General features: G+C 36.5%; 8 protein-coding genes and 1 pseudogene across 12 annotated transcripts; 5 read left to right on the top strand and 4 right to left on the bottom strand.

Moving 5' to 3' along the window:
- Window positions 1-1,155: 1,155 nt before the first annotated feature.
- LOC133859546 (truncated transcription factor CAULIFLOWER A-like) lies at window positions 1,156-17,801 on the top strand. Its single transcript, XM_062294973.1, has 8 exons — window positions 1,156-1,591; window positions 14,815-14,896; window positions 16,175-16,239; window positions 16,561-16,660; window positions 16,772-16,813; window positions 16,933-16,974; window positions 17,086-17,225; window positions 17,519-17,801. The coding sequence occupies exons 1-8, from the start codon at window positions 1,407-1,409 to the stop codon at window positions 17,622-17,624; spliced, it is 762 nt and encodes a 253-aa protein (XP_062150957.1). The 5' UTR covers window positions 1,156-1,406; the 3' UTR covers window positions 17,625-17,801.
- Window positions 17,802-18,423: 622 nt separating this feature from the next.
- LOC133859545 (RCC1 domain-containing protein RUG3, mitochondrial) lies at window positions 18,424-27,004 on the bottom strand. 3 transcript variants are annotated; one of them, XM_062294969.1, is made up of 9 exons: window positions 26,775-27,004; window positions 26,275-26,692; window positions 25,743-25,936; window positions 25,572-25,619; window positions 23,762-23,834; window positions 23,368-23,539; window positions 22,066-22,497; window positions 21,789-21,980; window positions 18,424-18,769 (listed from the first exon to the last, which is right to left on the bottom strand). In XM_062294969.1, the coding sequence occupies exons 2-9, from the start codon at window positions 26,525-26,527 to the stop codon at window positions 18,703-18,705; spliced, it is 1,431 nt and encodes a 476-aa protein (XP_062150953.1). In that variant the 5' UTR covers window positions 26,528-26,692; window positions 26,775-27,004; the 3' UTR covers window positions 18,424-18,702. The 3 variants fall into 3 exon arrangements, with proteins under 3 accessions (XP_062150953.1, XP_062150956.1, XP_062150955.1); XM_062294972.1 differs by having other exon boundaries at window positions 26,275-26,546; XM_062294971.1 differs by having other exon boundaries at window positions 26,275-26,543.
- Window positions 27,005-28,449: 1,445 nt separating this feature from the next.
- On the top strand, window positions 28,450-34,222 carry LOC133859544 (uncharacterized). Its single transcript, XM_062294968.1, has 8 exons — window positions 28,450-28,597; window positions 30,219-30,389; window positions 30,477-30,596; window positions 30,719-30,762; window positions 30,876-31,001; window positions 33,498-33,582; window positions 33,802-33,858; window positions 33,950-34,222. Exons 1-8 carry the CDS (start codon window positions 28,550-28,552, stop codon window positions 34,025-34,027), a joined length of 729 nt encoding a protein of 242 aa, XP_062150952.1. The 5' UTR covers window positions 28,450-28,549; the 3' UTR covers window positions 34,028-34,222.
- A 1,235-nt stretch (window positions 34,223-35,457) lies between these two features.
- Window positions 35,458-41,672, bottom strand: LOC133859541 (E3 ubiquitin-protein ligase At3g02290-like). Its single transcript, XM_062294967.1, has 5 exons — window positions 41,408-41,672; window positions 40,198-40,584; window positions 38,865-39,291; window positions 37,815-37,924; window positions 35,458-36,270 (listed from the first exon to the last, which is right to left on the bottom strand). Exons 2-5 carry the CDS (start codon window positions 40,315-40,317, stop codon window positions 36,244-36,246), a joined length of 684 nt encoding a protein of 227 aa, XP_062150951.1. The 5' UTR covers window positions 40,318-40,584; window positions 41,408-41,672; the 3' UTR covers window positions 35,458-36,243.
- A 5,540-nt stretch (window positions 41,673-47,212) lies between these two features.
- Window positions 47,213-64,124, top strand: LOC133859540 (AUGMIN subunit 5). Its single transcript, XM_062294966.1, has 10 exons — window positions 47,213-48,004; window positions 48,815-49,354; window positions 52,833-52,974; window positions 53,409-53,567; window positions 54,790-54,999; window positions 57,115-57,300; window positions 58,954-59,113; window positions 61,236-61,431; window positions 61,836-61,968; window positions 63,539-64,124. The coding sequence occupies exons 1-10, from the start codon at window positions 47,484-47,486 to the stop codon at window positions 63,665-63,667; spliced, it is 2,376 nt and encodes a 791-aa protein (XP_062150950.1). The 5' UTR covers window positions 47,213-47,483; the 3' UTR covers window positions 63,668-64,124.
- Window positions 64,125-70,390: 6,266 nt separating this feature from the next.
- Window positions 70,391-72,675, top strand: LOC133859536 (uncharacterized). The gene is made up of 2 exons (XM_062294960.1): window positions 70,391-70,774; window positions 70,865-72,675. Exons 1-2 carry the CDS (start codon window positions 70,612-70,614, stop codon window positions 72,442-72,444), a joined length of 1,743 nt encoding a protein of 580 aa, XP_062150944.1. The 5' UTR covers window positions 70,391-70,611; the 3' UTR covers window positions 72,445-72,675.
- Window positions 72,676-85,502: 12,827 nt separating this feature from the next.
- On the bottom strand, window positions 85,503-88,457 carry LOC133859535 (receptor-like protein kinase FERONIA). Its single transcript, XM_062294959.1, has one exon. It carries the CDS (start codon window positions 88,423-88,425, stop codon window positions 85,738-85,740), a length of 2,688 nt encoding a protein of 895 aa, XP_062150943.1. The 5' UTR covers window positions 88,426-88,457; the 3' UTR covers window positions 85,503-85,737.
- Window positions 88,458-91,775: 3,318 nt separating this feature from the next.
- On the bottom strand, window positions 91,776-93,436 carry LOC133861046 (receptor-like protein kinase FERONIA; annotated as a pseudogene).
- Window positions 93,437-101,016: 7,580 nt separating this feature from the next.
- On the top strand, window positions 101,017-104,541 carry LOC133860170 (uncharacterized). Of its 3 annotated transcripts, none has more exons than XM_062295830.1 (3): window positions 101,017-101,654; window positions 102,632-102,687; window positions 103,189-104,541. In XM_062295830.1, exon 3 carries the CDS (start codon window positions 103,555-103,557, stop codon window positions 104,539-104,541), a length of 987 nt encoding a protein of 328 aa, XP_062151814.1. In that variant the 5' UTR covers window positions 101,017-101,654; window positions 102,632-102,687; window positions 103,189-103,554. The 3 variants fall into 3 exon arrangements, with proteins under 3 accessions (XP_062151814.1, XP_062151812.1, XP_062151811.1); XM_062295827.1 differs by having other exon boundaries at window positions 101,020-101,654; window positions 102,632-102,663; XM_062295828.1 differs by lacking the exon at window positions 102,632-102,687 and having other exon boundaries at window positions 101,019-101,654.
- The last annotated feature ends 8,930 nt before the right edge of the window (window positions 104,542-113,471 follow it).

Below are 113,471 nucleotides of genomic sequence, written 5' to 3'. Positions count from 1 at the left end.
TGAGGTTTGACATTCACAAGAACAGGAAGCTAGCTAGCGTGTATATATGGTAAGACTTTAATTTTCAGAACTAGCTAGTACTGAATGGGTTGTTTTTTTTTCGGCAATAATTAATATTTAAGTTAGACAGCAGACAATTATGTATATTTATCATGCATTATCCTACAATTATAAAAAGCAAAGCGTACGTATATATATATAATAGGTAATTAATGACCAACTGCCTGTTTTCTTCTAAATAAATTCAAACACCCCCATTAGAGTCCTTGCTTGGCGTCATGGGTTTGACGTCATGCCGTGAGTAACATCGATCCCACGTCTTTCTCCGATCCCCTGGCCTTCTTCTTGTTTTCCATTCTCCAAGCATGAATGTCTTTTTGCTTAAAGATTAGGCATGAATAAGAGCTAGCAAAATATTTCACACCAACAAATTAATTAAGGATCAACTTGGTGCGAAAAACGAGTAATACTATACTCCATACCCATCACACCGATTGACATTTGGCGTATTCTAAGTTCATGTTTGTCATAGTCATGAAATTTGTTGATCACCCACTAAATGTTATAAAAAAATGCTATTTTTGTTGAAGTATTGATAATTTTTTTAACGTGTCACTAAAAATGGGAGAAGATAAAAAATATATGTATTGGGAAAGAAGCAGTTGTACAATTAGTGAAAGTGAAGGCCCGAAGTCATCGGGTTTGCACAAGTGGATAATATTAAAAATATAATTTTAATATAATTATTGTACAACTCTAAGACACATCGAGGCGAGATCCATTATATAAGTTTCATTTTAATGTGCTTTAAAATTGTACAATAATATTACCCTGATCGTACATGAATCAGGGCCCTAGCCTGCACAAGTACTGCAAGTCGATCTGCAAGAGCAAACTCAGCAAAGACAGAATGCCCCCTCCTGGTCCCGCAGAGCTCAGGCTGACACGATTTCCGTACGGACTGCCTTCAAACCTGTGGCTCAAAATGAGACAGTAACGACTATGCCCCACTCTAATCCAATCACAGGTCGACAACGCATTCTGCAAACCAGCCTGGTTTCCTTCCTACAACTCTGGTTTCCACAATACCATTCCCACTCACTCTAACTAGCGTTATAATAAAAATCATATTCTCTCTATCTCTCTCTGCCTGCTTTATTCTTTCTTTCTTTCCCATATATACATAGAGAAAGCCTTTTGCTTCACATTGTAACTAAAAACCCTTCACAGACACAAAAATAGAAAGATACCCATAATACACTAGAACGCCTTCTTCGTGATGTTTTTTTCTTCGTCTCCTTTGAAATGAACCCTCGTTAGGGTTTTTCCTGGAATTTTTTTCCTGGTTTTCTTTCTTTTAGCCGTTTTCCCCCGGATTTTCTGAGTGAAAAAAAGGTTACACCAAAATGGGGAGAGGTAGGGTTCAGCTTAAGCGAATCGAGAACAAGATCAGCCGGCAAGTGACGTTCTCGAAGCGGCGGACCGGGTTGCTCAAGAAAGCTCATGAGATCTCGGTGCTGTGCGATGCTGAGGTTGCTTTGATTGTGTTCTCTACCAAAGGGAAGCTCTTTGAGTTTTCCTCCGATTCCAGGTTCATACTTCTACTTTAAAGTTTAATCTTCATCTGTTTTTTTGTAACATTTTAGAGTTTTGTTTTTTCTTTTTATTTTATGAATCTCTTTTGTCAACTGGGTAGGACTATTTCCTTGTTATTATTCACTGTCACTAAGTTATGGGGCCTGAATATATATTACGGTAAAATCATCAAATCCAGTTCATCCCTGGACTGATGTATTTGTATGTCATGGCCTGCTGCATATTACACCAATATCATCAAATTTAGTTCACTCACCATTCTCTCTTCCTTTCCTTCATTTTCTCACTTTCTCGAGCACAGGCTGCTGAATAGTACCAGCAGGGAAAAAGAAAACGATTTCTTTCTTACCTAAAAAAAAAATGACAGTATGTTTTAGTATGTGTGTCTTTGATAGATTAGTCCAAAAGAAAGATTATCTTTTCGTAAAGATGTTGGTCACAGTTTCACAGACACTACAATCCATCTATTGGGTCAGAGCAATAGTAGAAATCTATTAATCTAGTTTGAAGTATTATACAAGTATGCAGTACAAGCAGAATTTATATTTTTTAGATGAATAGCAGCAGAATTTATAATGTACAGACACTGAGTGTCCTTGAGCTGTGTGTCACGGTGCGTGTTGTTAGTTTTACTCGGTTTTGTAACCTAGTATTTGCTATATGTCCGATGTTGGTGGTGCACCGACGAGGGTACCTCCTCAATGATTTTGGTCGTGGAAAGGGCTGCGTATAAAAAGTTAGTTATTTTTAAGATCTCCACAAAGATATTCGATCCATATAACCATTTTTTAGACCAGACCATGAAAGCTAGGGATACTTTTAATATACACGCTGATATTATTTATATATATTTGGTTCTAGGTAAGATTTTATTTTATTTTATTTTATTTTATTTTTTTCTGTCAATATTATAGAAGTGCTACTTGTACCATCCGATTTTCATCACATCTTTCTCAGGTTCTTTTGTTTTGCTAGGCATTCATATCTTGACTTTGTACGGTAAATTAATTGCTTATTTGTACCTGGTTGATTAGAGATCCTTTCACAAAAAGAGACTTCAACGAAGAGGCTGACTGTCATACAATGCAGAAACATAACACTTAGAAAACTCGGCCAAAGCAAGGGGGGTTTATATATTTCGAGACTCACTAAAGCTTCTTCACATTATACGTCTCTAGTTAGGGCGAGCGTAAAGCATTAATTGTGTTAGAAGTTTGGCCCATGCCATTTAGACAGAAGTATTTAATATACTTTGGAAACAACATGACTTTTTAGATAATGAGAATAAACTGCATTCGAACAGTTAATAGTAAGAATATACTGTGCTAACATATTAGTTAGGTAAATCGTAAGAATTTTTTTTTTTTTTTGAATGAGTAAATCATATATAAGATTATAGCGTGCTAACAATAAAGAGATCGATTCGAACCTTAATCAACAATATGAAAATTATTTAGCTAGAGTGAGACTGGTTGGTGAAAGAGAAGTTTTATGAGTATCCTCCGAAAGAGATTGTTTCGTTGTTAGATCATATTACAATGTCTTGGTTCACAATTAATGATGGCTTTCATTTCCCTTGAAAGAGTGTTTGGCAGACCAGGATTCTTTTGAGGGCGACTTTTTTTTTTTTTTTCCTTTGTTGGGTCCAACGAAAAATCCTTACCATAGATAATCTGAGGAAACGACATGTCATCGTAGTTGATAGATTTTGTATGTGTGTAAAACAAGTGAGTAATCCATGGACCATTTTCTTCTTCATTGTGAGGTTACCGATGCCTTACGAGATGTTTTCTTTAGTCAATTTAGGTTGTTTTGAGTTATGCTAGATGAGTAGTCGACTTATCTATGCCTGGTGCTGGACTGCCGGTAGCGTTCGAAATGTTTTTGTGTGGAAGATAGTTCAACAATGCCTGTTGTGGGCTGTAAGAGGACTTTGGAAGAAATTGAGTCCTTATTTTTGTATACTCTGTATCTTTGGACAATAGTTTTTGTTTAACCTTTGGTGATTAGTTATCACAATTTCCTTATTCTTTTTTTTTTTCCTTTTAGTTAGGTGTTTTCTCATATGTACTTCCTGTATACCTGTGACACCTTACGCTTTTAATAATATTTAGAATACTTATAACAAAACAATATGAAAAGTATACTCACTTGCCAGCTGAACGACCCAAGGAAACATGAAAACAATACTCCCTCTCACATAATAGTGAGTTATATAATAAAAATTAATGATGTCATGTAAGAGGAGAGATTTTTTTTTATTATTATTTTTTTTAACGAAAGATCTGAGTATTTTATTGATCAAAAATCATGAGCATAAAACTCTTACATCACAAAGCATAAAGTTCTGTAAAATCATGGCCACATGCTATGGGGTTACAAAGTCATAGATACAAACAAAATTATAACAATAAAGTACTATTTATGACTTTCATATTCCGCTAACTCATGTATAAAAATAGTTAAAAAAACAGATCTGCTCCGAACAAACTAGATCTAAGACAAGGGTAACCAAATATCCTATAAAATTTTATTTAAACCGACCGTGAGAGATAACCCCTCATACCGAACTATTCAGGCCGTGAGAGATAACCCCTCACACCGAACTAACCTTTATCCCATAAATCGTTCATGAGGGTAGATCTATGGAGAAAAAAACTCTTATTCAAAACAAAAACACAATCAACAAACAGCAGTAGCTGCCATAGAGGAGATAAACAGCACAACACAGAGGTAGATGGACGGATGCATAGCAGAGATGCCCAAATTGCTGATCTGGTCAGAGAACACTTGCAAACAAAAGAACAAACAAGAATGAGAGAGGGAGAGTTGGAGCAAGGAGTAGAAAGTGAAAGAAAGAGGAGGAGGGAGCAGATTTAAGAGGAGAGAATACTAGTTGCATGAGCATTGAATAATTTTCCATGTATACCACCACAGTTGATTTAGTTAACATACTTTGAAGTACTTTAAATTCAATAAATGTTTCATTAAAAAAATTTTGTATTAGATCATATAAGTGCATTTACTGAGTTTTCAGTATATAAGAAAGCCTTTCAAATCAGAAGTATTGCAAAGGCTCTTTGACATTCATTCTTTTTTAGATTTTGTTTTGGGTTAGATCCAAAGTTAACTCTTTTAAGAGTGTTCGTCCGGTGCAACGCAGCGTAGTGGGTCGCAAAAAATAACAAACGCAAGAATCACAACTCTTCCCAAAATCAAGAGTCAATCAAGGATTCGAGGTAGGATAGAAAAGAAAACCACTCTAAAAGTCTTTCTCATTGATAACTAACAAAAAAAAAATACACAAAAGTTAAGGCTAGCTCTAGATAGTTGTAACATATATTTATACTACCTAGACTCCTAAACCTAATAAAACACTGAAAGAAAGTCGGATTTCAAAAATTTGTCGCAACTCGTTCAAACTGGGTCATTTCTCATTCGAACGAGTAAAAATTTCATCACTCGTTCGAACCTATAAGTGGCTCATTCAAACTTGACTGGAGTTTCACAACTTTCTGATGAAGTCTTTCATACTTTTCTAAAGCGGCGTGTTCGAACTGAACTTAGGACAAGCTTTGGAACAAGCTATTCCAACTCGTTCTAAATCTCGTTTGAACTTAAACTTAGCAATCACTTGAGAAAACAATCTTACAAAACTATAAAAGCTAAAGCTAAGGTTAACAGGAATAAATGACTATTTAAAATAAATTTTTATAAAGAAATTCAATTACTGGTACCTAGAGCAAACCCCGTTTCTAGTGAGTTAGTGCAAGGCTTTTTTTTTCTTTCAAAAACCTAAAGGAGTAAGAAAATTAAAATACAATAGAAACAACAAAACCAAGTTAAAAAAACACGTAGGATCAATTCCATAATGACAAAGAAGATCCACATAATTCTTCAACTTTGAGCCCCTATCAACTCAATCAAACACTTACTTCAAGATCTACTATTATCCAAAAATGAAAATAAACAAAAAAAAAAATTCTAGTTCTAGAAAATTTAAATAAAGACTAATAACTAACTACATCGCTCATTATAGAATAAGAATGATAATTTGTCATAATCCCAAGTCAATAACATGCTGAGATTGATTTGCATGCTTGTAAACCTTATCGGAATTTTCAACATTCAACTATTAAATCATAATCAAAAGAAGAAAACCAATCAACATATATTTACAAACAAAATAGAAATTAAGCTTTTTCAAAAAGTCCATAAAGATAAAACCATACTAAAAATATTGAATTATATGAGGAAGTCATTGGATAGGTCAGGCAGCATGGCTAGTAATTTAGGGATTTTGAAAGATAAATTTCACATTGGATAAAGGGATTATGTACTGGTGAGATAGCTACAAGTGACTTTAGTTAAGGACTCCAATTGTGACTTCGACTAATTCTTTGGAGTATAACATAGATATAACTAGTGTTTTTTGTTTATAAAGGTCTAGACAAGGGCATCACAAACAACCTAATAACAACACGTAGTGCTTGGGCAGTACTATAGGATATGTGTTAAGTTCTATGTCCAACAAGGATATTGAAGATTTGAACAAGGGGGATTATGATACCTCATATTATTATAGATATGTATTAAGTCTGATTCTAAAGAGTTCCATCTATAGTTTTGACTAGTTAGTTTAGAGTATATAGTGTCTAGAACTTCTCCAGGTCATGATAGTTGTGACTAACACCTAGATCCTTAGCTCCTACAATTGAAAGAACTCTAGCCATGATGAATTCTTTGGCTCTATAGATTCTAAATCAATCTTTATGAAGAAGATTAATATGATCAAGTTGATAACCTATTAGCAGTACAAGGCATCTTGGTGGGCTACTTATTGTTGATACAGTTTTCGGTATGATGACGTGTCACTTTGTGATTCGCCTTGTTCTTCTTAATCTACCAAATAACAATCAACTTGTCGAGGGTGTCGACTGATCCAGCTCCGATGCCTAAGTCAGTAAACGATGTCAAAGAGTATTCAGTATAAATTAGATAATGCAGCTACTTTAATACCTGGGGTGTGTGTCTATTAGATAATGCAGCTTGTTTAATCCTAAAATGCAAGCCTATATAGGTAGGGTTGACACTACGTTAAATATGGACAATTATGCACACAAAAAAAAAAAAGAATGATTGTTACCATCTTGCTCAAGTGAGGGTCAAGCAAAAAGTTTTTGTTTTGACTTTTACATTGGTCCGCTTGAGCGATTATCACATGAGGGATCGAGCGAAGTTTCTGTCTAAGCTTAGTCATTGTTTGCTCCAGTGTCAATCTTGCGAGGGATTAAGTGAACTTTTGTTTGAACTTAAAATTTGTTCATTCGATATGGAGTTGAGCGAGGATTACGCGAGTCTTCATAAAGTTGAATTCTTGAATCATCTTTTGAGTTGGGCTCAACCACAATAAATACAACCCAAAGTAACCCATTTTTTTACACTAGGATTTGCCAACAAACATATATATATATATAAACCTAACTATCTCCACCATTTGGCAATTCGGTGACAAAGCATCAAAATATGTCTCAATCAAATGAAAAGTAACCCTATCAAACCACTAAAACATGGCTATTTCTTATTACATGAGACACCTTACAAATACACTATTGTGAAAAACTGAAACGAACCTACCTTCCTAAAAGATACACAAATTAAACTTACGTAATGCATAAAGAACATGTGTAGATAATAAACAATATAACAATAGTAATACTTCCTTTTTTGTCACTAAATGACAAAGGTGGACAAAGAAATATCAATAAAAGGGAAGAATATACAAATAAAGGATAACAACACACCAATAAACTTAAAGGAAACAGAGTGCAAGGTGTATGGTTACAAGGTGTAAGGACCTATGCAAACGGAAGCAAAACTGTGACGTCACACAGCGCCTGGTTATGGGAATGATGATGTGCTTATATGCATATTCACACCCTTCTTGACATAACGCGTTTTAAAGCCGTGATGGCCGTAATGGCCATGAAGCTATCAGAACTCCACAGTTGTGCATGCTTTTGCTAGAGTAGTACCGCGATGGGTGACCTCCTGAAAAGTCTGGTTCAGAGGAGCCAAAAGCAAACAATATTGTGTCGTTGGAAGTAGGTTATTACAAATGGTATCAGAGCCATTGTCCAACCTGAGATAAGGTGAGTGTGCACAAGCCCATGATGATTGCCAGCGAGCACTTGCTAGGACGCCAAGAATGAGGTGATCCCATGAAGGTCACCAGCGATGATGTTGGGTCCCAAGAGAGGGTGATTATGGCGTCGCATATCACCCGGATATAGGAATGATGATGTACTTCTATGCATATTCACACCCTTCTTGACACTGCGCGTTTTAAAGCCGTGATGGCCATGAATCTATCAAAACTTCGCAGTTAAGCGTACTTCTACAAGAGTAGTACCAGAATTTGTGACCTCTAGGGAAGTTTGATCCGGGGGGGAGCTAAAAGTGGACAATATTGCCTCGTTGGAGGTGAGTTGTTACAAAAACCAAGCAATGACTTAGGCATAAAGAACAAGCATCAAATAGAGATAATAAACATCAATCTAAATACTAAGATTAATATAACATCATCTTGCAAAATGTTCACAAAGTCCATAAATATATGAAATATCACATCTAACACCAAAACTAGCACCTAAAACCTAAGGGAAACTCACATTGGACCTAAATGCAATGACTTAGGAGTGCCTAGAATGCATAGAAAAAGGAAAAAAAAAATGGACAAACAATTCTTTGAGGCATTTCAAAAACACTTGGCGTGCATCCTTGAAACACAAATTTGCAAAACATTATTGAAGCTTGGAAATCGGCCTAAAAGCAAATTAGACCATTCTAACACCAACAACCACAACCAATAAATACAAAGAACCAATGGTTGCACTAGCCAAAGCTTGATATTGGGAACTAAACCTGGCAAAGGACAAACACAAGAAAGAACAAAAGGGCAAAAAATACTCTTCAGCCATTTCGGGATGTCTTGGGTTATGCCTAGACGGGTTATTGACTTGCTTGCATGTTGGTGGTCATCTGGTAGATCAAGGAGTGCTGCTGTTTGGAAAATGGCACCTATTTGTATCTTTTGGTGCTTATGGTGGGAAAGAAACAATATGAGTTTTGAAGACTTGGAAAGAACCTCGGATGAGATCGTTTCCTTGTTCTGTCACTCTTTGTTTTGTTGGACTTCGGCTTATGTCCATCCTTTGTATATTTCTTTTTCTGACTTTCTCACTCGCTTTTCTATTTCTAGATAGGTGTTTTCCCTGTATACTGCCAATGTACTAAAGGCGCCTTACACTTTTTCTATAAAATTGATCTCTTACCTATCAAAAAAAAAAATAGCTAAAGTAGCTATTGAAAAAGTATAATTCTCTATTTTAACTACTACTTTTTCTATATTCTCTCGAATATATTCTCTATTCTACTCTCTACTTGCATTTAGATATTATATGGTGTGGAAAAAAGTGTGAAAGAAATAGAGAGAGAGAGAGAGAGAGAGAGAGAGAGAGAGAAAGAAAGAAAGAAGGAAAGGGAGCGAGAAAATATTAAAAAACTATTTGTAGTGTGAATAGTGAATAGGCAGAATAACCTATTTTTACTACTCACACTAAAAGGAAAAAAATCTATTTTGCCTATTTTGCCAGAAACAAAAAATTGCTCATAATAGTCAAATTTTACTATTATGAACCATTAACCTATTCTGTTAGATCGAGATGCTCTTAGGACAATCCTAGACGAGTAACTAGGGAGGAGAAGATGCTTTGGTGAAGCAATGCAGATCAAATGGTGAAAAATTAAATGACTTCTAATATAAACAAGTGTGTGCGATAGTGTGCAACAAAATATCAAAATGCTGAAATAAATAAGACAGATATTTTGTTGACGAAACGGAAACTCAGTTAAGAGAAAAACCACCCCGGGGCAGCCAAACTCAGAATATCCACTATTCAGAAGACAAGAGTAGTTACAAAGTAGTAGCACTCACATACCCCTGATGCAGTAGTCGTACTTGAACTCTAACGTGTAACCCAACACGAACGCCTCCCAACCAATGTCAAATTGAACTGAATAACAACTGGAATAATAATGGAAACAAGCGAGAAAAGAGACAGAAGATTTACGTGGTTCGGTCTATGACCTACGTCCACAGAGTAAAGCCCAAAGGGCTACATTGTGCTCTTATTAACTTATCTGTCTATAATACAAAGATCCCTATTTATAGAGTTTAGAGTAAATATTAATATGGTAATCAAATCCCCATGATTTGATTACAATTCACCGTAAATAGAAAATATTACAATATCAACCAAATAAGGAATATACGGAAAATATAATATATTTTTCATATATTCTAATATCCCCTCTCAAACTCAAGATGGAAGAATTTGAAATCTTGAGTTTGATTCTTCTTCTTTCTTTGAATGGGAACTACTCCCCCTGAACAACCAAGAGCAACGAAAACCTTGAACGGGAATTACTCTCCCTGAAAACCTTGAACGAGAATTACTCCCCCTGAAAACCTGGAATCACTGATCAGAATCGGATCATACCCAAAATCGGGCGCTCATATGGCCCCCTGAAAACCTGGAATCACTAATCAGAATCGGATCATACCCAAAATCGGGCACTCATATGGCCCCCTGAAAATTTGGAATCACCGATCAAAACCGGATCATACCCAGAATCGCCGATTGGAATCGGCTACTACCCAGAACCTGAAAACCTGGAATCACCAATCAGAATCGGATCATACCCAGAACCTGAAAACTTGGAATCACAGATCAGAATCGGATCATGCCCAGAATCACCGATAGGAATCGGCTACTAAAACGGCCACTTCGGCCACCATCGGGAAAACGGCCACCTCAACCTCCACAACCTCGACGGTCAAAACTGCCACCTCGGCCACCAAAATAGCACATTCACGCCAAACATAAATTTCCACATGAATTCACGACAAACTCCATCAAAGAAACACAAAACCTGCCCCCACTGAATCCATGCGCACCACCCTCGTGATACCCAACCAAAATCGTACCCCACGACTGAACCAGCAAAATACCACATAGAACCAATAATAATCAATACCAGAGACTGCAAAAGCTTGAGAATAGCCGCCGGACTCACCAAAAATTCACACGACCAGAAATTCATACCAGAAATCCACACCCAGGACACCCAGCTCGAGAAGGAATGAATAACACATTGATTTCACCCTTCCTCGTTCACCACACCACACCGCCGAACAGCAACAGAACACCGACACACACGAGACCAAAACTGATTCACCTGAACCTCCAAAAATAATGCACTCGGCTAGACTCAGCACAGAACCTCCAAAAAATCTCTGTGAAAACTTCAAAAATAAAACTTGAGTAAAAAATTAAAAATCTGAGATACTAGCTCGAACCTTCAAGAAAAATTGCACAACCAGATCAACCGGTTCGGCTAGACGCGCCCAATAAAATGGCTAAGAAGTCCTACGTGAAGGCTTTCGTCAAGTTCGTCAACTACCAGCACAGACTCGTCCGAAAGTACAGAACCCCACAACTTTCGAACCAGAGATCCCACCAAACTCAGCCGACAGCACCAGACCGCACACCCTCCGAACCAGACAAAATCGCCGAACACCAGACCAACTAGATTGCCGATCGCACCATATCAGATCACCGGAAACACACCGACAGCCCCAAATCAACGAGCAGCACAGGACAGCAACCGAATCGCCGAAGGATTCCACAGAACCACCAGCCACCGGAGAACCACCGAACAGCCCCGAATCACCAGAAAAAGGGCACAGCCAAACCACTAGGGACGTAATCAAACAAAACACCAAAGGAACACGTCCATACCCACTAACCCAGGAAATTGAAAAACTAAGAAAACCTAATTTAGATGATTTTGCTCTGATACCATGTCAAATTGAACTGAATAACAACTGGAATAATAACGAAAGCAAGCGAGAAAAGAGACAGAAGATTTACGTGGTTCGGTCTATGACCTACGTCCACAGAGTAAAGCCCAAAGGGCTACATTGTGCTCTTATTAACTTATCTGTCTATAATACAAAGATCCATATTTATAGAATTTAGAGTAAATACTAATATGGTAATCAAATCCCCATGATTTGATTACAATTCACCGTAAATAGAGATATTACAATATCAACCAAATAAGGAATATACGGAAAATATAATATATTTTTCAAATATTCTAACAACCAAGTCACCTACTTGAAGGGGTCTTCAATGGAATCCTTTACCTTAGGGCCAACCCCTAAGATAGACTTCAGTTTCAGCACAGCAACAGTACTTGGCAACGGCTTGAGAGTGAGCAAATCAGCACAATAACTCTAAAATATAACTCTCTAAGCACTACGGAATTCACAACCAAATTCTTGCAGTTCTCAAGCCTAAGGACCTCTATTTATAGGTTGCAGGTTCAAATGAGCGTCTGGCTTGATAAACCTAGGCGCCGTCTGGACGGACAACTGTGCGATCGGCTTTCCAAAATTTCGCTGAAATTCTTTCCAAATTTGAGCCGTGTCTGGACGGTGTTGCCCTGTCGTCCAGATGGTCGCACCTTCGCTGCACGCAATTTCCATATTAAGGCTTCCCGCGTCTGGACCATAGGAATGATTGTCTGGACGGTTGATCTAATGCACGCAATTTCCATATATGTAGCTCGCGCGTTAGGACCATGAAGACTGTCGTCCGGACATCTGAATTTTGAATGCGCGACTTGCCTTATGGATGAGCGCGTCCGGATGAGAATCCACATCGTCCGGACGGTTGCAGCTGTCTTCCTATATCTGTGTTTTGGAAAGAAATTCCATAGCTGGTCGAACACTGAGTGTAGTCCGGACCTGCTGCTGAAACGTCCGGACGAATGCAAGCTGGAGCAGTTCGAAGCTTCTCGACACAGAGAAAGGTCCGGACGGAAAGTTCTCGTCTTCCGGACAGATGATGCTTTGGATGGTTAGGCGTCCGGATGGTATATCACGTCGTCCGGACGGCTGCAAGAGATCCGATTTCTCTGACTTGTAGACGATGCAGAATCTTCTAGAAGACTTCTGAAAAGCTGAATTCCTGTTTAAATGCATCATTACAAAAAAAAAGTGATTTTGTCCAACAGAATGTAGTCAATCACAAACTAACAAATGGTAACGAAGACTAAACCCTAGGTCTATTTGCACAAGTCTGCTCAAGTGATTAGGAGAAGTTTATAAACAAATGGCTTTAAAATGAAATGGATTGCGAGAGTTGTCACTATTCAATCTCACTCGAGCGATACTAATGTGAGTGTCGAGCGACACTAACCCCTTTAGTTATTAGTAGAATTGGAATTTTCATTCAAATGTTTTAGGGGTCTCAGTTGAAAATACTTCAGTTAAATATGACCAACAGTACCACAGTGGTGGTAGGTAGGAAAAAACCTACATGTAGGTTGTTTCCTAGGAGAAGGTCTAGACTTGGACTTTGAGACAATATCAAATGCCACAACCTTTTTGCCCATATCTTTATAGGCTTGACAAGCCTCGACATCCTCCTTTTTACCTCTAGTGGAGGGAGGAACAAAAACAGTTTTTCCTTTAATGACAAAAGGAGAACGTGAAATATAAGGGATCAAAGATCCCATTTCAATGAACCCTAACCCACCCTTGTCACTCTAAAGCATCAGGTTGTGCCATTAATGCCTCTTTCTCATGCATGTTTAATTTCATCAAGTGTTTTGAGGGAATTTTTATTGATTTTTTTTTTTCAATTTAGTACATTCCTAAAAAAACTAATTATAGGTCATCTGAAGATCACTCTCATCATTGTTTGGTAGAACTTTTGGCACCCAGCCCAAAATGTGTGGTTGTGATACAAATTCTTATAACAATGTAAAGAAGATTGGAGTAGAACCTAGAATTCTTCCCGTCAAAGTTTCCTAAAGAATCCAATTAATGCAAAACATTATTTGTTATGTTTTAATAAATTTCTACATTTTCTCTTGGTGTCACCCTATAGCCGAACATAATATGATAGCAAAATTTAGTTCAATTTTCTTTCAAAATTTCATTACAGAAGCCTTATTATACAAAGGACGTCTTATGATTTTGGCACAGAGATCATAATGATATCTTTTGGTAAATGGATCCAACTCATGAAGTTGTATGTTGAAGTACTGTGGTCTGCTAAATTCTTCAAAGCACAGAACAAAGTATAAGAAAAACAAAAAATGAACAATCATCTTCCTTAGAATTCATTTGGGATTATTGGTGGAGCCATAGAGCAATTATCTTAAAACTTATTAGGATGAATTGCTTGATGGAAACACCTATCTGATAAAATAATAATAATAATAATAATAAATAAATAAAAGGTTCAGCAAACTTCTATGTCAAAGAAGAACAACCTTTTTTCTTCACAAGTAAAAACAAAAAGAAACTAGAGTAGAAAAAACTGGCAATCTTCTTAAAAAAGTGTTTATTGATGGGTTTCAGAGGATCTCAATCATTGATATTTGATTAAGAGAGATGGAATTTATGTGATTTCTGTTGAATGTATGAACTTGAGGGAGAACCAGTAAATCATCTTGTTCTGCACTATATATCTATTAGTATATGAGTTGTAGTACTGTACGTTTCATGTTTTCTCTTTTCAACTGTTACGGGTTCCACCACATTAAACTCATGCAGTGGAAGATGATTCATTGACTCCGAAAAGAAAAGTATCTTAGGGTTTTTAATATGATATAATATTACAGTTGTTAATTTATTGGTTATGCGGGTACGTAGCTAGAAGAGGAAGGAAATTAAAGAGTATTAGAAGTTCAAATACAAGAGATGGATAACAATGGAGCACGTACGACGACGCTCAAGCAAATGCTTTTAATCAAGAGATCAATAGAATGACTTGGTTAATTTGACTCACATCTTCAACATTAATATATAGGAATTACACCAACAATCCCTGTTATTACTACTAGAACTTCCAATTCTCGTTTAGACACTTTCCAATACAAATATTTCAACTTCAAAAATAGTCAAAACACAAGGTATAATACTAAACACAAATTACATACTTGATACATACTACCACATTTCCCAGATCGATGTACAACAAGCATGGACTAAGACCTATGCATAATATATATATATTTTATCAATATATAAATGAAAAACACAAACTTATTGTGCCCCATGCATATCCTTTTTGGCAGCATGGACAGGACTTTGGAACGATATGAAAGGTACTCATATGCCGAACGACACCTTATGGCAACTGATTCTGAGACGCCACAGGTATTTCGTGCACAGCCTACATATATCCCGAACATGAGTTATATTGTGTTTCATGCGTTCTCCCTGTGAATGTTTAATTACCTAGGTATATATATACTCCTATTATTTCTCACATTGCATGTCTTTTTAATAATCTCCCCTCTCCTCAACATTAGAACCAAAACCAGGTCTTCTCAAGTTTGCTTTGCTTTGGGTTTAGGGACTTGATCAGTCCAAGCATAATTATTAGTGGATCCTTATATATGAAAAGCTTTCACATTTTATATGTTATAGAGTAATGTTACAAATCACACTTTTATCTTCTAACAATCCAACTATGACCTCCATAATTCAGGTATTACGGCTCTGACCTCCGTAATTCTAGGCATTACAGCTCTGATCCTTGTAATTCTAGGTACGTATTACGGTCAACTGACTCCGTAATTCAGTCTAAATAGCTGCAGAGGTCATTAGAAAGAGGGTAGAGCAACCAGCTCACAAGAATCTGATCTTGGCATTGTCAATCATCATATGCACGATTTGGAAAGGTAGTGGAGCCATCAGATGGAGTGATGAGTGGAGATGGAAACTAAGTTGTGCCGTCAAGATAGTCCAACACTAGATTTCCGTAGAGATGGAGAAAGAAATGGGACAGCCACATATGATAGTTGTCCTCACCGAGCTTGTTGGTAATGGATATGCATATATGCAATAGAATAAGGATCACATAGCCCTAGCATTGGAGAATGAGTGTGGGAGATGATAGAAGTCTCAAGTCCGTTTGGTTTAGCGGTTCAAAATGTGTGGTTTGAAAAAATAGCGATTCCAAAATGCGAAAACGCAAACTTTCACTCAATCTAATTCACTGTGTACAGTTTGCAGTATATGCAGAAGTCACGTTGAGGTAGTTTATGTCTCAATATTTATCTCTATCATACTGTTACATTGAATTCCTATATTTATCTCAGGCTAACCTCATGCTTAAGATTGTTTTTGGCTCAATTCACCCATGTGCATGGGACTCTCTACCATGATGAAGAATCCTGGAGCTCTTTATGCTTGGGGTGGTCTTTCTCTGTTTTTGAATCTGGGTTTGACGTTTGCGTTAGACAGCTTTGGCCATTATTTTAACAGTGTCTGAAATGTAGTTTAGTACCACTTCCATTGAATCCCATGGCTTGGCTTATGTAATTTACCAAACACCAAAATGATTTATTGTACAGTGCTTATAGAAAGCAGTAGTTTGTGCAAATGAATACTGTGATTTCTTTAACCCTTGTTTGGATGCTGTATATATAGGGAGGCTGGTCTCTGGAATTCCCCAAGCTTTCGGCTAGAATTGAAGTTTTAGAAAGGAACACAAGGTAATGACTTGAGTTTTTCTGCCATATTAGGACAAAAAAAGGCACCAATTGTTAAACTTGAATGCCTTTGTATGAGTATTTAAAGAATCAGAATCAAAGCCAAAAAAAAATATATATATTAGATTTTGTTCAAAGAGTCAATTAAGGGTAGAAATGCTTTCAAGATTTCTCAACATAATAGTATGCGAATGAAAGAATATGCTTAAGCTCAATGGATCATGGCGTTGGACACAGAAATTGCTAAATTTGTGGATTAAATGCTTCTTGATTGGAGGAAGGCTTTGGCAAAGAATCACACATATTTCACATTGACCAATGTAGGAACCTCTTGGGAGAAGATCTGGACCCCTTGAGTTTGAGAGAGCTTCAAAATCTGGAGCAACAGCTTGATATAGGCCTGAAACGACTCCGAACAAGAAAGGTGATTTTAGCTCCTTATTGCATTGTTTTCAATTTACACACAAAACGATTTTTAATTTACACTCATTACATGAATCAATTTAACATATGATATTGACGTATATATGTGCAGAACCAACTTATGCATGAATCCATTATGGTGCTGCAGAAGAAGGTAATTAAACATGGTTAAGCATGCGTTTGTGAATTTAAAATCTAAAATACAGTACTGTGTGGGTGATGATCTTCAAAACTAACTTTTAGTGAAAATTTGACTTGTTTTTAAATTGAAAGGAAAAAGCCCTGCAGGAGCAAAACAACTTGCTATCGAAAAAGGTAAAATCTGGTCCATGATTATAATATTTCCTAGTTGGAGTCACTTCTGTAAAAACTACCTCATGTTTATATACAATTTTTTTTACTTTTTATTTTTTTTTTTACAAATAGATCAAGGAAAATGAGAAAGCAGTGGCCGAACATGCACACCTAGGGCAACCAAGCATAGGCCAAAACTTATCCACCTTCATGCTCTCCCCACCACAACATCCACAGCCACCGACAATACCGCTTCCTTCTCTAACTTTTGGGTACTCTCTCTCTCTCTCTCTAAATCACATTTTTGTGAACATGTGTGTTGATACATGCATGGCCTATGGATAATTGAGTCCAATCTCTGATTATACATGGCAACTGCTGGAAGGAACAAAAAAGAAAAAAAAAAAAAAAAAAAAAAAAAGGAGGACATCAAAGTACCATCCATCAATCAGGCCGCACTATTAGGTTGAAGCAACATCCTCTCAGGCTAGATTAGGCTTGTTTGATTATTCGAGAACTCCTAATCGAGCTAAATATAGATTGTTTAATTAAAAAAACTATGCAGAGGTACTTTCCAGGCAGGAGGAGGAGATCTGGATGCTGGAGCTGAGACTCAGCCTAGTACCACTGGGCTAATGCCACCTTGGATGCTTCGCCATATAAATGGATGAAGACTTTTCGAGCCACCAAAGTCGGTTTAGAAAGCGGAAGCGGAAGCTACGACATTTTGTTAACCCTCCATGTTACATGTATATCTTACTATGATGACAATTGCACCACCGCCACTGTAATTTCAAAGTATTTCAAGACTGCACCTTCTCGTGCCAACAAACATATTTCAGGTCTAAGAGTTTACATTGCATATATCCAATAAGGCCATAAGGCTTGTTATTGGATATAGTTCAATCCAAGTCCCAAAAAAGCCATCCCCTAGACAGTATCTGCTTCTACTTGGCGCATCTCCACCTTAACCATTTGCTTAGCTCAGTCTAATGAACATAGTAATAATTGACCCATTTATGAAAGTTATCCCAAACAAACAAGGACAAGCTCAAAAAAGAGCAGATCACCAATCAAACATGCACAAACTTCACTGTTCAATAAAGCATCCTTACCAGAGGGACAAGACAATGCCCCTTTCTTCACCTCTTGCAAACTATTGTTTTCCTTCTCTTGAACAAAACACTGAATTTTTACCTACTCTAACAATCAAGAAAGGGTTTCTATTCACCTAAAATTAAAATGATTTTACCAGACAAGGAAGTTTTACCATTTCCTGAACCATCTAAAACATGGTTCTGTCCAAATCCTGCGCCCAGCATTTGCAACTAGGTTTCTAGCATATAATTAGTCCAGCAAAGAAAGTATATACCCAAACCTCAAATTGAGCAGCAGCTCAAACAGTATTACAGTTCCCAAACGCTTATTGGTAACAAAGCTATAGATAAAGAAATGGCTAAAGCTAAATGCTTTTACAAACCGTTCGAGTTCATTAACATTAAAATTTCATGAATACAAGTCCACCGTCTCAATATCAGTCTTCACTTAAGTTGCCAATCAGATTGGTATCAGAAATACATAATGACTGAATTATAGGTAATGTTAATTAAGGACAAGATTCCCCCTTACCCATTTGAATGAAGCAATACTTGATTATATAGTTCTAACCAAATTGGTAATAAAAGACACCAACAGGAAATAATTACCCAGAAAATGAAAATCTATTTTAAAGCCAATTCAATAGTTTCTTCAGTTCTGCACGCCATTGAACTCATCATCTTCATGTTCACAATCACCACCTTCAAGCATATGTTCCCTGTGAAAATAAAGTCAGCAATTACATCTAGTAATCTACATCATCCTCTCTTTTAAATTTATGTACACATCTAATGGCATCTACACCATACTTAATCACGCTAGTACGAAAAATAAAACAAACACAATTCAATGAGGAAAATGCTGCATAATCCCAGTCTCAGAGGCCACATTACTGGTAGCAATGGAATATTAATACAGCCATGGAATATTGGTGAAAATGCTGCATAATCCCAGTCTCAGAGGCCACATTACTGGTAGCAATGGAATATTAATGCAGCCATGGAATATTGGTTTGCTGTTAACTTGCAACGTTATAGATTCCAAGATTTATGTTTAGCTCACATACAACATCATATTGGGTTGTAGTTTTGAAAATCAAGTTATTAAGAGTCTAGGATTAAAACAGTTGAATTGGAGATATTATTTCATAAGTCATGGTTAGTTTTGTAATGAGGGGCATAGTTGAAGTTTTTGCAACTCTTGCGAATTGAGGGCATTTTGTTAATCAAATTGAGTCTAAAATTTTTGAGTTTTATGAAACACCTCGCTTAGGAAATACGAAAAATAGTTATAATAAAAGCAGGATAATAAAGTGAATAAATATTGAAATGGGAAACAAACAAAAAAAATAAAAAATTGAAATTTCACGAGGACGGCTCGAGCGAAGGCCAACCCGAGCCAAGCACTTGAGCAGTGCTAGACAGACCGCTTGAGTGCAAAACAATCATGGCCCCACGCGAACTAGAAAAAAGGGGAGCTTGGCTTGTTCTGTTAAATGTTTATTAAAAGGTTAACGTAGTTAGTTAAGTTGAGGGGATTGATTTAGTTGGAGGGAATTGGCTTTTTAGTGGGGTTATGTAGGATTTGACTGATGGGAGGAAGAGTTTAATGCATGGGAGCATCTTTTGCTCTGATGCGTATAAGCCATCTCCCCTTCCCCCATTTCATTCACACACACAACAAACAGAAGGAGAGAAAGAGTGCAGAGATAGGGAGAAAAAGGAGAGGAAGAAGGCCGTGTCCAGCTAGAGAGAGAGAGAGAGCAAGTGGCAAGTGAGAGAAAGAGAAGGAAGCCTTCAAAAGGGGTAAGTTTGCTCTCTAAGCTTATGGGTTTTAGTTTTTATGGTATTTGAAGGTTTTGTGCTATTATGGTAGAAAGCTTTGTGTTGTTGTGTTGTTAAAAGTGATGTTGTGTTGAGATTGCTGTTGATCTTGGTTGTGTGGTTGAAGAATGGGAAAAAGTGAGAAAGAAGGGATGTAGGGGTCTGTTGAAAAAGGAAGTATTTCAATTTGTAAAATGATGTTGTGAATTTTGTTTTGTTGATTTGATGGTTTAGAAATGTTAGGATTGGTTGGGAATGGAGTTTTTGTGAAGAAAACTAAGAGAATTGAGAAAATGATGGATTGGAGGGAATTTTCGGAGGTTAGGGATGACGAATAGTGTTGGGCCGAGCACTCTGCTCAAGCCCGCTCAAGTGGAGTGAGGGGCCGAGCATACCACTCAACCCTCCGCTCGATCCATGGATAGAGCATTCTAGCCCAAGAAGGGCGCTCGACCCTCTGCTCAATTTTTGGTCACATCGCGGATGTGGGGGAGGGTGAGTCAAAGTAGACAGTAGTCATGACCCTTAAGAGTATTTGGTGTACAAATTTTGGTCCAACTTGGAATAGTGCAGTGATTTGACTAAAGGTTTAGTTGGACGGCATAGATGTCTTTTGATTATGTAATTACGGTGACAGATTCTGACATGTAAGTAATGTATATTTTGAACACTTGATGTATATAGTTGTAGATAAATGTATTGATGTTTATGCCTTAGAGTTCTGGCGCATTTATTTCAATGGTTATTAGTTTCCAAAAAAAAAATTAGCACAATTTTTCCTCTACATGTTTATTGTCGAGGCATAGTAGTAGCGCTCCAAGGTATTTATAAATTGTATAAATAATTGGGGGTGTTACATTTTAACTGTCTTAGATTTATATTCATGATAATCCAAGTTAGTCTTTTATTGAGTTTTATGAGAAATTTGTTTACTAGCCAAAGTAAGAGTCCTAGTTCTAGTTCTAATAGGTTAAATAAGAGTCCATGAGTCTATATAGGTAATGCTTCACTATATTTGAAGAATTCAGACTTTGATTAATGGAATTATGACTGTTTCTTTTAGTAGAGGCAGTGTTCTCTCCATCTCTTTTCTCTCTTTTTCTTAGTTGCAGACAGTTACTGTTTGCAGCCCTTGGTTGACCAGAAAATTCCCTCTTTCCTTCTCTCAGCAACCTCAAATCAAACCCTTTTCAATTCTCTATCAAAACCCTAAAATCATACATTATTTTTCTAACACTTAGCCACCAAATAAGCCCTTGAAACAACCCTACAATCCCAATCTTGTTGCTGTCCAAAATTTCCAGCAAGCAGATTCCCTAGTCTATCCTACATCAAACATGCAGTCAAGAAGTAATAAAATCGATTCGCATGAAGTTCTTTTTTTTTCTTCCCTCGAGATACATACACTATCATAAGTAAAAATGGTTGCATTTGGTTTGTTGAGATTGAGAGAGAGAGAGAGAGTAAGATCCTTTAACATCCAAAATCATGAAGAAGAAAAAAAATCAGCAACAAAAAGGAAAAGCATATTCCAATCTTTTTTTCATAACAACCGTCTGGAAAGCCAAAGATTTGAGCAAAATTGATTCCTCTTGGTTGACCTTCAAGAAAATGGAGCTCATGGCATGAGCTCTTTCAATTTCAATTTTGATTTAAAGTCAATCAGATAGCAGATATTAACAATATGTATGAGAACATTGAATTTTCTTCAAGGGCCTTTCAGTTTCCAAATATTTAACCCTAAAGAGTAGCTCGATCGGGTGGGAACCACGTCTCATGAAGCGAAGGTCACTGATTTGAATTTCCTCTTCCCCCTCCCCTTGGACCAATTAATTATCAAAAAACAAAGTTTCCAAATATTCAAATGCGAACAGCAATAACAGATGTCCATAAGCCATAAACAAGGGTCAATACCTCAATCTCTCACAAAGGCGTGCTAAAGCATCTGATCCTGTTCTGGAAGCAACATCCTCGACATCAGAAGCATTCAGTAGAGTCACACTATCTGCAAGCCTAAACTCACACAACTCTTTTAAGGAACATGCATCAGTCAACACAGCTGAATGACCACCACCAGCTGCTAATTTCCGCACTTCCCCAACACAACTGCAACATAGAATGTTCATCAGCATAGGAAGGAAGCTATAAAACTGTGAAAAACCTACAGAGCACAAGAATAGCCATGCCATACCAATCAACTGGTGATGGATACCAAGCATATGTAGATTTCTCGTTAGCTGCCTGACCATAGTTATTGTAGCCCCATCCATGAATTCTTCCGTCCCTCATGGAAATAAGTGTGTGGGAATGTCCACATGCAACAAGTTGCACACCATTTGGAACAACCAAAACAGGGAAATTGCGGAAAAATGTCTCTTGTTCATTAGGAATGCATGAAAAGAATCCCGCTTGGGGGCCAAGGCCTAATTGCCCTACTTGACTACCACCCCAAGCATAAAGAGCTCCCTTCAGAGTCGTAGCGCATGTATGTACACCACCACATGCAACATCCTTTATGAATATTCCATCAAGGGCAACCACTCTCCTTGGCAATAGCTCTTTATCACCGTACTGGAGGGAACGATGCCCAAGTTGACCCATATTTCCTAGCCCCCAAGTATAGCTGTGATGTGCAAAGCAAATAATCATCAGCTACAATTCTGTAGAAGTTGAACTTTAACAGTTGTAACGAAAAAGTAAAAGTAAACAAAAACAAGATAGCTTTGAAGAACTAATCTTATCAACTGAAGATTGTCATTATCAAATAAAAGCTCCGACAGCTTAATTCCATAACTTAGACAATTCATGACAATTAAACTGGTGGTTACAGAAACACAAAAATGGATGCGTGAGGGTGCACACACACAGACATGGCTTTTATGTGTCCCCCAAACTAAAGCAATCATTAATTCTTTCCGTGATTAAATAGAGCATTTTTATATCATATATTTAAATATGGTTCCATTTCAGAGAAGGGATAGGGGTGGAGCTTATACATGCGCGCGCACACACATCAGATATTTACAACATTTTACTTGGCATTATGTGAACTACTATTGACCAAATGACTTCATGACAGATAGTGACATTTTACAACTAGCGTGCTTTAGCCAACTTGTGTTATCTAGAACAATAGCCGAGGATAAACTAAAAGAACAAGTGCATTATCAAAATTAATAATATGAACCATTCTGCACACCAATAGATTCAAGTACACAAATACTTTAACATATATATAAGTTAAAGGCACAAACACATATCTAAAATGAACTTAAGCTTTCCATGGTGTAACCAAGTTAAGGGGACGAAGACTTGCATATCAAAATGCATCCCATTTCCATTGCATCCTTTCTCCTGACTAGACGTGAGATTCCCATAAGAAGATTTTGTCAAAGTCAAACCTTCAAAGTTACATGTGCCATGCGGATAACCACAATTCTCATGCCTAAATGTAGAATTTATCTCCATCTAAAAAGTCCTTCAGATCACTTACACCTCGCCTTTTTCAGATACTGCTGCTGTGTGGTACTCCCCGCATGACACTTGGGTAATCGTCACGAGCTCAGGAGCCTCATCAAGGAACTTCGCATAAGCATTTATTACACGAGCCCCCTGTAGTCCTTCACAGGTAAGACCTCTGCCAAGCTGACCATATTCATTGTAGCCTGGTTTTTCATAACAATGATAAAACTCTAATTAATATGTACCAGGAAACTAGAGTATTAACACAGGTTTCCTTTCCTATCGTATGATCTGTGTTACCAAAAAATATAAACATCATAAGAAGAAAGAGATAAACATAGAACTCCTTGCGTCTAAAGAATTACATAATTTAGACATCCTTTTATTAAGACAATGGCAAGTCATGATTCTAGAAGAAACTTTACCCCACGCTTGTAGAAGGCCATCCGCAGATAAGGCCACCACATGCACTGCTCCACAGGACACTTGACTGATCATCTGTAACAAATGTAAAATACAATCAGGCCTAAGGAAAAAATAAACAAGAAAAAGGTACACAGAGGCTGATGCTTGACAAGAGATTGAAGGTATATGTAGATTAAAAGGATGATCAATAAATTTGTTAGATTTGATTAGACAAAATCTCTGTTAATGAATGATTTATGCAATATGACAGAAATGTGGAGATCCTCAGGGACCTACTATATTTGAGCAACTACATGTTATAACACAATTGAAACAATTGCATGTACATTTGAAGCCTTGTGATAACCAGTCTAATTCCTTAATAAATCCGGATCATGACAATTACTAACCCAGGTTTAACAAAACCAAATACTACTTGTATGCTCACAAATTAAACAATTTGTTAGAAGCCAAAGCAGTTTGAATTTTCAAAATTTGGAAAAGCAGACACTTGAACTATGACATATATTTTTCTGCTTGTGGTGGGCTTTAGAATGGAACAAATTATGTTTTAAGATTTATTATGGCGAGGGAAAAGCTTTAAGGTTTCTAGAGAAAAAATTAAGTTGGGGTGGATAAGATTTAAAGTGCGAAAAGGGACTTAAACAGAGAATGAGAGATTGCAGGAATTTACTGGAAGCACTGTGTGTTTGGGATTTTAACGCTTGATGATAGGTTATTTGGTGGTTAAAGGCTTGGGGAGTCATGTATTCAATATGCTTTGGGGTTGTAAAGAAGGAAGTAAACAGAGAATTTAGTTGCTCTTCAGGCTGTGTGAACAGGGACAAACAGTAACGGTCCTCCAAGAAGAATAATTTTAACTAAAAATTATACAATAAATCTAACGTGCCTCAGTACTCAAACGCTCAATACTCCATTAATCAAAGTCTCCGTTCTTCAAATAAATTGAACATATCTATATAGACTTATTTGCTCTTACATCACCTATTAGGTTTGAAACTCCTAATTGGACTAGCAAACAAAGATCCAACAAAACCCAATAACAGTACCTTAATTCAGTTAGAAATTCTAGAATACTCCAGACAAAGCATAATTGAGAAAATAACCATAATATTTTTAGAAAAAAAAAAATATGTGTAAAATTTTTATGAAATTCCAGATCTTCCGTAATGGCCATAACTCAGAAATCCACATAAAGAATATAAGCTACGAAACCATGTAGGTCTCACTTTAATAGAACATTGCATGATGACCCCACACCATGAAAAGCTCTTAAGCTGTCAAAAGTGAAAATCACTCAAAAATTAGCAACTTGACTCTAATTCCATGCATCAAATACGTTATTGCACTTAATTCAGAATAGGTTATGTCTTCTATCTCAAGCCATTTTCAGTGAGCTCTAGCATTTGCATCACATGTAAGTACATAATCTATGTTCTTTTTATAGAAACTTTGAGGACAGGGAGAGGACTATGGAGGAAATTATTTCTATGTTCTTTGAAACTTTGTATCTTTGGATGGCGGCACATGTATCTCCTCTATCGCTTAGTTTTAATGACTTTCTTTTTCGTTTTACCCTTTCTAGTTAGGCAGTTCTTTTTGTATACTTTATGTTTACTTAGGGGAGCCTTACTCTTTCAATGAGATTGGTTTTATTACTAATCAAAAAATAATAATCTTTGTTCTTTTTTTGAAGTAGATAGTTTTTGTAGAATCAACAACCCAAAACTCAGCAATCCCAACCCTCCCCACCAAAAGAGAAGCTTGAATAAATAAATAAATTACATAACAAGAAAATATATGACATACCGTATTAGGAGTAAAGGCCCCCCAGTATAAGCGGGGAAAATTCGATCCCTGTAATGAGAAGTAAAACCAAAAAAAAAGGTATAGCATATTATCTACCAACGATCACACACACAAGAAAAAAAAAAAAAAAAAAAAAAAAAAAAGGGAATGCTAAAGAATTACAAATAGTACCTGATTTTGGCCCCAAACCCAAAGCCTACTTGTCGAGCGGCTTCCATCATTTTCACGAGGCTCTGCGATACAAGCAGTACAATGTGCTCCACACGAAACAGATTTCACAAACTCCGTCTGCATTTGATCCACTTTCTTAGGGTGCTCCCTTCTCTCCTCAGTTCCATCTCCCAATTGACCAAAGCCATTAGCACCTGGTCCATCGCATAAATATTTATGATTCTTGATCATTTATCTTGTACAAGCATTAAGCAACATGATGTTGTATAATAGCTCTAAATATACACATCAAGAAAAATGAATTCCCACGCACAGTTTTCAGCTACAATCTCAAGTAAAACCCGTCATAATCAGGAAGAAAACATAGCCACCAATGAAATTTCCTTCAGCAAAACCATTGCTATATAAGACTCTTAACTCTTAAGCACGTTTTCCCGCAATATTCATAGATATCAAATGGGCAAAACTTGATAATCATAATAATCAATGAACAAATATAAAAGGTCGCGTATGGGGGGTAAGGGGACCATACCCCAAGTAAAAAGTGACCCATCGGAGGCCACGGCCGCGGTATGCTCACGACCACAAGCAATATCCAACCAGCGGGAATTGAACCCGGCCGGGCACCCAAAAAGCTCTGGAGGGAGCTGCTTAGGGATCCTCAATTGGCACTCTTTGCCCCTCCTACCCGTCTGTCCTGACTGATTATAGCCCCATACAAAAATTGCACTCTTTGTTGTAAGGTTTCCGGGTCGGTTAGTGCCAAAAATTTCATCAATATCCATTTATGTACCTAAAAACCTACTAATCAATTCAATCAGATCACTTTATCATACACAACTAATAAAAAAAGGAACGCTCAGAGCCAAATTGCAGCTGAAACTCGTAATGCTGTCAATGTTTAAGCAATCGAGACGAAAATCTTCAATGTCATATTCTCTGTTTGATTCCTAAGGAAAAAAAAAAAATTGATGAAAAGAAAAGTTTTCCAGAAAAGCGTTTGTAAAACGAATGCGAGGAAAAAGGACGTACCTGAATGTGAGGAATAGGATGGGAACCGAATTCCTTGAAAAAAAGAAAATGTGAGAATGTGAGATAACAACGTGGTTGGTCCGTTGGGGCGGGTTCGGTTTCGTATCTCCGGCAGGGGACCAGACGGCCCAAGAGCTTGTTCCACTTCCACCTACTCCTCCAGGAGAATCTTCTAGACCAGAAATACCGGTCAGAGGTTTTTTGGTCAACTAGTTGCCGTGACTTGAGCAACTAGGCTTGGAATAAAGGGAAATCAATGTTCCGTTTGGGTGTTTAATTATTTTAATCAGAATATTATATTGTGTGAATTAAGAAATTTGACTTTATAAGTTAAAATTTAAATAAAATATAAGTTATTTAAAAAAATATATATAATATTATTTTGCATTTTATTCAAACCAAACACAATTGCTTATTTTCAAGCTAATGATTGCAATCGCTTTTTTTTTTTTTTTTTCTATGCTAATGATTGTAATCCTTAATTGCTTAGAATTAAACTTAACTATTTTATTTTTTAACATTTCCCCACTTCAATTATTAAAAAAAATATTAACTTTTTTGTCTAGTATCCATATTTTATTTATTTCCAGTCTTTCAGCTGATATTTTATGCAATGAATAACCCTCATGATTGTTGGTTATGGACAATAAATGTATAGGAAATGGCACACAATACTTTTAGGAAAAAAAATATAATTTAACTCTCTAAATTATTATTCTGTTTTTGATGCCCTTCAAATTATCAAAATTTGCACTTTGACTTTTCAAATTATCAAAATCTTTGAAAAATACCTATTTAAGCAAAATATTCTCATAATACTCATTTCACGTGTTATTTTTCAATTAAAAAATCAAAAAAATTAAAAATAAACTAAATTTATATTTTTTTTTTAAAAAAAAAGATAGGTGTTTGGGGTGGCGTTATTTCTCAACCGCGACTTGATCTTCCCGACATCCTTTCGGTCACCGTCCATTTCTCCATTAAAAACCAATCGAGGTCTTTCACAACGATGATAAACTTGCTCATCGTTTGTAACAAAACAAAATTCAGATTGGAATCATTCATAACTTTCGAAAAATCAATATCATAGACATCGAAGAATAGGAAGTTAGCCATATTCGCGTTCAGAAAACTGCAGGCTTGCATCATGCCCAACGACGATGCTGGAAAGAAGCAGTATGTCTTCCAGTCGATCGCAATATTTGTTTAAAAATAAAACAATAAAAAATAAAATTTTGGTTTTTAATTTTTGTAAAAAAATTAAAATTAAAAATTTTTTGATTTTTTTTTTGAATTATTTTAATTTTTCCTAATTTTTCTAATTTTTTTATTTTTTATTTTTTAATTGAAAAATGACATATGGCAGGAATATTATGAAGATATTTCACCAAAATTAATATTTTTTAAAGGTTTTGATAATTTTGAGGATTAAAATACAAGCTTTAATAGTTCGTAGGTCATCCCAAAAAAGAGTGTTAATTTGAAAAACTAAATTGTATTTTTTCCTTCCTTTTATGTTCACATTTTAGACTTAGAATGCCCGAACTATTTCAAATTTTAGAGGATAAAAATTGTATTTTTCCTCCGAAATCGAGGTAATTTGAGTATTTCAAGTCTAATATATATATATATATATATATATATATATATATATATATATATATATATATATATATATATATATTATTTTTTTTGGTGGGGTGTGGTAGGTAGGTGATGTGTCGAATTGAAACGGTCTTCAGTTATGAAGTTAACGCGTTTAACATCCACTGGAAATGCGTTTGGTGTCTCTTAACAAAGCCCCAGCTTCCCATCTCTTCCAGGTGATTTCTCTTCCTTGCCAACCTGACCCCATACCCATAACCAATCTCTGATTCTTGTTATTTTATTCCTTTTTTTATTTTTTTATTTATAATTCTTTATACCCTTTTAATTTCCAACTTTATCCAGTTTTCTTCTGCCTTGATAGTAAACTGTATGTTGCTTTGGCTGAAACTCTGCCATTTTTGTTTCGTTTCTTAATAACTTCGGTGTTTTACTCTTAACCTTTAAAAATAATTGTTTTTCGTTATATGGGTGAAATTCTTGGAATTGCCGTGGATGTTGTTTCATGGATCGAAGAAAAACCATTTCCAATTGCCATGTTTTCCTCTTTACTTCTTTTTGTATATTTGTGGGGATGCTAGAAAGAAAGAATGCGAATGAAACTAAATCTCCCAATGGATATTGCGGGGTTGGCTTTTAATTTCTTTGTTTGTGCTAATTTCGAGAAATAAAAAACTTTGATGATCTTTTGTTCCTTTTATTATATTGGAAAATCTTATTAGAATAGCTGAGATTAGATAAGGGTTGTTCGAAGGTTTTAGTCAGTTTTCACAGGAAGGTCTTTTCACATAGAATGATGGTTTGAGCAATGCAACCTCATGCTTCAATCTTAGATTTATTCCAAAAGAAAGTGTCAAAATATTAATTAAATAATTAAATTCAAAGCACAGGTCTTAAATGCCTTAGCTCTAAAATTTACTCTCTATTTTCAATTAAAATATTTCACATCTTGTTTGGTCCCACACGTCGGAGAGTATTAGCATATTAATTAAATAATTAAATTTATTATTTTTTATTAGCTTAAGTTTTAAGAATAATTGGTAGTTTATCAGGGTATTAGAGCAATGGTCTTGAGTTTGAACTTTCACTTTGTAATATACTCATTATTTTAGTTAAAATATTCTATGTGTTGGTCTTCACTTATTGATATTGAGGGAGTATTAAAATATTAATTCATCTGTTCCTATCAGCTTAAGCGTTTAAAGTGTTTTGAAGTTATTACACTTGTTTTGTAACAAAACAGGAAAAAAAAAAAAAAGAAAAAAAAAAAGAAAAAAGGCATTTAAAGTGAAACATCAATTTTAAGCTTTTCTTGAAATGCAGTGTTGGGATTTTGGGGAGCACAAAAGTAATTATTTTTTTACCAAACGGACATTGTTTGCTTTGAAATAGCTTTTTAGGTGCTAAAAGTGTTTTTTAAACTTCTAAACACAACCAAATGAGCCCTAATTCCTGTTCTTCAGGCAGCTCATCAAGACCCCTTCGAAGTTGGTGAAGTTAGAAAAGAAGTATAGTACCAGCACTAGTAATTTACATAGGGACAAACATATAGCACAGCCAAAAAATGGCCCTTGCTTCAGCTGGATGGGCAGGATCTATTGACCAACCTCAACTGGTTAAAATTTGGATGTGTGAGATAAAAGGCTAGTGCATTGAATAATACTCCTGGCATTATTTTGATCCAGGAATGCCAATTCAAGAAGACATATACCGATAGTGCAATGTTATTCATTTGATAACTCTCTGGTAGAAGGCGTTGAGTATCTTGAGTTATTTTGTGAAAAAGAAAAACTATTGTACTTCACTGGATTCGAATCTGACTCGACGGTTATGTTTCAGAAACCTTGCAGATACAAAGGGATCATGTCTCAGTCTGTTGGAAACAATACTGAGAAAAAGCTGATTAAAATTGATATCAGTTCGGACACTGTGTGCCCATGGTGCTTTGTGGGCAAAAAAAATCTTGACAAAGCTATAGCTGCTGCATCTAAGGATCAATATAGCTTTGAGGTTCTCTCTCTCTTTCTCTCTCCATGTGTGTGTGCGCGCGTGCGCGTTTAGCATTTCCCTCCAATCTTTTATTAACTAAATTTTCAGGTTAGATGGCATCCATTTCAACTTAATCCTTCTGCCCCTAAAGAAGGCATCAATAAGAAAGAGTATTACAGGACAAAATTTGGATCTCAATCTGAGAGGATGGAAGCTCGGATGTCAGAGGTTTTCCAACAATTCTCTGAATCACCTTTCTACATAGTTAATCATGTTATTGGTTTGTATTTACTTTAATTTGGCTGGCCGTTTTACACAATAAGTAATTATGACTGCTTTGAAAATTTCAGGTTTTTAGGAGCCATGGACTGGAATATAACCTGTCGGGACTCACGTAAGCTTAAAGAATGGCTTTCATCTATGGACAAATTTATATCAGTGAGGAAAGCTCTGAAGAGGACCTTAAGCTAATGGAGATTCCACTAACATTGTCTTAAATATGCACAGGGGAAATACTCTAGACAGCCACAGGCTTATGTATTTTGCTGGGCAACAGGGTCTTGATAAGCAACATAATCTTATGGAGGAGCTGTCCCTTGGCTACTTCACTCAAGGAAAATACATTGGTGACCAGTAAGTTTGGTTTTGGTAACTTTTTGATGACTTCTAAAATTTCTAAATGTTTAGGTCCTTTGATTAAATTTCCATTTCTTGTTAACTATACTTGATACTAATTTTCTTAGATTGTTGTTATTCATGAATAACATGTGAATGAACCCCTCCTCCCGGCCCCTGCCCTCCACCTTCCAAAAAGAATCTTATTTTTCAAAGATCGTGTGTTATTAAAGACTAAACAACTGGACAGATCCTCATCCAGGCTTTAGCTACTCACACTCAACTCACTGATCAAAAGAGAAATGTACAAAGTGATCAACCACTGTCTATAACAGATCTCTGAATTTACATGTGCTGTTTCTTTCAAAAAAAAAAAATTGTTGTTGCTCTATGTCAAACTGAAGGCAACAACTTATCAAAATTTCCATAAGGATTAAGCAATCTTCTTTTCGTTTGACATGGCAGTCACTTAAATTGCTGGTTCCCAGTTAGATCTTTCTTGGAATAAAACCCATTGTGTTAACAACAATAATTGAACCTATGGGACTTTCTTGGAAAGTCAAAACACAACTAGAAAACACTTTAACTATTACAGAAGTAGAAGTTGCATTGAAGAAGTTTGCTGGGAGTAGGAAACATACACCGCATGGTTATCTTCCGGAGTTATCTCGATGACATTATCTTTTACTAGATGGGCTTATCAAAATAAGGAGTAGAAGAGTGCTACACATACTCTCAAGTGCTCACTCCCCAACCTAGCAGTGAAATTCACCATCGGATGAAATAACAAATGAATGTATATGTGGTATCACTTAGAGGGGGAAGTCCAAATGTGGTATCAAATCTTCAAGAAGAGTGAGTAACTGATTTTGTGGGAGACACTAAAGGCTGGTCTTTATGTGCACTACGGACCAACTCCATTTGAGGATCACTTTGGTGACCTCACTAAGCTTCAAAAAGTGGGCTTAGTGCAGGAATATCAGGTGCAGTTCGAACAACTCCCTAGCCATGTGGGGAAATTGTCAACCCAACACCGATTGGGGTGTTTCATGAGTTGGTTGAAGGAAAATATAAGAACTGAGGTCCAAGCCGGCAAACCAACTTCCATCACAGAAGCAATCGGGCTCGCCCGTTTGTTTGAAGCAAGGAACTGAAGCCTGAAGAAGACTTCTGACACAGGGACTCGACATTCAACCCAAGGAGAACCAGAACCACCGTTGCCCTCTGCCAATTTATCTATCCTGAGAATATCCACCGTCAAAAAGCTAAGCCCAGCAGGATTACAAGATAGAAGGAACCGTGGGTTGTGCTTCAACTGCGATGAAAAGTTTGTCCCTGGTCATCATTGCAAAAAGCTTTTCATGATTGTAGGGGTTTATTCAAAGGAAGATTAGGGAGATAGGGATCAGGAAGAACATGAAGGAGTTGTTGAGAGGAATGTGTGATTTATTAAGTAGAGCTTACCCACCATGCAACTCAGATCTTCAGATGTTGCCCTTGAGGACAAGGGCAATTTCAATGGGGGATGAATGAACTTATCTTTTACTAGATGGATCGTTTAGTAGATGGGCTCATCGAAATAAGGAGTATATCTCCAGGAGTTATGGTTTAGTTGTTTAGTTGTCTTTTAGTGGCTGCGTGTTAGCTCTTAGTTGCACTAGTGGAAATAAGGAGTGTTACCTCTGTGGGTTTCTTTTAAGTTGTTATCCTTTAGTATATTTACCACAAACCACCCACAATCTAAAACTTGATTTCCACACTTTAATGGCAAAATCAACCCCTTTTTCTACGGCTGTGAAAGGGTAAGGATGACCAGGAAATACCGTCCATTACTTGTTATCTTCCTCTTTGTATTTCAGTCCTTATCTCTTCAGTTGGGTTGATGTTATATAAACAATGATTGATTAATAAAAAATATGCCAAGTTCAATTCTTCAAACTATGTTTGAGATGGGCCTAGGATCCTCTAGGCCTCTACGCTTGTATACTTTTAGGTGTTTTCTCTTGTATACTTTATGTATATTGGGAGGCGCCTTATACTTTTAATAATATGCCAAGTTCAATTCTTCAAACTATGTTTGAGATAGGTCTAGGATCCTCTAGGCCTCTACACTTATATACTTTCATGTGTTTTCTCTTGTATACTTCATGTATACTGGGAGGCGCCTTACACTTTTAATAATATATCAATTACTTATCCAACAAAAAAGAAAAAAAAAAACCTACCGTTTAAATCTCTTTTCAGTAAAATAGGCAGTAAGAAGAGGTTAGATCTTGCTTCTTTCCCTATTGAGAGGAGAGTGACCCAATCCGTTTGAATTCTCTTACACTTACTCTTGCTATCACTTAACCTGATTTCTTTGGCATGATATGTTCCTCACCAGGGTAACCCTATAAGGGGGTTACCATCCTCGTGTTAAACAGGCATATGTTGTTTACTTGTTTTATACAGATCAAGTTCGAGTTGATTGCAGCACATGTTACATCATATAATTACAGACGTCAATATTTGCAGGGAATTTCTCGTGGAATCTGCAATAAAGGTTGGGATAGAAGGGGCAGCAGAGTTTCTTCAAGACCCCAACAATGGGTTAAAAGAGGTCTTTTTTTCTGTGCTAATTCTTATGCTCCAATTTGTTGCTAAGCAGGCTGAAAAAGTGCTAAATTTAGAATTCTGCACCTTCCATACCTGATCCAATAGTGAAGAAAGTCAGAACTTTATTTATTTTCCAATCATAAAGTTGGTAATAGACCACGCCACAAGTTCTCTTTTGATGTTTTTTATAGCACTGACTTTTGCTCCTTGTGTCTGCTATAAGGTTAATGAGGAACTCGATAAGTACTCTGCAAACATTACAGGAGTCCCATATTTTGTGGTGGGTGAAAAAAAAAATCCCAATTTTATGATTTAATTTGTCTATATAATTACCCAAGCAAGTACCTTCATCCCATTGGTTTGTTTAACAGGTTAATGGAATCCAGAAGCTGAGTGGTGCCCAGGCCCCTGAGGTCTTCCAGAGAGCTTTTCTAGTAGTTACCAATTGAGAAAACTTCACACATTAAACTATTAAAGTTTCTATATCAGTTGTTAAAAAGAAGGCAACATCTTTGCCTGTTTTAATATTATGATGTGTCTTGTTGACTCACTGTTTCCTCTTTAAGCCTTATGTGTATAGATACTATGACATGTATAGTTATACTGGTGTGAATGAGTGTTTTAATAATAGCTGTATTTATAAATGATGTGCATGCATGGTTAAATGATTGGAAATATGAAGAGAAAAAGAGGAAACCCCTCGCTCGCCTCCTTTTCTTGCCTAAGTTGACATTCTTTACTGAAAAAGGTTGGAGTTGTGCCTTTTTCCACCAAGCAGGGCATTGTTCCCAGGGATTTGGATCCTCTCTAGTTCAAATGAATTGGAGAGGCGCGGGTTCATGTAACATAAGGGTAAAATTGTTCCTAAAAAATGTGAAATGACAATTTACCCTTCTGCTTACGTGAACCGGCTCCTTTCCAGTTCAAAAATCCTCGTCTTGTTTCCATAGCCTTGCAATATTTTAAATCTATTGTAGACAAAGTTGACACCTTATGCAGAATGCTTCACATACTGGTACATCATGTACATGTCAGTTTAGACAAAGTCATGTTTTGGTACGCAGTTAACCGGTTTATTAGAAAGTTTCGAAAGTTGTCTTAGAACATTCAAAACTAGTTTTTTTAAATTTCAATCCAAATTTAAATAAACAAGTTACTTTTTGATTTCCTATTCAAATGCACTTTACGTTAGCTTCTCTATAATCTTTTTCTATATCATTTAATTTCTTTCTTTTTTTTAACTCTTTATTCTTTACCCAACACCTCCAAAATCAATTGACTAGAGAGAGAGAGAGAGCCATCTTCTTCTTAGAGATTCACAAATTTGCCCTCGATGACGTCATCACCACCGCAACAAAAATTCTAATGATGATACTGACACTGACATTACGCGTTCGCCACCGTCGAAGCCGAAGCCACCAGAATCATGTCTTTGTGGGCCTAGGTTGTTTGAGGTGAAACCGAGTCATTTTTTACTATTCAGCAGTCTTCATCGGTGAAGACAGAAGGAGAACCAAGCCGTTCATCAATCTTCGTTGGTTGTTCACGAAAGGAAGAGGGAGAGAGAAATAGGTTTTTTTGTGAACAAAGAAGTGATAAGGAGAGCTATAATGCCAATCAACATTTAGGGTGCTACTGTAACGTAGTTTAGGGAATGTCCACTTAAGCTGCTGGAGAAAAGTTTTAGGCGGTTACATCATAGACGTGCTACCTTTTTCTGAGTGACCCTGTTGGTCCATTAACACATATGCAACCATTTACCACAGAAGGTGGGCTCATGAGCCCCATGGGCGGCAGGGAAAGTTTATGTTGTGCTAGCAGCATCGCATTTGTCCTATGATGAAAATGCCTTTTTCTTTTAGAATATTGGCAAGGTAACTTGAAAAATATAAGTTAATGTTGGGCTTCATAATTGGATATTAAGTATTACATGTTCCACAGCTGTTCTTTTAGAGCACAGGAATGAGTACACAGGAGAATAAGGTACAAATAGAAGCCCTACACGCCAATGGAAAGCACATGCACATCTCTCCAGTAAATTAGAACAGCACATTAGCTTCTGCAGCCACCCAGGAGCGCTGTCCTAGCAACAAAAATTAACCCTAGCTTATAATAAATATTTATACAAACAGTTTGGTCTCCTCTTTTTCTTAATAATCATTCTCTCTCTCTCTCTCTCTCTCTCTCTCTCTCTCTCACACTCACACAGCCATGCACAAACAAATTTGTGTCCCTTCCCTGTGCATGTTTGTTTAGTAATCAAAGCCAAATCTATCGTCAAGCTTGACTCATTAGATACTACAAGTGGACCAACAAAGCATTAATGCCAAAAGTTTACTGAGAAAACATAAGCTATACACCGGAGCTGCGGTCCAAATGCTTCTCCTGAGGACATTCACGAGACTGTACAATACTATTTTGAGGAAACTATAGACATATTTCAACTAAAATTGCAAGCCTTTTTCAATTAGAAACGGGGGGAAATAAAGAACATTTCGAACAGAATGTACTCACAGCAATGGATATGAGAACAGTTTTTTCAATTTACTATGGACAAGTGACAACAAACCCCTTAAGCTGCGGTATTCACAATGACTAACTTTTCGTTTTCTCTCCTCTCCTTGTTTTGTTTGCTTCCTCCACAACACAATCCTCTCAATCAAGATTATGTTGTTTCATCGAATACCATCACCTAGAGAAGCCAACCAAATAAATGCTAAGTCAGAATAAGTAGAGATTCAGGCAACAACATCCATAACAAACAAAACTTTAGAGATAGTAACTTCTTTTTTTTGGGGGGGTGTATTTTAGAGATGGTAACTTCTATATAACATTCAGAAAGTACTTGATTCATTGATTTTTTGGTAAATAATAAGCCGTCCACAACTTCCAAAGCATCAAGAACAAGTGATGCAGCTAAAAAATGGTACCATTTCTGCAGAACTACCCAAACTTACATGGCTTCACATAAGTTAGTATATGAACCTCCATGTAGTACAGCTACATTAAAGACACACATCAGCTCAGCAAAGCGACTACATTTTGTTCTGGTTGTTTCTTATTCATTTTTTCCTCTCTTTTCCGGTAAAATTACAAAATGCTCCTCACAATAACTATTTTATCCAAACAACCTACAAAATATGTGTCCATCCTATAAACCAATAAGAAATATTCAATGTTCAAGATGAATTGGTTCAAATAGTGGTGGGATTCATTAACAATTGGATCTTGGATCTTGGATCTTGGATAATACTTGGCATTTTGAGACCACTATTTAATGTTTTAAAGAATGAAATCATAAAATCAACCATGTGAAAAATCATTAAAAAAAAAAAGATCGCTCTAACAATTGTTTCGCATACCGCTTCCTTTTAAATGAATACCAAAAAGAGATTTTGCATCACCACACACATCCACAATAAACAGCATGCAATTCCAGCAACTCAAATGACATTTCCACCCTTTATAAGAGTGGGATGGAGGATGAGGTTATGGCAGAACCCACTAAGTGCATGTGTAGACCAATTAAAAAGAAAAGTATTTCTCATATTGGTTGTAAAACAAATCTTCTAACTGCAGCTTTCATATGGCAAATCTTCCACCACAAGGCGTGGAACAAGATAACATTTTTGTCCTTGTCGTGATGGAATGAGATCAGCAGCCAAAGTGTTATACATGCAGTTGAAGTACTTGTCCATCCACAAAAGCCATGTATATTAATAAAATAGGACTAAACAGAATTGGCAAAGCAACATGGTTCTTGTCAATGAAATCTACGTTCTATGTTAACAAAGAAAGGGAACTGATGTGACAAGATATTCCTAAATCTATATTTCTTGAGCTAACATTCCATCTGATGTACATTAGGAGTAATTATCTAGTTCCATTTGTTGAAAAATCATGTTCAGAAATGAAGAAAAGAATACGCATATACTACAAAGATACAACATTTATCCAAAACTAAGGACATTTGTGGCCAGCGGGGAAAAAAACCTTCACTAAAAGTTCTTTTAGCGTCATACTGATTATGAATAACTTGCTCTATATAAATAAACACACACATGCATAGATACATAAATTGCTTATGTGAGTATATACATGTGTGTGTGTGTGTACAAAGATAGGAGTATATCTATGTGTGTGTGCACACTTCTTTCGCGCAGGGGAGGGGGGGATGGTAAGGAATTCATGCGTATGTATGTATAATGAACAAATATGCATACGAGAAAAAGTTACCTTGCCACAAACTGGACAGCTTTCACTTCTCTCCATCCATTCATAAATGCAACCCAGGTGAAAATGATGAGAGCATTTGGTCATTATCTTGGGGTTCTCTGGAGTATATTCTGCACACCAAATGTGGGTTTAAAACCATGAGAACTTATACATCAAAAGCCATACTCCATAAGAGTACATCTTCGAAGATAATTAACCTATTGATTGTAACAAGCATCACAAATGCACAAAATGCTGCTCCGGATTTCCAGATTGGCTTATATGCCCTATGTCCTTACTAAGGTAGCACTCTTGATCAATACTGCTTTGCAATCAACAGAGCTTTGCCTCCCATCTTCAAGCCCAATTTAGTAAAAGGCAAAGAAGTATGGAGAAAGAAGTAAACCGCGTGAAATAATCGACCGTTATATTAAGCATATCTTAGCTTCCACCTTCAACAGAAAGTTATCCTTATTGGTTAGGCTGTTGAGGAAATTCTGCTTCTGTCATCTAATAGATGGCTTGGGACAACATGGAAAATAGAACTTTTTTAAGGGTTAAATTTTTTTTTTGCAATTGAAGAAAACTTTTTAAAATCTTAGTACTAGAATTTTCAAAAGTACAATTGCTTCCAATACAGTTATTTATATTGGTTTATTGCTTTAATTAATTGAACATAGCTCTCTTTCCATTCTAGGCCACAAAGATCCAGTTTTTCAGCAATTTTTAAGATACATGAGTGGAATATTCTTAAACTAGGAAAAGTGAGAATATTTGTTTTTCTTGATAAGTGAACAATGAAAGGCTCAAGTTCCCAGCAAATTTATAAAAATAACTTAAAACAAAACTTGTTTAACCCGTGTGAATTCCACAAAAAAATGGTTCTGCAAGGCATCAAATAAAATAAACAAAAAAATATATTTTGTGCCCAATCTAGCCCTAGCACGTGTGAAGATATGTCTGTGTCAATTACCAATCAACATATCAAAAATTTACAGAAAAGGTGCTGCAATAATAGGTTTTCCACAATCCAAAAGTGAATATCAAAATAACTTAAGAAAAAAACTTTACCTTCAAGACAGGTAGGACAAACATCCTCATCTTCTGATGACGTATAAATATTCACAACTCCAGTTGCAGTTTTTGCTGATGAGAGCTTAACTGAGGACTTAGAACGGTATTCTTTTGATCCATCTTCACATGCAGATTCATTCCATTTGTCTCCTGAATTTATAGTTTCTGGATCTGCATCACCATCACTTCTAAGTGGTTCTGTCTCCTCGTGTGAATGACTTGAAGCCTTCTCACGTCTTGAAACCAGTCCATCCCGCTGCAAGCGGAAATATCTGGGGTCAGCATCATAAGGCAAGGGCCTTGGAGGAGAGCGATACATGTCAGACAGAGAGTTGTCTAGTGATGCTGCGGAAGTCATAGATGCCACCCCCTGAATGGATGAAGGGATGGAATGCACTTCCCCTCTTCTAAATAGTGATGAATACTACAAAAAATGAGAAGAGCCAAAACGTTAAAAAGAAAAATATGACATACTTAAGCTAATCATCATAAACATCAATATGTTAGTAATTGATTTAGGACTCATATGTGTTTTACAATGAACTAGTACTGAAATAAGCTTGACCTACAAACTCAGATTAAAAAATGCTGGTGAACATTCCTAAACTGAGAAATGAGAAGTACACTTTAACAGGTCTTGATTTCTTTCAACAACCTTTGCTCGGGGTTCTTCAAACAAACAAGCAACCACTGCATCAGTTTTGGATGCAAAAGCAGGACAGGGTTTGGGGAATAAAATAATAAATATTTCCCTAGCACAAGTGATTAGCAGACCAAGGAGCCTACATAAAGTGACAAGCTCATCTAATTGCAGCAGACTCACATTTCAGTACAACAATAGTTATTAAAAAGTTAAGTTGTAAAATAAGAACTTAATAAGGGTCCACATCGAAGCAATAACATTGCTTTTTAATAATTCGAAATCCTCTTTGCTATTGGCAACACTCCTCACCATTTGTATCTCAGTCATTGCATGGTGGACTTGTCAGAGACTTTAAAGCATACAAGCACCAAAACTAGTGCAGTAAAAGCAACACATTCCTCATGTGGTGTCACCATTGGAAATAATCTTTAGTATGTCATAATTTTGTAAAAAAATTGAAAATATGCATGCAGACTCATGCTTGTGCATAGAGCTCTTAGGTCTGCTAATATGATAACAAACTTAAAGATTCTGACAGCACAATATAGCCATAGACAAATGCTGAATTAAGTAAAAGAATCACAGCTACAAGTGTCGATGTAAAATTTGTGATTCAAATAGATATCACTTGTATAAAAAGACAGCTTTCACCAAGGAAAGAAAGTAACAGGAACCATATATGCATACCACATTTAAAAGATTCTGAACAAAGCAACTCAGACATATACAGTTCCTATACACAGAACTATTTGGATTCACATAATCTTCGAAATTCTCAGCATTCAAACAGCAACAGACAGCACCCATTATGCCAGCTGCAATCTCTTTCTTTCACTTAAAACCTTCCACAGCAACTTCCAAACTCATCGACAGAAATCAATTGTACTACATGTATGCATCCAAGAAAAGGCTCTTGTAACAATAATTCTACTTTGATAAACAAAGAACGAGAGAGGACGCTCAGCTCGCAGAAGTACTACAGCCTCCGCAAACCAGTACCCTCCCTCTTATATTTAAAAATCACAAATATGCCTTAGTAGTTTTGCTGGGTAACTTATGGCTATAATTCTTCACCTGTAGAAAAAGAAAATAATTACATTAAGCAATTATGTGAATGATAAAAATCAGAAAGAGCTGTAAAGGCTATCCTCGAACCAAATTGATGAACCAATATAAGTAACCTATTTCCAAAACCCAGAACCTATCACCAATCATGAAATCAGAGCTCACAATTCTTAGAATAATCCAATTGTCCCCATCATATTCTGCTGTATTTTTTTTGTAAGTGAAACTTCAGGTGTTCAATTGCAGCTGTAATGCCACAAACCAATCATCGATACATTTATAAATTAAAAGGGGAAAAAATCTGACAAATTTGAGAAGTAATTAACAGAAAATTTAACAAATTTTTTTTTAAAAAAAAACAACAAATCTGCCAAAATTTTACAATTGTGCTCGTGCTTCCCATAAAATTTAAGGGTTCTTTCCTTTAGTGGCAAGGAATGGTAACAAATCAACCAACAGGAAAATCTACTAAATAACAAAGATGATTATCACGATTATTGAACAATCAGACGGCACACAATAAGCCAAACACACGCATTAATAAAAGATACAAGCTTGTGATAAAAAAAAAATAATAATAAAATTAAAGAGAGAGAGAGAGAGAGAGAGAGAGAGAGAGACCAAATTGCATTGAAAACCCGGGAAATTTTCTATCAAAAAAGAATGATCAACCCGAGATACACACAGTATTGACAAAATAAGAGAAACCCATTTGAGATTATCATATTTTACAGTAATCGGAAGGTTCAATTACAATCAAAACGTAAAGAATCGAACAAAATCACAGAGAGAGAATTCGATGAGAGAGATTCAGAGAAAGACGGAGAAGTACCTTCAGGACTAGAGGTAGAAGAAGATATTGTTCTTTTTCCGTTTTATATGTGTTTTTTGGGAAGACAGAGACAGATAAACCTGCAACTCCGAATTTTGATGGCTTGGACTGGATTAGATGCTTCGGCAATCGTATACTAAATATGGGTTTTATGCGTCTTTGTGCGTGCGCTTTGGATTTTTTCGCGAGAAAAACTGGGAAAGCGCGGAATTAAAAGCCACCCCCTGTCTCTCTCTCTTCCTTTCTCTGCCGGTGGGTGAAGGAATCTAATCCAACTTTATTTAAACTAATGCATAATTTACATATTTTATATTCCTAATAACAATTACATTTTTTTTTTTTAAAGGACAAGAACATCATTTGGAGCGTTGTTGGTGAACTGTATATTTTCTTCTTCTTTTTTTCTTTCTTTTTTTTTTTTTACATGTCTAAAAAGAAGGGGATGGGGATTCGAACTAGTGACCTCCGCTTCATGAGGCATGGTCTTCAGCCGATTGAGTTACCTCTTTGAGACAAGTGTATATTTTCTTGTAGCTAAAACTGATTAAAATTCTCATTTTTTATAGTTTAGCCGACCACTCTTCAAAAGTATATACATCAAATTCTCTAAGAAAATTTTCTACTCCACTTAAATATTATTCTTTATTCTTTTCACGTTCTTACTCGAGTTTCTTTTTCAATTCAATCTTTATTTTTTGTATATGGCTCATACATTTATTTTACAAAATGCTTCTTATCAGGTTTGATAGTGTTGTGAGTTTTAAATGTGCTCGCAAGCGCACGAATCATTTGCAACATAGTGCGTGTACAAGTGCGATGTCGAATCCATATAGAATTGCATTGCGAAAATTAATTTATGGCTTTTTAACAAAAGAAAACATAAACTAAATAAATCAAAAGATAGGGTTCTAAGGTTCGAGAATCCACACCCACCAAATCATATCAACATATTCTCATGTTCATCAACACACATTTGAAGTTCTTACTATACAAATCTTATGTTTGTTCTACTTCCCTTCAAAAATCGTTTAAATCATTCAATAAATCCGTTATTTTAACAAATCACACAAAAGATACTTGATTTTTCACCAAATCATCAAATGTACTCGTTGAACGAAACACAGTGAATACCCAACATTTTGATAAATAAAAACCAACCAAACAATTAAATGAAACAACCTCAAATCATCACATGTATCCAAAAATCACAAGATATGCCCAATAATCATCTCAATAATGGAATGGAAGTAGAACAATTATAAATCAAAAGCCCATAAAATCAAATTGCATAAACTAGCATGAAAATATTGTTACTCTTCAATAGTGAAGCTTTATCATCAACCTTAGTTGAGATTTTAGCATCTCATGGCAAAATAAAGCATAAAAAAGCTACAATAATGCATTAAAATCAAATAAACTTACAAAATATTGGAGTTCTAGGTCTAAATCAACCAAAAAACCCTAAAATACAGTGAGAACGGCGCCTATGACACTCTCCTAGCATCCTCTCCCGAGAGAAATGAGAAAATAATGATATTTACAGACAAAATTAGGTTTTATACGTGTAGGTGACACGTATGCGCTCAAACGACACATAAGGTGCACTCGAGCACACTCGGGCTTTCGTGCCCTATGTGCGGGGAATGCGCTCGAGCGCATCATGCTGCACTCGAGCGGTTTGTCGATCGATCGAAATAAAAGTCGCTCAAGCGACTTGTACTGTCTGAATTTTTTCCTTTCTCCGCTTCTCTGCAATTACACATGAAAAACGCCATATTTTTCTCAATGACCTACAAAACACTAAAACACCAAAACTAGCAAAAAAATAACAACGAATAGACTCTCGTGAAGAGTTGAAGATAATTACAAAACTTGCTATGTAAGAAAAATGATGAACTTCATTTGGTCGTTCTAAAAAACATTGCACGTTCATTAAGCGTGATCACTTGCAATGCCACAAAAAAAAATAAAATATAAAATATGCAACTATTTTGTTGAACCACCAATATATCCTTACAACTATTTTTCGAAGTAAATTTTTGATGAGTTGTTATCTTTTTCTTTGTATTCAATTTACCGGGGAATTTCGTAAACCTTGTTTTGTCTAAGGAAGAGATGGCTCCAAAAAGTTCAGTTTTATTTCCTTCATAATACTATCGCCACACTTAGGGTGTTGCATTGGCGAAAACCGTGAATTTTCATGCATGTTAGGGATCATTGATTGCATGCACTGAATTTTGAAGAACTGTCAAACTTTGTGGCAAGGTATGTATTATACAATTTCATGTCCACGATAAATAAGATAAAACACTTTGCTGCAACTTAGTAGTCAGCAAGAAAATACGTGAAGTGTGCATTTGGAGTGCTTCAAGGACAATTTGCAATATTGTGTGGACTTACACATTTTTCCCACCTTGAAATGCCCAAATACATCATGATGGCATGAGTAATTCTACACAACATGTTCATTGAAGATGAGCATGCTAACAATGAAGTAGAAGACTTCAAATATAAACAATCGATGAAAGCTTACATTAACTAGTGTCACTCGGGCCTACAACTTAATTTAGTGAGTTCATCGACGCCATCGTTGTATTAGAGATAGAAAAACTCATTTTCATCTATAATTATACACCGTCGAGCACTTATGGCAAATACATAGCGAGACATATGAACTTGTGATTGAGAAATGTAATAATCATAGTTGTTGGAAGGTTTTATGCCAACTTGTAACGGTCATTGTGCTTTAATTTCATATTGATTTATTTTGTTTTCTCCATTTCTTTTTTTAAGGACATAAGATAAGTTGGAATTTAAACATATAATAGTACACTTAATGATCACGAACAAATCAATGGCTTACCATCAATGTTTTTATGTCAACTTGTAATAGACATTTAGTATAATGTCTTCAGAAGTTGATGCTTCATTTGTTTCGGCGTAAAATGTTTTTGGCATTTTATAGTGTTTGGTGGGGGCGGAAATAATGGTTAACGAAAATCATTTTCAGTTTGACCATAAAAGATTATTTAATTTTTGAAAAACGATTTACGGTTTTGAAAACTGTAAATCATTTTCCGAATTTAAACTCATTATTCTTGCCCACACGTTTGTACGAATCCGCCACCGCCAAACATTGGAATTTGTTGGTAGCCCGAGTCTACTGTCGAAGGTCTGAATTTTGGTATCCGGGTGTCACCAAATTTCGATAATAACGTCGGCCGTCGGAATCATGCCAGTGCCAGAATCCGGTGACGTTCGACTGTTGTAGCTGGATTATGTTTTTCGCCGTTGGTGGTTTTTTCGTATGAGCCAAACGCTAGAAAAATAATATTGTGAAAAATATTTTTTATGAAAAATAATTTCGTCGAAAATATTTTATAACAAAAATCATTTTACGTCGAAACAAATACAGCATTAAAGGCAATAAATCCTCATAAATATATAATCAAAGTTTTTCAGGGGCTTAAAATCAAAAGTACCTAAAATAGCAATGTCACAATCATACAGTTCAACGAGTGAAAGTGGGCTTGAAATTAAAGATAATGTACAACGAGTCTAAGACATAATAAAATCAAAGATAATAAAGCTCAAAATACACTAGTTACTCATAATTTGAATTTGAAGGATTGCCATTTGTATCCATCATAACTAGTATTTTTTACCATATCACTTGTTCCAACTGAAGCGTTTATTCCATAACACACATAATAATATAATATTCCCTAATGCGCACTTCCTCTTGCTTAAGACAAAACATCATTTTGTTTTGATCACCTACTTCCTCAAAAAGTTTTTTTTTTTTTTTTTTATTATTTCCTGATTTCCTTTTATCTCTTTAGTATCACAATAACATTCAAATTTGTTGCTTCTTCTCTCTTTCATTTGTCCTTCCCAGCTTTCCGACCTATTGGTTGCTTCAAGTCTACAAAAGCTTCGTGTGAGACCTCATCTCCCCTTAGATTTTGCACTTTCCATGTGTCTCCCATTTTGCATGAAACTTCAACACATTTCAACAATGTTCAAAGTGAAATGTTGTTTTTTTTGAATCATTTACACGATTTTTGCCTTGCCAATATGAAAAATTAACAAATACAACATAATTAAAATATTTTTGAATAAATAGAACACAGTTCAAACAAATTGATGAGAAGCCACAATTAGGACATACATTATCTTGTTCAATCAAACCACTTCATTGTCTCGATTAAATTTGTGTTAATATTCACAAAACTTATTTACCACAAATTGAATCGTTGACCACCGATTGATTAGAGAGCGTTGATTACAATTAGATTCAATGTATTGTGCTCGTGAAAGTATTCCCGAACCATTTTTCAATATGTCATGTGTTATTGCTCATTTCTTTGCACCGCATCCAAGGTAACTTCAATCCACGCGACACAAGCATATCGTTTTCATCAAAGTTAAAGTTGTCATCCCGTTGTAATTTTTTAATGATAGATTCAAACTCAACTTGGGGTGGAGGCTCTTGGTGTTCAAGCATTTCATTTGCAGGTTATATGGAATTGGAAAGGTCATTTTCATTTAAAATATTGGTGAAGTAAGCGTCTTGGTGAGTTCTTGAGTCCATCCCTAAAACCAAAAGAGCCTTATGGATCATCACAAGAGCCTTTGATCATGATGGGTTATTATAAAGAAAAAAATGGTAAAGATTCCAAAATTCTAAACATATAGATAGCTTCACAAAATTCGCCATTTACACAATTGCTCTGAGGTTCTTGAAACCAAAATGACCAAATAGAAACTTGACTGAAATGACCAAATAGAGAGTGGTTCTAAATAGCTTAGCAAAAAACCAATGTGAGAAAGAGATTAACCAAAATAGAAAATAGCTCAGGCAATTGCAGAAGGAAGGTGGAGGCTGAATGAAAGGACCAAAGACTCAGTGTAATAGCAGAATTTCCAATTGTCACGATAAGGCATATCAATGGGCAGAAAAAGATACCTGAAGGCTGAAACAACAAGAATTTGTAAAAACATTGATTTTATTTATTTATTTTTTCCTGAGATACAACAGGGGAGGGGAAGAGGAAGGGGTCATCAATCAGACAATATATCTCGATTCACCAGTCAATGCTATGTATTCTGCTTTCTACATCAAGAATACCTGTTCCATACGTCTTATTTGTTATTCTACATAAAATTACAATTACGTGATAAAAATAATAAGAATTAAAAAAAAGAAGAAGCCATCTCTACTCGATATGTGTGGGAGTGGAGACGGACATAATAAATATGACATTTATTTTTTTTATTTTGTTTGGGGGCAATGAATTGTTCGTATTTCATGCAATACAAGTAGATTATTGCAATTGATCTTTTATCAATTTATTTTATGAGTAATGTTACTTTTTATGTTCATTTTATATTGATTAGCGTGATGTGTTTTAAGTGACTTTCATTTTATTTTTTTAAGCAATTAATATGAGAAGCCATTTAAATTAAATAAGTCACATTCCTTGGTATAAAATGACTGTGATAAATAAGTGTAAAGAATATTATTACTTTTATTTTATTAGGCAATTGTGAAGACTTATGGAGCGAGTTCTTTATTTTTGAAAATATATGAACTGATTTTTAAACACGTTGGGTATCAAATTTTTTATGTTATATATATATATATATATATATTTTTTTTTTTTTTCACAAGACAACATGGTTTATGATAGCATTTTTTTTTTTCGATTTATTTATTTGTTGAGTAATTTCAATTGGTTTAATATATTTTATTTTAATCTGATATATATATTTTTGTATTAAATGACCCGTACATGCAATACAGTAAATGAACCAATGTACGCGGTACATTCGAGAGCGGAACCTCCAATTTGAACTTTGAACAGCAAATACACCACCTAATTCAAATACGCTTTGGATTTTGCACATCGTCACAGTATCTGATCTCACAGATTCAATAGTATAGTAGCAGGTAGCTCCGGAGACCAAGTTCGGATCGGTAAATTAGGGTTTATACACAATGCAGAGCTCATAGGCCTCGGTTCCTCACTATCCCAATTCGGTGCAAGCCTAAATTGTTTTTTCGCTGCCAGAAATGCAGAGCTCGTCGAGCTCGGCGGCCCAGCCGGAGGCCATACTGGAGTGGCTGCGGAAGGAGATGGGGTACAGGCCCTTGGGCCCGTACAGCGCGGCGAGCGGCAAGTCTCAGTTGCCCTCGACCGACTCCCTCCGCAAGATTTGCCGCGGGAACATGATCCCGGTCTGGAATTTCCTGATCGCCCGCGTGAAGTCGGAGAAGACGGTGGAGAACATTCGGAGGAACATCACGGTCCACGGAGGAGGCGGCGGTGGGGATAGCGGTGGTGGTGGTGGTGGCAAAGAGGAGGGTAGGAGTAGAGGGAGGAGGAAGGAGAAGGCGGCGGCTGTGGAGGAGGGATTGGGCGTGGTGGAGAGGAGGGAGGCAGCGTTGCTGGAGAGGGAAGCGGCGGCGAAGGAGGTGGAGAGGTTGAGGAATGTGGTGAGGAGGCAGAGGAAGGATTTGAGGGCCAAGATGCTGGAGGTTTCCAGGGAGGAGGCCGAGCGCAAGAGGATGCTCGACGAGCGTGCCAATTACAGGTTCCGGGGATTCGGAAAATCGGTGGCATTGTTTTGCTTCTATCTGTTTGTTGAGTTTTGTGTGATTTATAGGGTGTTTTGGCTCAATGAAATAGTATGCGTTGTTTTAACGAGGAAAGAATTTGGTATATTGAGTCATTTGAACCGTGTTTGTTCTTTTTAGTTAAGGGGTTATACACATTGCGAATGCGAAGTATATGTTACTACTGATATGATTTATGTTTTGAAGACGAAAACTTGGTTGTGAGAAAGTGCAATTACCATACACTGAATTGCGTAGGCCTTTTGTAAATAAGTCCAATAACGATATAAAGCATGTTTCTCTTTTTTTTGTCGGTGTGTTTTCATAGTTTGTTAGTTAAACTCAATCCAACAAAGCCTTATACTGCTACTACATGGGATTGGCTTCATGGCCTTTTTACACCTACTCTACCCTCAATTGATCTTCGATGTTGTTCTTGGCAAAATTTTATTTGAGAACACTCTCATAATCAGTATACATAATTTAGTGGGGTTTTTCTTTTTTTCTCACACAGCATCACCTTGTAACTTGTTTTCGTATGCACATCTTTAAACTTAATTCCAGATACTTAGAAATTAATAAGTACTTGCCTACATGCTCCAGAATAAAATCTAGTATTGAATTCTTATGATTATATATATTTGACATATGGGGACCACATTGATCTATGCAACTCACGACCTTTTTTGTGAATGGATTTTTATAAGGGTTGACATTATGACAAGACTGGTATGTCTTTCAATTTTTTCAGCATAGACAGAGCTGACATGTGCTTACACATAGTGCAGGCACAAGCAGGTGATGTTGAACGCTTATGACCAACAGTGTGATGAAGCAGCAAAAATATTTGCAGAGTATCACAAACGACTTTGTTACTATGTTAATCAAGCAAGGGATGCTCAAAGGTTAAGTCTTGACTCTTCAGATGAAGTGATTAAAAGATTTGGTGACAGTGAGAAGGAAGCTGTGTATTCAACTGTTAAGGACAGTAAATCTGCAGATGACATGATTCTTATCGAAACAAACCGGGAAAGAAGTATTCGAAAGGCATGCGAATCTCTTGCAGCACGTATGATTGAAAAAATATGCAATTGTTTTCCTGCTTATGAAGGAAGTGGTATTCATTTGAATCCTCAATTGGAAGCAGCCAAGTTAGGCGTTGATTTTGATGGTGAAATACCTGACGAGGTTAGAGCTGTTATTGCAAATTGCTTGAAGAGTCCTCCTCAGTTGCTTCACGCAATTACTGCATATACTTTAAGGCTGAAAACTCTAATTTCTAGAGAAATTGAGAAAATTGATGTTAGAGCTGATGCAGAAACTTTAAGGTATAAAATTACATTCTTATTGTTTTCAATTTGTGCTCATATGACTCTTCGCACTCTTTGTTCTACTTTGTTGATGTTTGACTATGGTTGTTTAGTTGGGGGTTTATAAACAGTCTTCTACTTAGTGCTACTTGTGTGAATCTCGGACCATTGATTGTTGACAAGATCGTTCTTCTACTTAGTGCTACTTGTGTCAATTTCAGACCACTGTTTGTTGACGAGATTGTTGCTTGCCCTATTTTTCAACCATTAATTTTAAAAGTTTACTTTATAAAATAATTTGGTTAAGGTCTTCTTGAGTGATCATTTATAATGTTTGAGTTTGAGAATTAATTATATTTATTGTCTCATTTCCTAGGAAACCTTGTTTGAGAAAAGTAACAATAAGTAGTTAAATTTTAAATGGATGGCCAAGCTTGGTTTGGTCTTGTATGGGGATTTTTATGTTTTACTGTAAGCAACCACATTAAAGTTTCACTATAAGCACCCGCGTTTACAGCAAATGCTTGGAGCAGGTTTTGTTTGCTAGGATGCACTCTACATATCATATTGAACTATAACTAGAATTTAAAGTATTTTGATAGTATACTTAACAATTGCTCTCACCATTTCTCTACTATTTCTTCTCACATACCAATATGGGTCAGCATAGTTTATGCTATTAGCCTAGAGGGTTCTGCTGCTGGAGGAGATGTGAATGATTTTGACATGGGTTGGATTAGAGGAAGGAAGAAGGTAGAGCAACAACCCACAACTAAGAGAGGGAGAAGGAAAAGGGAACTATGCTCTTTCAAAATTGTATTATTATTATTATTTTTTAAAGTGAAAGGCGCCCTAAGTACACATGTAGTATACGTGGGAGCAACCAAACTAGCCCCAAAAATGAAAGAGACCCAACAGGAAGTAGCCCCCCGCCCCCCCAAAAAAAAAATTTGTAAGTAATTCAAATATAAAGAGACTTGAACATGACAGCTTTCTAATAAATATAGGTAGTTGTACTTATCAAAAAAAAAAAAATATAGGTAGTTGTATAACAAGTCTTCTACTCCAAACCAATAACTCTTAGACTTCTAACTTAGCCACCTTAACGTCTGTGTAATTGTGACATGGCTGCCAATTTGGCATTGCATCAAAGTTGTCAATTGATTTGAGCTGAGCTTTAAGAATGGGGATGTTGTATGTGGGCAAGGATTTGCACTCCGATAACATTAGGTGGGTTGGGAGTTAGAAATATGATTCAGTTCAATTGAACCCTTTTGGGAAGGTGGTTGTGGTGGTATGCCATGGATAGAGAGGCATTATGGAGATTGGTGATAGAGACTAAATATGATAGTATCAGGAGAGGTTGGTGCTCTAAGGAGGTAAGAGGAACATTTGGAGTGGGAGTTTGGAAACATATTAGAAGGGGGTGGGATTAGTTTTCCAAGTTTGTTAGATTTGAGGTGGGGGTTGGGACAAAGGTTAGTTTTTGGCATGGTGTTTCGTGTGGGGATAGTTCGTTGAAGTTGTCTTATCTGGATTTGTTTAGTATTGCTTAGAAAAAGGATATGTGGGTGGTGGATAACATGTAGTTTCGAGAAGGGATTATTTAGTGGAATGTAATTTTTACTAGACCATCTCAAGATTGGGAGGTGGAGGTGGTAGTATCTTTCTTTGAAAGGTTGTATTCTTCCCAACTAAGACAGGGAGAGGAGGATATAATAGGATGGAGTCCTTCCAAAAGGAACAAGTTTGAAGTGAAATCGTTTTATCAAGTGTTAACTAGCTAGAATGGATCATCTTTTCTATGGAAGAGTGTATGGAGAGTCAAGGCTCTTTCGGAGGTGGCATTCTTTGTGTGGACAACATCATTAGATAAAATGCTGACGCTCAATAATTTGAGAAAGAAGAATATTGTGGTGGTTGAGTGGTTTTGCATGTGTAAGAAGAGTATGGAGTCCAGTGATCATTTATTGATTCATTGTGAAGTAGCAAGAGAATTATGGAGTTCCATTCTTAATTTGTTTGGTGTAGAGTGGGTTATGCCTAGACATGTGATTGCTTTGTTGGTCAGTTGGGAAAGAAAGGTTAGGCGTGGTACAGTTATGAGAGTATGGAGGGTGGTTCCATTGTGCTTAATGTGGTGTCTTTGGCGAGAGATGAATGCTCGGAGTTTTGAAGATGTTGAGACTTCGGTGACAGAGTTGCGGAAGATTGTGATCAACACTTTATATACTTGAATGTCTGCCCATCATAGTTTACTTGTTTCTAGTTTTGCAGATCTTTTGAATTTTTGTTCTTTTTATTCAAATTAGGGGTTCTCTTGTACTCTCTGTGTACTTAGGTTGCACCATTTGCTCTTATTTAATGATATATATATATATAGGGTTTGATGTTTAAAAGGTTATTACTTTTGCAACTATGTCAACTCAAGGCTCTTTGAAGTATGTTCATTTGTTAAAGGCCCTTTATTGGACATGTAATTTTTTTTTTCGGTAAATAGTTAGGTAAAGTTGGACACAGGCTGTTAGCCAAGAGAGGTGTACTTGCTTTATGGGTCTTGGTTCCTATTTTTAACCTCCCTAAAAGGTAGTATTTTCCATTCTTTTCTCTTTTGGCAGACATGGACTCTTTTTCTTGTCAACTATGTTAGTTTTCAGGTTTTTCCAATAGTTTTATTACTTTTCATTCTTGGCCAGAGGATTTCTCTTCATTTTTTCTTATAGTTGTCATTTCTTTCCAATAAGTTCATATTGCTACTGAAAAACAGTTTTCATTCTTGGCTCTTAAATTGTCGAGTTTTCATTAGTTAGCCGAGTTGTATCACAAATTTGATGGATTTGGTTACGCAAATTTTGTTCCTTTATGAGGTTCTGTTGGCCACTGGATTACATTTAATGGAGAAGGATTGGAGCCAGTTCAAAGATCTTTCCCAGAGGGTGCCTCTAGATGGGTTGGCTATTTCAGTTTTCTAATGACATAATATGTACATTGTGGTATATCTAGTAACACGAAGTTTCATATCTTCGATATTGATGAATAGGATACATACTATCTTGTTATATGATATCTTTGTTGTTTCCAAGAAATGGATCATTATTACTTGTCAGTAATTTGTGTATCTTTGTATGCTCACAAGAACAAACTTTGAATTAAGATTCAATGGCAGAATGAATTTTAGCTGCAATGAGTTTCTATATCTTCTTTTATATAGGCAGTTTGAAGTGGCATATTTTTTCAAATCCTATGTTTAATTGTTTTGGCATGATTTATTCCTTGCTTTGACTTGTTTAATCTTTGTTCCCTTTTGATTGCTTAAAATCATTATAATGATTTCATATACCATGTTAAAAATTTGTTCCCTTTTGTTTCATCTTTTATATCAAAGAGGCCTTTTCCTGGTATAATGCTTTTTAAACATCTACTGGTGAAGTTTCAGTCTCTTTAATCAATGAGGAAACACCTTTTAATGGACCAATACATTTTGATTGCTTAATAGGTACAAGTATGAGAACAACACAGTTATGGATGTTTCTTCTCCTGATGTGAACTCACCATTACACTATCAGCTTTATGGTAACGGAAAGATTGGAGGAGATATACCTTCTAGAGGAACTCAAAATCAACTTCTTGAAAGACAGGTACCTTTTTGTTTTTCATTTTATTTATTTGTTAGTTTCTGCATAGATAATTTATTAAAGCTTTATTGCTCGTTTGATCTGCAATCTATTTTGTTTTCCTATTTTTGGACCTTGACTCGATACTTTTATCTTCTACATGTCATCTGATATTGCAAGTAGTTATTTTTCTCTATCTGATCTTATCAAGTGCATTGCTCTTTTCCTCTCTTCCTTGTTTTTCTTCATCCCAAATGAATGCCCTCAATCTCATACATGTCACAGAAAGTGGGTTAAGCTGGTTTCAGAACCAGACTCGTGCCTTTTCTTAATGTACTTTGATTGAACTTGCACTCTACTTTTTTGCTTGTTCTTTTTTTTTTTTTTTTCCGGATTTATGCTCAGTTGATGTCTTTGGGAAGTTGTTAATTGATTCTGGTATGTTATCTTGTTCACAGAAAGCTCATGTTCAACAATTTTTGGCTACTGAAGATGCACTGAATAAAGCTGCTGAAGCTAGGGACTTGAGTCAAAAACTTGTAAAACGTTTGCATGGAAGTAGTGATGCAGTTGTTGGAGGTGCTTCACAGACTGTTGGCAGTCTTAGGCAATTTGAGGCAAGTATTTGTGGATCTTATTGATTTCAGTTTCCATTTAACAATAATCTGGGTGGAACATTGCCATGGTTAGAGTTTTTCACTTGTGTCTTTGTTCTTACTCATTTGTTTAAAATATTTTAACTTTGTTGACTCAACTCTACAAAACCTTGGTCCCAATTAAATAAGTGTAATCAGGGTCAGTCAAATGCATTCTTTTTCTATGATTCTATCCTATATAAAATACAATCTCTGTTGCTTTGTATTTGTAACGTCAAGACTTTCTTATCTTAGACTTTATACTAGTATCGAGGCACTTCGTAGATTGCTTTAAGCAAACTGTTGGTAGGTTCCATATATATCAATACTTGCAAGAAATTTTAGATTTTAGATGCACAGAGCTGTGCAAATTAATTTCTACCAATATAACGTTCAATGGCATGAAATATTGAAGTCAAGATTCTTTTGTTAATTGGTTCATTATAAAATATTCAGTGGGCATGAGATTTTAAATCAAAATTTCCTTGTTGATTGCTTCATACTAGGGTAGTCAATCTTCTTCATCTCTTTACACCATGGTTAGTTAATGTAAAAAATTTTGTTGGTGAAGTTGGGAAACTACTTCCAGGCTAGTTGCTCCATCTTGTTGCTATTCATTTTGAATATATATATCTTTTGAAACAGAGGAAGAAAATTCATCATCATTTTCATTCCAGTTAACACATTGTTATGCATGGATCCTTCACAGGTGATAAGTGATGACCTTATGTTTAGCCCATGTTTTTTATGAGGGAACTTTTAAGTATACTCATATCTGTTGTCCTCTCTTCGTTAGAAGCATTTCTCATGCACCGTTTGGATAGAGTATCAATTCAACCCTTGGATCTTATCTTGATTTTGTCTCTACACAGCTTTCAACAACTTGGTTAATGCAGTGACTTGAAGTTTCTATTATCTAATCAAATAACACACGATTTCACATGTAAAAACATCTAGACTCACGTAAAACTGATCTTTTGTACTATAACTACAGATAGAATGCAAAATATGGGAAAAGAATATGACAAATATAGCACTCTCTGTTTCTCTCTCCTTAGAGGATGTGCAAGTGCTGGACATTCATTTTGATTCTTTTCATACCAAGTATGGAGAGAAGTCAAAGGAGAGAGCATTAGTGTTTTTTGATTGAGGGGCTTCGCTTGCGCTGTTTTACATTCTTTGTTTTTTTGGTGTGTTGGTGCAGTTGGATGTTTGGGCAAAGGAACGAGAAGTTTCTGGGTTGAAGGCAAGCTTGAATACTCTAATGGCTGAAATACAGCGCTTGAATAAATTATGTGCGGAGAGGAAAGAAGCTGAAGATTCTTTGAAAAAAAAATGGAAGAAGATTGAAGAGTTTGATGCTCGTAGATCTGAACTGGAGACCATATATACTGCTCTCTTAAAGGCTAACATGGTAAGATATCTCAACTTTAAATTTCTTGTAAAACCCGTTAATTAGTTCCATGTGGAGGCATTCATAGGGCATGTTTTGTTGTCTTATGAAAATTAGAGGGGCTAGAGCATCTCTAGCAGTAATAGTCAAAGTAACTATTGAAAAAGTACAACTCTCTACTTTAGCTACTGTTTTTTTTTCTACTCTCTCTCCAACAGATTCCCTATTCTACTATTTATTTTCTTTAAATATTATTTTTTGTGGAAGAGAGTGAATGAAAGAGGGAGAGAGAGAGTGTGATAGAAGGAAAGGAAGAGAGATAAAACAATAAAAAACTGTTTGTAGTGTGAATGGTGAATAGGCTCTTCTGCCAATTTACTATTCACACTAGAAAGAAAAATTATATTTTGCTTATTTTGCTGGAGACGAAAAATTGCTCATAATAGTCAAATTTGACTATTATGAGCCATTTGCCTATTTTGTTGGAGATGCTCTTATTTTAATTTTAAATAGCATTTAAAAATTCAAATTTGTGATTTTTTTTTTTAATGGGGCCATGAAATACGATTTATGCTGTCATTAGAATTGCTAATTTGAGCTCAATTTTGTTATTAAATGGAAGCACACTTTCACTTTTCACTATAACTTGTGTAAATGGCCAATGCCCCCCCCCCCCCCCCCCCCCCCCAAGGTGCCCCATGTACACATGAATTATACAAGAGAAGCCACTTAAGTAGTAGGGGCAAAAAGAATAATAAAATTATGACGAAGTGCTGAAAAATAAAGATTTCAGCTTCTCCAAAGTCCTCTCGTGATCCTCAAAACACTTATCATTCATTTCCCTTCATAGACACCACAAAAGGCATAAAGTCACCATCTTCCAAACAACATCACTTTGAGTGCTGCCAGTAGTCTACCAACAAGCAAACAAATCGACTACTCATCTAGGTATAACCCAAGACAACCTGAATTGTTTGAAGAAGGCATTCCAAATGGCACAAGCTATCTCACATTGAAGGAGAAGGTGGTTCATGGACTCCCCATCATTCCTTTTGCACATATCACACCTCTAACGACCCAGGAAAAAACACACATCTGCGCTATCATTCTAAATGGACTAGTCAATTTGGAGTTTCTATAGAATCACTTATAAAGCCTAGTTTCACATAGTAAGTAAGCAATGTGCGACTTAGCACCCGTGAGTATCTCTTATAAACCATTCATTCTCTATGTGGGCTACTTACCTTCCCAAAATGGAATCGTGGTGTTACAAACTCTTCCCTTTAAATCACTGACGTCCTCGTCAGGGTACGTTATGTGGTGCTGACAGTACCACATGGCATTACTTTTTTTTTTTTTTTTTTTTTATAAGTACCACATGACATTATTACTATTAGGTGGCTCTGATACAATTTCTAACGATCTAGGAAAAAGCGCTAGCCACATATCCCCTATCACCCTAAATGGACCAAGTCAATTTGGAGTTTTCCTCGAATTACTTATAAAGCCCAGTTTCACTTAGTAAGTAAACAATGTGGGACTTAGCACCCATGAACAACTAATTCATAAAAAAAAGCACCCATGAGCATCCCTTATAAACCACCCACTCTCTATGTGGGCTACTCATATTCCTAATATGGGACCAGAGTATTACAACACAAATCAATCACAATGACGTGCCGCTTTCGGAGATTGTCCATGGTAAGGATCTTCCTTAGGGCTGCCGACCACACAAAAAGGGCCACCCTCAACGGAACCTTAGTCCTCCAAACACTCTTTCAAGAAACAGACACCATCATGACAACCCAAGACACTTTAGAAGGATTTAACACCAAATTACCCATTTTTGGAAGGGGCACACCGCAACCTATCTTTCCCTTCTCATTTCATTCTTGCTAAATACAACAACCTATAGAACGAAAAGGGATAGTGCATGCTTTTCAAGAAACGATAAAATGTGTAGTATCTTAGGCATCCAGTCATTTATGTATGCCTTTGTGATATAGTTATGTAGTAAAAGTATAATACGGGTTGAACTTGGCATTTATGGCTGTTGTTTTTCTTTAAGTTGAGCAACATAAGTAAACAATTTGTTTTGTCATAGATAATTCTTAAGGTGATTCATTAATCTTGTAGGATGCCGCTGCGTTTTGGAACCGGCAGCCATTGGCCGCAAGGGAGTATGCATCAAGCACTATAATTCCAGCATGTGCAGTCGTTGTGGACATTTCAAATAGTGCAAAAGATCTTGTTGATAAAGAAGTTTCTGCTTTCTATCGAAGTCCTGATAATAGCCTCTACATGCTTCCTTCAACCCCACAGGTTTGTGAAGCTATGATAGAACAAGTTATTGTTTGGGTTAGTTAACTATTTATCCCAAGTTTGTTTGCAGTCTTTAGAGTTTTGTAATTGTTGGTTTGATTGTTTTGTTTCTTTTTCTTTTTATTGGTATATTACTTACGCATCTGGTGGGTCTTGAATCAACGATTCCACTCTCCATCTGTTTCTTATGAGAGGAGGAAGTACTATGAGCTAGCACTCATTGACTTGAGGTACTTTGAATGCAATTCTCATTGTGAGCATGGATACCCAGCATCTACTTTTTGTTGATTAGGGGTGCCATTTCAGAATCCGATGATGATTTCATTACAGATGACTACCATAGACATTTATAATCAAAATTTGAAGTAGCTCCTATGATCCTTCTTTTCTTTTCTTTTCTTTTTGGGAAGGGGGGAGGGAGTGTGGGTTGAGAATCAATTATTGGTCACATGAGATTAAGGATTACTATGATTTGTTCATTCTTATACCTTTAGTTGAGAGCATGCTTGTAAATGTATAATAATACAATTATAACTAACGTTTTGTAAAGGAAGGAATAGACATCAAGAGGTGCTGTATGATGAGCCAGGATGCATGTCTGGTGCTATCTATGTTCTCAGTGCTGCCATAGTGCTTGTGATTGCCAGTGCTGCTTCACTCTTAAGTTCATATCAAAAGTTGCAACCCTAAAGCTTAAGCTAGTTGGTCGAGAGGTCCAACCAGTACATAATTTCATAACCAAGCACTCACAAAACCTATGTGGGACTCATACTTCAACACCGCTCACGTGCTGGCCCAATGAAAACAGAAGAAATCCGGTAGTACCATAGCCAGAGGGCTCAACCAGCCTAATGGAACTAGTGACAGATGCATTTGAACCAAGCACATGGAGTCCAATAATAAACAAACTGCACCCATAACATGTTGGAAATATCCACCTTAAATGTTTAAGCTAGTAGGTTGAGTGGCCTAACTAGTACTAAAACCATAACCAAGCTTGTATCTTAATGATGTGGGGCTCATTCTACAACAAAAATTTATTGCTTGGAACTCCTGGACCTGTTTAAATACTAAATTAAAGTGTACTAATTTTGAGCCCCTTTCTGAATTGAGTGACACCCGATAAAATTGGAATAATGTGAAAAAGATTAATGTTGCCCCTGTACAAGGATGACATGACATGACATGACAGGTCGAGAATTGCAATTTTCATGGATGCTCCTCTTGAGATATGTGTGTGGAACTAATGTTTTGAACTTTGTCTGCAATGCAGCAAGTTGCATACTTCTTGTGGAGGTCTGGAAACCTATCATTCAATGGGTCTCACCTACGTAGTTTTACTTGGTTTAAATACCATATATTCAATTCTGTTAATTATGTGAGTTGTTGACATTGAAGTTGGATGTTGGTAATGGTGTCACGGCCTATGTGAATGGATTTACTGATGACTAATCAGATAGATCTTGGCACTATGATATTCTGTATGACATCTCTGTATGGGAAAGCCCTACTTCCTAGTGGTGCTTGCCATGTGTTCAACTGCATATTTTTTGGGTTCTAATCTTTTATGCTTTTGAGATCATGAAATTTTTTCTCTGTAACAGCTTGCATCCATAAACTGTTGGACTTATTTTTTCAATAATTTTGCATCAGGCACTCTTGGAGTCCATGGGTGCTAATGGATCCACTGGACCTGATGCTGTTGCTTCTGCAGAAAAGAATGCTGCTTTATTGACTGCAAAAGCTGGTGCCAGGGATCTATCTGCAATTCCATCAATATGCCGTGTTTCTTCTGCACTTCAATATTCTGCTGGTGAGCTTTTGGTCATCAACATAGAATGCTGGAGTCATGTCTTCCGCGAAAGGACCAGTTGCCTCTTGCCTCCATTCGTAGACATCTTTCCTTAAAACTAAAATATCAAGGAGTTCTAGCTTGGAAAAAAAAATACATGCTTATAATTTTTTTATGTTTGCTAACTATGTACTAATTTTGCTTTTCTCACGAATAAGTAGTATACACAATAGGTAAACCAACTTGGCCCGCCAACTTTAGTTGCTCCTAATATATCAAGGATGTATAGTAAATATTGTATGGTAAACCAGCAATCTCAATAACTAATTGTTAGAGTTTTAATTAAATTATTAAACCAACAATTTCCTATCAGCATAAGCTTTTGGGATAAATGGTGACACGTGAGGGAGAGTGTTAGAATATTAATTAAATTATTAAATCAACTCTTCCCTATCAACTCAAGCTTTTGGGATAAGTGGTGATTTAACATTAATGCACAATAAAGACAAACATGCATGCAAACATGTACATTTATATGTGAGTAGACACTCATACCACACATGCTGCTTTTATATTTTTAATTGTCTAGCATTCTCTTGTATACTTCCTGTGTAATTATGGGTGCCTTAAGCTTTTAATGATATGCGTCGATTACTTATAAAAAAAATATTCTTAATTGTCTAGTATATGTAAGGTACAACATGACTTGGATCAGTGCATGATAAGAGCCAATGACTTGATCCTGGTTTTACCAAGCATAAACTAATTTCGTCTGGCACAATGTAGCCCTTAATACACATCTGTGCCCACAGATTTACATGCACTCAGCACAAACATGGGTGCCGAATTTGTCAAAGGTTTAGTTGTTTCATGTACTTCTTTTACTAGGACATGCATAGGAAAAATTAAACTACATTAAACTCCCCGGTTTTGGAAATTCTTGGATTCTCCTTAAGAGTTCTTATGAAATAGTATAAAAGAAGCACATATGGATTTTTTTTTTTGATAAGTGAAGCACATATGGTTCATGTGGTCTGATCTGCAGTTCAAAGTCTTCAGTGATTTTTTTTTTAATTTTTTGTTATTACTTGATTTGGTATTATTATTATTTTTTTTTTTAATTTTTATTTTTATGTAGTATTGATATTAAAAGTAAGTTGATTAGAAGGGATCTCCTCATTTCTCTGCTGTACTTTTGATTCTTGTTTATTATTTCTTTATCTACCAAAAAAATAGAAAAAAAAAAAAAAAAAAACTTCCTTGATGTCACTAGAGTGTGGCTTGGTAAGTGAGTTGCGTCATGTAAAGTTTTACCAACCAATTGAACTTAATGATTTTGAAAGGAAGATAAAATCAATTTCATTGGTTTCAACTAACATTGACAAGTGTTTTCTTTTTGACTTTACTTTCTCAATATCAACAATCAATGCTTATCGATTAATAAAAATATTTGATGCCTACTGTTTTGAGCAATGATGACAATAGATCAATGCTTCTTTATTGTTATTGGACATAGATGATTGACCATCTGTCTCTTGCTCAATTTCTGATTCTACTTTAGCTGACTTAGGATAATGTTTTTCTCCTGTAATTTTATGTATAACCCTACTAGCAGTGAGAAAGCACTCTTAATAAAATGAAAACCGCACTTGGATTGGGTTATTCCTAATCGAGTAGTAGACCTTTTTGCTTGTTGGAAAGGTCAATGTGGTAGGTTTTTCGGGATGCTGCTGTGGAAGTTGGTTCTGTTGTACCTTATGTGGTGCATTTGGAAGGAAAGAATGGATCGATGTTTTGAAGACCGTTAATGGACAATGGGGGATCTAAAGGATTTTTTTCTCAAGACTCTTTACCTCTGGACAATTGCCTTTGACTCAAATATTTCTAGTTTCATGTTTTTCTAGAGTTTTTTTCTTCTTCTAGCTAGGTGCATCTCTTGTATACTTGATTTTTTGTCTTATGCGCTTTTTAATAAATTACATTTATAAAAAAAAAGGGGTGTGAAACAGCTATGTTTAGGGTTTTTCAACGTCTTTGCTTTAGATTATTTTTAGGGCTTTAAATGCCCACTTGATGGCTTTATGTCCATTTCTGATCCAAACCATGTTTTATAATTAACTAATAACTTCTACTTGATAATCAGGTTTGGAGGGTTCAGATGCTAGTTTAGCATCAGTGTTGGAATCCCTTGAATTCTGTTTGAAACCGCGTGGTTCTGAGGCTAGTGTGTTGGAGGAGTTGGCAAAGGCAATAAATTTGGTTCATATACGGCAAGAACTTGTTGAAAGTGGTCATGCATTGTTGAACCATGCTTACCGTGCTCAACAAGAATATGACAGGTGAAGCTGAAAATGTCTTCTTGCTGAGAAAAGTTTATTTTTGTTTTAGTTGTCAGTTCCTCCCTCATTGAAATTAGTCTTCTCAATGAACTTGAATATTGTTTGAACCACCAATGACCTGGCAAGGTCTTTTACCAATCTGGGCTTTTGTTTTTTTGGCTTTGTGATCTGTATCTTTTGGGAGATGCAGTTAAGGTCTATTTATTTAAAATTCCTTGCCAACTTTATCTTCTACCTGGACCTGTGTGCATAGCTCTTGTGCCATCTTGGAAATTGTTCTATATGATCGAGCTATTCAACTCAGGAATGGTCCAATATGCATTGCATTATCTGTGGCTTTCTTTGCCTCTCTCTCTCTCTCTCTCTCTCTCTCTTTGTTAATAGCCATTGACTACATCTTGCAGGACAACAAGTTATTGTTTGAATTTGGCTGCTGAGCAAGAAAAGACTGTCGTGGAGAAATGGTTGCCTGAACTTAAGACTGCAGTTTTGAATGCTCAAAAGTCCTCGGATGATTGTAAATACGTTGGGGGTTTGGTGAGTAAACTACCATCACTAGAAGTTAAATCATCTGTAGTAAACACTGTCTATACAATCATAATATCCCCACCTCCGCCCCTCTCTCTCTCTCACGTGTTTATTAGTTGAGAAATGGCGTGCCATACATGGTTTTATGCATGTGCACGACTATATTAGCTTTGATATAAAAAGTTTGGGTTTGGGGGCGCAATAGATATATTGGTACAACTATTCCCAACAAACTCTCAGGTAACATATTCTTGGTTGTTGACAAAAAGGATATAGGCCTGAGTACTAAAAAAGTTTTAGACAAAATATGGGCTTTCATCTTAAGTTAGTGTGAATTTATTTTCTTCTCCTTGTCCTTGCTCCTTAAACAAAGATTTTAGCTTTTATCTTGTGGAGTTCACTGTTTTTTTTTTTTTTTTTTTTTTTTTTTTTTTTTTTTTTTTTTTTTTTTTTTTTTTAACATTTCCAACAATATATAGTTATGCGAGTATTCTGATTTTTTTTACTAGAATTTGAGCTCTAATTTAAATGATCCCTTTTTCAAATTACCTTTAAAAATATTAACTCAAAAAACTTGTGCCATCCACCCGTGGGTAAGACTAACAAGAGTTTACATCTGGGGACAGCATGAAACTTAATAATCGTTTGGTTTTGTTGTCAAGCGCTCTGAATTTGGAATAAATGGTGTATGGTTTTCAGTTTTCAAATTGCTTTGTTTGTCCTCCTTTGCATGGTACAAGTAGTTGCTGTTTTTTGATACAGTAATGGAACCAGTAGGCGTCACTTATGGAGATTCAAAACTCTAGACATACTGGCTAAAGACTCTGACTGCTTTTCCTTGGGTTTTGTTTGCTTGCCTTATTGGAATCTTATTATTTCTTTACATTTCATACACGCCAATCCTGATTTCTGTAGAATTTTAGGATGACAGGTACTATGTCAGAAGTAACCAAAATTGCTGTTCTTCAAATGCTCATGGGAGGCAAAAAGGAATGATTAATTCAAAGTTGGATATTTCTTTTATTCAATTTTGACATTCATGTTCATACTCATAAACAGTGAGAAGACTTTTCTCTTCTTTACCTACCTCTAAGAAGTTTTAGAACCTTCTTTTCTTGAGACCCGCATAAGCGGTTATCTCTTCCTCACTTCAAATTGTATGACTTTTGAAGCTATATGTTAACTCTAATACATGCCAGTCCAACATTCTTGAGTCGAGGTTTCAGGTAATCATGCTTGTTGGAGCTTGATACCTTTCTCTTTGGCCAAAAATAGCTTTATTTGTAACTTGCAAGTGATGCGCAAGACTAGAATTCCAGGTCAATGGTCTTTAGGCCAAGTGGCATCTCCTCCCTCCATATACAAGGGTTGGAGGGTAATGAGTAACTATTGAAAAGAAAAGATTATTTGTATTCCAGTTGTAGATGGTGGCGCATAATAGAGCTTTCATCTTGGTACCAACTTTGGTTGTACGAGTTCTTGATTCTTTTCTTTTTTAATTGGTCCCTTTCCCCCCCCCCTTTTTTTTTTTTTTCCTTTTTCTAATCTTTGTATTCTGGCATGTGGCATAACACTGCAGCTTGATGAGTGGTGGGAGCAGCCAGCGTCAACCGTTGTTGACTGGGTTACAGTTGATGGGCAAAATGTTGCTGCTTGGCATAATCATGTGAAGCAGCTTCTTGCGTTTTATGACAAGGAGCTGTTGTGAATGAAATCTCTCTTTTGCCTATATTTTTTCCCCCCAATTTCATGCCAGCGTGGAAAACTACATTGAACTGCAGCAGGTTGGAAGCAGTGTGCAGTGCTGGTTACAGATAAACTGCAGCCTTTCAGAAGCACCGTGCAGCGCCGGGTATACAATCTTTAACGTGTGGTTTAATTTGGGAGAGATGGCAGTTGGGGCTTTTATTTGTTTGTTGTTTGATATACGGGCAGACCAATATTTTATCCTTTTCCCTATTATCTTTGTACAGAATACTTCTTCCTCGGGAAGATGTTTTGTATCATTAGGGTGTTTATAGTTCTTGGGTTTTGGGTGGGGTATTTTCTTTTTTGCCCTTTTGGGGCTTGATTAGTGCCATCTGATTCAATTGTAGTCATTTGTGTTTGTAATTTGAAGTTTTACATGTTTATAATTGAAGTGGAAGGTATAATGTTCAGCATCATTTAGGACACAACTTGTTTTCGTTTGTCATAAAATTAGAAAGATCTTAAGGCTGCAGGCATTAGCACACGAGTGAAGACTCCAGTCTAATTAATCACTGGAACTGAAACGGGAGATGATTGAACTAAGGATAATGTTAGAAATTGCATTTTTATCCTACAAATATCTCACAATTTTGATGTGTTAGTTTTAACTAACTCTTGAGTTAGTTATTGTAAAAAAAAAAAAATAAAAAAATTCAAGGATTCTGTTGAAATTGACACATCAACATTATTGTGGGATAGTTGGGATAAAAAAAAATGTGGTTTCTTGAACTAATACTTAAGGTATCTTTTGTATTTTGGTAGGAATGCTTCATGTATCTAGTGTTAAATCATTTGGGCATCAGCAAATACACAACCCTGAATGAAGGAGCATTCCTTTATCCAGATATTATCTGGCATTTGTGACAAAGCAGCCTTGGGCCAAACTATGAGCTACATTATTCCAGATATTATCTAGCATTTGTGACAAAGCAGCCTTGGGCCAAACTATGAGCTACATTATTCGCTTCCCTGGAGACATGTTGGACCCTCATAGAAGAAAAGGAATTTAGCTTGACTCTTGTATCCTCAATTAGTTGGCCATAGGAATTCCAACAAAGATCATTTCTATTCGGGGCAGAGGCTATGATCAGAGAACCTCTCAAAAGTTACTCGTTGAATCTCCAGATCACAGTAGAGAGCCACAGCCTGCCAAGCACCAATTGATTACGCCACTGTTGGGTGAAAAAGACATGGAAAATGCTATGCCAAGGCAGCCACCACTCGTCCATTTTCATCCCGTACCACCACCCCCACACCCGTTCTCTTCTGCATGTTGTTGAGAGCTGCATCCCAATTACATTTCAGCTCCCCTAGGAATGGCTTGGTCCACCTCTGCGAACCCCCTGCATTAACCCGTGCCTATGGAAATTGATCAAGAGCCTCTCATTTCACTTGAAATGGAGATGGTTTATTTTGCGGTCCATATTAGATTTAAATATCTAATGATGAATATATTACTACCATGGTATATATGTTATCAACATTATATATACCATTAAATACGAAAAAAATCAAAATTTAAACAGTAAAATAGATGGTCTCCATTCCAAACTATTCCACGAAAATTGTTAGCTTGTCCGACTATTAGCTCATTAAATTACCTTTTTTCTTTTTCTTTCTAATTTTTTTTTAATTTTTTTTTAATTTTTTTTTTTATTCTAGCTCATTAATTTACTTGAGAGACATAGGCGAGATAGGTGTTGGACTTAGCTTCAGCATAAGGACACGTCAACACTATGGCAGATTGGATACAACAGATTATCTCTCAAGGGATTTTTCTGAAGATACCTTCAATTGATCATCATAAATTTCAGATTTTTGCCGCGGTAACCTGTGATCTTCTATGGTTTTATAGAAATAAATCTTATCATGAAGGAATCACTATTGACATCCGCCTTATCTCGAAGCATATCAATACTGTTACTATGGAGCACTATACTGCCTGGCACCCCTCTCATCCTGTTGTAATTGAGACATGGATTCCTCCTACATCACCCTGGGTGACTATTAATTTCGATACAGCTATTAGAGATTTTTTCTCAGCTCAAGCTGCAGTATGCAGAAATTCAGAAGGTCGCATTCTCCATATGGCTTCTCAAATCTCTTCACCATGCAATCCAAATTATGGAGAAGCCCTTGCAGCGAAGTTAGCAGTCTCTTTGGCAACTTCTTTACACCTTGATCACTTTATTCTGGAAGGTGATTCACAAGTTGTCATCTCTACTCTCCGACATCCAAATGTTTCTCAAGATTGGAGGATTTCATCTCTCATTTTGAAAATGATTGGATCCATCTCAGCCTCTTCCTCTTGGAAAGTTACAAAAATTTCAAAAAGTGCAAACTTCTGAGCCCATTATGTGGCACATTGGGCCGCAACCATATCCTTTTTCGGTAGCATTCTCACTTTTCCTTCTCCTTTACCTTCAATTCCTATTGTAAGTGGCAAAGACCCCCCCTCTTTCTTGAGAGGTGGTAGGCTTCTTTCCACCTAGTTCTAGTTTTTTCCTTGTTGCTTGTTTCTTTCAAAGTATCTATAAAAAAAAAAAAAAAAAAATAAAAAAAAAAAATAAAAAATAAAAAATGGTTCGATATATATATATATATATAAAGTTAACATGTGCTGTGCCAGCTGGGGTTGGAGCATGCAACATGCATTATGCTAAATTATTAGGCGGATACACATATCACTAAACTGAGACATTGATGACAGATTGGCATGTTTTTGTTTTCATCTTAAAAGAAAATTACAAAATAATTGAAGAAAAAAAACAAAACTGATGCATCTAGTGGGTGATCGATCACACCCATACGTGATAAGCAATATTCAAATTATATATTTCAATTCACAGCTACGACAAGCCACTACATTTTCTCTTAATATATGCGTGCAAATCTGTATTACTTCCCAATTATTAACAAAAATGAAATATCTACATGTTTGGCAATGGTTTTGAAAATATTTTTTTGCTTTTAGTTCAAGAAAGTGTTTGATATAATATATAGTTTAGGTGAGATTTATATTTTTAAGTGCTTGTCAATGTTTTTGAAAAAAGTGGGTTTAATTAGTTTTGGAAATTGAAAAGTATTTTTAAAATGGTTATTATTTTAGTTTTTCCGAGTGTGATTAAGGGCATATTAACATACTTCTGTGCGGGACCATAAATGAATGAGAAACCTAGGTAATGCTAATATCGTTGTCAGTTACATATGTTACATCAATTTCGAATTTCGTACCTATCAACCGACTTAGCTTAGGAAGAAGATTGATTCATTTGATTGGGACACTCAATAAAGAGACATGAAAGCCCTCATTGCTGATCAATACGTCTAAAATTGTCCGTGAAGACGAGACGTGGCCTACTCACATGTCTTTCGAAACCCGTGATGAAGAAGACATGTTTTATTTCATTTCGGAATTACACAAAACCTTACCTTTCAAGGTTTTTTTTTTTTTTCGTCGCACCGAACCCGACACGGCAACTTGAATTACCAATCCTATGTAACATGTGATCGACTAAGCGTACGAACCAATTCTAACACTCTTCCTTTCTTTCCAAGATAGAATGTGGAGGTACCCAAATATCAAAGGGCCTTATGGGCTTAGTTGAGGCCAGTTGGCCGAAAGGTAGCCTCAACCTAGATCTAAGGCTCGGACTCATCAAGCGGCATACATACGTGTAGAGGTGAAAACTTGGATACAGTTATCGGTTATTGGCTAAAACCAGTAACTATAACCGGGGTAGTCGGTTGGCCAAAATCACCAACCGCTTCCGATAATTGGGTAGCCCGTTAACCGGTTATTTGATAACTGGTGGTTACAGGTTGGTACCCGGTTATCCAGACCGGTAACCAAAATTTTAAAAAATTGGGTCTTTTGAGCTTAATTTGGGTATTAGACATACTTTTTGGGCTTAATTTAGACTTTTTTAGCAATTTGAAAAAACATTTCAACATTTTTTTGTTTAATATGTTGGTCTAAGTTGGAATGGAAGTAAAAGTGTAAAACCCTAAATTTTATTATTTATAATTTTTCTAAAATAAATACATTTAAATATTACACACACACACACCCGGTTATCGGTTATAACTTGTTTTAATATTTTCTAAAACCAATAACTGGTCCAGTAGAATCGGTTATCGGTTATTTCCAACCGGGTACCAAACCGGTTGACCAGTTGCCAATCGGTACTTGGTTTTCGGCTACCAGCCGGATTTACACCCTTACATACTTAGTACATTGAAACCCTTCTTCTTGTATACGCCCCAAACGATAATAGTCATACAAGGAATGTTATCCGTCAATTTACCGACTTGCTTATTTCAAACTTACTCGATAAAGAAAAAAGCTATTGTAGGCATTCCTTCCTCAATGGAAAGTAATTTATGAGACTTTACTGCATTTCTTGTTTCAAACCCACTCAATAAGGAAAAGATCCATTGGAAGTGTCCTCCGAAGGGAATTAAATAATGAAGATGTTAACGCTTATGACAGTTGGTCATTAAGATTATTCATAATAATTTCAATGACCGTTTGGTATTAATTTTTTGAAGATTATTTATTTATTTATTCATTCTCGCAGCTTCTTCAATGGTGTACTATAAAAGATAACTTCTACATAGCTTTTGTATTGTCCTATTCTATTTTCGTCATATTCTTCTTTGCCCTATTCTACAAAACCAGCAGCCATATAAAAATTCTATACAGATTGCGTGAATTTCATTCTAGCAGGATCTATAGAACTTATTAGAAGTTCACCTAGGATTTTTTTTTTCTTAGTATTTTCTTTGTGCGGCTATTAATCTTACAGATTAAAGGGTTATTTATTTTACCTTCGTATTTGGAAGTGCATTTTTATCAAAGTTAGACACTATGTACAGACTAATTTTGAGAAGTTGCGTGTCAAGATATCTAATCGCACCTTATTAAATGCTTCGGAGGCACGAAATCAACCTTTAAGAATAACGATCTTGCGTGATTCTTTAATATTGTGAGATATCTCATTGCTCTATTTTTTAATTGCATTCTATTTATCTTTTTTATTTTTTAGATTAATATTATCTAATATCAACAAGAATTTTTGCACCATTCAAATAATTTGCAACGACATTGGTTTTCGATGCTTGCTTTGTTGAGCCACTTGCCAACTAAAGATGAAAAACCTATGTAAAGGTAAAGCGGTCCACATCACATGCATGCAAGCTTTCTCACCTTTCTTGCTTACATTTTATCCATATATCCTCTTGATTTTAGTTCTACTAACTTCAGCATCGAAGGTTGTCTCATTGTAACTCCCTAGATGCCACTCTAATCGTTGGTATTTTTACAAGTGTTTTATACCGGCTGCTCAATGTGCGTGATCGCTGTATCAACAGGTCGCTTGTGTTTCTTGTACTGTGTGGAATATCTTTTAGACCAAGCAAGCATCATGGAGTTTAATCACTTATCAGTTAACTGATATGGATGGACTGCTTGGCATTGATGTCAATCACATGCATGATTTAGTTGAACCTTGTGATGTGTATCAAGATAAATTGATGAAAAAGTTGATGAAACCCCAATCAATTTCGTTGCCTGGGATTCAAATTCCTTGTCGTGGACCAAAAATTTAAACAACCTAAACTGTTTTAGCCCCCTACACATGCAAACTGCAAAGTGCCTTGTAGCTTTGCGGTTAGGTGGATGATGATACCAAGGTTTGGAGTTAGGCACAACCTGAGCCATCTAGCTCTCTGCTAATTAATTCATCACAAAAGCCTGGGCGAAGATGCTAAAGTAGTTGAAAGGGTTTGAATGGTTCACAAGCTTAATTGCTGAGTGCCGGATCCGAACCACCTATTATTCTTTGTCCAAATAAGAGGAGCAAAGAAATAACAACAGAAGAGTTTATGAGTGATCTCCCTGCTCGAGCAGAGCTCACTTGCTCAAATTGGAAAGCTTTTTTCATATATTTTAATTAGAATATTCAGCAATTTACTGTTTAAATTTATGAAAATCCCAGTGGAAGAAATTCATAAAACTATGAAAAAATATAAAGAGAAAATATAGACAAAGAATTTTTCTGGTGGTTCAGTGTTAAACACCTACATCGACTATTAAGAAAGAACGAGAAGTGCTATTCTTATTTATAAAAGAATTGAAAAAGGTTAAACAAAAAATAAGTACTCAATCCTCTCAAAAGTAATTATTCTATAAAAAAAAAATCATATAATATATTCCGACACCAATCCCCACCCCCCCCCCCCCCCCCCCCAAAAAAAAAAAAAAAAAAAAAGTGGAAACAAAAATAAAAGATGGGAGAACCCTGTCCACTGAGTCCCCACCTAAAAAAAACCAAGAGCCTTTTACTGGTAGAAGGTTGAAGCTTATTGAGATCACATGAGTCTCATCTTAATCAAAGTGATAGGCATTCTCAAAAGTCAGTGCCTGCCTCGCAGTTTCAATGTGAATGGAATAATCCCAACAAACACGCATTTCCCCAAACTACTTGTCATCAGTGACTGTGTTCCTGGACTCGTGAAATTTGGGGCTACTCTACATGTCTCGTGAACTAACAGTGACCCAACTAGACCCCATTGGCAATTTTTACACCAACAAAAGAACAAACTCAATAAATTTAACTAAACAAGAAGAATCAGCAACTAGCTAGAAGCCTCACTTTATCTAACTCTCCCATCTCCTGCTTTTACCTTCTCTTTGAGCTGTTTGGTGGTAGGAATTGAACCTAGGCCCTATCTACATTACTGCTTCTAGTTTGCGGTTGACTGGTTTTTGCATGAATGACATAAAGAGGCTTCGTGGCTGAGGTTATAAAAATAGACAAGCTCCTAAATTTATTATGCTGCTTCTCTCTCAAGGTCCATAGAGCTCCTTAGGGGAGGGGTAAGAAGCTTTAGGTATAAAGAATGTCTGTGTTTTTAGTAATATTCTTTCTCAGTACTCTCGCATTTAATAGTCCTTCAGAGGCTACGCATGAGAAGAAGCTTCCATCCGCAGTTGTTGTTGGCACTGTCTACTGTGACACATGTTTCCAGGAGGATTTCTCAAAGACCAGCCACTTCATTTCAGGTTCATTTCAATAACTTCAATGCAAATTTTGGGATATCTTTGATCACTTTGGTTGGAAAATAAATGTTCCCAAAAATTGATTGAATGCAGGTGCAACTGTTGCTGTAGAATGTAAAGATGGGAGTGCTTCAAGACCGAGTTTTAGGAAAGAAGTGAAAACAGATGAACATGGAGAATTCAAAGTCCATTTGCCTTTCTCATTAAGCAAACATGTCAAAAAAATTGAGGGATGTTCTGTGACATTAATCAGCAGCAGCGAGCCTTACTGTGCTGTGGCCTCAACAGCAACTTCATCTTCGCTCCATCTGAAGTCAAGAAAGCAGGGGACTCACATATTCTCAGCTGGGTTTTTCACCTTCAAGCCTCTAAAGCAGCCAGACCTATGTAACCAAAAACCAAGCATTCAAAATTCCAAGGAAGCTGTCTCACTTCCTCCAATCGCTGGTTTAGCAATTCCACCTCCAATTCAAGACCCAGCAGTCCCAGATCTTCCCCCACCCACAAATCATTTCTTTCTTCCCCCTCTACCTAGACTGCCTGAGCTTCCACCATTGCCACAACTCCCACCCCTTCCAGGACTAGTTCCCCTTCCGCCTATTCCTGGAAAGACTACAAATTCAAAACCTGCTGAACCCTTAAAAGATAAAAAGGAAGCCCACCCGGACCTTTTCTTTCCACCACTTCTGCCACCAAATCCTTTACTGCCACCTCCTCCTATACCAAATCCTCTTCAGCCACCTCCACTTATCCCTCTGCCTAAAGTACCTGAGCTTCCACCATTGCCACAACTCCCACCCCTTCCAGGACTAGTTCCCCTTCCGCCTATTCCTGGGAAGACTACAAATTCAAAACCTGCTGAACCCTTAAAAGAAAAAAAGGAAGCCCACCCGGACCTTTTCTTTCCACCACTTCTGCCACCAATTCCTTTACTGCCACCTCCTCTTATACCAAATCCTCTTCAGCCACCTCCACTTATCCCTCTGCCTAAAGTGCCTGAGCTTCCACCATTGCCGCAACTCCCACCCCTTCCACCCCTTCCAGGACTAATTCCCCTTCCGCCTATTCCTGGAAAGACTACAAATTCAAAACCTGCTGAACCCTTAAAAGAAAAAAAGGAAGCCCACCCGGACCTTTTCTTTCCACCACTTCTGCCACCAATTCCTTTACTGCCACCTCCTCTTATACCAAATCCTCTTCAGCCACCTCCACTTATCCCTCTGCCTAAAGTGCCTGAGCTTCCACCATTGCCGCAACTCCCACCCCTTCCACCCCTTCCAGGACTAATTCCCCTTCCGCCTATTCCTGGAAAGACTACAAATTCAAAACCTGCTGAACCCTTAAAAGATAAAAAGGATGCCCACCCGGACCTTTTCTTTCCACCACTTCTGCCACCAAATCCTTTACTGCCACCTCCACTTATCCCGAACCCATTCCAGCCACCTCCACTTATCCCGAACCCATTCCAGCCACCTCCACTTATCCCTAACCCATTTCAGCCTCCGCCAGCACCCTTGATTCCTTTCCCAAAAATACCAGGTTTAACTCCATCACCATCACCACCACCACCATTACTGCCATTCCCTTTCCCTCCAATATTTCCATCCCCGCCACCTTTCCCTCGCATTCCCGGCATTCCTCCTGCTTCTTCTTCAAAGCAGACTTCTCCTTAACTAATCAGAACAGTAATAGTGTAATACCTTTCACACGTCGGTTACTCTATCTTCTTTTTTTTTTTTTTTTTTTTAATGTAAATTGTAAGATGTTTGTGGAGCTTGTACTTATAGTGTCCTTTTAATTATTTTTTGTTCCGAGCGCACGTAGTATGTCTATTGTGACTTGTGAGCGAATAGCGAGGGAGACTAAAATAATGTAATATTGGAATAAAGATAAGGTTTCAGACATCTGACAGGCTTTACTTTATAAATTCTTATTATTAATGTAATTTGGACCGTTCTCGAACAGAGATTGTGATTGACTCGAATGCATTTTATCACCTCAAAATTTACATTATTCTCAAAATATCCTTTCATATCATCTGTATAATTTGCACATTTTACTACCGTCTAGACTGTAAATTTAGTCTTATTACTCGCAATATAAAGAGAGAAATAGAACCTACCGACAACCTCAAATACTTATGTATGATAGAGCTCATCGAATATCAATTCACCCACCTAATTAAACGTCAAAGTCTTTGATCAAAATAATCATTTTCAGGTTCGACATCTAATCTAACTACTAAAAATATAATGATTTTCTCATGAAAAAACTGAAAAGAAAAAAAAAAAAAAACCTAATGAGTAATACTTTTACTTAACTCAAATAATGTTTACAAGTATTGGTCACTTGAAAGCCGTATAGGAAGAAAAAATGGTCAACAAATAATATATGTATAGGATTAGCGGGCATTCTTGTTATTTAGAAGAAAGTAAACATCCGCAAGGCAAAGAGAAGGTGATTCTCACCTAGCCTCTTTAGAAGGAAATTCACATTCTCAACAAAAAGGGATTGGAAGGGAATCTACATTCTCCGAAATCCTAAAAGATTGCCCCTATTCAAAGGCCTCACAAGTTTTAATACATTAGACGGAGCGGCTTGCTCCAAACCTCCAATTTTAAAACCTTTAGTTTGCGCCCATTTTAAAATAGACGAGGGCTACAATAATATTTTTAACACTAAATTTAATATTAGAACATTTGCAGCAGTAATAGTTATTTTAGCTATTTAAAATATACTATTTTTTTCTAGCTACTAGTTTTTTAAAACAAACTTTAACAGATTATTTATCTCACTCTCTACTTTTTTTAAATATTTCTTTTTCAATTTTTTTTTTATTTTTTTTTTTAGTGAAAGTTAACGAAGAGGGAGAGAGAGGGAGAGAAAAGAATAATTAGCCACTGCTTTGCTTCTCGGCTTTGTGCTCGCCAATGAATGGCTCTAGAACCCAAACGCGTCGTGATCGACTGTCGTCTGTCAAGGTAACCTTTGGTTAGATTAGGTTGGAGGGCATATGATCATTTCATTAGTATCGAGTACGTAATTAACGTGGCAAGCTGGTGGTCTTCATATTTGCTTCGTTAGAGCATCATACCCTTCATATAATTCATAATAGTTATATTTAGTTATTATGAGCTATTTTATTCTCTCAACACATATTTCAAAATAGAGTATTTTCATCAATTTCGCTATTGTAGCACCTTTTAGTTATTATTATTATTATTATTATTATTATTATTATTATTATATTAGGATGGTTTTTTTTTTTTTTTCCTTTTTTTCTAACAAACCTATTTTTGGGGAAAAAACCGTTTCAGCTTATGATTATGCTATTTTTCTTTTTAGCAAACAAATTTGTCTTTGGAGCCTTATTCTACTTAAAAAAATAGTTTCAAATTATAATTAGACTGTTTATTTATTTATTTTCAAACAAACCTGTTTTTGGGGACCTTAAGCAACTCCCTAGCTAACTTGCCTAGTGGTTGAGCCAAAAGTGGCCATAGCCATTCCCCTCTGGCGAGGGGTTTATGGGTCCATGACACTTCACATGAGCGCCGGCCGCCTAGTACTGTTCCCTACAGGGGCAGGGGGGGGGGGGGGGGGTGGCGGGGGTCATCGTTGTTGGTATGCATGTATAGCATATAATTGTCTAAATTTGTTTTGACTAGCTACTTGAATGTGCTATTTTTCTAACTTTAACATTTTATTTTTCTACGAACCAAAATGGGAACAAGAAAAGACATACGTGATCTAAATAGGTTGCATGATATTTGGAACATCCCACCAGATGGATTTGGGGGCATCCTTGCAAGGGATATTTTAAGAAACTTTCCAAACCAAGACAGTTTTCAGTTTATGAACTTTTCAAAACAAGAAAGTTTTAGCACTACAAAAATTCAAGCGATTAGCCACGTGGCTACAATAACCGTTACTGTAGCCATGTGGCCACATTGCCATGTGTGCAAGAAGACCACGTCACTGAATGATTTAGCTAGGTGGCCATGGCTTTTTGACACATGGCCATGTGGCCACGTGGGATGTGGGCACGTGGCCACATGGCCACGTGTCTTCTATCCACATGGCTAAATGTTTATTTTTTTTTTTAAATTACAATTTTTTAGTGACATTGGAGAAAATGCCACGTGGCAAACCAACGACATACCATAATCCAACACGTGACATTTTTAGCGATTAGCCTATTGCACGATTGTTGAAGTCGTATCGGTTCATCATAGGCGACTTGGATCCGTAAGTATACATCGGTCTTGTATGGTTCAACTTGTCCAATTGGGGTGCATACCACTGCCATTGCTAATGTATTCATTATGTAAGATAGGTCAGCTGCTGGACCTGGATGGCCGTAAGTAGATGGCATTGATCCCATTCGCCTATAACAAGGATCATGACCTACTAGATAATTACTTCTTGGCAGATCAGGATCATGTTGCCCATAAAGTCGAACATGTGACCTTATTTCTATGTTCCTGGTGAGCTCCTCTTCTCCCTCGATGATATGTAACTGAGACTATCAGAGTTGTCTTTCATGCGGCTTGTAAGTTGTTCCTCCAGGTCCCTAGCCTTATAGCCAGAACCCGAACTAACACAAGTTAACTATCTATTGGTCCCACTTGAGTAAGGCTCCTCGCTACGCCCGTTGTACTTTTTGCCCATCTCATCGTACAAGTTGGCTGGCTCCCACCATAAGCTGCTGCAAAATGCTGATGGCCATCATCACCAATCTCAACTTGTGAGTGCATCTCACGAATGGAGGTTATGTGTTGGCCTTGTGGTCCCGATTGAAAAAAATATTGGACTTCTAATTTAACAAGTGTGTGTGAGCAGTGTGCAACAAAATATTAAATGCGAAAATTAAAGGAGACAAATATTTTGTTGACAAAGTGGAAACTCAATTAAGAGAAAAACCACTCCGAGGCAGCTAAACCCAGGATATCCACTATTCAGAAGACAAAGCTAGTTACGAAGTAGTAGAACTCACATACCCTGATGCAGTGGTCGTACCTTGAACTCTGACGTGTAACCCAACACGAACGCCTCCCAATCAGGTCTCTTACCTGAAGGGATCTTCAATGGAATTATTTACCTTAGGGCCAACCCCTAAGATAGACTTCACAGCTGATCAAATCATACACTGGCAAAGGTTAGAGAGCTAACAGATCTTTATATCTCCATAAACACCCTCTCTAAGCTGTAAAGAATTCACCACCGAATTCTGTATCGAATGCATGCCTAGAACCCCTTATTCATAGGCTTTAGAAGCCTTAATTCGAGTTAAAAATGAAGTCTCTGGCACACGCGTCCAAACGGTAGCCTTGGCCGTCTAGATGGGCAACTTTTTCCTTGTCCGAAAAGCAATTCTCAAATTTTTGCAGGGCCGTCCGGACGCTTAATGTTTCCATCCGGATGGGGGCTGTCTGGACGCTTTTATTGGCCGTCCGGACTTTTATTTATAGAATTTTTTGTTAGCTTTCCAATGACGCCGATTTTGTCATAATTCGATATTTGACCAAAAAGTTATGATCAAAATACTCGAGGGTGTCAACTGCAACCGCATTTCCAAAATAGCACTGATAGCTTCCATAACAAGGCCGCGTCCGGATAGTGTTGCCCTAGCGTCTGGATGGTTGCACTTTAGCTGCACGTAATTACCATAATAAGGTTTTGAACGTCCGGACCCTGAAGGCTGATGTCCGGACGGTTGAACTGATGCACGCAATTTCCATATATGATGCTTGATCGTCTGGACCATGAAGACTGTCGTCCAGACGGTTGAACTTTGTATGCACATCTTGCCTTATAGAGGACATCGTATGGTTTACATTTGTGTACTACACATATAAAATATATACTTTAAAAAATATATGCCAACTTTCAATTAATACTATATACATAATGTATATATACTATTTATATACCCTAACCCTAGATTTGTGCTATATATAGTATACGTACGTAGGGTCAGGGTTCATCTTTTGTGTAGTATATATTTAATTTTTATACTTTAACAAATTAATACTACTTTATTTCAACATATATACCTTTTTGGTTATATTTTATTTATTGAACTCTAACCCTAGTTTAGTGTTATATATAGTATATATACTTAGGGTTAGGGTTTACATCCGTACTATATATATATATATATATATATATATACTTTAATAAATATATATCAATTAACTTTCAATTAATATATATGTACATAATAATGTACATATACTATTTATATACCATAACCCTAAATTTGTGCTATATATAGCATACGTAGGGTTAGGGTTTACATTTGTGTACTATATATACATTTTAAAATTTTATACTTTAACAAATTAATACTACTTTATTTCAACATATATACTTTTTTAGGTATATTTTATTAATTGAACTCTAACCCTAGTTTAGTGCTATATATAGTTTATATACTTTGGGTTAGGGTTTACATCCGTACTATATATATACTTTAATAAATATATGTCAATTAGCTTTCAATTAATATATTTGTACATAATAATGTACATATATTATTTATATAAACTAACCCTAGAATTATGCTATATATAGTATATGTAGAGTTATGGTTTACGTTTGAGTAATAGACATATAATATATGTACTTGAAAATATAAATACAAATTTTAATTAGGATTATTTTCTTTTTTGAGTATAACAAATATATTGAACCCTAACACTACTTTAGTGCTATATATAGTATGCTTAGGGTTAGGGTTTACATTTGTGTATTACAAATATAAAATATATATAGTACATATTTATACAATATTTTAACTAATTTTAAAAAATTATATAGTGACGTGGCTAAATGACACATGGCACAGTAGCCACGTGTCTACCCCCACGTCGCACAATAGTGGCATGCATGCCTTATGCACGTTGCTAATTCGATACGTGGAATGTGCCACGTGGCAAAATTTTGGGATAGGTGGGCTTGCGCGGGACAATTCCGTGCACGCCACTTGCCCAAAATACAACAAAAAATAATAATAATATATATATTTTTTAAAATAGGATAGCTTCCTTCGAAAGCTCGCTCTCTCTCTCTCTCTCTCTCTCTCTCTCTCTCTCTCTCTCTCTCTCTCTCTCTCTCTCTCTCTCTCTCTCTCTCTCTCTCTCTCTCTCTCAGAGCACCACCGACCCTCGGCCACCACTACCGCGCGTCCGGCCTCCCCTCCGATGACATCCTCCTGCCGTCCACTCCCTCTCACTCTCACTCATTTTCTCTCTCTCTAATCGAACTTCCCCACTGTTTGACAACCACCTCCGGTGACTCCTCCGGTACGGCGACGCTACGGTGGTAAGTCTCTCACTCTCTCTCACTCTCTCTCTCTCTCTCTCTCTCTCGGTCGTTTTCCTTGCATTTGTCTAAGATTTTTTTTTTCCCTCATTTTAGGTATATACACCAGCCGATTGAAGCTTAAGAACATTACAGATTGTTCTCCACCGTCACTGTGAGTCTCCATCGGCCAACCTTATCCCTTTACATTTTTTTTTTTTGTACTTTTTTTCTTCTGAATTGGTTTTGTGCGTCACTTTTTATTGTTGATGTATATATAAATCTGTAATTTTTTTTTGTTCTTGATTTTGGTATGTGTTCTTGATTTTTAAGATTTTTTTATAATTTATATTTATATTTTTTTATATTTTTATATTTTTTGTAGTTTTTATGTTTTTCTTGGTTCAATATTGATGTACATTGTTGATATGTAAATCTGCAATCTTTGTGTGTTGATGTATAAATCTGTGATTTTGGTCTTTTTTTTTTGGGTTCTAGACGTGTATATACATGTGTGTGTGTGTGTTCGTTCTTGATTTTTTTATTTTTTTTATTTTTTGTTCAATGTACAAAACAGATTTTGTGTATTGATGTATAAATCTGTAATTTTTATGAAATTTTTTCCCTATTTCTTTTTAGGTTATGTGTGTATTTATGTTTTTGATTTTATTATTATTTTTATTCAATGATCTTGATTATTTTGTAGATGAATTTTTTTGGATTGTAGTTAATTTGAGTCACATTTTGGGCCATGTAGTTTTTGTTGGGTGTTTATGTTTCTAAAAAATTTATGAAACATAAACAGCCATAAAGTTTCAACATTTTAAATTTATAATAATATTCGTAATCAACAATTTAAAACAATCATTAAATTTAAACAAAGGCGACAACCACTTTTTTTTTTGTTATATGCGAAAAAAATTTAATTCGCAGATATTATATATTTTTATAGGGTGGTGTAAATATAGATGAATTTTGTTATCTTCAAAAAAAAAAAAAAAAAACAAAATTTCCCACATTTTATAATTAAAATAATATTCGGAATCAACAATTTAAAACAAATATTAAATTTAAACAAGTGAGACAGCCAGTTTTTTTTTTTTTTTTTTTGTCGTTTTTAACTTTAACTATTGATGTGAGGAGATTATAGATTTTTAAAGGTACTATGGGTATATATGACTTTTGGTGTTTTGAAAAAAAAAAAAATACAAAATTTGTCAACATAGTAAATTTACAATAATATTCCTAATCAATAATTTAAAACAAACATTAAAGTTAAACACATAGGTCGACGACCACGTTCTAACTTTCATTTTTTTTATTTATTTATTTATTTTATTTTTTATAGTTTAATTGTGGATTTGAGAAGGTTATAAATTTTTTTTTTAAGGTACTATGAATATAGATGAATTTTGGTATCTTCCAAAAACAAAATTTTTCACATATGCATATTTAAATAATATACGGAATTAACAGTTTAAAACAAACATTAAATTTAAACAAGAGCGACGACCACGTTTTTATCTTCTTCTTTTTTAAAGTTTAATTATTGATGTGTGAAAAATGAAATTGACTTCTAAATTAAGACAAGTGTGTGCTTATCGTGTTAACAAAAATTAAACAATGCTGAAAATAAATAACACAAGTATTTTTGTTAATGAAGTGGAAACTCAATATGAGAAAAACCACTCCGAGGAAGCCAAACCTAGGATATCCACTATTCAGAAGACAAAGCTAGATACAAAACAGTAACACTCACATACCCCTGATGCAGTGGTCGTACCTTGCTCTCTAACGTGTAACCCAACACGAACGCTTCTCAACCAGGTCTCCTACCTGAAGGGGTCTTCAATGGAATCCTTTATCTTAGAGCCGACCCTTAAGATAGACTTTAGTTGTAGCACAGCAATAGCACAATAGCAATGGCTTGAGTGACAAATCAGCTCCAATAATCTCATTAATAACTCTTTAAGTTCTGATGGAATTCAATACCGAATTCTTGCAGTTTTCAATGCCCAGGGGCCTCTATTTATAGGTTGAGGTGCAAAATGGGCGATTGGACTGATATATGCGGGCGCCGTCCAGACGGTGGATATGGGCCGTCCGGACGGACAACTATGAGACCAGAATTTCTGAGATTTTCGCTGAAAATCTTTCCTGTTTGAGAGCCGTGTTCGGACAGGATGACACATCGTTCGGACAGTCGCATGTCAGCTGCAAGTAATTTCCATATAAGGCTTCGCGTGTCCGGACCAAGGGGGATGGCCGTTCGGACGGTTAATCTTCAACACGCAATTTTCATATCAGTTGAGTGTGCGTTCGGACCAGGGTAGGCAGGTGTCCGGACAGTTGAAGTTGAATCCGCAATTTCCATATCTGTTGAATGCGCGTCCGGACCAAGGCTGACAGACGTCCGGAAGGTGGTATTTGAATTGCGATTCTTGCCTTATGTATGAGCGCGTCCGGACAGGAATCCACGTCTTCCGGACGGTTGCAGCAATCTTCCCATATTTGATTTTGGAAAGAATCTGAAACTTGGTCAAGTACTGATAAGCGTCCGGACGGGCTGCTGAGTCGTCCGGTCGGATGCAAGCTGGAACAAAAGCTTCTCGACACAGAGGAGGGTCCGGACGGAATTCCATTTCATCCGGACGAATGATGCTTGGTATGTCAGGCGTCCGAACGGATGGAATAGTGGACAGATGAGCGTCCGGACGGGATGACATGTCGTCCAGACGGCTGACAGGAAATCGAAATCTTCGACTTGCAATCAATGCAGAATCTTCTGACATCACTTTAAATAGTAGAATCCATGTTAAAAACATCTTTACATATAAGTGATTTTGTCCAAATAGAATGTAGCCAATTACAACCTAACAATGTGAGAATGTTATAAATTTTTTAAGGTGCTATGAATATAAATGAATTTTGGTATCTTCTAAAAAAAAAAAAACAAAATTTTTCACATATGCATATTTAAAATCATATACGGAATCAACAGTTTAAAATAAACATTAAATTTAAACAAGAGCGACGACCATGTTTTTATTTTTATTTTTTACTTTAACTGTTGATTACTAATGAGATTATAGATTTTTAAGGGTGTTATGGATATATATGAGTTTTGTTGTTCTTGAAAAAAAAAAAGAAAAAGACAAAGTATAAAATTTTCATGGGATTTAAATAAATTTAAGCACTTTAATTGCTCAAATTAAAAATCTTAATTTGTTTCGGTCTCTTAATTTACGTACAGACAAATATGGACAAATCTTGGATGTTAGCACGTAGGGATACGACATAGTATAATGACATGTGTAGAGCGTTTGTAGCATTTGCCGTTAATAACTATACAACCACTAATGGATATATTTACTGCCCATATAAATCTTGTCGAAATAACTAGTGCCACCCCTTAGAATATGTTCTTGCCCACCTGACATGTGGCTCTTGGAGTTTGCCAATGAATCGGATAAAAGAAGAATCAAGGAGGACAGGCCTTGGCTATTTGGCATAAGTGTTTTGGTTCTAAAGGAGGTGGATGATAGTACCCCTCCTCTCCAGATGGACTTCACCAAAGCTTTGTTTTGGGTGCAGGTGCATGATATGCCATTAACATACATGAACAAGGAAGTGGGGATCCGTATTGGAGATTCTCTAGGGAAGGTTGCGGAAGTGGATGTCACGGGTGATGGCATAGGATGGGGGAGATGTCTTCGAATTCAAATTTTTCTAGATCTTACTAAACCTCTTGAACGAGGCAGGGCCGTGCTTATTAATGGGAAATCGGTGTGGATTTCTTTTAAGTACGAAAAGCTCCCTCAGTTTTGCTATTCATGTGGTCGAATTTTCCATGGGGAGAACAAATGTAGGGGAAGTGGAGGCTTTCGATTAAATGAAGAGGCAGTGGTCAAACAGTGGGGTGCATGTATGCGGGCCGATGATCTTCGATTTCAGAAGGGGAGATTTTTTAAGGGGGCTTCGAGCGAAGCACCAACGGTGCCAGAGGATTCCGGCAACTCGAGGGCGGATGGTGAAGGCAATTCAGTTGATAAGAGTAGTTCACAAACTAGCCGTATAATCAAGGATCACCAAACTACTCCAACAATCCCGCCAATTGAGGCTACGATTGCGGCAACTGTTCACAATCCTCAACGTGTGCATCGTGCTGAAGTGGTTGTGAAGGAGTCTCTCTCTCAACTTCCTATTGAGGGAGGGATTCTAAGGAAAAAAGAAAATTAAGCTATGGGATATCATTTTTTGTGTAGAAAAAATTTTATTTTGAGCAAATTCACCTACTCCCGCACATAAAAAGATTAACGTTGATGGACTTAGCAAAGAAAAGGAGGCAATACAGGTACGAGATCAAAAAGAGTCTCAATTTAAAACAAGATGATACCGTACAGTCTGTGATCAGTAGCGCTTCGACAGCAGACGTCTTCGATGCAGAAAACTTCGAAATGCAAGTTGATACGTGGTTGTTTTCGGCTGATCAGGTATTTTCATTTATCTATTTATTTTGTTGTTGAAATCCACATATTAACATTATCAAATTTGTAAGAGAGAGCGTTGACGTCCAAGACCAATCGTGCCAAAAATGCACTTCTTCACACTCTGGGATCAAAGAGCATCGCACAGGTTGCACGAGAAATGGTACGTATAATAGATAAACGTTTACGGCTTGTATGTACTGTAGTAAGATAATAAGCTTATAACTAATAATGGTAATGATATTCCATGAGGAAAACATAGGAGAAACACCGAATCGAGGTGATATGTTCATCGTCTCGTATACCAAGAAAGATGTGAACCCTGTGAATGCAGCGGCTGGAGAAACTATCGTAAGTGGTAAATACGTAATATTAGTTCTATGTTTAAGTTCTCACCCTTGGATGTTTTGTGCAGGTGAAGATGAGAGAAATTATTGAGAATCAGTCGCCTACAGAACGAGTGTGTTCATAGGGGTCAGTCTATTGGTCGCATAACGATGCGTGTGCACAAGTGCTAGGACAAGAACATTCCGGTCGTGTACGCGGGGTGGGGCTAGGGCCGACTCCCGGTAAATCCACCTCTTATACCTCCAAACAAGGATCGATCTCTAGTTCGCCTACTCCTAGTAAATCCACCTCTTATACCTCCGGACAAGGATCGATCTCTAGTTTGCCTACTCCCAAAGAATTAGAGATGGCTGTTGAGATGGAATGTTTGAAGACTATGTATGAAGCGCAAAACATCAAAATGCAAGAGCAAGACCATCAACTGCAAAAGCAAAACAACAAGTATGCAGCGCAACAAGAAGAGCTGGCAGCCATCGAACATATGGTAGCCATGATTATGGCAGAGAAACAACCATCAATGGGAAACAACGAAGAAGGTGATGTTTTGGTTTATACTTAATTTTTTATTAATCAGTGAGTAATTGTCCCTTCTTACTGTTCATTGGGCTTTGTTTTATTTTTATTTCAAATTTCACGAGAATAATTTATGGTTGAAGAGGAATGTTAACTATTATATGCTTAGGTTGAATTTTGGAATCCTCGTGAACTTGTTTTTTTTTTTTGTAATCTTTGGTATTGCAATCTTAGAAATGGTCTTCGTGCATAAAATACCATCATTGTTTTCTCCATTATATCATTAGCTCAAGTGATATTGGTAGTTAAATGTGAGCTATTTAATTTCTAATGCTACTACTAGTTCAAGGATCTATTTTATCCTTTAAAGAAAAAATGAAGTTGCTTGTATGAGTATATAGGCGATTATATTATAATCATTAGTTGTGTTTAGTTTTCATCAAGATGATTCTTCTCTAACAATTTGGGATTTGTATGTATACCTATTGCAGCAAACGCTAGATCAGAAGCATAAAAGAACAAGATGGTTGAAGCAAGCAATGCACACAAGGTCGTAAATCAGATTCTCCTTTGGGCTTGCGTTCATTGATGATTATAATGGTGGATGAAATGTAGGTTTTAATTTTTTTGGATTTTAATTATGTATTTATATTTGAATTCTGTAATAGGTATGCACGAATTTTTTAAATATGTAAGCTAAATAGACCGTTGTTGTGAAGAGTTTGAATTTGGAAATATATTTGGATAATAGATTTGGATTTGGATTTGGATTTGGATTTGGATTTGGATTTGAGATTAATGGAAATGGATTTTAAATTTTGTATTAGGGATTTTTTTTTGGATTATAATTATGCATTTAAAAAAATATAGATACAATTCTGGACGGTTTGGGCACAAACCGTCCAGAATAATCCACATTTTTTTCACTTTGGCCCTTGGGGGTGGCGGAACCACCCCCATGGGCCACGGGGTTGGTTAGGCCACCCCCAGACCGACCAGTTTGGAGGTGGCCGAGCCACCCCTTTGGCCAAAATGGGGGTGGCCGGTCACCCCCATGTGTCTTCAGCCATCCCTAGAATTTTTTATTTTTTTTATTTTTAACAAAAAACCTTAAAATTAAAAACCACAATTTTTTTTTTCCAATATATACCCCTGTGATTTTATACATTTCATGATGTGCCACATGAACAACTGGGATGTGAGGAGAGATAAGTAGTGCGTAATTTACGGTATTGAGAAGGGTAAAACAGTTAAAAAAATAAACGAAAAATAAACACAATTAAAGGAATCTAACGATATGGAGAATTGTAGTAATAAATGTATAAGGAAAAAAAATATAGCGCAAAGGTTGGAGAGTATATTGGAACCTAATTATAGGGAAGTGTAGTAAAATGCCAAAAAAGATGAGAAGTGAAGTCAAATTCCAAAAAAGACGAAATTTGACTTGAGAAAATACACGTCGTTCAATCAAAGAAGGATGACATCTGCCTCTCCGTCAATAATTTTTGGGTTCTTTATTTTTAATCAGACATCATGTGATAATAAATTGTGTCTTATGTAAGAAAACGATGAGTCAAAATTTTACTGAACGTCTTTTATTTCAAAGAGTAGTAAAATTGGTGCCCTTTCTTAAAAACAGTAGTTATCAAACTCACCTCGTATTGGAGTACGTAGTTTAAGGTGACCCTACAAAAGAGGAGTAGCTTCCTGGTACACTCACTTTTCCGTTGCCTATAGTTTTTTATTCTCTGCTTTCTTTTGATCAAGCTCTTTTCCTCATTTACTTAAGCATCGAAGATGGTTTTCACAGACACCTTTGGCAAACCACCCTTTGTCTTCATTGCAAGCTTCTTCATCTAGGTGCTTGGCGTGTAGTACGACGTTTATATATATATATATATATATATTAATTTAATGATAACTAATTTGTCTACGGATGGAATTAATTATATGTTTTGGCCCTATATCATAATTAGACTATTTCTAATCATATCAGATAATCAGGTTTCTTTGATATATATATGCAAATACAGCTTCAGCGCATTTATCGTTTTCATACAATAGTTGCTTTCAAAAAAAAAAAAAAATCCACACTCGCTTAATCTTTCGACTTCATATCTTGCTAAGACCTGACTTATGACAATATATAGCCAAGTCAAGAAGAACCCCAATAATTTACGCCTTTACAAGTGATTCAATCGGATACATGCATTACCGGCCGGCCAGTATCATCTTGCTCCACTACAAACCCAGTCCTCCTCTGCAATATGACTCCCAATAAGACAGTAATAAAAATTCGTCAACCATCTTCTTTCATCGACTGCTAGTGCTAGGATTCATAATCTCAGATAACGTTGTTCTAGAGAACATGAGTTTACCCGAATCCTGACTGTTACTAGCAAAACTTTGCACTTCGTTGTTCATTATGGTCACCCTGCTCCTGCTGTTGCTATAACTTCTACTTGACACCTGACCACTGCTGCTATTAGACATGTCATCACTATCATCAAGTGTGCACTTGGGAAAGAGAGCTTTCTCATCACCCAATATTACCTCAATTTGAGCCACATCAAGCCCTGCATCTTCGTCTGCACTTTCTTGCAATTGCAATGCAAACTCAAGGCCCCACACCACATCATTCATTGATGGGCGTTCGATTCCGTTGTCAAGCAAACAATTCATCGCGATCTCAACAAATTTCTTCAAGCATCGAGTCCCTATTTCACCCTTAATTGATGGATCAACCATCTGCTCAACCTTTCCATTGTCATAGCTTTCCCGCGCCCATCTTGCTAGGCCCACTGCTATCTCTGCAGTACGCATTATGGGCGGCCTTGCACACACTACTTCACATAAAACTACACCAAACGAGTACACGTCAGACTTCTCAGTCAACTGTTGACGTCTGCAATATTCTGGGTCCAAATACCCGAAACTACCTTTCACCATAGTGCTGACATGGGGTTTGGACATGCCAGTAGGACCTACTTTGGACAATCCAAAATCAGACACCTTGGCTACCCATTTCTCATCCAATAAGATATTTGTTGTCTTCACATCACGATGAATGATTGTTTGCTTTGAGCCCGTATGAAGATAGTTCAGTGTACGCGCAGCACCGATACAGATCTTGAGCCGTTGCTTCCACGGTAGATGGGGATTATCGGTGTTATACAGATGATTACGGAGGTTCCCACGGGCCACATAATCATAGACGAGGATCATCTCATTCCCACCGTTACAATATCCGATCAGAGAAACGAGATGGAGGTAGCGAAGCTGGGAGAGCATCTCGATCTCGGTCCGGAACTCGTGGGCCCCTTGATGAGAGCCGGGTGTCAACCGCTTGATCGCCACTGGGTTGACCCCACCCTCAATGAACCCTTTGTACACGTTACCGAACCCCCCAACACCAACAATGAGAACATCGTCAAAGTCGTTAGTGGCTGCTCTGATCTCAGCCAATGAGAAGTAACGACACAGATTGGATGGTAGAGATGAGTTGCGGGTCTCTGTTGAGTCCTTGGCATTCTTGCGCCGCCGGAAAATCAAGAATCCGATAATCGACAGCACGACCAAGCCGGAAACTCCACCACCAACGACGGAAACTATTGTTATTTTGTTACTCTTCGACTTCGTCGGTTGCACAACAGTTGTAGGGCCCAACGGAAGTGGGTCTGGATTGGATCCGGCGAGATTGCCAGTACTTAAGTCGCTTACTTTAAAGACTTCGACACCGTTCAAGATTGCATCATTGTAATCTGTCTTCGAGTCTTGCGGGTTTGCTTGCAGTGCGATAGGGACCTTCATTTTCTTCTCGCCTTCTTTGCCAATCATCGAAAAGGCGTACTCTCTATAAACTGGAACACCATTTGCACCACTCCAATAAATCACATCGGCTGCTTTCTCAACGGTTTGATTTGCAATGAAAATAAGGAACTCTCTTTGGTGTTGCTGAGTAATTTCTGGTTGAAACTCGCAGAAATGTAGCCTAACAAGGTACCTAAATTCAGAGTCTACGGGGAGTTCCCAGGTTAGATTGTACCTCTTGTTGATTGTCGAGTCGTTCCCCATAGTACGGGCAGTCTTATAGACGTCATCTGGTGCAGTGTACGGACGAGCATTTTTGGTAAAGTTTAGTTTAATAGCTATATTAGAGGATTCAAGAGATTGTCTAAGCGCTCTGAAGTACTTGTCGTCCTGACTCCAGCGCCGGAACATGCCAGTGTCTCCAGAGGGTGAGATGGAGCCGCCTCCAACATTTAGTCTGTATACCATCTCGAGAGCAGTGTCGTTACCGATGAACAAGTACTGGTTCGGCTGGTCGACAAAAGAAATCCCATTGTCAGACGGAGTACTGTAATAGAGATTCGAAGGCATCGACAATATTTCAATTCCGTTGACAAAAGCATATGCATTAGAACCGCTCGGCATGAAGGTTAGGTTCAACCTCTGATCCTTCTCGATGTTGACACAGTATTCTCTGAATATGGTATCCTCCGAATCACCGTCGGCATCTGCTGTAAGTGAAGCGTTGAAGCTGCTAAGAAGAGTAAAACGACCGGCTTTGACAGAGAATAGGGCTTTAGAGCGATCAAAGTTGGGGTACGAAGCCGGATAGAAGTATAGTCGAATGAATTTTTGGCCGGAAGTGACCGGAAAATTGTAGGTGAACACGGAGAGAGAAAGCCGGGCATTTCCATAGGGTACTTTATCGGCGGAGAAGGATTGTTGTACTGCGCTGGCGGGTATAGATGCCTGGTTTTGTGATTGTTCAACGGGGGAGAATTTGTTTGAATCCACGTCTCCAATCCAGGTCCGCCCGTCTAATGAAGTTGAATTGCCAGAAGAGCCACAGTTGAGGAGAATATTATCGACCGGTGTGTAAGGCATGGCACCGGCGACAGTGCAGGTCAGGTGATACAGCGAAAACGCTAGGTAGAGAAGTGCAAGACATGGTAAGAGGGTGGTCCAAAGACGGATTCTGCTTCGGTTCCACATTGGAGAGAGAGAGAGAGAGAGAGAGAGAGAGAGAGAGAGAGAGAGAGAGAGAGAGAGAGGAGGAGGTGATAGATTAAAAAGCTCAATCTGCTTTTTAAAGTTAAAGATGTAAAAAATAAAAAAGGTACGTATGAGGGGTTTGTACAAATTTGAGTGTGAAGTATTTTGTATTTAATGAAGTTGGTGATTATCATTTAATTATCGGTAAAAAAACAAATGTTTGTTAATGATTTATGTTGTAAGAGTTTAGCCTCTATGCTCGATCTATGTGCTAAAATTTTTGTTTGAAAATATATTAATATATAATTCAAACACAAAATACTCATAACAATATAAAAATAACTTTTATATTACATTAAAAATAAATCTTAAAACACATTAACAAGTATACAAACATAATTAGTGTTTAAATTTATGGCCGGGTACCAACAACAAGCAAACATTGAGTTGGTCCCAATTTACTAGTTGTATCACTTAAAAAGAAAAAGAAAAAGAAAAGAAAAGAGCAAGGTAAATCTATAATAAATATCTAAGTCAACGTGCACGCAATTTGAAATCAATTTCTTGTTATTTAAAAATCATAGACTTGAAAAGATTTCTTAAGTCTTCGGAAGAAATCCAAAACAAAATATCATACTTTAAAGATAATAAAAGAATAACATAATAATAAATAAATAAAAAGATTCCCCTTCGGGCAGAAAAGTCTATCAGCCAACGCGCTGATGTGACCGCGTGCAGTGCATTCGAGCAAATTGCAGTGCATGAGTGGTCCTGGAAACGAAGCAAATGGTTGGAAGTTTGGAACTTGGGGTTTTGCTGTGTACGATCTTTTTGCTACTCTTTTGTCGTTATCCTCGTGCAAGTGGACGACATTATTCATTTGTCTATGTAGGATTCTATCATTCTAGATACAATTTCGACTTTTTTATTTATTTATATTTTTAACAATTTAGCCTTCAATTATTCATCACTCAAAAGTTTGAAGTGATAATTTTGACATGATTAGGTCAGTTAAATGTAAGATAATAAAATTGTCAATTGAAAAATGTTAGGTGTACTAAATTTTTTATTAAAAAATTATTATCAAAATAATGTAGAACTTTTTTATTAAAAAAGATCAAAATAATTAATAAAAAAAATATTACGAATTTCAATAAATAAACTTTATATTATTTTAATAACAATTTATTGATAAAATATTTAGGACTTATAGCATTTCTTGATTTTGTTATGTGATTTAATTATTTTTATTAGTTTATAAAAATAAAAGTTTAACCGTTAATCTGTCAGCATCGATCTCTCTTTTTAGAAAATCTCCCTCACAACAAGTTGGAAATTTATGTTGATGCATGCAGTACTAAAGCCAGTGGCGTAGTCAGGATTCTGGCTCAGGGGTCAAGATTTTATATTTTATTTTTATATATTTTTATGAAAGAAAAAAAAAAGTTAAACAAAAATTAATTAAAAATATTAAAAAAATATAACTGAAAAACTTTAATTATTGTTTAAAACATATAAATGTAATATATAATTTATTCTGTCATGTCCAGCCTAGCTTGTTACTATATCAATTATCTACAGCGAGTCTTCATAATTGGTTAATAGGATTTTTTTTTAATTTTTTTTTTTTTTGTAAATATGTCATTTGAATTTAGTCTTTATCGATAGTAATAAAAAAAAAAAAAAATCTTTTAAGTAAAGGTATGCTTTTATATTTGTTAAATCTACCTCAGAAGCTGATTTGGAATTTGAATGGAAAATGATGAAGTCATTGTTCTTCTTGATAATTTCAAATAACTACGATTATATATTTCATATAATTAGAATATGTAGGAAAATCTAAATATATTCATAACAATTAATTTAATTAAGCAATCTAAATTTCAAAGATTAATCAAAATAAAAATTTGATTGCATACTTTAAATTTTTTAAGAAATAGGAATTTTTTTTTTAAAAAAAAAACAATTAATTTAAATTATTAAAGGCTTAAATAAAAAATAATTGACAACTTGAAAGAAAAACTTTAGAATTTCAAAAAAGTATAAATCACAATTCTCAAATTTGCAAATTTATTTTTCCCTATCAATGACCTTATCTCTTGCTCAGTTTTTTTTTTTTTTTTTTTTTTAAACACATCATTGTTTTGTGTAAGTCTCCATGTGGCCCACAGATGTTATTTTTCCCCTAAGCCCACTAACGCAACTTCCAAAAAATAAATAAATAAACAAAATAAAGAAAGAAGTTAAGGCTGGGCCCACAAGGCTACAAACAATCCGACAGTTTATTAAAACGGTGTGTTTAAGACCATCGTGATTCTCATCTTCTTCTTCTCCTTTCATCTGCTTCTAACTTAAACCTAACATTCAGAAAAATTTCAAGGCATCCCTTCTCTACAACTGAAGTTTACCCTTAAAGTTTGGTGTCTAAGTTTCGATTGCTCCGAATTTTGCAGTTGAGGGTGGCAAAAAGGGCATCTAGAAAATTTGCTACTATAGGTAAGAAATATTTTTGGAGGTTGAGGGGGGCATATGCCCCCTCTCAACCCCTTAGCTCCGCCCCTGACTAAAGCAGTCCAAGTGTTGTATACATGTTATTTATTTATTAATAAATTTATATATTTTTTTTTAATTAGATAAACACGTGTCGCTATTTTATTGTTTTGATGTGGTGTTGACGTAATATTTAACAGAATCTATTAAATTTTTTAACAAAATTTAACTTTAAAAATCGATGTGTCAATAATTTTTGGGTTCTTTATTTTTAATCAGACATTATGTGATAATAAATTGTGTCTTATGCAAGAAAACGATGAGTCAAAATTTTACTGAACGTCTTTTATTTCAAAAAGTAGTAAAATTGATGCCCTTTCTTAAAAACAGTAGTTATCAAGCTCACATCGTATTGGAGTACGTAGTTTAAGGTGACCCTACAAAAGAGGAGTAGCTTCCTGGTACACTCACTTTTCCGTTGCCTATAGTTTTTTATTCTCTGCTTTCTTTTGATCAAGCTCTTTCCCTCATTTACTTAAGCATCGAAGATGGTTTTCACAGACACCTTTGGCAAACCTCTTTGACCCTTTGTCTTCATTGCAAGCTTCTTCATCTAGGTGCTTGGCGTGTAGTACGACGTTTATATATATATATATATATATATATATATATATATATATTTAATTTAATGATAACTAATTTGTCTACGGATGGAATTAATTACATGTTTTCGCCCTATATCATAATTAGACTATTTCTAATCATATCAGATAATCAGGTTTCTTTGATATATATGCAAATACAGCTTCAGCGCATTTATCGTTTTCATACAATAGTTGCTTTCAAAAAAAAAAAAAAATCCACACTCGCTTAATCTTTCGACTTCATATCTTGCTAAGATCGACCTGACTTATGACAATATATAGCCAAGTCAAGAAGAACCCCAATAATTTACGCCTTTACAAGTGATTCAATCGGATACATGCATTACCGGCCGGCCAGTATCATCTTGCTCCACTACAAACCCAGTCCTCCTCTGCAATATGACTCCCAATAAGACATAATAAAAATTCGTCAACCATCTTCTTTCATCGACTGCTAGTGCTAGGATTCATAGTCTCAGAGAACGTTGTTCTAGAGGACATGAGTTTACCCGAATCCTGACTGTTACTAGCAAAACTTTGCACTTCGTTGCTCATTATGGTCACCCTGCTCCTGTTGTTGCTATAACTTCTACTTGACACCTGTCCACTACTGCTACTAGACATGTCATCACTATCATCAAGTGTGCACTTGGGAAAGAGAGCTTTCTCATCACCCAATATTACCTCAATTTGAGCCACATCAAGCCCTGCATCTTGGTCTGCACTCTCTTGCAATTGCAATGCAAACTCAAGGCCCCACACCACATCATTCATTGATGGCCGTTTGATTCCGTTGTCAAGCAAACAATTCATCGCGATCTCAACAAATTTCTTCAAGCACCGAGTCCCTATTTCACCCTTAATTGATGGATCAACCATTTGCTCAACCTTTCCATTGTCATAGCTTTCCCGCGCCCATCTCGCTAGGCCCACTGCTATCTCTGCAGTACGCATTATGGGCGGCCTTGCACACACTACTTCGCACAAAACCACACCAAACGAGTACACGTCAGACTTCTTAGTCAACTGTCGACGTCTGCAATATTCTGGGTCCAAATACCCGAAACTACCTTTCACCATAGTACTGACATGGGGTTTGGACATGCCAGTAGGACCTACTTTGGATAATCCAAAATCGGACACCTTGGCTACCCATTTTTCATCCAATAAGATATTTGTTGTCTTCACGTCACGATGAATGATTGTTTGCTTTGCGCCCGTATGAAGATAGTTCAGTGCACGCGCAACACCGATACAGATCTTGAGCCGTTGCTTCCACGGTAGAGGAGGATTATCGGTGTTATACAGATGATTACGGAGGGTCCCACGGGCCACATAATCGTAGACAAGGATCATCTCATTGCCATCGTTACAATATCCGATCAGAGAAACGAGATGGAGGTAGCGAAGCTGGGAGAGCATCTCGATCTCGGTCCGAAACTGTGGGCCCCTTGATGAGAGCCAGGTGTCAACCGCTTGATCGCCACTGGGTTGACCCCACCGTCAATGAACCCTTTGTACACGTTACCGAACCCCCCAACACCAATAATGAGAACATCGTCAAAGTCGTTAGTGGCTGCTCTGATCTCAGCCAATGAGAAGTAACAACACAGATCGGATGGTAGAGATGAGTTGTGGGTCTCTGTTGAGTCCTTGACATTCTTGCGCCGCCGGAAAATCAAGAAGCCGAGAATTGACAGCACGACAAAGCCGAAAACTCCACCACCAACGACAGCAAGTGTATTTGTTATGTTATTCTTCGACTTCGTCGGTGGTGTTGGGGGCACAACTGTTTGATGGGCCAACGGAAGTGGATCTGGATTGGGTCCGGCGAGACTACCATTAAAGGCGTTTACTTTAAAGATTTCGACACCGTTTAAGATAGTTAAACAAAAATTAATTAAAAATATTAAAAAAATATAACTGAAAAACTTTAATTATTGTTTAAAACATATAAATGTAATATATAATTTATTCTTTCATGTCCATCCTAGCTTGTTACTATATCAATTATCTACAGCGAGTCTTCATAATTGGTTAATAGGATTTTTTTTTTTTTAATTTTTTTTTTTTGTAAATATGTCATTTGAATTTAGTCTTTATCGATAGTAATAAAAATAAAAATCTTTTAAGTAAAGGTATGCTTTTATATTTGTTAAATCTACCTCAGAAGCTGATTTGGAATTTGAATGGAAAATGATGAAGTCATTGTTCTTTTGATAATTTCAAATAACTACGATTTTATATTTCATATAATTAAAATATGTAGGAAAATCTAAATATATTCATAACAATTAATTTAATTAAGCAATCTAAATTTTTTAATCAAAATAAAAATTTGATTGCACACTTTAAATTTTTTAAGAAACAGGATTTTTTTTTTTTTTTTTTTTTAAAAAAAAAGCAATTAATTTAAATTGTTAAAGGCTTAAATAAAAAATAATTGACAAATTGAAAGAAAAACTTTAGAATTTCAAAAAAGTCTAAATCACAATTCTCAAATTTGCAAATTTATTTTTCCCTATCAATTCCCGTATCTCTTGCTCATTTTTTTTTTTTTTTTTTTTTTTTTTTTTTTTTTTTTTTTAAAAAAAAAAAACACATCATTGTTTTGTGTAAGTCTCCATGTGGCCCACAGATGTTATTTTTCCCCTAAGCCCACTTACGCAACTTCCAAAAAATAAATAAATAAACAAAAGAAAGAAAGAAGCTAAGGCTGGGCCCACAAGGCTACAAACAATCTGACAGTTTATTAAAACGGTGTGTTTAAGGCCATCGTGATTCTCATCTTCTTCTTCCCCTTTCATCTGCTTCTAACTTAAACCTAACATTCAAAAAAATTTCAAGACATCCCTTTTCTACAACTGAAGTTTACCTTTAAAGTTTGGTGACTAAGTTTCGATTGCTCTGAATTTTGCAGTTGAGGGTGGGCAAAAATGGCATTTAGAAAATTTGCTACTATAGGTAAGAAATATTTTTGGAGGTTGAGGGGGGCATATGCCCCCTCTCAACCCCCTAGCTCCGCCCCTGACTAAAGCAGTCCAAGTGTTGTATACATGTTATTTATTTATTTATTTATTAACAAATATATAATTTTTTTTATTTAGATAAACACGTGTCGCCATTTTATTGTTTTGATGTGGTGTTGATGTAACATTTAACAGAATCTATCAAATTTTTTTAACAAAATTTAACTTTAAAAATCGATTTATAATTATTACTTATTTCTTCAAAGATTTCTCATAAACTTTGTGAACCATAAAAAAAATAAAAAATAGTTATAACAAATTACATAAACTAACTGTGCAATTATTTCTTTAAAGTAATCCGCCCACTAAAAGTTGTACGAAAAATATAATAGAAAATAATGTAACCATCTGCTCTGTATGTGCTTTTTTTTTTTTTTTTTTTTTTTTTCTTTTTTTTGGGAAAAAGCTCTGTATGTGCTTAGTTGCACGGAGATGCTCCGAGCCTCCGATGGACCTCCTTTTTATTCAACATGGCTTTATTGCAGAACTGTGACATCACGGAGATGGACTGCGTTCTTTTGTGAAAGATGACTCAAATTATTGGCACCCATGTCACGAGGGTCCCGTGACTCCGTCCCAGTTTAACCCCTTCCATACGGTAAAGCAACACATAACCAACAGCATAATTATTGCGGGCTTAGCTAACCATATATTTATTGTTTTTATTAATCGAATTTGGACTTTGTTTCCGATATTAAAAGTTAGAAAAAATATATTTTAGTTCTTCTGACTATCACCATATTTTTATTTATGTTTTTAAACTTTAAAAAGTGATATTATTGTACTTTAAATTATCATCCCCTGTCAAATTATACAATTTTACATTTTTCTTCTTAAAATGCCTTTAAAGTTATGAAACAAAATTAATATTTGAAAAAAAAATAAAAAATTATTAAAAATTTAAACAAAAATTACGAAAAATAAAATTACCTTATTTCTGTGCAAAGGTTTGTATTCCGTAAGCGAACTTTCGTAGCTTTTTCATTAGAGCATTTGTAATGAGCTCCTCAAATAAGCTTTTTCCTCAAATTCTGCTGAGTTTCCTCAAAATCACCTCCGCAGCAAACTCCTCAGTGCTACAGTAACTTTGGTGATTGTAAGAGCTCGTCTGGTCTAGGGAGGCAAGCTTCGCTCGTCTCTTCGTATTTTCTATTTCTTTATTCGTTCTTCCCGCGTTCTTGATCTACTGAACGCATCTCTTCCTTCTCCTTTTCCTCTTTATTTCCAGTTCTTCCTCTTCCTTTTCTTATTCTTCTTTCCTCTTCTTTTGTTCTTCTCGCCGAGTCGAGATACACAGAGAGAGTAGAGAGACCGAGAGTGAAAGATGAGATCAAGAGAGAGATCAGAGATGAGAAGAGAGATTAAAGAGAGAGAGATCGAGAGACTGAGGAGATCGGGAGAGAGGGAGAGTCAGAGATCGGGAGAGGGAGTCGGCGAGAAGAACAAAGAGTTGATGTTGAATAGTTTACGAAATGAACAAAGCCATTGTCAGAAGACTCTTTACGAAATGAGCAAATGACCAAAACGTCCTCAACCTTCACCAGTAATCCTCCTCGCTCATCCAGCTCCAGCTTCCCCGAACGCCCTCAATCTGCACATCTTAGTTTTCCCTCGGTTTCTAGTTGCTGAAACTGTAAGATTGCTGTTTACTTTTGAGCATTTTGTGGTTGTTCCAGATTCTGTGTCTCATGGGTCCTCCAGTGCTGAAGATTTTCTCTTGATTTGATATTTTTCTGGTTAGTTGGCAGTAAAGTGTTTTGGTTCACTTTTGTCGTTTCATCTGTGTAGGCAGTTTGAGTTAATGGGGATGTATTTTGATGTGGGTTTGCTTCATTTTCGTGGTTGATTTTGCGGGGTGTTCAAAAGATGGTGATGATCAGTGAGTTCGATTGGGCCACATTTGGCCATTTCCGGCCTTTCTGCACAAGGGTTCTCTGTTTTCGTGAGAGAATGGCAATGGACTTGTGGGAATGATTTCATTGATATCCTTCCTTTCAGCCATGGCATTTGGATATATGTATTTATTTCCCACTTTTAGCCCAGTGATTCGTAGTTATGAAATTCCTGAGTCCAATGTATCTAATGGTACATGCGATGTTTTTTATGGAAGGTGGATCCATGATGAAAGTTATCCTTTATATGATTCCTCAAGATGCCCATTTGCAGAACGTGGATTCAATTGCTTGGCTAACGGGCGGAAAGATAGCGATTATACAAAATGGAGGTGGAAACCGCAGAATTGTGATATTCCAAGGTTCAGTGCTGGGGCGATTCTGGAGAAGCTTCGTGGGAAAAGAGTCGTTTTTGTAGGTGATTCATTGGGTAGAACACAGTGGGAGTCTTTGATATGTTTGCTTATGACAGGGGTGGAGGATAAGAAGAGTGTATATGAAGTCAATGGGCATGAGATCGCCATTAGAAGGCACTTCTCTTCAAAGATCTGGATGGTTGAAGGAAAGGCCTGCAAGCATCAATCAAACGTGTATTAGATGATGAATCATTGATAGAACACGCGGAAAGGATGGATCTTTCCATTGCACCCTTATTTGGTTCAACAGTACCCTTTTAGTCCTCTTTGTTTAAAAAACTATTCAACTCTTGATTGGATTATTGTGGGTTGATGTTGATGGGTTTTTGGGTTGTTTGGATGTTGTTGGCTGAATGAGTGTTTGGATTATTGTTGATTTTTAGTTGATAAATTGTTTTCTTGTTCGGCCATATTTTGTTGATGATTCTTGGCTGAATTGTTGTTAGAAGCCCTCCATTTTTATGTTGAAACGATTTCCTATGTTTTGGGTTGTCCCCTGTTTTGGTGTTGGTTGTGTACCCGGTTGTGTTTCCTATTTTAGTAGTATCCCTGTTTCGGTTGTTTTGGAATTGGATGGATTCAATTGATGGTGTGTATTGTTATGGGTAATTACCATGGATGCGGTTCAAGGATTGAAACTGCAAATTGGTGGCTTCCATTATCATTCATTCACAAGCTAGATGGGCGTTGGAGTTGTATGAGCATGAGATTTCTAATAAATTTTGGTTTCATGTGATAGTTAAAAGTAGTTGAAAGTTGTTGTTTTAAAACTAATAAAAAATAGTATTTATTTGAAGTAGAGAATATTTAGGGAGTTTGATATTTGATGCCTTTAAAAAGTGAATCTCCAAAATAACAAAAGAGTATTTTTTTTTCCCCAAAATTTGAGGAAACTTTGAGGAGCTCATTACAAATGCTCTTATACCAATAAATTACCATGACTAGTTTGTTTGACTTGTTGGAGATAAAAAGTTATGGCTGGTGAGGACCAACCCTCCGGGTTATCGAAGACTTGAAAAGTCTTCTCAAGTTTTCGGAAGAAATCCAAAACAAAATATCATACTTCAAAGATAATAAAAGAATAACATTTTTTTTTTTCGTTTCCTCTCTCTAGTTTTTCTCTCCTGATGAACTTAGAGTTTCACTACAAAAAAAAAAAAAAAAAAAAAACTTTTTGAGCATTTTTTTTTTAGCCGTTTTAAGGTCTAAAAACGATTCAAAATAGTTTGAGTCATTTTTTTTAGCCATTTTGAAAACAGCTCAAACCATAGAATTGGTAAATCTCATCTTGAGCTGTTTTGGAGTAGGGGTATAAATCCGGTCCCGATTCTCGGTTATTGGATTTCAGTAACCGGAACTGGGTACCACGATTAACCGGTTTTTACCCGGTTACCCCGTTTTTCAGACCGGGTTATTTTTTTTTCAAAAAAAAAAAGAAAAAGAAAAAGAAAAAAACCATGAAAAACAACCAATCACTTGACGGTGGAGAAAATGGTGGAAGTGGTGAAGATCAACTAGTTCAGGAAATGGTTTGGGAGACACGGCTAACATATCCATGAGAACCAAAACACCACAATTCCAACAACACCCAACATGAACTCCATTCGGCCACTCCAAGCAAAAACAGGGGATTTTAACAAAATAAATCAACAATAATAAACCAAATCAACTATTTTAGAAGGATTACTATTTTGAGGATTTACCCAAAAAATTCACCAAAAAATGTGTTGAACGGGTTACAGAATGAATCACTGGAAGTCACAACTCGTACCCCTGCTCCACCAAAGTTGACCCATCGCTGATTGGCTTGACCCACTGAAGAATCGGGTCTACTTTGGTTCCTCTCGTGTTCGACGGGTCATGGGTCTTATCCGGCATCACGGCGTCATCTGCTTCGGTAATTGGCGACCTGTGGATGATCGAGTCTCACTTTTGCCTTTTGGGTTCACGATCACCCTCCCCGATCTCCTCTCTGTCACTCCCGATCCCTTTCTCAGTCGGACAAAGGAAAACAAGAAAGATAAATGAAAGAAAGAAGGAAGAGAAAGATAAGAAGGTTCTGGTAGCAAAGAAGAAAAAGGAATGGTGTATTTGTTTTTTTAAGAAAAATATATGTTTTGAAGAATGGAGTTGGCGCTGGAGGCTGGAGCAGTGGAGCGGCGTAGGGACTATGCAAAAGAAACAAAAGAAAAAGGTAGGGTTTTTTAGTTTTTAATATTTTATGGTGCAGGGACGAAGCAAAACTGTAAAAAGATTTTTATTTTTTATTTTTTTATTTAATTAAGTATAAGACCCAGTCCCGAGTTCCCGGGTATAACCGGGTCTTGTGAAATCAAGAACCCGAGACCGGGACTGGGTACCTACCCGGTTACCGATTTTTTGGGCCCGGTTAGTGCCCGGACCCGATTCCGGTTCCGATTATAACCGACCCAAATTTACACCCCTATTTTGAAGCCAAACAGCTCAAATTGATTGGAGCCGTTTTGTCCAAAACGACTCCAACTAATTGGAGTCGTTTTAAGGACCCTAAAACAACTCAAAATAAAGAAATAAATTTTTTAAAAAAATCATAATTTTATTTTTTGAGCCGTTTTAGGGTCCTAATTTTTATTTATTTAAAAAAAAAAAAAACAGAAAATAAGCTGATGCTCTATTGACATATATTACCAACTCAAGCTTGATGTGGATCAAAAATAGATCCAATAGTCATTTATCATCCTAAATTGTTTCTCACCCAGAAGTTCTGATGAAATAATGTTTTAGAAATTAAACAAACAAACAAATGAAAGAAGTATAAAAAGAAAATCTAGTAATGTGTTTTCAAAGTATTTGGCGGCTTGAAACAATGATAACCAAACAACCCTTCCATCAAATAATGGTAACAAAAAAGAGAATGAAATTAACTTACATGCATCAATGAAACTCGGTTTCCTACAACTGTAGTTTCACCAATAAGCACACATGTCCCATGATATGCCGCCATTGAAACTCTTCATTGGTATTACTATCAATGAAGATGACATTGCCGAATTGCGTTCAAAAAGTGGGCTTTGTCTTATCGGTAGATTGCTTTCAGAATGGCGGGTTCAAAAGGATGCTATTCAAATTATGATGTCTCGTTTGTGGCAAACATTGGCGTTGGTAAGCTTAAAGGAAATACATGACAACATGTGGCTCTTGGAGTTTGCCAATGAATCGGATAAAAGAAGAATCAAGGAGGGCAGGCCTTGGCTATTTGACGTAAGTGTTTTGGTTCTAAAGGAGGTGGATGATAGTACCCCTCCTTTCCAGATGGACTTCACCAAAGGTTTGTTTTGGGTGTAGGTTGTAACGCCCCAGATTTTAAGACACATTTTTATTTAAAAATATGAATGATTAATTATGTAATCGTTCGTTTTATAAAACTTATTTATAAATGTTTCAATTAATTTAAAGAACCGATGTTTTAATAAAACTGATTATTTCTGAGTTAATAAAATAGACAGATAATTAATCATTAGATTAATTATCCTTATTTCATAATTATGCAAATATGATTTAAGGCAGTTTATTATTTAATGTAATAATATTAAATGTATTATGGTTCATAATAAAATATTTTTATTTATGAAATAATCTAAACTCGAAATAAATTTAAATTACACTCAAGTGAATTATTATTTTACTAACAGACGATTTTAATCTACTGTGATTTGATTTAATCAGCACCTTCAGTTTTTTTTAAAATCTGCTTATTTTCCACTGAGTTTAAATAAACCGCACTCTGCAAATAACAGATTTTATATCTGTTATTTTTCCCCATCCAGCTTAATTATAATCCCCAACCAACGCATCACTTCACAGTTTTAATCTACTCGGTGTTCTTCAATCTGCCGCACTGAAACTCCTACTCTGCCTAATTATTCCCACCATTTTCTCCACTCCACATTATTATAAGTCTATCGATGCAATGAGTAATTAGTGGGCAGCTTGTCATTGCACTCATGAATAGAATAAACTCTATAATATAATCATTAGTTTCCATTATTAGTTTATTAACCACATTATATAGTCGAGCACCTTCCCTCTGCAGACACACTTCTCCTTCTTTTTCATTATTCCTGCTCCTTTTCTTGTTATCCCTTCTTTCCAGCACATTATGTTTAATGATATTATATTTATAAGTGGCCGACTATCATAATTGGAACACTATTTCCAGCACCTTCCTTCTCTTCCTTCATTATTTTATAACCCCACTTTAGTTCCTTAAGTTTCTTCTTCTCTGCCTTCTTCTTCACGGTGGCACAGTGAAAGTCAGAGCAACGAGAGAGTGAGACTAAGAGGGAAACTTGAAAGAACAAAGAGACTCGAGAGAGATGGGAAGAGAGAGATCCGGGTGGCCCGTGAAGGAGAAACCCGGAGATACCGTAGCAGACCCGTGACCCATCGACGCCGACGAGCCGTGAAGACCGAACCTCCATCTTCGGTGACCGGTCCAGTGCTCGATTCCCGGCAGCTGGAGACCGTTCTCCGGTGGATCCCGTCATGACCGTGAGTCATCCAGCCCAGCCCAACCCGATCAACCCGTTCTGGCCGTGACCCATAGAGCCCAGACCCAGACTCCCAGCCGAACCGTAGCCGGCCCTCCACCGTGACCCAACCCAGACCGTGACAGCCGTGAAACCCGACCCGTACCCGTGTGATCCGACAGTTTGAAGGCCAGAATTCCGACGAAAAATGATGTGAATTTCCGGTGGTTTCTCCCTGGAATTTCGCTAGGTAAATTCCGATTAATCTTTGTGAAATTGTTATGGGTTATTTTGATTCATGAGCTATTGATTGATGGGTTGGAGTTTTTGCTTTGATGATCCACTGCCTCTGTTCTCTATTCCAGTCAGTCGTGTGTGTGGGTGTGTCGGCTGCTTCATGGGTTTTGACCAGATGAGTGTACATAGATGTTAGATCAGGTGTGCTGTGAAATTGGTTTATGAGTATTTCTTTTATGACTGCTTGCTCTTTTATGGATTGTAAGTTAAATGTAGGTGTGTGTGATTGAATAATATATTAAAGAATATTTTATGTTTGATAATGGTATGTGGGTGCTTTGTTAAACGTAGGTGTGTGTGAGATTGAATAATATATTAAAGAATATTTTATGTTTGATAATGGTATGTGGGTGCTTTGTTAAACGTAGGTGTGTGTGAGATTGAATAATATATTAAAGAATATTTTATGTTTGATAATGGTATGTGGGTGCTTTGTTAAATATTAGGTGTGTATATTTTAATGATGGATATATATATATATATATATATATATATATATATATATATAGTATATTGATTATGGATAGGTTGTGATATGGGGTTTTGGACGACTTGATTGAGTATGTTATTATGTTTTAAGATTTCAACTAAGTTATGATGATTATTTTTATGATTAAAGAAAAGGGGTCTTGGATATGCTTTGAAGTTAGTCAATTTTAGTTTTGATGTCTCTTGTATTAGGTGTATATTGGTTAAGTCAAAGTTAATTAAATATTGGTGAGTGGTGTGTGCATTAAAGATTGGTGAGTGGAATAATATGAAAAATTGATAAATTAGTTTTATTAGAAATATTAGCTTTTTACATAAGATGGGTTTATGTGTTAATTCTATAATAATAATAATATTAGGTAAAGAGGTTTTATAAATAGAATTAGGATTTGTGGTAAATGATGTTAACACTTTATATGTGTATATTTATAATTATTGCAGATGATGAATTGAGAGACTGTACAAAAAGGATTGTGAGTATTCCTTACTCACTCAGGGTGATACACGTAGAGCTTTCTTTAATATGTGATTTCCTGCTTTATTTAATAAGTATGCATCTTGTTTGGAGCATATTGTTTGTAATAAGTCATGTTTTAGTACTAAGGCATAGAGACAGATAGGAAGCCGTGAGAGAGGGATAGACAACCCAGTAGGTGGGTTTGAAGCTCTGTGATGGGTTGAGGCTCTGGAAGAGATAGACATCCATGGATTTTGTGGGATTGAGGCCCTGTGAGAGACAGACAACCCTAGTAGGTGGGTTTGGTACTCTGAGAGGGATAGATAACCCAGGGACTGAGGCCTTGAGAAAAGGACCCTCAGTGAAAGGCCGTAGAAAGGATAGGGATTTCAGAGTTTGAGTCCTTAGCTTTAAGTGTTTATAATTGTCATCATATTGTTGCACTACATTTTGTTGCATCGCATATATTTAATTAAATCAGTAATCTTATTATTATTGAAAGCAGTTGACTGACCCATATATTTATATATGGGCGGTTTAGCCTATTATGCAGGTACGAAAGATTAGGGCTCAAGAGGTGTTATAGCTAAGGATGAATAATTTATATTTTGTTTGTAGTCTTCTGTGTTTATAACGTTTTATGTTGACAAGATTGCTAATGATTTATATGTATTCTTTTGTGTCATCATGGACACCTATTTCCTTGTATTTGTTATAAGTAATTTCTAAGGAATATCTAGAGGTATTTAATTTAAAGGCTCTAATGTGTTATTTAATCCAAGCCTGTTGGATAAATTATATTTTCCGCTGCCAATTTATACTCTGATGATGTAGTAATGTCACGTGGAAATCGAAATTTTCACTTACGCCTTTTTGTAAAAGGCGGGGCGTTACACAGGTGCATGATATGCCATTAACATGCATGAACAAGGAGGTGGGGATCCGTATTGGGGATTCTCTAGGGAAGGTTGCGGAAGTGGATGTCACGGGTGATGGCATAGGATGGGGGAGATGTCTTCGAATTCAAAGTTTTCTAGATCTTACTAAACCTCTTGAACGAGGCAAGGCCGTGCTTATTAATGGGAAATCGGTGTGGATTTCTTTTAAGTACGAAAAGCTCCCTCAGTTTTGCTATTCATGTGGTCGAATTTTCCATGGGGAGAACAAATGTAGGGGAAATGGAGGCTTCCGATTGAATGGAGAGGCAGTGGTCAAACAGTGGGGTGCATGGATGCGAGCCGATGATCTTCGATTTCAGAAGGGGAGATTTTTGAAGGGGGCTTCGAGCGAAGCACCAACGGTGCCAGAGGATTCCGGCAACTCGGGGGCGGATGGTGAAGGCAATTCAGTTGATAAGAGTAGTTCACGAACTGGCCGTATAATCAAGGATCACCAAACTACTCCAACAATCCCGTCAGTTGAGGCTACGATTGCGGCAACTGTTCACAATCCTCAACGTGTGCATCGTGCTGAAGTGGTTGTGAAGGAGTCTCTCTCTCAACTTCCTATTGAGGGAGGGATTCTAAGGAAAAAAGAAAACGTGGAAAATGAGGGCTGTTCGGTGGGGCCCTTAACGCTATCCACGGAGGATCTCATGGAATGTTATATGCATAAGGATCATGGGGGTCTTGTTCATCAACAAAACAGTTTGGTTGTGCCAGCTGTCTTTGTAGCTGCTTCTCTAATGCTTGACGATCATGCATGCAAAGGGGACATGTCATTAGTGAAAGATATACATGGGGTCCTTTTCTCCCATGAAAAATTCCATCATGCAGCACAACACCCAATCCCCAGGGGTGTCCAAGGAACATGCCAGTGTGCGTCCCTCTCTCACCTAGAAACGGAAGACACGCGGCTCTGTTTTGGGGATGATGGTGTCGGCTACTACAGGTAAGCGTAAAGTAGTGGATAATTCTTCTATTATTTTGAAGGTGGAGGCTGTGGGAAAAAAGAAAGGAAGGATGTGTCGATTGTTGATCAATTGGCGATGGCGGAGGCTGTTGAACAGCCCCGCCCGCCACAATGATTCTGCTAAGCTGGAACTGCCGATGGCTTGGCAACCCTCGAACAGTTTGAGACCACCACCAATTGGTGAAGGAAAAGAGGCCAAACATGGATCGCATAAGGAGTCGTTTAGGTTTTGACAGTATGTTTGTTGTTAATTTTGTGGGTCGGAGTAGGGGTTTAGCTCTTTTGTGGTTGAATAAAAATGCTCTTGATATTTACAATTACTCTAGGTTTTACATAAATGCCGTGGTGAAAGATTTGGATGGGAACGAACAATGGCTATTCGCCGGTTTCTATGGACAACCAGACAATGCTAAAAGAATGGAGTCATGGGCTTTGCTCAAACATTTAAGCCGGTTTCAGCCTCTGCCTTGGTTATGTGCAAGGGACTTTAATGAAATTTTGGAGCAACAAGAGAAGGAGGGGGCTACACTTCGACGTGAATCTCAAATGGATAATTTTAGACAATGTTTGGAGGTGTGTGGTTTGGGAGACTTGGGTTTCATTGGTCCATGTTTTACTTGGAACAATGGACGAAAGGATGAAGATTTTATCCAAGAGCGTTTGGATCAAGCTATGGCAAACTGGGAATGGAGCCTCATTTTCCCCTTTGTAACCGTGACTGTCTTGGCTGCATCATGTTCAGATCACAATCCTATTTTGATCCAATATTTTGAGTTTTAAGAGGAGAGGCAGCAATATTGGAGGGAGTTTAAATTTGAAGAAGCTTGGACTAAGGATGTGGAGTATAGTAGTATAGTCCAATCGGCTTGGGTAGGAAATAGTGCTGGAGAATCACCTATTCGGGCAGTTCAGACAAAATTATCTTCGTGTCAACATAAGCTCTCACGTTAGAGTAAAAAGAAATTTGGCCAATCAGAGGAGAGTTTAAAGAGAAAGAAAAAACAGCTCCTTGATCTTCAATCTTCTTCGAGACCAAGTACTGTTATGGACATTAAATGGATAGAGGCAGAAATTGATGAGATATTATTAAAGGAGGACTTGCACTGGAAATAACGCTCAAAACATAATTGGTACCAAAATGGGGACCGGAACACTCAATTTTTTCATTCTTGGGCAAATCACCGTCGGAAAACAAACACTATTCGAAGTATCACAGATGGGGCAGGCCGGGTTTGGAGAAAGAAGGAAGATTTAAGTAAGTTGTTCCTAGCTTATTATAGTGATTTGTTTGCCACTGCTAATCCTACTGGCATTTCAAATTGTTTACAATTTGTGAATGGCCGGGTTACTCCAACTATGAACCAAAGGCTTCTTCAACCTTTTACTAAGGTGGAGGTTCGTGTGGCCCTTTTCCAAATACATTCTCTGAAGTCCTCGGGTCCGGATGGGTAATCTGCAGGTTTCTATCAAAAATCTTGGGCTGTTGTGGGCAAGGAAGTGACGTGGGCATCTTTATCAATTTTAAATGGAGGGTCTATAGAGGCTGGGTTGAATGCCACTAACATATGCTTAATTCCTAAGGTGACAAATCATACAAGTGTGACTGAGTTTCGGCCAATTAGTCTCTGCAATGTGCTTTATAAAATAATTTCAAAAGCTATTGCCAATCGATTGAAACATGTGGTGCCCCATATCATCTCACAGGAACAAAGTGCATTCATTCTGGGAAGGCTCATAATGGACAATGTTTTGGTGGCTTTCGAAACATTACATACTATGGATACACGGTTAAAAGGAATGGAGGGTTTCATGGCCATGAAATTAGATATGAGCAAGGCCTATGATAGGCTTGAATGAGACTTTTTGGAAGAGATGATGAGGAAGCTTGGATTTGACAATCGGTAGGTCAACCTTTTGATGTCTTGTGCCCTTACGGTATCCTATATATATATATATATTACGTAGTAGTTTGTTTATAACCTAAACTTATCTAACCTCCATGCTAAGTGTCTAATTAATCTAGCTAGTAGCCTTCTAATGGGCTAGGTGAATTGAATGATGATCCATTGGTTAAGATTTGGTGGTTAGACATAAATTAAGGAAAAATATAAAAATTAGGGAAATATTGATAGGATCTCCTCTGCTTTTTGTATTTTTAACATTAAGACCCCAATTTTCAATAATACAAATTCGAAACCTGAATTAATGATCATTTTAAATCCGAGACCTCTCTCTGTCTTTCCATCACCTCACCTATCTGACAATTTCCTGTTCTGTTTTTTTTTTTTTTTTTTTTTGGTGTTAATTTTATTATTTTTTAGGATATAACTGAAATTTCACACTAGTAGTGGGTATAACGTAAAATTTTGAAAAAAAATAAAAATACACATATCCATCTTAAACTAATACCTCAATGTCAATATCTCTATAAACTACTAATTTAGTCAATGCCCCCACCCACAAGCCAATAGAAAGACAAAAATATCCTTATAAATTTGAAAAAAAAAAAAAAAAGAAAAGTTGAAAGACTAAAACTTTTTTTTTTTTTTTTTTTTTTAAAAAAAAAAAAAAGAAAGAAAACAAAAAACATATATAAAAAGAAAAACCACCCCTTGGTTTTTTTTTTTTTTTTTTTTTTTAATATATATATAATTTCAAGAATTTCTTAATTTTAAATGACATTTTTGTCATTGGAAGACATTAGCTCAATCGGTAATTTAGATGAGACATTGACAATAAAATGATAATTTGAGGATAATATGCATGTGTACTTTTTTCTAAAATTTTAATACATGTCATTGGTGATCAGGTAGAGGTGGTTTACATAACAATCATTTTTTTTAGCAATTTAGACGGATGATGTAATGAAAAAGTGATTGGTAAAGTTCTCGATCAAAACTGAGATAGCTAGCGTTCAATTTTTTGTTTTTTTTTCGTTAGAAATGGATGTATCGATTTTTAAGCGCACATATTAAAAGGTAGAGAGTAGATTTAATGTTCCATAAATCAACAAATTCCGTGTGTTAACAAAACCTCTAGATGGTCAAACCCTTAGGTTAGCTTAAGTAGTTGAGAAGGGTTTGGATATATTGGTCTGTAGCTTGCATGTTCATGGAAGTGGAAACTGGAAAGGTATCAAAAGCCTAGTAGTTAATTGTAATAAATTTCAAGCTTGTTGACACAGATAATGCTCATAAAAATATCGACGTGGCTCTAGGAGTGGTAGGTTTCCTCACAAAGAATGTATTAGCAATGGCCTGCATTAATGCTGCAATAGGCAAGAGAACTTCTTATAAAAGCCAACCCAGAGCTCAAATGTTCATCATCTCGTTCGCAGCCATAAGTGTTTTTCAGGGAATATTGACAAGGTTTATATTGTCTTGGTCTGTAATAATATTCTTTTTGAGTCTCACACTTGGTGGTCTTTCGGAGGGTCTCCATGAGAAGGAGCTTCCATCTGCTGTTGTTGTTGGCGCCGTCTACTGTGATACATGCATGTTTCCAAAGGGCTTTCAAAGAGACCAGCCACTTCATTTCAGGTCTTACTTTTTATTAGAAACTTCAATTAATCTATAAATTTTAAAAACTCTTAATTTAGTATATTCATCTTTCAATTTTTTTTATTTTTTTTTCACATATCCATTAAGATTTTTCATTAATGCTTCGTTTGTTTCGGTGTAAAATGGTTTTCGTCGTAAAATATTTTTAAATAAATTATTTTTCAGAAAAATAATTTTCGTTGAGATCATTTTACTTCGTGAAATCTGGCACAGTATCGTAGGAATCTGGCGACGTTAACTGGACGTCGCCAGATTCCGGCATAATTTTTCAGAGTCGGTGCCGGAATCTAGCTTGTCGGAATCTGGTGATAGTCAACTGCTTAAACGTAAAGGCCGACTGCATCATTTAAAAGAGGGTCGACTTCGTCTGCCATTTACGGAAAATATTTTTAGTCAAACGAAAATCATTTTCCAGTTGACCATTATTTTCGCCCCTACCAAACACCGAAAAATGCCAAAATCATTTTTCAAAAACTATTTTACGCCGAAACAAACAGAGCATAAATTCTGTTAAAATTTACAAAATACCCCTGTTTTATATATATAATTTTAAAGATTAAAGTGTGTGGGTATTTTTACAAATTCTGTTAATCCTTTACCAATATTTAAATCTTTACAATTTTTTTCCCTGAAAATAAGGAGTGGTATTTTGGAAATTTTGACACATATCCGTTAGGATTTAATGGAAAATGATAACAAATAGGTAAAATTAAAAAAAAATTAAAAGATAAATATACTAAATTGATAATTTTTTAAGTTTATGAGTTCAATTACGAAAGCGGTTACGATTCAAGAGAATTAAGTTGAATTTCTTCTTTATTTATTTATTTTTGCGTATTACTTACGAATATTCTGAGTTCTGTTTCATGCATGCTATTGGCAAAACATTCCCGGAAATCGTATGCAGGTGCATCTGTTGTTGTAGAATGCAAGGGTGCGACGCTTTCAAAACCGAGCTTCCGAAAAGAAGTGAAAACTGATGACCATGGAGAATTCAAAGTCCTTCTGCCTTTCTCAGTAAGCGAAGATGTCAAAACAATTGAGGGGTGTTCCGTGAAATTGATCGGCAGCAGCAAGCCAAATTGTGCTGTGGCCTCAACAGCAACTTCATTGTTAGGAAATAAATCCGATTCTACCAAAATAGGTCAGAACCGTGGCCCATTAAGACTTACCAAGACTGTCATATCCAATAGACTCGAAAATCTGCCGCAACTACATAAAGATCAAGGAGGGTTAAAAGTCGACCTCAAGTCGGTTAAAGACCGACTTGGCAACTTATGACCACCGTGAAGGAAGTCCCACGACTCCACGACCTCAAGTCGGTTAAAGGCCGACTTGGCAACTTATGACCACTGTGAAGGAAGTCCCACGACTCCACGATCTCAAGTCGGTTGGAAGTCCCACGACTCCACGATCTCAAGTCGGTTAAAGGCCGACATAAGTTCACGACTCCACGATCTCAAGTCAGTTAAAGGCCGACTTGGCAACTTATGACCACCGTGAAGGAAATCCCACGACGCCACGACCTCAAGTCGGTTAAAGGCCGACTTGGCAACTTATGACCACCGTGAAGGAAGTCCCATGACGCCACGACCTCAAGTCGGTTAAAGGCCGACTTGGCAACTTATGACCACCGTGAAGGAAGTCCCACGACTTCACGATCTCAAGTCAGTTAAAGGCTGACTTGGCAATTTATAACGACCATGAAGGAAGTCCCACGAAGTCGGTAAAAGACTAACTTTGCAATGATCGTGGAGAATATGTCTCAGTCCCATGATCCGCATAAAATGGAGGTGCCCCCATCATCTAAAGCCGGTTGAGGATTGACTCCGCAATCTTTGCGGAGTTCGAACCACGATGCCACGATCTCAAGTCGGTTAAAGACCGACTCGGCGACAATCGTGGGGAGTACGCCTCAATCCCACGATCCGAATAGTCGACAAGCACTCCGGATCTGACACATGGTCCAATGGAAAAGCCGGACCGCTCTCGACACTCCCTTTATAAATACTCACAACTAAACAGGTATTCTTCATATTGCTCAACTGCGATTAAGAGTAATATACACTTAAGATTATACTGATAAAAGCATCGGAGTTGGATTGTCGGACTCCCCTCGACGTAGCATTCTCTCTTGCAGGACAATGGAGATAAGCTCATCCGGTTCATCAACTACCATATCAGAATCTGTTTTAACATTTATCTTCGCCCCATCTCAAGTCAAGAAAGCAAGGAACTCACATATTCTCAGCTGGGCTTTTCACCTTCAAGCCTTAAAAGCGGCCAAACCTGTTTAACCAAAAACCAAGCATTCAGAATTCCAAGGAACTGGGTACCGGCTGAAAAAGGTCACTTCCATCACCACCGCCACCATCTCTGCCATTTTTCCCTTCACCTTCAATATTTCCATTTCCCCGTCCCTCTCCACCACCACCACCATCTCAGCCATTATTCAATTTCCTTCCAATATTTCCATTTCCCCGTCCCTCACCACTGCCACCATCTCTGCCATTTTTCCCTTTCCCTCCAATATTCCCATTTCCCCATCCCTCCCCACTACCACCATCGCAGCCATTATTCAATTTCCCTCCAATATTTCCACCACTCCATTTCCCTTCCATTCCTGGCATTCCACCTGTTTCTTCTCCAAAGAAAACTTCTCCTTGACTAATCAGAACCTACCCATGTCCAACTTTCAAATAGGTGACTTGTTTATTTAAATAATAAGATGTCGGTGGAACCGTGGAACTGCCACAATGTTGGAGTTGGATGCTTGTGGTTGTGGAGGGTGTAATTTGCCCCCTTTCGTTTTTTTTCCCTGGTTCTGAGCGCGTGTATTGTGCCTATTGTACGTGATAATTGTACTATATATTTGGAATAAAGCTAAAGTTTCGGCCAGGCATTTGACAGGCTTCACTTTGTAAAAGCTTATTTATTTTTATTTTTTCAAAATAAAAATATTAACAAACAATTTTAAAACACAAAATGCATAAAATGTTTTAAATATTTAAAATTACATATTAATTTATTTATTTTAAATAAAAAACAAAAAAAAAAAAATCACAATATGCCAGTCACTATATATATAATATATCCTAACTTGAAATGAAGATGAATTACTTAAGGTATAAATTTTGTCTTGTAGCATCTAATGACTTACATGATATTACATCATTTAAATTTTTTTAAATAATGTGGCAACATATACACCATATTTATAAAATCTAATATGAACAATAATAAGTTATTATTTAATTAAATCATTAAATTAAATACTTCTCTTGAAATCCTTTCAGTGTTTTGTTTATTTTTTAGACGTCTTTTATAAGGGAGCTAAATCCAATATGTGGCATGGGAATATGAGTAATGCTAGTGACAATTTTTTTGTCCTCTTTTTATCATTTCAAAGTTGATGTATCTTTCAAAATTACCATTATATTTGAAATGAATTAGTACTATTGAATTCTAATCTTACAGTGATTTTAAAAGCTACATAGACTTTGGAAGGATAAAAGAAAGATACAAAAATGAGGCCTATATTACTCCTTAATATCATATAGAAACTATTGGCATAGAAACTCATTCAAAAAAAAAAAAAAAAAAATCCTATAGAAACTATTGGTATGCAAGCATGCTTAACAATCAAGCAAAATCAAGAGAAAAGGGGATTATTCGAGAATCCTATCACTTTTATACATAATGAATTGTTGAAGTTACGCATGCAGGGGGCTCTGTATTCACTTTCATGTTCTTGTCATTGAAAATTTACAAAATGGGTTGTTGGGAGTTGGTCTTTGCCATAGGCTTCAGTCTCCAGATTTGCAAAGCGTTAGCTTAGCTTGGAGAGTATCCAAATACTTGGGGCGCCTCTCATTGATTCAATATTGAAGGAAATTGGCATATCTTTTATGGCTAGTTGTTTTGGGAGAAGAGAACCAGATGAATGCTATAACTGAAAATGTGTGATGATTTGTCTCATGCTGAGTGGAGGTTAATTTGCTTCTCTCAGTTGCTTACTCAAATTGAAATTTTAATGAGATTGCAAAACTCGGATATTACGCATACCGGACACTAAGAACACTAGCAACAGCTTGGTAGCTCTTCTGACATTTTTAGCAATAATAGTGAAGAAATTTTTCTGTTTAGAGGACTTGGATGTGACTTTCTTTTATTGAAGATGATCAGTTTATCTGCTTCTCTATTAATTAACACTGGAAATTACAGGAAAAGGTTGTGAACCTTTTGTTTGAGAAGCTAGCAACCACCAAAGAGATATTTGACAAGATTTGTTAAATGGCCACATGTTGTTCGTATTCAGAGGAAAAGGAGGATTCTGAAGCAACGCTTGAAAGTCCATCCTGCATGCTATAAACCAGTTCACAAAAGCGCTAGCTTGACAAGAACCTTGGTATTGGTTTTAGAGCACGCATTTTCTTATTTTGGCTTGATACATTGTGAAAAATGGTGTAATTTTGGTACAAATAACAATGGCTTGCGATTGCGAGTGTTATATGAGTAACTAAGTGCAATAAAATGGCATGCGGCTGTGCAAGTGTTGTATGAGTAACGTTTATAGACTGTGAGTAGGTCGGAACTACCCCTGAGCTGTCTCCCCAAACTTTTAAAATTTTAAAAAATTCTCTTCAATTTATATATATATTATGAGTTCGACCTCTAAAAATTAATTTTTTACCCTTAAAGATCTTCATTTTTTAGTTTCATCCCCTTCATCTCAAATCCTGATTCCGCCTGCGACTGCTGGTGTCATGGTTTATGAGTTTACGTAGTATTATGTTGTATTAAAGCAAGTATTTCCGGAATGCGGATATTCAACTTCTTTGGCATTCTATATATATGTTTCACAGCTACAAACCTTTTTAAGCTGTTGCTCAAATATAAACCTGAGGACAAAGCTGCTAAGAAGGAAAGACTTCTAAAAAGACCACAAGCTGAAGCCGAGGGCAAGAGTGTGGAGGTAAAGAAACCCATTGTTGTTTAGTGTGCCCTTAATCATGTTACATACCTCATTGAGCAGGTATATATTTTTAAGTAATAGGTTGTTGTGTTCCTTCTCAGTCGTTCCCTCCAATCGAGCTTGTTATTTGGTTGCTTGCCTTGTGCCGGAAAATGGGGTTCCTAATGTTGGCATGTACAATCAGTTATGGTTAGTGGTTATTAGTTATAACTGCTAACTGCAACCGCTTAAGGTGGTTATTGAATTTTAACAACCGCAACCACTTTGCTTGGGCGGCCAACGATTATTAAAACCTATAACTGGCGGTTTAAAAACCACTTTTTATATGTGAGCTTTTGGACTTTTTGGGCCATATAAGGGCAATTTGTGTTAATTTAA

This window comes from Alnus glutinosa, chromosome 2 (genome assembly GCF_958979055.1).
Source record: "Alnus glutinosa chromosome 2, dhAlnGlut1.1, whole genome shotgun sequence".
Taxonomy (NCBI): domain Eukaryota; kingdom Viridiplantae; phylum Streptophyta; class Magnoliopsida; order Fagales; family Betulaceae; genus Alnus; species Alnus glutinosa.
The sequence above is the reverse complement of the archived record's forward strand: the minus strand, read 5'-3'. Positions and strand labels throughout refer to the sequence as shown.

Excerpts from the sequence above, each read along its gene's own strand:
- LOC133859546 (XM_062294973.1), top strand. The coding sequence starts at position 1,407 with ATGGGGAGAGGTAGGGTTCAGCTTAAGCGAATCGAGAACAAGATCAGC. Across the intron at positions 16,661-16,771 it reads AACGACTCCGAACAAGAAAG|AACCAACTTATGCATGAATC; the intron begins GTGATTTTAGCT and ends ATATATGTGCAG. Across the intron at positions 16,814-16,932 it reads TTATGGTGCTGCAGAAGAAG|GAAAAAGCCCTGCAGGAGCA; the intron begins GTAATTAAACAT and ends TTAAATTGAAAG.
- LOC133859545 (XM_062294969.1), bottom strand. The coding sequence starts at position 26,527 with ATGGATATTGATGAAATTTTTGGCACTAACCGACCCGGAAACCTTACA. Across the intron at positions 25,937-26,274 it reads TGGGTCACTTTTTACTTGGG|GTGCTAATGGCTTTGGTCAA; the intron begins GTATGGTCCCCT and ends GCGATGGACCAG. Across the intron at positions 23,835-25,571 it reads GGGCCTTTACTCCTAATACG|ATGATCAGTCAAGTGTCCTG; the intron begins GTATGTCATATA and ends CATTTGTTACAG.
- LOC133859544 (XM_062294968.1), top strand. The coding sequence starts at position 28,550 with ATGCGTTTGGTGTCTCTTAACAAAGCCCCAGCTTCCCATCTCTTCCAG. Across the intron at positions 28,598-30,218 it reads CAGCTTCCCATCTCTTCCAG|AAACCTTGCAGATACAAAGG; the intron begins GTGATTTCTCTT and ends GTTATGTTTCAG. Across the intron at positions 30,763-30,875 it reads TATAACCTGTCGGGACTCAC|GGGAAATACTCTAGACAGCC; the intron begins GTAAGCTTAAAG and ends AAATATGCACAG.
- LOC133859541 (XM_062294967.1), bottom strand. The coding sequence starts at position 40,317 with ATGGGTGCTGTCTGTTGCTGTTTGAATGCTGAGAATTTCGAAGATTAT. Across the intron at positions 39,292-40,197 it reads TTCAGAATCTTTTAAATGTG|TATTCATCACTATTTAGAAG; the intron begins GTATGCATATAT and ends CATTTTTTGTAG. Across the intron at positions 37,925-38,864 it reads TTGTCCTACCTGTCTTGAAG|AATATACTCCAGAGAACCCC; the intron begins GTAAAGTTTTTT and ends TTTGGTGTGCAG.
- LOC133859540 (XM_062294966.1), top strand. The coding sequence starts at position 47,484 with ATGCAGAGCTCGTCGAGCTCGGCGGCCCAGCCGGAGGCCATACTGGAG. Across the intron at positions 55,000-57,114 it reads CTCTCTTAAAGGCTAACATG|GATGCCGCTGCGTTTTGGAA; the intron begins GTAAGATATCTC and ends TTAATCTTGTAG. Across the intron at positions 57,301-58,953 it reads TGCTTCCTTCAACCCCACAG|GCACTCTTGGAGTCCATGGG; the intron begins GTTTGTGAAGCT and ends ATTTTGCATCAG.
- LOC133859536 (XM_062294960.1), top strand. The coding sequence starts at position 70,612 with ATGTCTGTGTTTTTAGTAATATTCTTTCTCAGTACTCTCGCATTTAAT. Across the intron at positions 70,775-70,864 it reads GACCAGCCACTTCATTTCAG|GTGCAACTGTTGCTGTAGAA; the intron begins GTTCATTTCAAT and ends GATTGAATGCAG.
- LOC133859535 (XM_062294959.1), bottom strand. The coding sequence starts at position 88,425 with ATGTGGAACCGAAGCAGAATCCGTCTTTGGACCACCCTCTTACCATGT.
- LOC133860170 (XM_062295830.1), top strand. The coding sequence starts at position 103,555 with ATGCCATTAACATGCATGAACAAGGAGGTGGGGATCCGTATTGGGGAT.